Consider the following 143,611-nt stretch of genomic DNA (forward strand, 5'->3'; position numbering starts at 1 on the left):
AGATTAAAAGAGTGAAGGCCCCAGATTCTGAAGTGTAAGGGATCAGATCCCAAGATTCAGGTCCAAGGGTGCATAACTTGGCTCAATGATGACCCGTGGAGAACATTAGTAACCATCTGCAGGTATTTGAAAGGGGTAAGCACTAGGGAGGGAGAAGTAGCATTAGGGTGTCCTAAAATAATTTAAATATGGTAGGGATAATGGGATTAAACTGAGTGAAGGAAAACTGAGAGAGACTATCGGGCAAAAAACCCTAACAACAAGGAATAGTCTCCCAAGCAAAATGATGGGAACTTCATTACTTCAATCGTTTACAACTGGACTGTACAAAGCATGTGGAATGTTCTGTATGACCCAGGAAATGAATGGATGGACCTCATGTCCTTTTCCCATCTCTAACCACTGATTCATTTTTCTAAATTTGCTTGGCAATAATGGAAGCTGTAGGTGGAGTTTTCATTGGAAAATCGGAAATGTGACCGTGATTGCGTTCTTTCTGCTCTCCGTTCATTGGTTTTTAAAGGTGTGGAAAATCATGTCTATGAACACGTGCATATTTTCACAGCCTTGTCAAATGGACTAATCCTGTAGTCCTTGCTTATCCAGGCAAAACTCCCACTGAAGGATGGTCTGGACTGGGACTCTGAAGACCTAGGTTCAGTTCCTAGCTCTGCCTCAACTCCCTGTGGGACCTTGGGCAAGTCGCTTCATCTTTGTGCCCAAGTTCTTCAGCTATAAAATGTATTGTTCTCCCCATCCTTTCTCCAGCCCTTTATCTTGTCCTCTTGGGGCCTCATCCAGTGCTCACTGAAGTTGATCAGAAGACTCCCATTGATGTTAATGGGCATTGGGTTGGGCCGTTAGGTAGTGAAATACAGTGCCTGTCCCGAAGAGTTTACCATGTGTAAGTACAGTAACTAGGACAATGGAACCCTGATCTCAGTTGGGGCATCTAGACACTAACTTATGGTGCTATTACTAATACTAGCTGAATGGAAGCAACCTGTTAAAAACATGCTAGGCGGCTGGATGCATTTCATTGGACTGTTACAATTTATTTGATTGTTACAAACTTCTAGGAGGAGAATTGTTCATGCAGTGTTTGTCGAGCTCCCTGCAATTGTGAGACCATTTAGAGATAATCTTGCCTTTTCATGTTTTTTACATACATGGCAAAAAGGGTTTTTAAAAACACACAGTGATGCCCAATTCTTCCTTAGAGATGATAGTGGAAGGCAGAAGGTCATGTTGGGATAACCCCTCATTTGACGTTTTTTTCACACACAGTAGTCACACTGATTTTTCTTTTCCATTAAAAAACAAAATAAAACCACCACCACCACCCTCCAAAAAAAAAAGTGGAAGTTCAATGCAAAAAACCCTTCATTCAAGCAACCTCAACCTTAACTCTGCCCCTTGTATGTATTAATGGAGGGCAAATACTCCCCCTTGCAGACATGCTGTGCTTATTTTTATTGGGAATTTGGCCCAGGGAGATAACTTCCTCTCATGCTGAATTGTTTACAAAGAGTACCGCTGATTGCAAGATCAAGTTGCAGTAAATCTCCGATAATCTGGGATGCCATGATCTCTTAATTGCAGACCTGTTGTGGTGCTACAGAGTTGGATAATTCCAAACTATAAGGTAGAGACCATGGGAGACTGTTGATAATGGGATATTTTGATAATCAGGTTATCTTGATATCTTTCAGTTATAACCAGGGATATTTTCAGGACTCATTTGTCATGTTCTCAAAAACTGCCAAAGTTGGGGCCCAATCCTGTAGACCTTACTGGTGTCAGTGAGAGCAGTTGTAGGTACAGTACTGGGCCCTTTCTCTTGTTGTCTAGGATCTCCTAGAGATTTTTCTTAGAAGAAAACAGTGCTATTGGAGAAATGTGGATTATCTTTTGCATTTGTGGTAGCATCTAGGAGTCCAGTCATGACCCAGGCCCCCACTATGCTAGGGGCTGTACAAACACAGATTGTAAACTCTTTGGGAGCAGGGCCCATCTTTTTGTTCCAAGTATGAGATACAGACAGAGGAGCACGAAGAAACAATGAGCTAGAGACCTATTTTAGTATTTGTAACTAAACTCTGCGGAAGTTCAGATCCAGTTCTAGAGCCGGTTTCTGCTAGCAGAAACACCAAGTGGCGTTTGAGCGGTTTGGGGCATCGGGCATGGGACCTGCATTCTCTTGCTGGCTTTGCCATTGACTTCATGTGTGACCCTGGATAAGTCACTTCATCTCTGCCTCAATTTCCCCTTTAGTAAATTGGGGATAATTAAACCTCCCTGGTAGAGCATCTGGAGAGCGCTAATGCTCCCATATAATGGAGTCACTCCTTTATCTCGTGTATAAAGGTTGAGTCCCCAGTGATGACTCATAACACCTGGATGAATAGCAATAGGTATTATTTATTAGCATCCTGTGCTTAACATAATCATATCTGTGAAGCTGCTAGGCCAGTCCATGGGGAAGAGTCTCTTCCATTTTACATGGAATGTTTAGGATTTCTCCATCCCACTTGATAAAGAACGTTCTTTAATGTCATGACCGTAGAGCCTGGAGGTCCAACCAGGGCTCAGGACTTCATTGTGCTGGATGCCATATGCACAGATAGTGAAAAGACCGTCCCTGCCCCAAAGAACTTGGTCATCTTCCCTCTATTTTCCTCTCGTGTCGTACTGCTCTGCTCCAGGCTTCACCGCTGAACTTTCACTTTCTCCTGTTCTCTTGTCAGAATTGGTGGGAGTCTTGTTTTGGATTTTGTTCATTTTCTCCTTTCCCCTGGGACTCCATCTGGCTCTGTTTGTTTGTACAGTGCTGACTTTTCTCCATGGTGCTAACTTGGGGACAGGAGCCACAAACCTTCATCTTCATGGCTGCTGGAACCCCATTAGCTTTGTAGGGATGGGGTATGGATCAGTAGTCAATGACGGGAAACGGGACTCGACACCCTCCACTATGGGTGTTTGGGCAAGTTCCTTCGCTGTTCTGTGCCTTAGTTTACCTGGCTGTAAAATGGGAATAATGATGCTTACAGATCCTCTAGGGCTGTTGTGAGAATTGAGCGATTAATGCTTGTGAAGTGCTTTGAGATCCTTAAATGAAAGGGCAAAGGATGATTAGCTGAGCATTATCCTTCCAATGCCACTTCCTACTAGGAGTAGTCAATGCCTCCCTTTGCTCCAGCTTTCAAATTAGACCAGGTGTTCTTGCCTTGCATTCTAGTTGCTGCTTACTTAGGCCGTAAGCCACTGCCCAGTCAAGTCAGTAGCACCATTCCCTTGACCTTGGGGGCTGAATCCGGTCCTTGTCTCTTAACTATGCTTCAGTGGATCAATATTGTCCCATGGCCTTAGTGCAGTAGTGGCTGTGTAGGGCTTGTCTGCACATGAGCTATACCACAATAACTCCAAATGTGGGGACTCTGATTCTAGAATGAGCGCTTTATCTGAATTTGCGCAATCCACTTCCAAAGGAGTAATTCTGCTCCAAATTTGCACCCCGCCTTATTCCGGATTAGCTTGCATGTTTAGACAAGTCCTTAGTAGCCTGTGTTTAACTCTCCTTTCCTGGTCTCTCTCCTGGATTCCCCAGCGCCATACCCCGAGTAGCGGGGGCAGAGATGAGTCTATTTACCAGTGTGGGTTGCAGTCAGATGCGATCAACACCGACCAGTCAGGTTGGAAGGGGGGATTCTCTTTACTACTTGCTTGGCCAAGATGCTGTGGTTTTCACAACAGCGTAAATCTGCTGAAGTCCAACGCTGTAGTCCCCACCTCTGCTGCACAGACTGTACCCTGCAGTGGCGGTAGGTTGGTGCAGGGTGTGCCAGATGTGCAGAACTCATGGGAATGCAAATATCCTAACCCCAGCCTTGGGCTGATACCTGGGTACAGAGAGAAGGTCCAGTCCCAGCACGGGCAAACGTTACCAGACTCTAGTGGAGGTTACTGTCCTCTCTCTGCTTGCCCCTTTTCTCTTTTCTTCTGCTTTTGCCCTCATTCGCGATTTCTCCCCTTTCCTCCTTATTTCAATGTCTCCATTCTCCCTTCTAACTGAATGCTTTTCCTTCGCAGCCTTGTGGCTTATGCTCCTGCCTCTGTTTGTCCCTTGCTGTTCTCCACTCTGGAAAGGAAGCTTGAAAAGAATCTCCTGGTCAGTTCAAACAAAACTCTCTGGGCTAGGTTCCTGGCCGAAGTCCATGGAGCTGCTGCACCAGGGATGAGTTGGGCCCAGTATCCTTAGTGCCACATACCGTGCAGCTCAATGCGCTGTACTAAGTTTTGCTGATATTTGGTGTCTTTTCTTAAAGCATCAACTCCTGGAACTGTGATTACATAAGTCTTTTTTTGGTGAAAGCGGAGATTCTAGCCATCCTGGTTAGAGAGACATGACCCTTCGACTCAAAAAACCGAAGGCAAATAAAATGAACCAGATGCACATTTCTTTAATAATAACCCGCCCCCCCCCCCAAGAGATTGGCTTAGTAATCTCTTGATTTTTGTTTTGGTGTGCGGGGGGGGCCCTGACTCAAGATTTTTGAACACTGGGGATTGGCAATGTTGTGTTAAATAGGAAAAATCCAGAGCTCGAGCGATTTCCCTCCATTTCTTCGCTTTCCTCTTCCACTTGTGTGTTTTGGTTTTTTTGGGTTTTTTTTTTTTTTTGTCCACTAGTTCCCATCTCTACTCCTCTCCCGGCTCTCTCTCACTCCTCTTTACTCTCCTCCTCCTCCTCCTCCTCCTCTTTATTCTCTTTTCCTTCCAGCAGTCCCTCCAGCCATAGGGAAGACCGTGCCTTTTGGAGCGGGCCATGTGGGGGTGCAGTGTATGTTGGGGAAGCCTTGGTGGCAGACGGGAGAATAAAGACCATGTCCAGAAAATAGGCCTGCTGGTGCCACCCTTACGTTTTTGCTCACCAGTATTCCTGCTGAAGCCAACAGGGCTACTCGCCTGAGGAAGTGCTCACCTGTGTGAGTAAGGGCCCAGGTAGGGTGACCAGATAGCAAGTGTAAAAAATCAGGATGGGGTGGGGGGTAATAGGTGCCCATATAAGAAAAAGCCCCCAAAATCAGGACTGTCCCTATGAAATCGGGCCATCTGGTCACCCTAGGCCCAGGGAAAACTCTACTCATGTAGGTGAGGATACTCGCACTCTCAACTGCCCATTGCCCTGGTGTGTAGATGCTTCAACTGATCCTCGTATCATTGCAGTCGTCTTGCGACCATCTCCTCTACCTCGTGCAAGGGCACCTTGTCTCTCTGGAGCGTCTGGAGAATGGTTACGGGGCGAGCTCTCGCTAGCCCGCCCATCTTTATGGAAGCAATTACAAATCTTGGGCTGCAACCTCAGCTGGTGTAGATTGGTGTGCATAGAGCTTTGCTGATTTACACCAGATGAGCATCTGGTCCCTTCCGGAGGGTGTGCAGAGAGGATGCATGTGCAGAAGATATCCAGAAGGCCTCAGGAAAGTATCTTGTTCCTATGGGTGTTTTTTTGTTTTTTTTTCTTCCCACTTGTTTTCCATTTTATACAGCCCCTCAGCTGGGGAAGGAACATTTCCCGCACAGGCCCATGTCTGAAAGGAGCCAGGCATCACAGCTTTTCACCTTGCATGGAGAGCTGCAAGGGGCTCCTGACAGGAGCCCAGTGCTACTTTGTACTTTGCCACTCAGCCCTGCTCCCTGCTCCAGCCTGGGCGAGAGAAGAGCTGGCTGGAGTGCTGGGGAAAAAAGAGGCTGCAGCAAAGATGGAACAAACAGAATTTTTTTTTGCATCTAGAGGGGGAAGCACAGAGCTAAAAATAAAACGGGAAGATCAGTATCTGTCAGGCTGACAGCTGATTGGCTCTTTGGAAATGCATATAATTACCAGGCTGTAGGTAGACATTTGCATGGAGCGAATAGCAAGCTACCGAGACAAGGTTACGCGTTAACCTTTAAGTCCTGAATCTGCTGGAAAACTAAGACAGAACTGCAGGAAATTAACTTAAATTAATAGAGTAGCTGTGATTGTGCCACATGTTCCCTCGGTGCACGTCACTTATCTGCATGCAGCTCACTTCTGCCGCTTCACCCCAGCTCCTGTTATCGGGAGACACTTTGGGAGGGTGCAGTGGGGGCGTGTGGGAATACAACTGCACCTCCTCCCATGCTTTTGGGATTCGCCTTGACTGGGTAACTGGGATGTGGCTCTCTGGTCCATGCCTCCTAGCATCCTGAGAAGGACGGAGACACCTTCTGCGAGCTTGCAAACTTTTGAGCGAAAGGCCTATCCTGATCTGAAGGTGGTTGGGTTATTTAATTGCAGGCAAATCCCATTTGCTTGCCTCTGTGATTCCTGCAAGGAAGGATGGTGCAGGACGTGGTGAGACTAAATGAACATCTTATCATGTGCTGGGAGAGCCGCTGATGAAAAGCACAATGGGAGCGCAAAGCATTGCTCATCATTCCCACCATGCTGTAGGTGTTAGTGCTAAGATTGGAAGCTTGTTGGGGCAGGAACTAGCATCCTGGGGCCACCATTTTGGCTGGGAGCTCTAGGGACTTTGAAAGTCTTGGGATTTGTATTATAATAGTGTGAGATCACCAGTATACCCCCAGGAACTTCCTGATACTCCCAGCCCTCAGTGTTTTCCTTATTGACTGAAACATCCCCCCATTCCCTCAACCCCCCCCCCCCAACCCCAGGTGTGCTCTAGCATGTTGGCAGCCCCAGAGTTGCAACAGAGACCAAATGGGTGAGTCCATTTTGTAATGGACCAATGTCTGTTGGTGAGAGTCACGTTTTGAGCTTGCCCAGAGCTCTTCTTCAGGTAGCCATCGGCTGGAGTGCCAGTGGGAGAGATCATGAAATGCCCTGGGCTCATGCTGATGACACTGAACTATACATCTCATTCTCAACTGACACAACCTCTGCTGTGAGGAACGCCTACAAGCAATCCACTCTTGATGAAGGGTAGCTGGCTCAGGCTGAACCCAGGCAAGACCAAAGTGCTGCTGGTTGGAAAGGGGGAAAGCTTTGAAGAACCAGCCAGAAGGTTGTCTCCGCCTTCCCTTGAAGGCACACAGCCCACATTTGTCAAAGTGGTGCGAAGCCTCAGGGTCCTGTTTGATTCCACACTCAACATGGATGACCAGGAAGCATCAGTTTCCCAGAATGCCTCCTGTCACCTGTAGTTGGCTAGGAAAATCGTCTCTTCCTCCTGCGTGAGGACCTGTTCATGGGAATCCATGAGCTTGACACCTCCAGGCTGGATCCCTGTAACTCAGTGTGTCTAAAACGGAATGTGAAAACGATGCACAGGCTTCCGCTAGTACAGAATGTGCTGCCTGTCTTCTCCATGGCTTGGGTCACCGTGGACACATCAGGCCTATGTTCAAGTCCCTCCCCTGTTCCCGGTCAGCTTCTGAAGCCAATTTTAGGGTTTGGCCCTAATTTTGAAAGCAATTAATGTCTCGAGCCCCAGCTGCATTACCCTGGTTTTTGAAATATGAATCATCACGACCTCTGTTTCCTTGTGGTGATGCAGATCACTAAGCCCTGGATAAAGCCTGTGAGAGCTGGGAATAAAGCATCTCGCTAAAGGGGTCTGGCAGAAGGACAGTCCAGTGGCTAGGGTGTTAGCCTAGAATTCTGGAGACCCAGGTTCAATTCCCTTCTTCTGTGTGACACTGGACAAATCACTTAGTTTCTCTCTTGCTGCAGTTTCCTATATGTAAAATGGGACTAACTGTGTTTCCCTGCCTCACAGGGAACTGCAAGATGCTCAGATTTTATAGTAATGGGGGGCCATATATGACAGACTATGGAACAGTCTTTGAGAGGAGATGAGGTGAATCCAGAGTCTCTGACCCTCTTAAGGAAACACTGCAAAACCTTCCTAGTCAAAAGGCATTTCTAGCATAATAGCACTGACAACACTGACACTCCCTTCTACCCCAGAATCCAACCGCGCGCCCCCCCTCCCCCCCCAAACAGTCAGATCAAGCAGACTTTTGACCCCAAAAAGGGAGATGCCCAGAGACTCCATGAGGTCCGTGCAGGACTTTACCACTGGCCGTACGTGGAAGGTGCTCTGATACTGCGGTGATGGTACAGAGCCCTAAGATAGATGCATGACTGCACCGTTTGAATGCCCCGGCCATTGCTTTCCATGTCCCGGGGGGTGAGGAAGAGCTCCTTACGGTGCTGATGGACTGTCCCACATGCTTCACCAACGCTTGTGTGTGCCAGCCCGTGGTTACCTGCACAACTCTTGGCTGGTTTTATAGCAAACTCCAATTTGGCTTGAGTTCAGCCAGCCTTTCCAGTGAACTCTGGGGCTGCGTTTGGGTCAAAGCCACGCGAAAGTTGCAGGGTCGTCTGGCTTTTATATATAAACCACCCTCCCTTTTCCTTGGTGCATTTCCCCTTCGTCCCAGCAGCAGCGTTTGCGGGACTCCAAACAGGCCGGAGGACTGAGTCACGCCAAGGAAGCCTTCCCCTTGCCAGGAGTGCTTCAGGAAGGCGTCGAGTAAAAGTAACGCGATCAGGGCCAATGACAGCAGCACCCTGTGTTACATCTCTGAGGAGCCTTTGGGTACAACTGCCTCTTAACGCAACCCTGGGGAGTCTGAGTGAGTTGTGTTGATTGTGGTGGACTGAATGTGTAAACAGAGGCAAGACTGGGTCTCCGGGGATTTCCTCATTTTCTTGCCTGATGCATACTGTGTTTTAGCCGCTTCCTTTTTGATCGTATTCCCAATGGAGTTGGTCAGCATGGCTCATAGATCTGTCAGAGGCGCTGCTGAGGGGAGAACAGAGGTACATTCTTAGCCGTCAGGGGCTCCACATGTCGCTTTCTCTGCTCTTCTACTCGCTATCGACACTGTGAGGTGAACCAGAATGTGAACACTGGTCTCTCACATGGGAGTTCAGGGCAGTGCTACAGGGGCATCCCAGAGCAGCTTTGTAAAGGGGAGGTTGAATGGCTGCAGGAGAATGGGCTGAAGTTCACCGCTTCAGTGATGAGCCTTGATGAGGTGGTAATAGGGAGAAGATCTATTCTCCGTGTCTATGTGCAAGGGGACGTGGTAGGTCCTCGTGGGCCATGTCTAGGTTAGGATTTGAAGTGTGATGGGCCAGCCTATGTCTTAAATCAGCATTAATTTAGCATATGCTAGACTACAACGTGCCTTGCCTTGGCTAGAGTTTTTGGCGATCTCAGCATGTGTAGACACACCTGAGCCAGCTTTGATCTACGTAGCGTGAATAATAACATCACCTGTGAAATCCTAGAAGCTTCTTGAGTTTATACCCAGGGTCCCAGGCAGGCTTGTACAGCCCATGCTGCTGCGGCTTCACTGCTAGCGTTCAGGCTAGCTAGGCCAAAACCAGCTTGGGTATGTCTACACATGGTGCCATCACGCCACCTGATTGCAGCATAGACGTTCCCGTCTACGCTGCCATAAAAACCTGTGGCACGGAGTCTTAGCTGGGGTCAGATTGACTCTGCCTGCGGAGCTAAACGTTGCAGTGTGGATGTTTGGGCTCAGGTTGGATTCTGAAACCCACCCCTTCCTTGTGGGGTTTCAGAGCCCAGGCTCCAGCCCGAGCACGAAGGTCTGCAGTTTTTAGCCCCGCAGCCCAAGCCAGCTGACCCGGGCCAGAGGTGGCCGTGCCACGTACCCTTAGACTGAGCGTGCTGACTTGCACAACTTTAAATCCTTGTCTAGACAAACCTTAGAGGGGAATGCTGTGAATGTGGAGTTTAGTTTGTCTGAGCTGCTGTCCTTGTTCGCATGTTTCAACTTTCATGCAACAATATATTAATTTCTTTAAAGAAATTAATACAAATGAAGGAGTTACATTCAATATGATTTTGTATTTGTAACTCCTTTGCCGTGGTCAGAGGCTTAGCACAGACATTAATGTAGCTAACATGGTATCGCCTCATTAACTTCCATACTGGTCACTGGTCCATAGTCCCATCCATACTGTTGATGTCATTTCTGTGTCTACAAGTAATATCGGAGTGAAACCCCCAGTGACTTCAATGGAGCTGCACCAGCGTGAGAGATTAATCTGGCCCAGTTGCTGTCAGAGTTCATTATTTCGTGATTAGGTATTTTGTACCAGATTCTTCATGAAGTTATGTTGACTTACACCTGCGGAGAATATGGGCTGTTATTTTAGAGCAATAAAAAAATGGTTAAGTGAAATCTGGAAAATACTCTTTTATTTTGACTTTGCTTTGAAGAGTGACTGCTAGATGTACGGTGCCGAGCACAATGGAAGCCTGATCTGGTTGACCTCTAGACACCACTGTGGTATAAATGTTGATAAGATTAAAAACGTTAAACCCTCTTCTCACCAATGTTACAGATAACATCTTAAAATGGAAAGATTAAAAAAAATCAGTTAACGTTTGCATTTTTCTCTAATCCATCCATTTCTCTTTGTTTTCTGTAGAGCTCATCACTGGAGTATCTCCAGGTGGACAATGAAAATAGATTAGTCAGTTTCCCAGCTGTTTTTGATAGTTTCTAGTCAATTTCGCTTTCAAGTTCCCATGTTCTATCATAATGCTGCAGTTGTTGCTAACTCTTCAGGGGAACGGTTGCTTATTTTAAACATATGACTAACTTTAGAATTAAAAAAAAAGTTTTGTGGAAACATTTCTATTGGTCTTGCATTTGATTAATTTATTTATAAAATGGTCCCAATCCTATATGGTATACTAATCTTAATTTCATAAAACCTAAATTTTGAGCCAGCTTTGATCTGAAATGACTCAATAGATCTGATTAAACTATGAATCTGGGTTTAAATACTGCTCGTGTTATGTGAGGACTCCTATTGGGCCTGGTTTTGATCACTCTTACACCAGTGTAAATCAAGTATAACTACATATTGATGTCAGTGGTCCAGATCTTCAGTTGGTGTCAATCAGTGCAGCTCTCTTGTAGTCTATGGAGCTTTGCAAGTGTACACAAGCAGAGGATCTGGCCCCCCAAAATTACAAAGTGTGAGAGCAAAATCAGCCCCAGGGAGTTCAGTTAGGTTATTGCATGAGGAAGGCAAGTCACTGAAAAGCAAATGAAGTTCACACTCTGGTTTAAAGCACAAGTGAGACACGTTGGAATCATAGAACCATAGGGTTAGAAGGGACTGCAAGGCTCATTTAGTCTAACGCCCTGCCAAGATGCAGGATTTGTTGTGTCTAAACCATCCAAGACAGATGGCTCCAGCCTCCTTTTGAAAACCTCCAGTGAAGGAGCTTCCATGACTTTCCATTTTCCTACTGCTCTTACAGTTAAGAAGTTTTTCTTAAGATTTAATCTAAAACTGCTGTGCTGTAGTTTGAACCCATTACCCAGCACTGAAGGGCCCAATGCCGCCGAAGACCCGGACCGCCGCTGGGTCAGGAAAGGGATTCTCGGCCAGGGCTCACGGGGCCCCTGTGGGGCCCAGGGCCTGGGGCAAATTGCCCCAATTGCCCTCCCCCGGGCAGCCCTGCATGAGTTTGCAAATATTCTTGCCAGTGGCTCTGAGATTTCTTCAGCTAATTTCTTCAGCACCCTGGGGGGAATAGCATCAGGCCCTCCTGACTTGAATTCATTCAAATTAGTCAGAAGATCTGATGTGTTCTTTATTTATCCTGATTTACATCTACATCTTTCCCTTTATTGTCCATGATAATATGTGACTGGATGACTAGCAAAGTTATTTTTTTGTAGCAAAGGCATTGGGCAGCTCTGTCTTCTAATCTTCTGTTACCAGCTCACCTTCTCCATTTAGTAGGAGACCGACACCAATCCTGATCTTTCTCTTTTGTCTGACATATGTGTAGAACCCCGTCTTGTTGTCTGTAGCATTTTCTTGCCAGCTGTAACTCATCCCTTGCCATGGCTTTTCTGATTTTGTCCCTACATGCTCGTGCTGTTCCCATGTATACTGCTTTCCTTCCATTTCTTCTATGTATCCCTTTGGGTTTTTAGATGGCTAAAAATCAACTGTGCAGCCACATTGGTCTCCTGTGGCTCCTCTTATCTTGCATCGGGATAGCTTGATGTTGAGCCTCTAATATTACATCTTTTAGGAACTGCCAGCCCCCTTGAACTCCTTTTCTTCATAATTGGTCTCTCCATGGGACCTTGCCTACTGTTTCTCTGAGTTGATTGAAATCTGCCTTTTTTGAAGTCCAGTGCCCTTGTTTTACTGTTCTCATGTCCTCCTTTCCTTAGGATCTTGAATTCTATCAGATCACGATCACTTCCTCCCAAGTTCCCAACCACCTTCGCATTCGCAACTAATTCATCCCTGTGGGTCCAAACCTTATCCAAAATGGATGACCTCCATCCAATAGCCCAAAGGACCTTTCACAGCCATAGTTAAGCCATTCAGCACCAGCATCTCATGTGGATGACTTAAAGTGGGGACCACATTGCCTTTCCCTGAATGTTTTTAGTTTAGGCAAATGTATTTGAACGGCACTTGACTACTGCCCTTTAACAAGGAAAGGAACATTGGCCTGCAAAAAGCTCCTGAAGGCTTCACTACTATTGGCCACGTGTGCTAGTAGTTAGGTGCATGTGCCTCTGCTCCAAGGCAAGGAAATCACAGCCAAGCCCTTGAGCTGATTTCTGTATTCTGTGCTTGGAGAATAGAGCACAAGACGATTCCGGCTGAGTGAACAGAGGGGAGATGCCCCAAGCAGGAGACTGAGCACCTTGGCCTGCTGGAACTGGGTGACTGGAGCGACCCCAGAGGCTGACAGAAACCAAAGGAAAAATTCAGGAATTGTCTTCATACAAACTGGCACAGTTTTAGTTAAATCGGTTTTGTTCGACTGATGTAAACCCCTGTGTGGACATGACTTCAGTTGTCATTTAGGCCTGCTCTAAACAGTCATACAGATATAAAACCACACCTGTAGTACTATCTATTTCGTTAAATTAGAGCAACTTCATGTGTAGGCTCTCGTGCATTGTCTTGCCTTTATCAGTTTAAGTCAGGTTTAAAACAATACAAAAGTTGCACCGGTATAACTAAGCTAACTTAAATTAATCTTGTTCAACTTCTTTGTTTAGGCAAGACATTTATTTTGGTTTAGCTTAAACCTGTTCCTAATCAATTGCTAAACTGCAATAAGCCTGGTTTAAACCAGAATACGTGTCCACACAACCTTTTTGCACCAGTTTAACTAAATCAATTTAAAACCATGCAGTTAATTAAACAGATGCCACTCTGCATAAATCCGGAGTAAGTCCATTTAAGTCACCGGAGTTGGACTTCAATTTACACCTGTGTAACTGAGATCAGAATTTGACCTTAAGGGATTTACCCTTGACAAAGGAGCTGAAATTTACTACAGAATTCACTCCCAGTTCTCAGGTTCAGTCTCTTGGATGAGGGAAGCTAGTATAACAATCCCATTTGTTTAGCATGAAATAAACATGAGGAGTGGGTGCGAATTGTCATGACACCCACAGGCCTGGGCTAGATTAGAAAATTAAGTCGGTTTAACTATGCTGGGCTGGGGGGTGACAAATCCACCCCCCTGAGTGGTGTAGTTAAACTAACCTAAATCCCTATGTAGACAGCGCTAGGTTCTGTCAACCTAGCGACCCCCTCTTTGAGGTGGATGACTTGTGTTGATGGGAGACTCCCTCCTGTCCAGAGGTGACGCATGGCGGGGGCACATGGGGTCAGGTGATCTCTCCCCCCCCCCCCCCCCCCCCCCCCCCCCCCCTTTGCTGCTTGGCTTGTATTGAGCATGCTCACAAGGATTGAGTGTGCTCAATAACACTGCTGAAGCTGCCTGCCCTCACTTGGCCCCCCCACTAGGGTTGTCTCTGTGCCCGTCGGGGTAGGTCGTATCTACACAGAAGCACTACAACGGGGCAGCTGCACTGCTATGGCCTTTTACGTGTAGACAAGCCTCAGTCAGCCTCTTTTCACAGACACATCAGCCATTTTGTATCCCTGAGTAAGGGCTGAAAGCTGTCAGGATTGTTTGGGCCCTTGGACGCTGGGACAGAAAATCAAAGGAACGAGGACTTTCAGCGCTTGTCCAAGCATGAAGCGACCAGGATTTAACTAAAGGTGTGGTTCAAAATTTATTTTTGAACCCAAAGCAAAAGACTTCATGAGCCATCTTAACTCAATATAAAGTTATCTTATATTGATTTTAGTTGGTCAGTTAGGAGCAGGTTTAAGCTAAACTGCATTAAGCTGCTTTTAAACCAAAAGAAGTGTCTACACTTTTTTTCTTAATTTTTTTTAAGGCCCAAAGGGACCATTGTGATCAACTAGACTGACCACCCGCATTAAACAAGCCGTAGGACGTCCCTGAATTAATTCCTGTTTGAGCTACAGCATCTCTCTTAGAATCTTGGTTTTAAAAGTGATAGACAATCTATCGCTTCCCTTGGTAAGTTGTTCTAATGGTTAATTACCCTCACTGTTAAAATGTGCACCTTATTTCTAGTCTGAATTTGTCTAGTTTCAACATCCAGCTATTGGATCATGTTATCTCTTTCTCTGCTAGACTGAAGAGCTCTCTGTCAAGTTTCTGGTCCCCTTCTATGTACTTATAGACGGTGATCATAGACGGTAACTTTCTCTGTTAGACACAAGGAGCTCTATTACTATAAGGCCGGTTTTCCAGTTCTTTACTCATTCTTCTGGCTCTTCTCTGACCCTTCTCCAATTTATCAGCCTCCTTCTTGAATTGTAGACCCGTGAACTGGACACCATATTCCAGCAGTGGTTGGCTCAATGCCCAAATACGGAAGTGCTATAACCTCCCTACCCCTTCTTGATATTCCCTTGTTTATATATCCGAGGATCACATTGGCCCATTTGGTCGCATCACCCTGGGAGCTTGTGTTCAGCGGAGTACCCAGCACGATTTAAGCGTACCCAGTGCAGCGTGTGTACGTGTATGTACCAGACCTAGAGTTGTTAATAGGGGCCCATTTCTGCATTCCTTTCTCAGGAAGAACTCCTACAGACTCTTTTGTCTACCATAATAAAGCAGGGTTATAACATTGGCAGCCTCCCAAAGGGCGAAATTCAGCCCTGTGGAGAGAACCAGCCCAAGGGCTATGCCCCACATAGGTCCCACCGACACCCTATTTAGAGGACTCCGATGGAACATGGCTTTTGTGCTGGCCTTCTGCACGGGGGGAGTTTCACCCAGGGTACGGAGTTGCTACAGGATAATTGGAAATCTCTGAGGACCTATCTGTGCGTGGCAAATGGCCTTCTGAATTACCCAAGCTCAGCATGCTCGCGAACGGACCAGGAATAGGAGCTTGAATGTAACAAGCAGCAGCAACCTCAAGGGTGGTGATTTTTTTTTATTTTTTTTAAAAAGTCTAATTTGTGTGCTTCCAAAGGCTGTTTAAATTTTGTGTCTTATCAGTTGAAGCAAGCTGTGTCCCCTGCCCAACCCCCATTTTATGTGACTCTGGATTTATTTTCTCTGGGCCCACTTGTCCCCAACCATGGAGTAGGGGGAAAAAAACTTTCCTCCCAGATCATTTTAGTGGGAGTTTGCTTCATGGTGGAATGAACAGAGAGTCCTGACCCCAGCCCCTGCCAATCCACAGTGAGCCATGATCATCTGTGTGGAAGGCCATTGCCTGGGGCCCCTTCCACCCTGCAGCCAGCAATTCCTCTGTAAAGGATTTTCAAGCAGAGAAGGGTGCTCTGTGCTGCCTCAGTCTGCGTTGCCTTTTGGGATTTGCTGCTGCTGGCTGGGAGGGGGTGGGTATTGTACCCCCACCCCAGCCCAGGTCTCTTTCCTCCCCCTCTTCATCAGCAGGCTGGGACCCATTGTAGGTCTTGAGGTGGTGGGGGGGAAGATTGTGCCCGAAGCGATGGTGAGGGGGAAGAGGCCTGGAGTCAATAGATTAAGTTCTGCCCTTGATTGAAATCAATGGGGTTTCCTAGGATATAGGCAGAATTACTCCCTCCCTCCCAGCATACACCACAACAGTATGCCGATTCCACGGGCATCACTTGCACCCACACAGCCCCCTTGTCTCACTGGCTAACCGAGGGCAGAATTTGACCCCTTGTGTTCAAATGCAGCGGGCAAGCTGTGGCGGTGAAGGGGTTAAAGCCTGGCTGCTGGCGTGTGGTGCCGTTCCCCCTTGGCGGGGTGGCTGTGCTCCGAGGTTTGCCTGGAATGCGTGTAATGCAGACCCAGGCTAGGAGAGGCAGGGCGGCTGGCCGCCGGATGACTTCTGCCTGGTGCTCCTGTTGAGCAATTGCTGTGCGAGGCTGGTTCCCGTAACTCGCTGTCTCTGGTGTGTTCCAAGCCTGGCTGTTTGCTCGAGCGTTAAGCGCTCAGCACAACGAAAGGGCTGGGCTGCGGGACTCGCTCAGCTGCGGAAAGCACAAGCTCGGTGGGTGGTGGGAGCAGAGTCCCTGCTAACTTGGGCCAGGCGGGAAGGAAGCCAGCCGCTGGGCCAGATCCGAGCCCCCAGCCAGTCAAGTGTTCGATGGGAGAGGAGCATGTTTGGCTAATGCTCTGGTGGGGGCAAAACTCTGCTTCCTCTGAATTAAATGGTTGCTCCAGCCCAGCTTCAGTTGCATGTGAGGCGGGTGCTTGACTCTGCTCTGGGACGATACGTCATCCTGGGCTGTGTCATCTCTTGTGCCTTGTCTGCAGCTAGATGTTTTCCTAGTGCTGCGCTGCCAGTGGTGCCGCTGGGTGGGGATTTGAGTGTCGGCAAGGCGCTGGGGGTCCCCCAGTGTGTTTGCTATGGTGTTCTCTAAGCAGGTCTACGTGACAAGGTGGCTGAAATTGTGGTGGCTACTGGCAGCCTGTCTACATGAGGGCTCCCGCTCATGGTAGCAATGGCGGGAAAGTCTCTAGTGTAGACGCAGCTGTGCAGTGCTGAGCTCAGTGGTGGAGAGACTGCAATCCAGGAATGGGAACTGTGGCCCATCAAGCCAAGTGCAGGAGGTCTGGCCATGGCAATAACCCCCAAGAGATGCAGAATCTGATATTTTATTTAAAAATACTAGTCTTTATGGTTGCAAAATATAATCATTTTGGAACGTGACCAGAAATTACGGATACCCTGAAACAAAAGCGTGGAGAAGTCCAGACTACCGCTGTCCCTCTCAAAGGGGTGTTAACGCTTTTGCATGATGGTGGCGCACCAAGAGCTAGATTTTGCTAACGTTAGTTTGGCGCCTCTTTTGTTCATGCACCTGCTGCAATCGTGTTTATTCGGCCATTCGTGCACATGGTTGATCTAATTCGAGCAAAGGGCAGCAATCCTCTTTTCTCACCGAGTTATCCTGGATGCAACTGTAACTTACTGACTAAGGATTTGACTTTCAAAAGCACTGAGCCCTGGCCTCACTCTTTGCATTGAAACCTATAGTCCACCTCCCACCCTAAAGGTTTAGCTCCTGCATAAGGGCCCTATTCTTCCCTTGTTCTTTGTGCAAGCCTCCCATCTGACTTCAGCAGGAGCTCTTCTGCAGACTAGGGACAGCATATGGTCCGAACTCTGTAGTCCCAGATCATAATTTAAAAATGTCTCAGCTGCCTGTGCAGAATGAGATTGACACCCCAGCTCCTACAGTGGGGTGTAGGTGCTGTTGAAATACTAGAGGAGATTGTGGTGGTGACTGTTGCAATGGAATGTATTATGGCTGCATCATTTGGTCAGGTAATGGATGAGCTTCTCAGCCAAAGAATTTCCATTTCTGTCTCCTGATCTACCCAAAACTTACGAATCAAGTTGTTGACCTTTCGATTTTGTCAGGCTTTCAGATTGCTGGCCAAAAAACGGTTAATCAAAAAAAGGAAAACCTATATATATGTATAATAAGTGTGTGTGTGTGTGTGTGTGTGTGTGTGTGTGTGTGTGTGTGTGTTTTTTCTTAGTGTGATGATGTCGTCATAACTTGAGTTGTTAAGAAAGTAAAGTTAGAAGAACCCATTTAAATGAAGGACATTCCAGTCCCAGTGGTGGTAGTCTAGATAGAAAATCTTTGCTTCCCATATCTGGATGATTAGCTAACTAATCTCTTTAGGTGTGATCTCGTATCATCAAAATCTCTAATGATTTTACACCTCACCAATGCCAATTCTTCTAAACATTGCATTTTTCTGTTGCACATTTTTTTTCTAGTTAAACTCCACCATATCAATCTGGGGGTTTCCTCTAGCAAGGATCTGTTCCATTTCTGTATGGAATTCTACATGTTGCTTCTTGTAAATCCTTGCCAGTTACCCTTTGAGTGAGTCATTATTTTAAAGGGTTAATCAGAATATAATTACTAGCGATCAATATTATTATGGTAGCTCCCAATGGGGAGCGGGGAATATGTTGTGCTGGGCGTTGCGTAAACACAAGAGAGACAGCCCGTACCCAGATGGGATATGCCTACACTTCAAGCTGGACCATGCCAGCTCTGATCAAGGCAGCATGCTAAAAGCAGAGTGTAGCAGCAGCAGCATTAGTGACGGGAGGGGCTAGCTACCCGAGTACATGCTTAAGGTCTTGGACGGACATGTACTCGGGGCGGTTAGCCCCTCCAGCCAGTTGGGCACTGCAGCTCTGCTCTGTTTTTAGCATGCTGGCTCTGCACCCACTGGCAGCCAAGTTCCCTGCCCCACCTCATCTCCACCTCCTCCCCTGAGCGCGCTGTGTCCCGGCTCCTTCGCCTACCTCCCAGTGCTTGCCGCCGCCAAACATCTGTAGCAAGCTCCGGAGAGGGGGGAGGAGTGGGAACGTGGAGGACTCAGGGGAAGAGGTGGGGCCGGGGTGGGGATTTGGGGAAGGAGTTGGAATAGGGGTAGGGAGGGGGCAGAGTTGGTATGGGGACTTTGGGGAAGGGGTTGGAATGCACAGGCGCCAACTTTCCCCAAATCCCCACCCCAGCCCCGCCTTTTCCCTGAGCACGCCGCATTCCTCCTCCTCCCCCTCCCTCCCAGCGCTTGCCGCACGAATCAGCTGTTTCGCAGCGCAAGCGCTGGGAGGGAGGCGGGAGAAACAGGACGCGGCATCGTGCTCAGGGGAAGAGGCGGAGGTGAGCTGGGACGGGGTGGTGGGGCAGGGAGCTGCCGGTGGGTGCAGAGCACCCACCAATTTTTCCCTGTGGGTGCTCCAGCCCCAGAGCACCCATGGAGTTGGCGCCTATGTTGGAATGGGAGTGGGAGGGGGCATGGCAGGGGTGGAGTCGGGGCTGGGCTGGGGGCAGAGCACCCGCCGGCACCAGAAGAAGTTGGCGCCTATCCCAGTGTGTAGGTCAAGATGGAGGCCATCACACAGCTTGGTGGCCTAAAGAAAGGTCAGTTTCTGGATGTGATGTCTTGGTCAGCCCTATAGAGTGGGGGCCTTGCATTGCTAAGTAGCACTCCATTGATAGGCAATTTGGTTGATCACAAGATGACTATAAGCCACCAATGTGATGCAGCTGCAAAAAAGGGTGATGCAGTCAGGATGCATAAGGCGAGGTATTTCCAGAAGAGACAGGGAAGTGTTAGTACCATTATACAAGGCACTGGTGAGACCTCATCTGGAATACTGTGTGAGCAATTCTGGAGGAATGGAAAACCTACTTTAAGGAGAGGCGACTCAAAGAGCTTGGCTTGTTTAGCCTAACCAAACGAAGACTGAGGGAAGATATGATTGCTCTCTATAAATACATCAGAGGGCTAAATACCAGGGAGGGAGTAGAGTTATTTAAGCTAAGCACCAATGTGGACACATGAACAAATGGATATAAACTGGCCATCCACAAGTTTAGGCTTGAAATTAGACAAAGGTTTCTAACCATCAGATGAATGAAGTTCTGGAACAGCCTTCCATGGGGAGCAGTGGGGACAAAAAACCTAACTGGCTTCAAGACTGAGCTTGATAAATTTATGGAGGGGGTACTATAATGAGACTGGCTACATGGCATTGTAGGCAATCTGCAACTGCTAGCAGCAAATATCTCCAAAGGCCAGTGATGGGACACTAGATGGGGAGGTCTCTGAGTTACAGGTGCCTGGTTGGTGGCTCTTGCCCACGTGCTCAGGGGCTAACTGATCTTCAGTTTTGCAATCAGAAGGAATTTCCCCCTGGGTCAGATTGGCAGTCACCCTGGTTTATTTATTCATTTATTTATTGCCTTCCTCTGCAGCATGGGGCACGGGTCATTTGCAGATTTGAACTAGTGTAAAGGGTGGATTCTCTGTAACTTGAAGTCATGATTTGAGGACTTCAGTAACTCAGCCAGAGGTGAAGGGCCTGTCACAGGAGTGGGTGGGTGAGGTTCTGTGTCTTGCAATGTGCAGGAGGTCAGAACTAGATGATCAGGATGGTCCCTTCTGGCCTTACAGTCTGAGAGCCTATAATTTAGGCGGAGTATTGTTTGGCTGAAATGGGACCTCCTGTCCCATCCTTGAATGAAGGATGATGGCTGTGGTTGGGGCGGAGAGCAGAGAATGGAGGATTCTTGCTAGAGTGAGAATTAGAGTGGAAACGTCAGTGGAGATTCTTAAGATCAAAATTACTATTCTATGATGAACCTGTTACCGATGGTATGTGAAACAAGATGGCAGGTCTCATTCAGTTCCTAAGTGACCCGTTTCCATGGCACAGAAACCAGCATCACACATGGCCTTTGACTGGCACTCTTGCTGGAAGGCTCTGCAGAAGGTTGAAGGACTGAACGATGTATGGAGATTTGATTGGTTTTTTTTTTTTTGCGCACACACGGACACGCATATGCGCGCGCACACAAAATGATGGGCTGGTGCAAGGATGCTTGGATGGCTGCTTCACTTCAGTCTCTGAACTGTCAATCCAGCAACTTTCACCTGCACTTAATAGTTTTTAAAGGGCACCTCATGCTGCCTCTTAAGCACAGGGAGACAAGACGCCATTAATGTTTGCAATGTGGTTGTAGCCGTGCTGGCCCCAGGAGAAGAGCTCTGTTGCTCAGAAGCTTGTCCCTTTCACCAGTAGAAGTTGGTCTAATACAAGATAGTACCTCACTCGCCTTGTCTCTCGAGGATGCTCTTGAGTCCCCGTTACTTGGTGTCTGTTGTGAGACTTCTCTGAAGATTGCAGACTGGGGGAGGGGATAGTGAATATCTTCACTTTTCAGGTGATTATCCAAAGTCACTTCTTGCTCTAATCTCATGGGGATTTGTCAGGTCTTTTGGGGCTGGATAGAAGCCTCCTGCACGTTCCTGCCTTTCAGAGGAACGTTTGCAGAAAAATCAAAGCTTTAGGAATGATTTGCAGATTCTAAGGCTAGAAGGGGGGACCGCTGTGCTCTAGTCTGACCTCCTGCAAACCACTGGCCAGAGAACTTCCCCAAAATAATGATGCAAAGCAGTGGTTACTGACAAGTGTCCATTGCCAGCAAAAGTGTGTACGGATCACACATGTGATGCAAAGCTCATGCATGGAATATGCAAGTGTCCTGAACTAGCCACATTCCTCAGAAATTCTTTGTCGTACACCCTGAATAACGAACCCTTGTTTTTCTGTCACTACGGGTGTGTAGGCAAAACTTGACACACATGTTGAAAGCCATTTTTCAGCAGTGAGTAAATATATATCTCATTCAAAATGGTTATGCAGAACCAGACCATCTGTCCCAAATATCCCCCACAGGTGCAGATGAGAAATATTCATTGTATCCTGCATCTTCACTCCCTGAATATTGCTTTTATCTTTGCAATTCCTTGAGTGTCAGAAAATTGTTACTGATCTTGCAGTGTTTACGCATCTGAACCTGCAGACCTTGAAGTCCTTAGATTTGCCTGCATAAGGATTGCAAAATCTGGTCCATCACATAACAGCTAACATGCCCAGGAAGTATTTGTTGTGCCCTATTGTATTTGTCCTGTTGGTTGTAATGTCCTGACCTGAGGACATCCAGAACATCTCCTGAGCAGGACTTTGGAACAACACAAGATATGAGAGCCTCCAGGGAACCCATCACAAATTAGACACTTAACCCAGTGTGAGCTGGGAGAGAACTTTGTGAGGTTAATGTATGGATACTCCTGTTGCTCGGACACAATCAATACAGACCGTAGGGCCTGGTCCAGAACCCACAGAAGTCCGTGGAAAGACTCCTATTGATTTAGGATCAAGCCAGTGTTCATGAGCCTCACTATCAAGTCTGTCTTGATTTATGGAGTTCCCAGGGACAGAGGATTGGCCAATCCGGGGCGTCAGATTTGTTCCTTTTTCCATATTGGAAGAGTTAACTTCTGGTGGGGCTGCAAAACGGCTTGGGATTCTTAAATGTCTGGGTGGTGGTTTCTCCAGCAAAATTCAGCTCAAGTGTGGCATCTGCTTTTCAGTGAGGTTCCTGCCTCTCAACTCCTCCTCGTGAGCTTGGCGCAAGGAGATAGTCACTTGCCTGAAATCACGCAGCGCATTAGTGGCTGAGGTGGGATTAGAATACAGGCTCCTTCTGGTTGTCAGACCACATGACCCCTCTTGCTTGGAGTGCATGGTGGCTGTGTGGAAAACCATGGTGCAACACGCCCCTGGCATGAGGAGGAGTCTGGAGCTGGGCGCCCGCGTCTCCGCTCCCTCCTACACAGTAACCTTTGCACAGAAGCCCTTTTGAGCGAAGGCAGAAGGATGGATCGTCCCTGAAAGATCGAACGCGTTCCCAATCAGGAGCCTTCCTAGCTCTGCATTTTCATTCAGTTGCAGGTTTTTCCCCTTTAAGAAACTAGAAGATTGATTCCCTGGCAGGGCGCATTGCCGAGGCAAGCCATGTCCAAATGGTTTGCACGTCTGCATTTTTTACTGCCCTCGTTTAATATGTATGCAAATGCAGCCTCTCCTGTCCTCGCTCTGTGTGGGTTTGCACAGTCAGGAGTGGATTCCCATTAAAGTTCCCCATCTCCTGCTCCGCTCTACATTCAAGGAGACTGCCTCTGAAACACTGATAGATGGAGGTGCAAGGGAAAAAAGAGATAAATGAGGGATTTTTGTGATTTCTTTGGTGGGGAAGGTGGAGGCGAAAAGGGTTGAAAACCAGAGCAGGGAGGTTTAAATATATGCAAAATTGTTTATTGTGGAGGAAGCGGGGACCCAACCCTGAGAGTGTGTGTGGGGGGGAGAGGTATATTTTGTATGCGGTTCCACTTTCAGAGCATTGTAGCTGGAGGTTAGGGAAAAATCCCAGCGCCGGCAATAATCTTGTGTTAGCGGAAATATTCAGCTTTTCTCCTGATGAATAGACACGTGCTGTATCTGACGTCTGGTGTTTCAGCCATGGGGAGAGATGCTGGCTGCTTTCAGAAACTAACGGGCACTTGGTCATCCCTGAAAAGGGGCAGTTTGCTGCTGCTTTAACCTTTTTAAGAGCTGTGGTTTTTTTTTCCCAAGGCACCTCTTAAATTGCCCCTGCAAAATTTTCATGCACATGCACAAGGCTTCCTTTGCACCAGCAAATTGGGCACGCCAATGGTGTGCAAAATTTAAGACTCCTGTGGAAATTCAGCTGAAAAGGGCAGTTTTTCCCCTCCCCAAATTTCATCTTTTTTATTTTCTAAGTTGCACTTACGAAAGTTGGAAAAATCTTTCAGTGGATGCAGCTACCTTGCCGGACTCGTTTTGAGCAGGTGCTGTGCCTGGGACATAGAAGTGTTAGGGCTCTGTCCCTATGGAGCAGTGCCGCTTATTCATAGGAAGCCATAAATGCAGGTGTGAGCCCAGTGAGGGTATGCTGGGAAAAGAACGTTGGGAGTTAGCGAGCGCTGTGTAGATACTCTTACAATGCAGACATCAGGGAAAGCTTTCGAAACCACCTAAGTGTCATTGACTTGCAACGAGACTTGCGTTCCCAAATGGCCAAGGGCCAGAATTTTAAAGGTAGTTTGATGCCTAAAAATGCAGATGGGCTCTCAGTGGGATTTACAGTTTGCATCTTTAGCTCCTAAATACATTTAAAAATCTGGTCCTAAATCACTTTGGGGGAAAAATGCATTTTAGGCTCCTAGATCACATAGGCATTTAAAAAAAAATCTTACTCTTGACCATCCAAACCCATAGTTTTGTACCTGGGGTGACCAGATGTCCCAATTTTATAGGGACAGTCCTGATTTTTGGGTCTTTTTCTTATATAGGCTCCTATTACCCCTCCACCCCTTGTCCTGATTTTTCACATTTGATGTCTGGTCACCCTATTTGTACCTCACAGTAAAGTCTCGGTGACTTGATTTAAAGAGCTCCCAGTAACCATTACCCAAACTCCTCCCTGCGGTAGAGATCCAGAGGAAGAAAAGTAGAGTCTGTGCTCTTCTTTTATCTCTCAGCTGCCCTGTGGGTCAGGGAAATATTATCCCCGGTGTTACAAATGCGGGGTGTAGCTACGGTGAGATTAAGGGGCAGATTTCAAGTGCTCGGCACCACAATCCAGGCCAGATTCTCAGCAGTGCCCAGCTCCTAGGGTGACACTTTGGAAAATCTGGCCCTCAGAGCTCAGCACCCAACGTGCTGAGCTCTTATGAAAACGTGGCCTACGTTATCTCCCTTCTCGTCTGGGGCAGGCTCTATCCTAGGCACCCTCAGGCATGTTTGAGTGGCTAGTAGAGGCCGGGCAGCGGTCAGTCCCAGGAAGGGATCCTGGCAGACTTGGACTTCTCCCCAGTTGCTCCTGTGCATTGCACACCTGCTGCCTGGTCCCCTCCTCCATGCCTGGCTAGATGCAATCTGGAGCATGACCCTGCCCCTCCCTACCTCCTTTCAGGCACCTAGTATCTCCCAGGAGTGCCAGCATCACACGAAGAAGGAGCAGGGGTTATTCTTCCCCTCTTGATTCTGGGCTGTCCCTGGGCCAGGGCGCACATTGTGGATGTGGCATTCCTTGTGCCCTGACTTGTCCTGTGCACCTGCAAATCTGACCTTTTCTTTGGCTAGCATTCATTGTATGTGTTGGTTACAGGTCTTCGCCTGAGAGGTCAGTACTCTGTGCATGGCTTAGATCGTGTCTGCACTAGGACTGCTGTACCAGTAGAGGAATACTAGTATACTACACTGGCAACGTGGTCCTAGTGTGGCCAGTGGTACAGTAAAACCACCCCTCCTGGGTGAAACAAGCCAGGATGGTAAAAGCACGGTATTGCTGGTATAGCCACATCTACAGAGGGGGCTTCTGCTGGCACCACTGTGTTGATCAGGGATCTCACCTCTTTACACCCACGACCGATATAGCTACAGTGGCATAAGACTGGAATGCAGATCTGGCCTTAGACTGAAATAAAAAGCAGTTCCCCTGGTCAGCCTGAGGTATTACCTCTCTGCGACATGTGATGAGCAGTTGTTTACACATTTGAATAGAAACCCAGGAGTCCACACACACTAAATCCCCTACAGTCACTTTGGCCTCAATATTCAAAAGTGGCTAGTGGTTTTTGGAGGCCCAACTTGAGATACCATAAAGGGGGCTGATTGCCAGTAAGTGCAGAGCCCCCACCTCTGACAATCAGCCCCCGTGATGTTGGGGGGAGAGGGGGACGAGAGGAGGCGGGGTTTGCTGACTTTATCATTTCCTTGAAAGCCTGAAGCAAACTTGCATGTTCTTGTTTGTCCTTCCTTCCCCACCTCCACTTCCAGAACAGGTTCTCTCTGATTTCTCAGACTGGAGCAGTCCCTGGCCAAGGATCCCAATTGGCCACTTGCTTGTTCCTTGCCGTTTTCTTTCTTCGTAGGGAAGAAACAACAACTGTTGTGCCTGGTGTCTGGTGGGTTTCCCTAGCCTTTGCTCGCATGCATAGGGACAAATTTGGAGCTGGCATAAGCGGGCACAGCTCCATCGCGCTGGGCTAAATACATTCCTTGTTTGCTGGAAAACTAATATCCTTGTGATGCGGTGTCCTCGCTATGGTGAATTCAAGTAGCTTGGCTTTTTTTATTACTACTAATTCTGTTTATGATAGGGCCGAAGGGCCAACCAGAATGGGATCCTTTGTGCTAGGCACGGTTCGCAGCAGCAGACAGTTCCTGCCCAAAGAGCATACCGTCTAAGACAGGCGCAGGGTGGGGCTAGGGCAGAATACCAGCAGAGTGACCCACGTGATGACAGCAAGTGTCATGTTAGTGTCACGATTTTTTAGGAGGGGTGGGGGTGAGTTTAGTTAGGAGGGGATCCGCTAAATGGAAAGAAAAGTGAATGGAGAGCAGACACTGAGGGGGACAGGGCAGCTTGTGATCATGCCATGCTAAGTGCCCCTGTAACTCTCATCCTCAATTGGTGAGTAGATCCTTGATCTTTCTCTCCTTCCTTGAGCCTTAAATTGTCCTCTCCATAGCTAAGGAGCTGCTTTGGCTAGGTTTTGATGCATGTCACCCAACAGATGTCTGGGTAGTTAAGGTGCCCCATGAGTACAAGTATCTTGTGTTTGCAAGCTCTTTGATAGTCAGTTCAGGAATCTGTTCGTTCTCTCTCTCTTTCTTTCCTCCCCTCCTCCTTCAAGTACTGCAGGTCTATAGCAAATGCCTGTTGTAGGCTGTTCTTTTCTCCCCACTACTTTATATTTGTACCCACAGTGCTCCACCACTAACCTCTTGGGCATCAAATTATATTTCCCTGGGCTCATAAATACTTCGGACATGTGCAGCCACGTAAAGGAACGGCAAGCAGATCCATTCGACTCTCGCGTTCCTTACACTGCCATCGCCATGGTATCGAGTTGCCATGTACCAGCATGGAACAAGACCATAAATAATAGCAAACCCAAGGCCAGCTAGCTTACCGCCTCCCGTCCTATGGTTAAATCACAACACGCCCTTTCTCCCATTATTATATCCTCATGACCGTCAATGCAGGGCCCAGAGAGTTTTTCTCTCCTTGCTCTGAGCCATGTATGAGTTGATCCTCTTTTCTCCGTTGATCTGTGTCTCCAACATCTCTTCTTCTACCCTGGGCAGCCCATTGCCATGTACAATTCTCAGTTTTCTCTTTTCCCCCCTTCATTGGCTCCCTGCTTGTTTGCCGGTTCTCCTGTCTTTCCGTACGTTATCCGGAAGCCCTTTGTGTTATCCAGCTCCTAGCTTTTCTTCTCTCTCCAGGGTGAGAGCCCACGTTTCTGTTCCGTGTATCGTGAGAGGAGATCAGAAGTTTTTAATGAGACAAGGAGCTGTCTGTTCTGTTCCCAACGCTGTTTGCTCTTCCAGACTGGATTCTTCTTGCCGTTCTCATTCCTCATCGACATTGCTCCTGGGCTGGCAGACATGCAGCCATATGCTCAATGAGCACTGGCATACTTGCTTTGTGCATGAAGGCCTGGGTACAGAAGGAGATGTTTGCAGCCCTTGTCAATCCTTGCACGGCTGTGAGTGCGGGCAGGAGGAGAGGGCAGCCGTAGTCCTTGCACTGAGGCATGTGCTGTCTGTGAAGGGGTGTGCGTGAGACAGTAGCAGCCCTGAATGTGTCCTGCAGCTTCCAGGAGCATGAGGGCATAGTAGTCTGGGACCGGCCCTGAACTCTAATTTATGATGGGACTGGAGCATTTGGAGATGGTAGCAACCCTCGCCGGTCCTGCCATATTTGTTTTGCCCACATGCTCAGGGTTTAACTGATCGCCATATTTGGGGTCGGGAAGGAATTTTTCTCCAGGGCAGATTGGCAGAGGCCCTGGAGGTTTTTTGCCTTCCTCTGCAGCGTGGGGCACGGGTCACTTGCTGAAGGATTCTCTGCACCTTGAGGTCTTTAAACTGCTATTTGAGGACTTCAATAACTCAGACATAGGTTAGGGGTTTGTTACAGGAGTGGGTGGGTGAGATTCTGTGGCCTGCGTTGTGCAGGAGGTCAGACTAGATGAGCATAATGGTCCCTTCTGACCTTAAAGTCCTTGCACAGATTGGGAGGTGTGCAGGTGTGACCGCTAGAGTAGGTGGGTAGGAGGTAAGTATAGTCCCTGCGCTGCTATGTGTGCAGGAGATGGCAGGAGCCCAGTACAGCCTCTACCTTTTATGCTGGGTAGGAGAGTCCACGGGGTGCAGAAGATGTGAAAGTCCTGAATGGGTATAGGGGAAGGTAATCGGATCTCTATAATACCCTCTCTTCACCGGTGTGTGTCCCCTCAGCAGGTGCAAGAGGAGATGCGCTGCAGAGGGTCCTAGATGTGGATGGGAGGAGGTGGGATGTAGTCCCTGCAGGGATGCCTGTATTCTAGACGGCTGTAGGAGAGGATCTAAGGGCAGGTCTTCACTACAGGGGGGGTCGATTTAAGATACGCAAATTCAGCTACGCGAATAGCGTAGCTGAATTCGACGTATCGGAGCCGACTTACCCCGCTGTGAGGACGGCGGCAAAATCGACCTCCGCGGCTCCCAGTCGATGGCGCTTACTCCCACCTCCGCTGGTGGAGTAAGAGCGTCGATTCGGGGATCGATTGTCGCGTCCCAACGAGACGCGATAATTCGATCCCCGAGAGATCGATTTCTACCCGCCGATTCAGGCGGGTAGTGTAGACCTAGCCTAAGATTTTTCCACGGTGTGGAGAAGGGTAACCAACCTTCCTCAGCCATCTTCCCCTGCCAAAAAAACCAACCACCACCCACCCAAGGGAGGTCGCTCTGTTTGCATTAACTGAATCTGGGTGGTTAAGGGGGCTTCTTCCAAACACAAGGTGAGAGGGTGACAGCAGCTGCGTCACGTTTCAGCATCATTCGATTTTGGGCCACTGAAGCCCCCTAGTCAGTTTCACCTTCACTCTGCCCTTCAAGGTGCGCGTCTCTGGATCTTGCCATTGGTGATTTCATGTGTGCGTGCGGGCATGCAGGGGAGGTTGGAACCCTTGTTTAAAACGATAACCCAGCCCCTTGGAGGGAGCCTGCCCTTTCTGCAGATGGCGGTGACGGGAGGATATTTGAAGAGGCTCCAGCTCCGGCAACACGTCCTTAACGCTACCCAACCGCCGCCACAACCAACGTGCCAGCCCCTTTGTAGCTTCCTAACGAGAGAGGAGGGTGGGGAGAAATATACAGATGAATAATTTATGACAGAGATGCAAAGCGGGTTTGCAAACTCTCCCTATATAAATAATGATTTTCACTAGTTATCTCCCCTTTCTTCTTTCTGTTTTTTCCCCCCCCCCCCGCCTCCTTTCAGAAGCCCATCCGCCTCGCAAACCGTCGCGATTCCACTTGTTCTCTTGATTATCCTTCTCCTCTGTCTGTCTGTCTCTCTCTCGCTCTCTTTTCACATGATCTGAGCCCTGGTGCCAACTGTTCCCGGAAAAAAAAATACAACTGGAAAAAAAGAAAAAGAAAAAAAAAAAGAAAAAAAACCCCAGAAAAAAAAAAAGAAAGAAAGCCTTTGAAGCCTCTGAAGGGTAAAGGTCGTTTCCCTAGTAACGGTGCGGGGATTGGCGGAGGCTCGGAAGGCCCTTCGTTCTTGTAGCTGTGCTGAGTGATTAATGAGCCATCGCTGGGCTGTGAGGACAGAGCTCAGGCTGGGGAGCCAGCCTGCTCTGCTGCTGCCCAACGGTTCCCCCCCACTTCTATTTGTCCCCCCCAGTCATTTCTCTCCCACTCTCTGCTTCCCCTCCTCTGAGTTGTCTCCCACTCCCCACTTTTCCCCTGTTGCTTCTTGACACGCAGTCCTCTGCTGCCGAAAAGCAACAGTTCTCTCCCAGTGCTCCAGGCGCGGGTGCCTGTAGAAAACTTCCTCAACTCTCGTCTTCCTGCTGTCCCTCGCCTCCGGTGGAGCAGTACCATCCCTGCCCCAACTTCCCTCCCCACAAACTAGGGACAAGGATATTGGGCTTGATTCTGTTTTAGCCACACGCCAGGCTCGGCTCCACCAGGGGCCGCACATCCGTGATGAGTGAAGCGGTTCTGGCCCAATCCTGCAGTCCTTGCTCTAGACGCTCAATGTTCACTTTGCCTGCTAGCCTGGGGATCGGTCCTTTCGAGCGGGTCAGTAGGGCTCATGTTACCGTCGTTGGCCTGATGGCAAAGGGCGGGCCAGTAGATTTTGATCCAGGCTGGTGTGTTTCAGCCAGGGTCAGTCCTCACTAAAGCTGAGTGTGGCTCTCCTTGAGGCACTGAGCTGCCATTACCCAGCCAGGGATTTCGTTACAGGTCTCGGGTAGCTTGTTCCTGTGTATTTTTAGTGTCCTCTCATCCGTGACTGAAATGCCTCAGATCCACCTCAGTATCCCCTTGCCTGGATCTCTGACCCACATTGGCCCTTGCTCAGCCGAAGCATCCGTTAACCTCCACGAGGTAAGGGCCATCGGCTAACGCTCACCGGCTCTATTTTGTGCAGTGCTGAGCGCCTCACTTCCTGTTTGCTTCAGGCCAGATCCCGAGAAGGGCTGAGCCGCCGATCAGGAGGGACTGATTGTGCAAGGTGCTTCGCTCTTGGAGATGTCACTCATCTGCTTGCAAGTGTCACTTGGCGCTTTGCGGGGTGGGTCCCTTAATGGGAGTTGAGGGTGCCCAGCACTGGCTGTTGGATCAGGCCCATAACCTGTGATGGTTTTGGGCTCGGAGACGAAGGGCGCTCTGTGTACTGCTTCATCGTTCCAGAGTGTGCCTCAGTCTGGGATCTCAAGGCAGTTCTGCAAACGGAGGCTTGACTTGTTCACAAGGCCCGGGCTGTAGGAGGGTGCCGGGTCATCCCTCATTTTCCACAAAAGGCAACTGAGCCACTGAGATTAAGGCCAATGTTTTTCAAAAATGGCCACTGGTTTTGAGGTGCCTTGATTGTCTTTGTCTTATGAAAATCCCACTGTTTTTGTTTTTGTTTTTTAAGTGCTCAGCTCCGGCCTACCTCTGCTCCCTGGGTCCCTCTTCCCATGGATGACTTTCGAGCCATGTTCCCTGCCAGTGTAACTGTTGTTACTATTCGTTGTATTATTGATCTGTTTTCTGGATTCGCTAGCCACGTTTTGGGCTAGCAGAGGAGGTGGGAGGTGCAATGGCCATTGCCCCCCACCAGCCCTGGCCTTTTCCCAACAAAATTTGCCGCTTCACTGGAAATTCACCCACATTCTACAATACAAACCAAACCTCTCTGGGATTCCTGTCTCCTCTCCAAACAATGGTGGTAACGAATGAGTTTAAAATCTCCCCCTCAGAATAGCCAAACCAGACCGTGCACAGCCTCCCGGAGCCCGTGCCTGAAACAGATGTGCTGCCAGCTAGGCAGCTATTTATAATACGCAGTGTTCCCTTTTCAGTCGTAGTGACTGCAGCCCTCAGCTCTCTCGCTCATCAGCTCCTCTTGAAGCCCGTAGTTCTAATCAAGGGACTGTTCCCAGTTCTGCTGAAATCTCCTAATAAACCCTCTTGGATGTAAGGGAGCCAGAGTCTTTCTCATTCTTCAAAGTTTTTTTCCCGTCCCCGTTGGCTCCAGGAGCGCGGGAAAGGCAACGGCATTGCCAACTGGCTGCATATCCCTGCAGCCACTGTGCAGAACGCTGCCCCCCATGCCTCACACCCCGCAGCCAGGATGGTCCAGGTGCAGCTGGATAGGCATGGGGAAATCGGACATTCTCTTGGTGAAGGGAGGCTTGCCATAGCTCCCGCCTCACTGGGGCGTAGCTGCATGGTCCTTTGAAGTCCGTGGGTTGCCAGACTCAGGCTCTGATGGAAGGAGAGATGCAGAACTGGGGGGCGGGGATTGAGGTATCCTTGAGACTAGGCAGGCTTAGTGTGAAGACAGTGCTGCGAAGAGGGGTGGTCTGGAGGCATGTGGTAAAGAACATGTGTGGCGGTGGAGGGGTCCCCATGAGGAAAGGAAGAACACGGGGGTTTACACTGGGGGCCATGGAGGAGAGAAGCTTTCCTGTCTGCCTGTGGTAAGCCAGGTTGTTCCCAGAGTGGAGGAGCCAGTGTCCCATGTTTAAAGGGCTTTGCCGGCTCCCACTCCTAGGGTCTGACACTCATCAGTTCAGGATGCTGTTGATGTCCCGGGAGCCGCGAGCGGCACCGTGACATCTGTGGCAGTGCAACAGGGGGTTTGCTCTGTCTCCAGGCCTCAAGTCACTGTTAGATGCTCGGTGCAAGGTGGTCCAAAGAATTAGACATGCCCAGTTGCCTATGGGCCATTGCCTCTCTGTACTAGTGGGGGGTGGGTGGATGGGAGTCCCTTGGAGAAGGGTTTCACTGCAGACGTGAGGCCTGATCCTATGAGGTGCCAAACGCCTTAACTCGCAGGATCAGCCCCTTAAGCCCACGCTTTCTCTGCCGGTGGGCTCTTTACCCCTTTGTGCTCTTGGGCTGAACACTGATGCGAACCTCCTGGGCTGAGCCAGTCCTGTTTAGGTCATTCGTTTGTGGGTTAATGCCTACCCGGCACTTCGGCGTGGGAGGAGGAGGAGGAGGAGAGAGGTTGGGCGACCTAGCTTGCATGTGCAAGGTGCTTTGCAACCAAGATCCTTGCTCTGAACAGCTTACAGTCCAAAGGCCCAGGTCTGCCTTGTTCCATAAGTAGTTCCCCTTGGAACCAGTGGGGCTAGTGACTCTGCTCTGGATAAGTAAGGGTGGCAGAATCCGGCCTCAAACTAACAGGTGAGGAAGAGATGGCAAGGGAAGCCAAGTGTTACAGCAGCGTTGGCGCGTGCGTCAGGTTAGCTCCGTGGCTTTTCTTTAGATTGTTTCTCTGTACTTGTTCTCCTCTAGTCACGCTTCTCTGAGGGGAGGTTTAGGGCTCCTAGGCCTTTTGGAAGCACAGATAATGCCAGCCAGAAAGTTCTTCTAATACAAATGCTGCTCTTTGGGGAGTTAATTGGGCCCTCTGCCTTCTTACCTTGATGAATAACCAGAGCCTTTGACATAACTGGATACGCAGGGAAGGGTTGCATGTGGCTGGATGACTGGGAAACCTTGTTGACGCTGATCTGTTAGCATTTGGCAGTTACAATACTCACGCTCCCCTAGTGTCCTGCATGCAAGGATCTCAAAGCACTTTGCTGAACTCAATAAAGAACAGCCTCATAACACCTCTGGAGGCAAACGAGATTTATCCCCATTTTACAGATGGGGAAACTGAGGTACAAGGAAGTTAAATGACTTGCCCAAGATCACTCAGTGGCAGAGTCAGGATGAGAACCCAGGATTCCTAACTCAGTCCTGTGCTGTAAATGCTAGGCATGCTCCCTACAGCCATTAATTATGGGTCTAGTCAAATGGGCAGAACGCTGGCCAAGGCTGGAAGGCACATGGAGTAACGGGGCACTCACTGCCTTCTCCTCTTGAGACAGGAATACAAATCCCAATCAGACTGCAAGTGAAAGAGTGGTGGTTTTCTCAGTCCATCACAAAACCACCACGGAATTTGGCAGGGTTAGCAGGCTCTGATCCTGAGCCCTAGGCATGGCAGGAAGGAGCAAGTGAGGACTGGGGTGCATTGATAAAACGGTATGGCACCCACTCAGAAGGCAAGGGGCGATGCTGCTCAGGTAAGGTGTGTTGGCAGAGCTGTGTGTGACTCAGACAACAAGGCTGGTGGCATGGCTGAAGTGAGGTGCACTGGCAGAACAGGGGGGGCAGGGTTGGCATAGCAGGTGACATTAGCAGTCAAGACCACAGAGTCAATGAGTTCCAGTGGTGTCAGATGAATCTTTGCTCCTAGAACAGGTACTGTGATGGGGCTGTGGCAGTGAAATCTATTAAAAGCCCGTCTCATCACTGCAATGTTAATTATTGCTAGGGGTACAACACACTGGAAAATCCCAACCTGTCTGAATCAAGCTGTGCTGCTCAATAGAACATTTGGTTCAGGTCCAGGGGATTGGAGTTGAAATGTTCCTGTGTGTAAGGTGGGTCAGAACCTGCCATTGTCACATGAACAGTTCAGACCTAATTGTAAATAATATGAAGAGAGCCAGGAACCCCAGGGTGAGATGCTAATGCAGAACTTTCTGACTGTCCCCCTGGAATCCACCGGCCTTAGAAGCACAATGAGTTGTGTGGGTCTCAGCTTAATCATTATTCATGTGAATAAACAACACTCTCTTTATTCTCTGCTCCAAAGAGGCTCATTACTGGGAGAGCAGGGTTCATTGCCAGCCAGGATGGAGATGCATTGGCAGAAATATTCTAGTTCCAGATTGGCGGGTGGGGGACAGTGGCTGGGGATTGAATCGCAAAGGCCTGGTGTATCAGCAGAGTGGCTTGCAATCTGTGCACTTCACATGGAGGGAGATAGGGGATTCCATCCCCAAATCTCTCCCTGGGCAACAACGCCGGATGCCATCCATGTGCCAAGTGGGAGGTGCCTCTGCAGAAAACGTCTGGGCACCCAAGAGGGGTTTCTGCCCATGGCACTTGTGTGAGGCTTCCACTCTGGGTGCTGAGAGCTGTCGATGGGAACCATGGGAGCATCCCAGCCTGGAGGCGATCTCTGCATAAGAGAGCAGATTGTGCCCTAGGCGCTTGACAGAATCCTTGCTCTGTATTGGCTCTGTCCAGGCTTGGAGGCCCTGGTGCTGAGCAGATGCAGAAGGGGATAGCCAAAGACACCTCAAAACCCATCTTCATTCCCCTAGTCCCTTCTCAACCCTCCATCCACACTTCTGATCTTTCTCCCTCTGCTCCTGCTTCCTTGCTCTTCCTTCTTTCTCTTTCCCTCCATCCCCCTTCTCTCACTTTTTTCCTCTCTCCGCCCCCCTCTCCCTTTTCTCTTCTGTGGGGCATTGATTTTTCCATCCGTCAGCGAAACGCCTGAGGAAAATGAAAGCGCATCTGCGTGATCGATCAGGAGAACTCTGCAGCCTCGGGTCAGGAAGGATTTGAGTCAGGCACTCCCCTGGCATATAATTACCCCCAGACTCCCAAGCACAAGATTTTCCAGCATACCTGGGAGGAGCAGAGTTCCCACTGAGTTCTAGAGGGCTGGGATGAGGCAGCCCCGTGTGGATTACCTTGGAGAACAAATCTGTGTTGTGAATTGATGGTGTGTGTGTGTGTGTGTTGGCGCTTGTTTGTTGAGCGGTGCGTCGACGAGTGGCTGGGATTTTGTGTGTGCACATGTGCACTGAGCATTGCCTATGTGTACTCACAAAACTACACACCCGCAGATGCAGGCACCAGCCCACCCCCCTACAAACACCGAAGGGAGTTAAAATTCAGTGGAAGTTGGATCCCCAGCGCCCTACGCTCTTTTGAACGTCCCATTGCGAGTGAGAATCAGTTGGGGGGGCGCTGTGCATTTGTAGCAGCTTGTTAGCACAGGGGAGTCACCTTTCTAAAAGTCAGCATTTGCCACCAGTTCCCACACAGGGGTCTCTGAGACTGAGATCCCACTGCTCACCCCCTCCCCAAGAGTGTCCGTGAAGGCAATAACTGAGGGAATTCCTCCTACCACACTGCAGTCAATATTTGCAAACAGATATTCCTTCCTGGCAGCCGCTGCATGTTGTTCTTTGAGTAAGAGTGTGACATTGAGTATGTGTGTGTGTGTGTGGGGGGGGGGGTGTGGACTGGTGCCTGCATCTGTGGGTGTGTAGTTTTGTGAGTATGTGTAGGCAAAATACTCAGTGCGTATAATTCTGTAGATGCACCTCATTCTGTGTGTGTAGGTGCCTTCTATGCCATTGTGTTTCTCTGTGTACACAAGCCATTTTGTGACTTATTGTCAGCATATGCACCCCATTGTGTGTGCCTGTTGTTCTGCACAGGCGTGCGCCAGTTGTGGGGATGTAGTGTCATTGTGAGGGTGCATCATTCTCTGGGAGAGGTTATCCCTAGAGCTCTCATCTCTTTACTGGCCAGTTCACCACTTCTAAACCCAGAGGGACAAAGCAGCCCTTGGAGGGCTCCAGCCTTTACCTTTACTGTATTACAGAAGTTGTCGTAGCAAGAAGTTGGTTCTAGCTACACTTAGCCAGAGGATACAATTTCAGGATGAGGTTGCAAATTTCCCCTGCTTTGTTCTGCATTCTCCATAATTCAGCCCCCTCCCCCCCTGCATAGCCCTGATTTCCCATTAATTTCATCCAGCCCATGTAACGGGCTAAATGCCGCTGTTCTATGCAAGGTAGTGTAAGATTCACATCCGTAACTGGATCTGAGGGGACCTGAGCTGGTGTAATTCTCAGGCCCAGGCATATGTGCACCCATGTAAGGCGGGATGGTATTTTTTCACTATCCCCTGGCTGTCTCCGGCTCCATGCGGTCCCAGGAGGAATGCATTCTCCCTTTCATTTCCCCACCTTGGTTGCACAGGGGGCCCAGAAACAGCAGCTCACAGGTGGAATGACTTACGCTAAGGTTCCACTCTGTCTTCCACTTCGATTTGTACCTTTTTCTGACTTTCTGGTGCCTCAGTTAAACCAAAACACAGTTCCTCATGCCAGGGTACTGACCTGCCCCTTGCTGTCACTTACATGTCTCCTCTGCATGTGGCCCGGCATGTGCGTTATTGTGTTGCGCTGTGCTTTGAACCTTCAGCCTGGGGAATGCTGCTGGTGTGGGTAAGCTCATGTCCCCTTAACTATGCTTGCTGACTTCTGTGCTGGACAGGTAACTGGGCGTAGTCTGAACAGATGTTTTGAGGACTTCAGTAACTCAGCCAGAGGTTAGGGGTCTATTACAGGAGAGGGTGGGTGAGGTTCTGTGGCTTGTGATGTGCAGGAGGTCAGACTAGATGATCATGACGTTTCCTTCTGACCTTCTAAGTCTGAATCTATGACACTTAGAGCCCATGTCAACAGAAAAACAGCAGCAATGCGAGAAAACAGGGTAGCTAACTTTCCTCTTCCTTTCCTACCAGTTTCGACCTCACAGTCTGAAGAACTGATAAGGAAGACGAAAAACAGGTACTTGACTCCTGCTTTCTGCAATGGCGCCGGTGGTACTAGGGTGTTTTTGTAGGGCCATGCCAGATCCGTAAGAGTTACAGGTGTGCTGACACCAGTAAGTGAAGTGCTGGCAGTGTAGTATAGAGGTGCTGGTTGTGGCTCCATGGCTGAGCTGAGTTGAAAGATCTTACTGATAATATTGCGTAATGAAAACAGCTGATGCAGCTGTCTCATGGTTTTGCTTGAAATGTTCATTTTGTACTAATAACTTGCCCTCTTTGCCTTGAATCTTTTGAGGGAAAATAGCTGTCTTGGGACAGATCCCCTGGTGGTGGAAATCAATGTAACTCCCTTAACGTCAATGGAGCTACATTTCTTTAAGGGTGCTATGCTGACTTGCACCAGCGGGGGATGTGGCCTCGCGTTTATTCCTGGTAATTAAAACAGTTTTTGCAAACTTTAGCCCCTTAATATTCCTGCTTGCGTGGTCAGAGCAGCGGGCTGGGAGTCGGGAGACAGGACTCCTGGGTTCTAGCCACGGCTTTGTCACGCACTCCCTGTGACGCCTCGGCCAAAGCGTTGCCGTGTGCCTCAGTTTCCCTGTCTGTAACATGGCGATAACACTGCCGTGCCTCAAGGGGATGTTGGGGCTCAACTAATTAAATGTGCTGTTCTAGTGTAGTTCTTAGTCCATGCCCATCGCTATGGTATCTGAGCGCTTTGGAGCACCTTTCCTAGGATCCTAGAGACACAGAGCAGGTTATAGACACTGACTCTGGAGAGCTGAAAATTGGTCTGAGTATTAATTTAATTTGGGAAAATAGCTTTGAAAATAACAGAAAATCCTCCTCTAATGAGTTTAATTTTTCATCGATAAGATGCAAACGGATTCTAAAGGCATGAGATTGGCTGCTGAGTGTATTAAAGCAGGCAGATAGCAGGGGGTATTAAACCTTAAGGGGCCTGTTCAGGGCCAGATTCTGAACTAATTTAAACTGGTGTGAGTGGAGCCACTCCAGATTTACACTAGTGAGATCAGAATCTCATCCTCAATGTTGTGGCAGGTTTTACATGTGGTTGCAGGCAATTCAGGAGAGAAGCGGTTAATGGTAGCCAAAAAACCCAACCCAACCCCAAAAACACCGGTCACCAGCAGTAACCATGGTTTAAAGTGCACGGAGAATTCCCTTGCTGGCGTCTGGAGCTGATTTCTGCTAGCTGGCTGCTGTGTGGCTGGCTGGCTCGGTAGCAGTTACTGCAAAGCCCAAGTTCAGGGGGATTGATAACACCAAAGTTGGGACTGGAGTCCGGGCTGGAGCTGGAAGCCTGCCTCCCTCTTCTGTCACTTGAAAGAGGAGCTGCAGCTGGAGGAATGAATGCACAGCAACTTGGGGGGGGCGGGAGCCAGGAATATGGAGGGGAGGAGAAGGGACCATTGCTTGTGCTGCTGCATGTAAATCAGAGAGAGCTGTCTGTGTATGTCGGCTTCTTTCACTAGAGGTTGCTCACTTTCACTTCTTGGCTGATTTCAGTAGCATTCAGCCCATTTGACAGGGTGTGTGTGTGTGTGTGTGTTGGGAGCAAAGAGGAGACCTAAGGATGGTTCAGCTGATATGGCATTGACCAGGGTCTTTCAATAACAGCACGCCCCTAATGGACTGGGTGTATATCAGCTGCAGAAAGCATGCCCCTCCTCTTCTGCACAGCTGCCTGTCTGCTAATGCTCATCTAATTAAACAGCAGCCTGGAGAGGCTGAAACCAGGGCAGCAGGAGAGCAAAGATTTTTATCCAATAGATTCTTGTCTCCAGCCCAGGAACCAGAAGAAAAACCCCTTTCATATCGCCAGATCAATAAGCAGGTGGTATTTTCCCCCACCTCTCCCTCTTTTCTTTAACCTTCTCCAGTGCTCTTTCCCCCTCCTATATTTTCTTTAAATGCTGTCTCTGGGATGGGGCTGTGATCCAGACACAGTGGATTTCCAGACCTCCAGGTGGCTGTGTCCCCTGAGCCAGACACCTGCTAAATGTTAGAGTAATAAATGGAAAGCCCAACAGGAACCGGGAACTCCGATCTTTCAGCAGATAGCAGGGAGATTAAATCTTAGAGGAGCCGTTTCCTTGCTTGATATTCCTTATCCTCCCATCTGTCACTGACTTGGTCAGCTGTGCATCTGGGTGTGGATGGGCATGAGTGCTTCTGAGCATCAGGGCCTTGGGCAAACCTTGGTACCCAACTGTTATGCATTTCCTGGGGAGGTGGAGAAGGGGGTTGCATCTGATTTTCCTGACCAATTTCTCTTTCTTTGTCTGGACCTGCTCCTGCTCCTACTGAAATCAATGGCAACACCCCTGTTGACTTAAATGGAGCAGGATCTGAGCTATTCCTCTCCATCCCTTAAGGGAGGAGACTTTCAATCATGGATGGCCGAACAAGACATCCAGACCCTGCAAATGGATATTGAGAGCTGCCTGTAATTGTGTAAATTTCCATTTCAGGTGCCTAAACGCCGAGGTGGGATCTGGATGTCCTGTTAAGCGTGTGTTTGAAAATTGGGGCTGCTGGGCCAGACCCTTGGCTGGTGTAAATCCACAAAGCTCCATTGATTTCAGTGGAACTATGTTGACTTACACCCATCTAGCATCTGGTACACAGTACATCAATAGATAGTCTGTTCCTGATCCCGTGCACACCTACTGAACTCAGTGGGACTGAACAGGTGCAAATAAGGGCAGAATTTGGTCTGTAATGTTTGTATCAGGTTTCTTTTATTCACTTGAGGGTTTAAAAGAAGTAGCATTTTATCTCTTCATGCATCCTATGTCTCCATACGAGATATGTACCTCATGTTGCTGCAAGGGCAGGAACTTCATTCTTCTCCCAAGGTGCCTTCTGAAAGTTCGCCTCCAGAATGTCCACACTGGAAAAAATGATAATGGAAAAGCACTGTCCATCCCGTCCTCCCCCATTCCTGATATGGTGAAGATTCCTCACTACCTGCAGAAGCAGTGCTCACTACCTGCAAGAGGGTCTACAATAAATAACTCATAGGGCTGGTAAAACAAGGATTCTAGAGCTCTGGCCTTGTATATCGTGTTCTGCATACATTGGTGATAAGAACGATGATGTGGGATGTATCTCAATGAAGCTTGAAATGATAGCAAGTGAAAATAATAGGTGTGGTCATGATATTTCACATGGAAGCTAATTGCTTCATGTCATTGCCCATCACCTTCCCCAGTCTCTCTCTGTTGTACCAAACTGCCCAGACACACTTCTGCTGCTTAGATCCTCAACTTCTCCAGCCTTGACATTCAAGATGCCCCCCCTCAAGATATGTCTGTACTTGAATCGTTTTAATATGTTAGCTAACGTGACTGTAAATTCTAGTGTGGACAGGATACAAATATTTGTATCCTGGAATAAATATTTGTCCTGTCTGATTGTGTTAGTTCACATAGGTTAACCAGCGCTCATTAAAAACACAACTCAGTATCCAACTGCAGCGATACCCACATTTCTTGAAAGAGTTGAGCCAGTCGCAGTTGTCTCTTTGTTCTCTGAGATCTCTGCTGTAAGAACCATGGTGGTTGCCAAGTCACCTATTCCATGGTGGTGATAGCTGTTTAAACTGTTATTGTGTGAAGCTGCCACAGGAGTAAGGACTGATGATCAATAAGGTGCTGAGAGCCCAAGGCGATGGGCACTGTATAAGCACCTACAGTATATGCAAAGATAATTAGATGCAGAAAGGTGGTATCAGAGTCCACCAAAAAAGGACACAAATATGGGTGTGTGTTTTGAAGACATGAGGAGGTGCGTGGGGTAGGTCCTCTTCTAGTGGCTCTCACCTCCATAGTATTTTAGTCTATGGGGTGGATCTGATCTGGTTAATGGGTGCTAATGTGCTATAATTGCCTGGGGGGGAAAGGGAGGGTGGGGAAATCATGAATATTTCATTCCCATTTTTCAAAATGGGAAACCTCACTGAAATTTTGAAAAATTCCAACTCGACCAAATAGTCTGTAAGGGGAATTGGAGGGTGACAAATGTTAGGATTCTTAGGAAGAAAATGTGCTCTCTACATGTATGTAATACCTCCACAGAAATGCTTCACTGGTTCTAGGTGGGATTGGGGTCATGCAATACATTGATTATTAGGGTGGCATCTGAGAACCCCATTCAAAGATCACAGTAATGTTGTGCTAGACACTGTCCGGATAAGTAACAGACAACCGTCTCTAGGTCAGCTGCTCCCTGTTGCCTCCCCTGCATCTTTGCATTCACACATGTGGCCAGGTTTGTAACTCTGTTCCTGCCCTGGCGTCCTAAAGCCATTGGGCAAAGTCTCAGCTCCATCCTGCCTACTGCTGAATCTGACAGGAGTTGAGGGTGCTCAGCAACTTGAAGGAGCCGACCATGTGGGAGGAAGGGAAGGTCCTAAATCATCAGTCTGTGCTAAGGGAGGCCCAGAGCAGCCAAAAATTTTCCGTTTTCTTAACGCTCACTCTCTCCTAGCCTCGGATCAGCCAGGGAAAATCCTTCAGGGTGACCCCAGCTGAGTCTGACGGTTGCAATCATTCCACAGCAGCAATCTATGGTAGTCAGCAGAGAAAAATCTCTCCTCCACCCCCCGCCCTGCTTCCTGGTCACTATTTTGATCGCATTCCTGGTGAGTGGGGCTGCAGATGTGGTCCCCTTATCTTGGAAGGTCTGAGTCAGTTTTTCCCTGGTGTGAGTGACTCTCTCATAACCAGGCAGCCAGAGTGGGCAGCTGAGGGCTGGGAGAGGAATAAATAGATCCTAAAGCATGCAGAATATGTCTTTCATTGTGGATAAGGTGCTGGGCAGGACACACATGTACCCTTGGGGTGGCATTCATATACTTAAGGAAACCTACGTGGTGGCCATATAAATACAGGAGGGAGAGGACACCCCAGGCAGGGGACACATGCATTGTATATAAACGGACACAGGGCGAGATGCTCCTAAGTACACCAGTGGCAGTCAGTGGAACTGGAACTGAATTATAGCCAAGATCAGAATCTGGCCCATGCTGTGGGTACCAATGGCCCAGATGTATTTACACATGGACTCTGAGGTAAATTCAGATGAATGCATCTGCCAGTTACTGTCCAGGTACCTCAGGGCACAGCATTGTTTTAGAGGGTGGTGATAGTCCAGAGCAAGGTTGGTAGGTGAAATAATCTGACGCATCTAGGTCTCCGCGTGTGCCTACTGTATGCTCTGACTCTCCTGCTGTTTGTATGGGGCTTAGCCTGGTTTAGAGGCCCGGGGCCTACCTAGCAGGCTTCCTGTTTGGGGCTCGGCCTTGCTTAGAGTCTAGGCCCTGGGGCCTACCTTATAGCTTCATAGATTCCAAGGTCAGAAGGGACCATTTTGATCATGTAGTCTGACCTTCTGTATACAGGGCCGGCGCGTCCAATAGGCGACCCTAGGCGGTTGCCTGGGGCGGCATTTTGCCGCCCTCGGTAGAAATTCGGTGGCGGGGGTCCTTTCGCTCCAGATCTTCGGCGGAAATTCGGCAGCAGGTCCTTCACTCGCTCCGGGACCCGCCGCCAAAGTGCCCCAAAGACGCGGAGTGGAAGGACCCCCGCTGCCAAAGACCCCAGGCCCCCTGAATGCTCAGAGGAGGAGCGCTGCCGCCTTGGGCGGCAAAAACCCTGGCGCCGCTCCTGCCTGTATAACACTGGCCAGAGAACTTCCCAATATAATTCCTAGAGCAGATCTTTTAGAGAAACATCCAGTTTCTGGTCTTGTGATAAGTTTCATGCTTGGTCCTGTAGAAGAGCCAAGTTCAGACTCCTGCTGTCTCTTTCCTTCTCTGGGGTAGGCATGTGGTGAAGATGGTCCTCTCTGCTCTTCTAAGGAAGATCATTTCAGCCCCGCTGGCTCAAGAGTAGTCATGGGGATGTGAGACCTGTGTGTGGGGAACTGGGAGGTTATAATAAGGGGGCAGGGACACCTTCACAGAGCCTCCAGGTTTCATGAGTTAAGCCAGGTTCCTCCTGAAAAGAAGGGTCCAGTCTGGGTCCAGTCTGGTTAGGGTGAGGGAAGTGTCCATTCGAGGTAACGTTGACAATCCCAAGCAGTTAAAAATCATGACATTTTAAAAATAATTCACCTTCTGGTGTTGGAGGCCTGGAGCCTTGCGAGTTCATGTGATCCGGCTTTTCTCCATAAACACGAGAGTTAGAAAGTTGGGTTTGGGGATTTTTTTGTTTTGTTTTTTTAAATGAAAGCAGATCACACAATCACCTGACTCCAGGAGCTGGTGCTTTAAGAAAAACACCAAATATCTTGAGTCTGGTGATTAAAATCACAAGAGGTGGCAGCACTGCGTGATGATTGGGGGGCACATTTGCTTAGTGGTGGAGGGTGAAACCAAGGACAAAGAAATGGAGAGGAAGCCCTCCGCCCCAAGGTGTCTGGCTTAGAGCCATGGGATGTTCACACTGAACCTCACTCCAAGCCACTGGCCTGAGCCTCAGCTTTGGAGACGGATGTGTCTGGTGAATCTCCCAGCTACTAGCCAGCTTCCTTTGCTCCCCTTCACCAGGCCCTATATGCTACGGTATCTCATGTAGTAGGAGGCGGTTTCATGGGTCTTGCTGCAGGGAGGAGGGGCAGGAGCAGAGAGTATTCCCATTGGATGTCTGGATTTGGGTGTTGGGGTTTGCTTCTAACCCCTGTGCAAGCTTCAAGGTTGGAACTAGACCTGTGTGCAAGCCCATGCCTTCAGTGTGGTTCAGACTCCAGCCCTCTCCAAGTATGCATTGAATTTGCCTTGCCACAGAGCACAGCATGTGGACTGATAGCCTGCCCGATAATGGGCAGCTCTCTGCTCTGGTATCGGGAGGGCCGGGCGTAGGAGACGGGAGCATGTGTAATGCAGGGGCGGCTAGAATTGGCCACAGATCCGCCTGAGTTGGAGGAGCTTGTTTAGAATCTTTTGATCTCTCAGCTGCGCTCAGCCGCTAGGAGCCAGGGCTCGGGAGATGGTCGCCATAGCAACGGCTGCCACTCAATCCCCATCTCGGATGTAAATTAGCTGCAATATTATTAGTGTGCAGAATTTCAAGAGGCCGGAGCCTGGGAAGAGACTTTCCAAATTCATTACAGGAGTGTCTGAGGCCTGGGCTGTGGGGCGCTGAGGGCAATAGGCCCCATTCCCTTTTGGTCACGGTGAGCCGAGCCCAGACCTAATTGGAGCAAAGCAATGGGGTAGTAGTGTTGTCTGATTGCAGCAGATGGGAGTGGTGCAGGTGTAGGATTGCATGGCCCAGTTGGATTTGGGGGGGGGGGGGGGACGCGGCTGGAGAGCATGCCTCGTATTAGGGCAGGTCTTGTCTTGCTGCTTTGTTGGAAGTTTGGAACAGTTGCAATTTTTATCCTGGCCTTCCTCCAGGGTCTACCAAAAATGAGTTGCTGAGCGGAGGCGGGGCTTCTAATAAAGGTGGAGCCAGGAGCCTGATCCTCCTCTGACTTGTGCTGGTTTGACAGGGTGTAAACACCATTGATTTCCCTAGAGTGACTCCTGATTTTTCCACTGGTGTAGATGCGTGGAGGGCCAGGCCCTGTGTTTGGAGATATTTTGGAGTGATGCCTCAAGGCAGGAGGGGCCTCATTCTGATCTCAGTTACACCAGTGTAATCCCAGACTAATTACATTGAAGTGAATTAGAGGAGAATTAAGCCTGAAGTTTCCTAATATGGGGAGTGTCTCTTGTAGAGGTTTCATTTCAGACTCTGGGCCAGATGCTCAGCTGGTGTAAATCGGTATAGCTCAGGTGAAGACAATGGATCCATGTTGGGTGACCAGATGTCCTGATTTTATAGGGACAGTCCCGATATTTGGGGCTTTTTCTTACAGGCTCTTATTACTCCCCACCCCCTTTCCAGATTTTTCATACTTGCTATATGGTCACCCTAGATTAGGGGTGGGCAAACTTTTTGGCCCGAGGGCCACATCTGGGTATGGAAATTGTATGGCTGGCCATGAATGCTCATGAAATTGGGGGTTGGGGTGAGGGGGGGGGTGAGGGCTCCAGCTGGGGGTGCGGGCTCTGGGGTCAGGCCAGAAATGAGTAGTTCAGGGTGCAGGGAGGGGGCTCCAGGCTGGGGCAGGGGGTTGGGGTGGGGGGGTGAGGGCTCGGGCTGGGAATGAGGGTTTGGGGGTGCAGGAGGATGCTCTGGGCTGGGACCGAGGGGTTTGGAGGGTGGGAGAGGGATCATGGCTGGTGCAGGGGGTTGGGGCCCAGGAAGGGGACAGGGGTGCAGGCTCCGGGCAGCGCTTACCTCAAGCAGCTCCCGGAAGCACCAGCATGTCCCCCCTCCGGCTCCTATGCAGAGGCGTGGCCAGGTCCACAGGTGCTGCCCCTGCATCTCCCATTGGCTGTGGTTCCCGTGGGGGGCCGCGCTTGAGGCGGGGGCAGTGTGCGGAGCCACCTGGCTGCCCCTATGTATAGGAGCCAGAGGGGAGACATGCCACTGCTTCCTGGAGCCACGTGGAGCGGTGCCAACTCCTGACTCCGCTCCCCGGCTGGAGTGGGGCAAGCCCCAGACCCTGCTCCCCAGCGGGAGCTCGAGGGCCGGATTAAAATGTCTGAAGGGCTGGATGCAGCCCCCGGGCCGTAGTTTGCCCACACCTGAGCTAAATGCTAAACAAATCACAGGAAGAAGTCAATGGAGCTACACCAGCTTATACCAACTGAGAATCTTGGCCCTTTTATTGCTTGTTTTTTTTTTTGAGTTATTTTCCAAGAAAAATAAACAATGCAATGATTTCGTTAGTGCTTCGCTGTATTTTCCACCACGTTTGCAGTGGAATGCGTTATGGTCATGCAAGGGTCAGACTGAGCAACGCCAACGTACAGCAGCTGAGAGTTGAAGTCCGTGGGTGCTGATTTACACGGCCTAACCTGGACAGCCGCCGCATCAGTTCAAGTGTTACAGTGCAGCCTGTAACCCATCTTGCTCATCCTTCGTCCCTTCCCACTGTTTAACAGACAGTCCATTTTAAACAGGTTTGTTTTCCCTTGATCCCTTTTCCCTTCCCGCACCAACAAGGCGGCGTTGTCTTTCTCCCCGAGAAGGGTCCTCTTCTACAGGCGTTCTGTGCAATGGGCAGGCAAATCTCACCCTTCCTTTCTCTTTAAGAAAATATCCTGGTGTGAGTTTGGTGCTGGTGAAAGGTGCCGGCTTGGCTCGAGAGCGCCGGAGATGAAGCCCTCTGATTAGCCGCACAACAGACCCAGCCAAAGCAGCTGCTGCCTCCCCAGGAGGGAGCTCCTTAAATCAAGGCACTGAGGGTTGATAGTGAGGTGCATAACCATGAGCTTTATTGATCATGTCTGCACTGCAGGTGTATTCACCCGGCAGTCAGTAAACTCCAAGCTCCCGCAAGCATGCACTGTGCTCTTTTAAAATTGGGGAGGATGCTTTGGAGTCTGTCTCCTCCTGTTTCAGAGTCTTTATTTATTTATTCATTCTCAGGATATTACAGCAGTGACAGAGCAAGCCTCCCCATCCCATCCATATGCTTCAACCCTACCTTGGAGATAACGAAAGAGTGGATCACGCTTTGTGCTTCATCCAATTCTTGGCCTCTTTAATGAGCATGCCAACAGGGAGCCCATTGGTGGTGATATGGGTACGTTTTCATTGGGAACTGGGCTGATTAATAATTTCTATGACCGTAGCACTCAAAAGCTCCAATCAGGATCGAGCCCTGTGGTAGGTGCTGCACAGCTACATAATAAAAGGCAGTCTCTGCCCCAAAGAGTTTGCACGCTAAATAGAAGACCGACGAGCAGCAGGAAAGAAGAGATGCAACATAAAAACAGTAACCAATATGACTAGACTTACATGTGACAGAGAAAATGTAGCATGAGCGGCCTTGAAATATTAGAGAGATTCACTAGGGCTGGCTGGAAATCTGTTTTGTGAAAAATGTCTAGGTTTGGGTGTTAGGTTTTGTTCCAATGTGGAACATGCAGAGACCTTTCAAACTTTTTAAAGAAAACCAGAGTAAAAGAAGGACAGGGCCCTCCAATGTCCCTACCCCTGTATAGCCAAAAGCCTGATAGCGAGGACCCTCACCAGGGAAGTGGGGGAGACAGGTTCAAATCCATGGTCTGCCTGATTCAGAGCTGGGATTTAGAACGTGGACAGGCCTGGATTAACCAATGTGCGCTCAGTGTACTTGCATGGCCCTCTCATTTTAGGGGGCCCCTGATGACCGCAAAAACAAACAAAACCCAGAACTGAGGTGTGCTATGCCCCTGAATGCCAGGTCACACCACTCACTCAAATTTGGCCCAGCTGCCCTACCGTCGTGGCAAAGGTGCGGCTGGGCCAAACCTGAGCAGCGCTGAGCCGTGTGAGTGCAGGCTGGGTGATGGGAGTGAGTGGAGTTGGGCGGCAGGGATGGGAGCCAAGCGCTGAGTCGGGAGTGGAGAGTAGCCAAGAGGGTTGTGGGGTGAGTGGTGAACAGGATGTATGTCAGGGCTACTGGGATGTGCGTGGAGGCTTTCAGGATAAGAGGGGGCTGGTGGAGGGTTGCTGGGATAGAAGTGGAGTGGGAGGGGCATCTGGGGGTCAATATGGGGTGGGGTATGTATGAGGAGGGGGTGCTTTAAGGAAGGTGGGGGCCCCCCTTTCCATAGCGTCCAGGGCCCCAAAATTCTTTGCTCTGGGCCTAAACCTGGGTCTCCCACATCACAGGCGAGTGCCCTAACCACCAAGCTGTTGTCAGTTTCTGTGCCAGGGTTAGCTGTAAGTGGCCGATGCAGAATCCTTTGAAATCAATTGGAGCTGGAACAGGCCATAATTTGGTTGGTAGATCTGTTTGGGCCCACTTGTAAATATCAATGATGTATTTATTTTGAAATGAGCATCTTCATTTTCAATCATGATACTTCAGACATATGTAGCGCTTTGTTTTTTCCTCAATGCACTGTAGAAACATTGATTGACTAATCCGACTAATAGCTTTTATCCCCAAGCCTAATGTTATGAAGTATTGCTCTGGTGTGGTGAAAATGAGCAATGTGGCCCTGATGGTACTCTCGGTTGCAGCCATGAAATCCTGCTGAAGTAAACAGGGTTGCAGTTGTCTGTCTGAGGGAAGAACGCGGCTTGTAGTATGACGGGAGAAGTAATATGCTTATATCACATATGCAGTCATCACTGATAACTCTGGAATACGTCCCTCTAGCACTGCGGCCATGTAATACATTGGGAAGCTGTGGGATGAATTTCTTTTGTTTGATACCTTTGCACCTGCTGTCTGCCCACTCATCCCACTCCACTGGTTTGACATTCTGAACCAGAGACGGGCAACCCAGCAGGCTGGGGAGGTTCTGCAAGCCTCCCAAACTGATTTTTGAGTTTACAAAACTTGAGTTTAGGAGCCTTTTTCCTTGGAATTTTAACCCATTTAATTAAAAAAAACAAAAACACACACAATTTTTGTAGCTAGCTGGGAGATTGGGACAGGTTTCAGAGTAGCAGCCATGTTAGTCTGTATCCGCAAAAAGAACAGGAGTACTTGTGGCACCTTAGAGACTAACATTTATTTGAGCATAAGCTTTCGTGGGCTATAAGCCACTACATGCATCCGATGAAGTGGGCTGTAGCCCACGAAAGCTTATGCTCAAATAAATTTGTTAGTCTCTAAGGTGCCACAAGTACTCCTGGTTTTTTTGGGAGATTGTGTTTAGGGATAGGCTGGATCCAAGGCTAGTACAAGTGGGCACTGCATAGAGAGTACAGTAGTGTACTTGACTAGTCCAGTCCATGCCTTTATAGTTCAGGCCAGGATTTATGGAAGCCCCTGTCCTGCCTACTGTCTATGTTAATCTGAGGGCTAGAGAGCCCTAGGGTATGTCTACACTGCAATTAGACACCCTGGCTGTCCTGCGCCAGCTGACTCCGGCTCATGGGGCTCCGACTAAGGGGCTGTTTAACTGCAGTGTAGACGTTCTCGCTCAAGCTCTGGAACCCCTCGCAGGGTCCTAGAGCCCAGGCTCCAGCCGGATCCCGAACATCTACACCGTAATTAAACAGTCCCAGAGCCCGAACCCTGCAAGCCCAAGTCAGCTGATACGGGCCAGCCATGGGTTTTTAATTGCAATGTAGACAGTCTTAAAGAGCCACGCAGTTGGTGTCTGTCCAGCAACTTCAGTTAAGAATCCTCGTTTATATTAATTACAGCCCATGAGAGTATGGGTGGTTGTTCACAGCTGTGGCTGGATGCCATGTAGGAGGGAGCTGGGAAAGATTTTAGTCAGTAGTTCTGCAGTGCAGTAGAGGGAGAATGTAGCTTTCAGGATAATACTGTTTACCTTGTTCTAATAAAGTTAGAAGAAAGGGACTCTGTGATTCTCCACTATTGGCACATGGTGCCTCTGGGCCCTGTCTCTTCTCTACTGCTAGGGATGCTGCAAGGACAATCCTGGTTATCCAAAGCTCACCTAGCATATGCTGAAGTCCCATGGAAGTCAATGGAACTTAAGCACATACTCGAATTTAAGCCCATACTTAAGTGTATTCTTGAATCAGGGCCTTAAATATGACACTGATGAGTGTTAATCTCTCTCTCAGGTTTTTCTTTATCAAATAAAATTCCAGGAAACCATTGGCCTGATTCTGATCTCATTTATACCCATGTAATTCCATTGATTGCAGTGGGGTTACTCCCAATTTACACCTCTTTTAAATCAGAATCAGGTCGTAAATGTCTCTCTCTCTTTCTCTTCCACTCCCTCCTGCCCCCCGATTTTCCTCTTATCTTGCCATCTCTTTCCACCTTAGACTAAAGAAGCTGGCTGAAGGAATCCTCTCTCAAACCACTGTAGAAGGGAAGCCACTTAAACCAATACTAGGTGAAGAATTAATTTCCGTGTCCTAATCACTTTGCCTCAGACCAAACCAGAAATGCAGAGCACACTCTCTCCCTCTCCCCATCTATTTTCTTCATCCTTTCCTTCCCTGTCTCAGGTGAGTCTCCGCTCTTCCTTAGGGCAACCCGCTCTCTTTGTACCAACATCCCACTATGCATGTAGGGGAAACATTTGGCCCAGATATTTTATTTCAGATCAGCATAAAACTGACCCAGCCCCTTCCATGAGATGTGTCTCTGAGCAGCAGAACCATCCTTGCTGCTGGTGTTCTTGGGAGACCCCCTTCACGCATCTTGGCCTTGTGCACCAGATGCTCGTAGCCCCACTGCAGCCACACATCTGGACTATCAAGCCTCACTGGGAAGCCGAAGCCTGCAATCGCTGAGACCGCAGCAACAGCAGCCTCTCCTTTTCCACACGTCAGTATTTTTAGCTCCGCTGTGCATTAGCGTGCAGGAGCTCACACTGCGAAGCCTGGCTGAGGTTTTATCCGTTGTGACAGCCCTTAGGGCTGTAGTCAGACTCGCGCGCGCTCGCTCGCTCTCTCTCTCTCTCTCTCTCTCGGAGTGCAGATCATATTCTTCTCTGTGGATCCTGTATGTGGCTGGATAGAGGGGAGGGAATGGGATCTGCGCTCAGCTGCGAGTTGAGATCCCTATTGCATTTCCCTTCTTTCTCTTTTGTTGTAGAGGCTCTGGTGGCTCAAGCTGATGTTCCAGGGCTGGGCGTTGGCTTGCCAGCTGTGTTCTTTCCTGAATGGCAGGAAACTGCATGGTCCTCCTGATTCCCAGAAGGCCATGCTGTTTGAAAGTCATCCAGGTAACAGGATCGTAAAAATGAGAGATGGGAAAGATTGGCCAAGGTTAGGTCTTCCCTTCCCTACCTCCCGGTTGAGCCCTGGCAGGTTCTTGCTGAACCCACCAGCTCACCGTCTCCATCCGTTACTACAGCAGTGACTCGTCTCGTTCTTTGTGCTCATTTCCCAAGCTCCTTGCATCGGCCCAGACACTGGTGCATTCGTGTTTTCTGTTTCAGAGCAACTCCATCTTTCATCTTAGGGTATTTCTACACTGCAATTAAAAACCTATGCCAGCTGACTTGGGCAAAGGGGCTGTTTAATTGCGATGTAGACGTTCATGTTCAGGCTGGAGCCTGGGCTCTAGGACCCTGCAAGTTGGGCGGACCTGAACATCCACACCGCAATTAAACAGCCCATTAGTCGGAGCCCGAGTCAGGGGGCATGGGCTAGTTGCAGTGTAGACATACATAAGTGTGTCTGTGAGAAGCACTTGCTGGGTTATTAGAGTGAAGTGGCATTTCCCTCCCTGCCCCATTCAAGTCCTGCTGGTTTTGAACCCGGAAGGTTTTCACCCTAAGTGGAGGCTGTCTGACCTACTCCCTTGTCACTGAGAAGATGTCAATGCTCAGTGAATCCACGCTCCTCCTCCTCTAGCCTACAGCACCCATCACTTGGTCTTTGGTGTCAGGCTCCTTTGAGCTTGAGGGTCTCTGAGCGGAACACCTGTGTTGCTTCTGTCCTCTGTTCTTTTCCCAGGTCTCCAAGACCAGTCTTGATTACAGAGAATCTCCTTCTTGGGTGGTGGTTGCTCCCATGGGGGTTACAACCAATGGGAATTCCCCAGAGTTTTACATGGTATGGTAGCCAGCACTCCTCCTTGTCCTTTGTTCTAATTCCAAGGGTGCAGCAGAGCATCCTGTTTTCTTTACCTGGGTCACTGCTATCTTGCTCCTGACTGTGGAATCCATAACCAGGATTACTCATCTCTCCTCTCCTCCTGGTTCCCTTTTAGAGCTCGCCCTCTGATGACTGGCTGCACTCCTCACTCTCAAAATCCCTATGCAAGAATCAAGTTTAAATAGCACCAGACAATCCAATGAGACTTCATTGGCATAAGATAGACCACTCTTGCCAAAGTGACAGATACCCGAGGAGAGACTCTCCTTGCAGAGGCGGGGGAGCTCTACCCAGGACAGGGCTACACGCTGTTTGGGGGTTTTGTTCCCTAAGTTAGTTTATCAGCAGTGTCCATGCCTGGTCTGGTGGCAGGTGCAATGCCATCTCTTTCCTTTCTCCCAGAGTCAGGAGTGGCTTTTTCTCATGGCTTTTCGATAAGTCTCTTATGATTCCTGATCATTCGGGCATGGAGTCAAGAGTGCCTTTGTTTTGGTCCCTCCTCTGTCGCACTGGCTGCATGGTCGCTCTTCTCTGGGTTTAGACTGTGCTTTGTGCTTCCCACTCTCCACCTCTAACTTATGGTCATTGACAACTCTGTCCTGCTTTTCCTGAGGCTTCTAATCTGCCTCTAAGTCACATTCCTCAGAGACTTTCTGCAGTTCCCCCTTTCTCTTGCCTGGGGTTTCAACCTGCCTCTTTTCTTCCTGTTGTTCTCTAGATGGTTTGACTTCCTGTGTTTCTGTGGGACTTCAGCAGCTGCTCAAACCATCTCCAGCTTCTCCTCCAGAACAGAGTACAGCTTGCACTTTGTGCGTACCTAGCCACCGTTATCTCCATTAATAAACAGGAGCACCGAACTTGTCCGCAGTAGATTCCCTGGGGTCCTCCCCTGAGCCTTCTTCATAGCAGTTCTTACTTGCTTCAGGAACTCTCTTTGCTCGTTGAAACCTCTTAGTGTCAAGGCACTTCTGGTGTCCATGGAGCTCCCTTTGTGTGCAGTCTCCTACCCACTAGCAACTTTTGGAATGTGTGCATTTATTAACTCCCAGCTCAGCTAGTCAGGACCTTGTCTTCACCACTCAGCACCTATCTCCCACTCAGATCAATCTCCCTTGTTGTTGGGAATCCCCTTTTCCCATGCAACTGCTGGCCTTTTAAAGCTCAGATGCTCAATACAGAGGAGGTGGTGGCATCCCAGTTCCCCTTTCCTCCTGATATTAAGGTCTTCCTTACCACAGCATCCCCTAGTCATTCAAGGCAAAGGACAACATGGGAGAAGTCCTAATTCTAGCCACCACTCCTTCACATGGGATTCACTGATTAATTGTTTCTGCTGCTGTAAAGCTCTGGGGGATCATAACAGCTTGGAGGAGTTTGGAATATGTCCATAATTTTAGGGCTTGCCCTCCCGATCTGCCCGTATGCAGAGGTATCACCTTCCTCACCTCAGTCTCTGTCACAGAGGCTCTTTTGCCAAAACTTGGGGTGAAAGTTTGGGAAGAATGTATCCAAGGTCTGTAACTGCCCCCATTACCGGAGCATCTGAGAGAGTCACCATCGTTTAATCCTCATCCTTGTCAGCTAGGGCGGTGTTATCGCCATGTGTACAACGGGGATACTAGCAGTCCTATCTTATTGAGGCACAGGGAGACTAAGTGACTTGCCCAAGGTCTCATAGGAGGCCTGTGGTGGATCAGGGAATCAAACCTAGGTCACCCAAGTCCCAGCCTAGTGCCCTAACTCCCGCACCATGTGTGTGTTTTTTGTTATAACCTCACTGAATCCACTGTCAGGTGAAGATCTCATCATGGAAGGTGTTGAACATCCATCTTGAGGGAACCATGGCCACTTGGGCCTACAGGGGCTCTCCCAATGGTTTCTCTTTCCATTTTCATCAGCAGTGGGTTTTGCTGTATCAGTTATCATCCATTGGTCTCTATTCTCTCACACGGATTCTTTCCTCCTTGCAACATGGCCAGCCCATTGCTATGATCTTCAGGTTGCTGTAGAACCTTAGACCAGAAGGGAACAAGGAAAGAGATTTCAGAGGTGGCATTGCATGATGTAGCAACCTGCCACCGAACCAGGAATGAACACTTCTGAAAAATTAACGTAGGGAATAAAAATAATTGACAACAGAGCCCGTTGCCCAGTTCTTGAAAGTCGTGTGTTTTCCTGAACCACTCCAGTGATGTTTCCCGTGGTAAATGTATTCAGTTGTGTAACTGATCCTCTTATAGTTTTTCTTCCCCCCCCCCTTACTATTTATTTGTACTATAGCAGCACATTGTCCCAAACTCTAGTAGGGGTCTCTATGTACAAGTAAGACATGGTCCCTCCCCTGAAGAACTTACAGTTTAAGTAACAGAAGGAAGCATTATTGCGCCCATTTCACAGGAGTGGAGAACCCCCACCTGCTAATCTGGGCCTTACTCAGGCACCTGAGTGGTATCTGAACTCATCTGAAAATCTGGTGCCCATGTGGCTTGCCCCAGGTCACATAGGAATCCTGCAGAAGAGCTAGGAATTGAACATAAATCTCCTGTATCCCCCAGTTCAGAGACTTAACCAAAAAGCTGTCTTTCCTCTTTAAAGTCTAACTAATTTTAGTTTCATAGTTTCACAATACTTCCATATTCCTTACTTTTTAATCTGTTATTTTTTTCACCTCTCCATCGGGTACAGATCGTTATCGTATCCCCTTCATCATATGTTCTCAATGTGCAAGATTCCCTTCACCACATCACTCCCACACCCCAAAGAGTAAAGGAAACAAGAACTGAAAGGTATTGGTAATGTTTTCTCATTAACCATAAGGAATGGCCTTGTGATCAGTGGGACCTTGGGGGACCTTGTGCTAAAATCTCAAAACATCCACATTCATACAAATCCCTTTTGCATCGGCTGCCAAATGGATCCAGTAACCGGGAGAAATGGTTCTTCGCTTCTGAGTGCTCAGGTATACATCTACGTGGGAAGTTTTCTTTCGCCTATTATGAGCCAAATTCACCCCTGGTGTAATGCCACTGAAGCGGGCAGATTTAAGATCATCAATGATGCTACGCCAGGGATGAATTTGGCCTTTATCAGCAACTCTGCCCTACCTGCATTGCCTGTTTCCAGGCTTGGGAAGGAGTGTATGGACAGGAGCAGGGGCAGAGAGAGAGAGAGCCATTCTGAAAGGGGAAGTACTGGTGCTCTAAGCTATTGCATCATCTGCTTTCTAATCGTAGGCCAGCGTATTGCTCCATTTGACTAGTACTGGAGTTAATGGAGACGGGATGCATGGTTTAGCGATTAGAATGCGGGACTGGCAATCAAGACTTGTGCAGTCATGTCCTGACTCACTGAGCCCTTGGGCAAGTGACTTCCCAGCTGTGCTGGGGAAGGCAATAACTGTTTACTGCCAAATCGTGGTGAGGTTTAAGGGTACTTTTTCAGCATGGGGCTCCCTTGTATGGGTTCAAACTGCAAATGTTGCACCCTTATTTTTTTTCCCCCCACCCACAGTGGAATGGCAGCTGCATCTCCGAGCCCTGTGCCACTGACTGACCCATTGTGAGTGCAAATCAGGAGGAGGAAGTATCCAGGCTTGCACCTACCACTCATTTTGGGGGTGCAAATTGTGCCTGTAAAAAGATACGCTAGTTCTTGGTCTGGCTGTAAACGCACCCATTATGGCATGTAGTGTTTCCCGATCCTTGGGGGGGAAAGGCCCATGCAGGGTATTTCACTAATTTATTGGCTGCCAGCTTCTAAGAGCTTTCTCTTTCCTCATCCACATCGTCATTGTAGCGCAAGCAGATTTGGGGCCAATGGGGCTAGGTACTTTTACAGTCATATGCTGTCAGACCGTCCCTGCCCCAAAGCACCTACAATTCTGAGTGCTGCTTTGAATGTGAAGAGATTGTTTCAGGGAAGTTTTGTGACCTGGGTTATGCCCAGATGGTCACAGTGGTCCTTCTGACCCTAGGCATCTATAAGAACAGATGTTTTGTTGTTTAGAGGCTTCCCTCCGAAATACAGAACTTCTCTGAGCTGTGTGACGGCTGAAGGACTTATGGGCTTTCGTGCCACTTCCCTTTCCCCCATTCTTTGATCATTTGCTGACTGCCCTGCCCAACCCCCTCCTGTAAAGGAAATCTGAAGCTAGCTGTCGGTGATATTCCAGACTCTTTCTGTCTCTTCCAAGATGTACAGGCCCGGACTGAATTCTCACCTGAAGTAAAGCCTGGGTTTAATGTTTACAAATACGTTGATTTTTAAATCAAGGAAAGGATCTGTCCTCTTGCAACGGCAGGAGAGAAGGAGACCTGGAAACTGAGGTGGGAGCATGGGTGGATTAAGCTGACCTTGCTCGAAACATCTCAACTCCAGCCCCCTGGCAGCTGCTTTCCACTGTTAGACTAAATATAGATAGTGAACGCCGAGGGGAAGGGGCGCTGCTGGGGAAGAAGCGGGGGGCCTCAGGGAAAGGCTTTATGGGGTTAAACAGCTGTGTTTGTGGAGGGCTTCCTTTTACTCTTGTACACGTTCAAGTGGGAAGAAGGCATTCGGCAAATCATGTGCCTTCCTTTCTGCAACGCCATCCCAGATGGGCTGCAGTGACGGACCGTTCTGGGATGTTTTGGTGGGGAGCTGACACGCAGCTGTTGAAGAAAATATAGCTGTGCCAGTAGAAAATGATGATTCGGCACGTTTCTATCGTCAGCTGCTGCCTGAGGCTTATGTTGTTACTTACTGGTATTACAATAGTACATAAGGGGCTCATTGTGCGGGGAGCTGTACATGTCCCTGCTCCAAAGAGCTGACAATCTGGGTAGAGAAGACAGATAAAAGGTGGGAGAAAGGAAGTATTAGAATCCCCATGTTTCAGGGAGGGAACTGAGGTACACAGAGAGAAGAGTTTGTCTACACTTGAAATGCTACAGCTGCAGTGCCTCAGCATAGACACTATCTAGGGGTTCTCCGTCAGGGTAGCTAATCCACCTCCCCAAGAGGCACTAAGTAGGCCAAAGGAAGAATTCTCACTCTGTCTACACTGGGGGTTAGGTTGGTTTAGCTACGTCTCTTGAGGGTGTGGATTTTTCACAGACATCGCTATGCTGATGTAAGTTCCTAGTGTAGACCTGCCCTAAGTGATTTGCCCACGGTTACCCAGGAAACCTGTGGCAGAGCCAGGATTTGAACTTAGGTCTCCTGAATCCCAGTCCAGTGCTTTAATACTGATCCTTCCTGAACAAAGTTGGCTGGAGTCCATTAGCGTCCCCCCTCCCCCCACGTCAGAGAGCAGCTGTGACTGAGTGGGAGCAGCAATCTGGAATCTGATGTTGATTAGACTCCAGGTCTTCACAACAAGCACAGCCCGAAAGCTTTGCCACCCTTGGAGTCAAATTGTGAAAGTTCGGTTGGAGGGCTGGAGTTATGCCCACTTCCTGCAGGGCTGGGCTGGGCTTCACGTTTTCAGAGAACCCCTGGAAGTGTACCAGTGTTGTTTTCAGGTGCAGGGCCCCCCATCTCCGGCGTGGAAGTGAGCACTCACCTGCATTGTGCATGCAAATGTGAGCTCAAGCAGGTGCACTCAGAGGCTCTGGGGGGCCCATAAGCCCCTCAGAAGCTGGTTCCTTTAAATACTGTTTTGTCTTTGCACAGAATTTCCTTCTGGAGTCGCATCATTTACAAGCACAGCAGGTTCAGAGCCTGGCAGCTTCCAAGTCTTTGTCCGAGCCACTGCAGTCAGTGCTGCCAGGGAGTTAAAAGGCTGCAGCTACAGATTTGAGAATATTGCAGGATACTGGGGGCTGCAGTGATTCAGTGCTGCGAACAGATTAGCGGAGTATTAAAACCAAAGAGTTATCAGGGAGCGCATCCCTGAGTACGCCCTTTCCTTGGTGCGTAGTTGATGGCCGGTGACCCTGAACCGGAAAGCCGGGCCCGAATCTCATGCAACACTTCAGATAACTACCCACCCCCACTTCTCAATGTTGTTTTGTTCTCCTCACCAGTTCCTGCTCCTGGCTGGAAGCCCCAAAATACCATGTGCGGCAGGCCGTTTTCCTTATATTCCTGGTCTGGCCAAAAGCAGGAAGCCCTGGATATCTTGGGAGGCCAAACCCTGATACCCTTGCCCTTTTGCTGAGCGGTAGCAGGAGTTGGGGCTTCACACGTCAGTTTCCTGGCTGGAGCAGATCTGGGTGGGGTGGAGTCAGGTAGGCACCAAAAAGGCCTGACATCTGTTTATTTACAAGATGTGCACAAGTCCCATGTCCTGGTACATAGGTGGTAACAACCTGCACACAGGCAACTCCCTCTTGCAGAAACCTCAGGCCCCCTGCCCCCAGAAGTAGCTGCTTGGGGTCTTTCTCTAGGACTCTCACATAAAACTCTCAGATCTACCACTTCAGCCAACCCTGTGCCCCTTTGTTCTGCCATAGGCCTTGCACTTCCACCTGTGAAACCCCTAGACCAAGGTTCCCATCTGATGACCTGGTCAGGACAGGTGAACCTACACACCTACCCTTACTTTGTGCAGCCTAGACAAAGAGGGGTTTAACCTACTCCATGCCCGTAAGGACTCTCTGGGTGATTACTGCGTGGCATTTTCAACTCTTTCAGTGGAGACGTCCACCCTGAGTGCTTATACATCAGTGACCCCCAATGTGCAAACCATTAGCACCTTTTGCCATGCCGTTGTAGTTGGGATTTACAGTAGGCTGGATCAAGACCCCATTATGCTAGTTGCCGTACACATGGTAAGGGGAAGACCTGGCTCCAGAGAGTTGAAAATTTAAATGGGCCAGACAAAGCATGGGAGACACGAAGTGGTGTTTATCCCCATTTTAGGGATGAGAAATTGAGTGGTTAAAGGTGTTGAGGTGACCAAAGATGCAGATCGGCGCCTAGTGCGATGTTTAAAAAGCACCAATCTGCATCTTGAAGTACCCTTAAAAACCTTGTACGATCTGGCCCTGAGCAACTCGCGAAAGGTCACATGGGAAGCGCAGAGGTGGGAAATGAATCCACATCACTTGAGGCCCAATCCAATGCTGTGACCCTGGACCATCCCTTCTCTGAAAACCTCGCAGGGTCTCGCCAGTCTGGACAGGGTAGTGCTCATACATGGGGCTTTTGGTTAAGGTGGGATTTAGCAATCCAGGGGCTCAGATCCTGAGAGGGGAAGAGCACCTGCAGTGTCCTGGATACATTTACACAGTGCCTGACAAGCGTAGGCCCCGATCCTGCAATGAGCTCTGCGTGGGTGGACCCCTGCACTGGTGCAAAGCCTATTGATTCTGGGGGGGTGTTGTGCTAGGAATCCCCACCTCCATCCCCTGTAATCTCATTTACTTGAACTTATGTCCCTGGAAGTTCCTTTACAGACACATGGGGCTTTATCTGATCCCTTCTTTTCTTCCCCTCGTTTCCTCTTCCATTTTCATTCTCTTTCTCTTTGCTCCCCTCATCCCTCTTGTGCATGTCTCCCTCTCCCCCGCCCCCAAGACCAGCAGCTGCGTCTGCTCTGCAAGTGGAACCTTCTCTGCTTCTAATTCTTCCTCCAGCCCTTTTCCATAGTGAACGTTGCAGTCCTGGCTGGGGCTGTCTCTGTAGAACAGATGCTTTTCTGCAGTCAGTGGGTTGGCATCCAAGACCTATCCAAGGCCCCTAGTTCATGTGTGCATTTGTGTCAAGGAGAGAGAGAGCGAGCGCGGGGAGATAAACAGAGGGGGGTTGGAGAGAGTGTTCAGAAGTGGAAATGCAGAATGGGGCAGAGAGAGAGGGGGAACAGGGAGCAGAAAGAGATGTGGAAAATAAAAGGAAGGAAGAGGAGAGAAAGTTAGAGCAGGCAGCAGAGAGAGAGAAAAAGGAGGAGGCCTTCTCTACGCAAACTTGTACCGATTTAAATTGGTTTAGTTAAACTGGTGCAAACCCCTGTGTAGACACTTGTGTTTCAGTTTGAATGGCTTATTTCAGATGTCAACCTGTCCCTAATAGACTGAATAAAAATGGACAGAAGGCTGCTTTAAAGCCTGTGCTTTTGCACCAGTTTAAAATCCAGGGTCTCTGTGCACAGAGAAGCCCTGTGATGCGGAGGGGGGGAGAGACTTTTATTGAGCAGGGCTGTGTGTTCTTTCTGTTGTGCCTTCAGACCTCTCTCTCCCCCTGCGGTAGTTTAAGATCTGAACTTGGAACAAGTTGGGACGTGGGGGGGGGGAGAATGTTGAGTTGGTGGAATTTCTTGTTCCTTTTGATTCTTCCTCCTCCATCCCTCTCCCCTCTGCTGCAGATGTCTGCTATATAACAAAACAAAAATCCACAAATAATGTGGCCGCGTTCCTTGAAGGCTCTTCCTGCTGCAGATGTGAAATGTGCAACAAGGTCAGATTAACCCAGCCTCTAATTTCAAGCCACAACTCTTAAAAGGCACCTAAAACTGTTCCAGCCCAGATCTGGGCATGAGGAATTGGTTTAGCAGTGCTCAGGCGATGCATGGAGAGGCACCAGCACCAGGCTGGGTATAGCATGACACTGGGCAAGAAAGGAAATAGCTGCCTCGTGGTGAAATCTGCTGATCTCAATAGTAAAAATCCCACTGACTTCAACAAGGCTAGGATGTCACCCTGGCTCTTTTTTTAAAGCTGGGGTTTTCAAAGGGGCCTAAGGGAGTTAGGTACCAAATTCCCATTGGTTTTTTAGTGGGAACCTCACTTCCTTGAGGTTATTTTGAAAATCCCAATGTAAAGCTTTGCTGCCCTGTTGGTGGTTCTTTTGTCAAGCTAGAGCCTGGCCATATGTAGGATGCTTCCAGTTTCAAAGCAGATGGGTTCCTCTTTCGTCCAATAACGAGGAAGAGCGTGGAGTTGGGGCCTGCCATTTCTGATGCTGGCTATTGTGCCCTTCGTCTTAGGTTCCTTACTGCCGACAGGCTGAGCTGGTTTTCCTGCCGCAGACACACCGCTCTCCTTGCAGTCCATGGGAGCATAAGGTATACCAGATGTGTTCAGACACACACGACAAGTACTGTTTATCGGCTGCCTCTGGAAACGTGCTTGGCCTGGGTATCTGGTGTCACCAGGTATGTCCTGCTCTTCCATCCAAACTGAGGCTGGGCCCGTCATCCTCCTTTCTTCAGCCTCTCTTCAGCCTCCTCCACCGCCATTTTGTTCTCTCCCTGTCAGTTCACTCAAGCACATAAATAATCGTGGTCAGAATGGTTCTGGTCCAGCTTGTTCCTTAAAAGTGAACGTTCGTGCTGCTGGATTGTCACCCCAGGAGCTGATGGCCTCTTTGCATGGCCATAGAACAGATACACTATGGCATCCTCTCTCGGGTCTCCGGTGAGCACCTAAGTAGAGGCGATATCTCACACTGCCCTTACATCGGGCCTCAATCCTGACTCGCCTCTAGGGGCGAAGGGGGTAGTTCAGCCTCCATGGTCCATTTGGTCCTTGGCCTCCGGCTGCCTTGAGTGTTGCATGTGGTGGTTGTTTAGTGACAAGGGCACGTGCCTGCGAGCAGCTAGTTGGAGACCACCAAACTCATAGGTCACTGAACAGCCATCCCAGCACTGACCGACGAGTGGCTAATTGGCAGTGACAGAGCATCTTGCCTCCATTGCCAGTTCCATGTGTGAGTGAGAATCATGTGTGGAAATAGGCCAGCGGTCTCAGCCCATTAGGCAAGTGTCTACATTGCTGTGGGATTATGGTGCTTAACTACCCCTACCACCGGCAGCCTCTGCACAGAGGGGCTGCATCCTTCACAAAAGTGGAGAGTCACAGCCCCGCCCTCTCCGTGGTGCTGCGCGCCTGCTTCTGCACCGAGATGCTGGACAAAGGGACCCAGAGGGACTGAACCGTTCTGACCTCTCATGCATGGGGCTTTGGTGTATTCGCTGCACCTGTTGTGCAGGGACAGAGAGGGCTCTTTGTACATGGGGTAGATGATGTCAGAAGGTGCAAGGCAGCGTCCACTCAGGCCCCAAACCGTAGGGACTGCAAGGCTTTCTCTGGTTGCCAAAGCCATCAGACTGGTGCCAGCAGTCCCTTCCCTGCCCGAGGCAGAGCACGTTAACCCTTCCAACACCATTCCCAAAGGCAGACTTGGCGCCGCCCTATGGGTGAAGATTCTATCCACCCTGGTGACATTTGCCCTGGGGCTGAATGTCTAGAGGTACCAAAGGGTTAATATTTCCCAACATGAAAAGTTAGAGAGACAGAGCCATGTGAGGGTCTGGGTTCAGAGCAACTGTTAAGCATCCTCCACCAGCTAATTTATTGTGGAGAAGCAACTCTCCTGCCTCTCTCTCCCCGCCCCTGGCCCTGTACCTTCCCAGTTTAAAACTGAAAAGGTGAGTCCCCCGGGGACACTGGGTCTGCCTGGAAGGAACCTGGGCTGCAAACAATGCCAGTAAATAATGCTCCTCTGTCAATGCCATCAAAAGGGAAATGGTTACAGTGTCTTTTAATGTGTGCCCCATAAATCTCCACTTGGCCCAGAAAAAAACTGGGGGTGAGTTGGGATGGGGGGCACTAAAGACCTTTCACTGACTTTTTATTTTTTTTAATGACAATAAAGGCAGGGGGCTGAAAAAGTCGAGCGGGAGAAGGGAAAAGAGCAGAAACTCGGGGAGAGGAGCCTGGAAAAAAATAAAATAAAACCAAGGAGAGGAGCGAAAAGACGGGAAGCAAACCTCCTTGAGCTAACACGGTTGCCATGGCGACGTGGCAGCGAGGAACAGGAAACAGCAGAAAATAGAATCGCATTCTGCTGAGGCCTGCATGAGCCGTGATGAGCGCAGCCCCCTCCTTCCCCGCCCGCGGGAGCCTGTTACCACAGAGACCCCGATGAAAGGCAGCCCCACTCCCTCTCCCTTCCTCTGCCGGCGCCTCGTTAAATCCCGCCGCCTGCTGCACCTTTTGCAGGTAGTGGGGACGGCAAAGAGGAATTGGCACGGGAGAGATGGGGAGCGGGGTTCCTGCCAGCGGCACGCCGAGCTTCCAGCCCCTGGCTCCCTTACCCGGTTTTTAAAAATTGTTTGTCTTTGAGCAGCAGCAGCCGCCGAGGCGGCAGTTTGCACCGGAGAATGTTTGTTTATTTGCAGTCACGAAAGACTCTGGCAAAAACTTGAGCGCGTGGCAAGCCCTTTCCTGGGCTGGGGGTTCCGATCTTGGCCTCTCGCTGCTCCCACGCCCTGCACGGCCAGCTGAGGCCCTGCAGGAAATATTGGTGGCCTCTCTTAAAAAGTGACTGGTCGCTCCCAGTAGTAACCCACCGGGGATGGCTCGATCAGAGTCCGAGCCCGAAGGTCCGTCCTGCCCCAGAAAGATGGATTTAGGGCCAATTTCAAGCCATGCCGTGGGTGGACTTAGCCCCAGTGCGTTGAGTTGCTGCCCCTTCCTCCCTTCCTGTCAAATTCTATTGCAAAAGGCCCATCCTGTGAGGTTCTGAATGCATTCCGCCCTCATCCGTTCAGTGGGAGATGGGGGAATGTGGCACCTCCCAGAATTGTCCCCCCCGGTTAGGAGTTGGTTTAAGTCAGCATGCAGTGGGCCACTCACGATCCCAGTACCTCAGGATCGGGTCCCTGGCCAGGGGAGTCTGGAGGCAGCAGGGCACTGCATCAGTGTGTTTACCTGCGGACTTAGCCCTGCGTTGGCAAATGACAGCCCTGCCTTTGCACGAGTAGAGGAGGCTCTGAACACACAGGATGGGTTATCTGTCATGGGGAGGGGATAGGGCTGGGGGGGCAGGCAGTGCAGGCAGACTCCATATGGAGGCGTTTGGTCATGTGGCCAGGGAATCAATGCTCAGTACAGGCTAGTAGATCCAATGCTACATGGACCTGCAGGTCTCAGTCCTCTGTACAGTAGGGTGTGTGGAGGTACCAACTGCTGATCATGCCTCTGGGCTGTGGTAGGGGTAGTGGAAATGCTGTGCCATTGCTTCTCTCCAAGCCACCAGATTGAGAGGAGGATTCCTTCCCCCCTGCCCAAGCCCCGTCAGACCCTGTAAATAAAACTAATGTAGCTGGGATTTGTCCAGGAGAGGTGTGACCTACCCCCATTCAGTTAAATGGGGTGTTAACTCTGAAGCAGAATGATGAATCATAGCCAATGTGGTTAATTCTCTCATCTGTTATGGGTGGAGATGAGGAGAGTACCACCACTCTCCCTGAGTCTGGGCCTAGGTCCTGACGGCTTGTTTTTCTGTGGGGGTTGATATCCGTTATAGACTGTCTGAGAATTAGAAGCTCCTTGATGCCAGGGAGTTGCTTTGTTATGACACGCAAATCAAATCAGAGGCTTAGGAGCTGCTAATGGGATACAGAGCCTTTCACTTCTAGGTCACCAGCTCAGAGAGGGTCCAGGTGGTTGGAGACCAGAAGTTTGCACCATTTGAGTAAGGGATACATATGGCTTTGTGGCTGCAGTGGTAGTTTTGTTACTGTACATCCTACATTTTGCAGTTCTAGCATCTGTTCCATGTGATATTTCTCCAAGTCCTGAGAGGTGATGCACAATTTTAGGAGAAAAAGGGGTTTTGGCTTCATTTATTAATTTATAATTTTTTTTAATGGAAAGCCTAGTACCCAACATTAAATAGTTCCCTCTTCCTGGTTGAGAGTGTAATTCTAATCTTGTGGACAGTGGTATAAAGTAGGAGTTCCTGTTGAAGCCAGTAGAGTCATACAGTGTAAACCTAGTGCAAAGGAGAAGAGAATCAAAAGACCATGAGTACACAATGAAGAAGAAACTGACCTGATGCTCCTGGGGTTCCCTAATGTGGAGGCTCTTCCACCTCCACCTCCTCTCCTGATGGTTCTACCCCACAAAGCAGTTTCGCAGGCACGCTGTTGCCAAAACCCATGATTTTTATTGAGTCTCTCAGGATATTTGATGTTTTTCTCAAAGCCTCAGCTTCTGGATTCATGATTTTGATGAGACGCTCCGCTTCCATTTTAAAAATAAAAAGTAGCTTTCGAGCCTTCATGGTTGGGGGTGGGGGGGGCAGGAAATGGAAAATGAGAACCTGAAAGGCTCAAAATACCACACAGCAAAAAGACATTTTATTATTTGTTAAAAATCTCATGATTTTAAGCAAATTTCATGATACTTTTGGGGCTTGGCTCATGATTTTTTGAATGTATGGGGTTGTCAATGTTGTGGATGAGGAACTATTTCTATTTTCTTCTTATCTCTTCATTTCTCCTCTATCCTTACTCCTTTCTCGCCCTTGCAGTAACTGCTAGCGCTGTGTGTGTGTGTGTGTGTGTGTGTGTGTGTGTGTAGGAGTCTGATGGTGTGATCACAGATATGTGCATATGTCTCGTTGGCTCTGTGTGCGTGTGTTTGCATTGTGTACGTGCAAGTATTTGCAGAGCATGCTTCTGTGTATGTGTGTGGGTCCATGAGTCTCCTTCTGAAAGAAGCCCCATGGAATTCTACCCCCTCCTAAGTCTTGAGGAGGTTATAACTTAGAAGGCTACTGCTCTCATTTCTCAAGCTCTTCTCTGCCTGTATGCCCATTTACAACATCAGGCTGTGGTCTTTAATAACTCATGCTGATACTTGGTATCCAGATGGCCCAGTTAATAGGGCTCGAAGTAGTAAATCTCCATTATTGTTGCCAGTTTCACTGTTCCTTCCTGTGTCTCTGACCATTACCTTGCAGCGTATGTGGATGGAGGACTCCGTGGGCTGTAATCGCATGGATAGTGCTGATAAAATTCACCCACATTCATACCACAACTGCTTGTGGCCCAGTGTCAGGACCAAGTCTCTTCTGCACAGCAATCTGATAGCTACTGGGTTTGGCTGGCTTCCACTCTCACCCATTGGGCACAAAAAAGCCCAGATTGTCTCACTGTTTGCACTCTCAAGCTTGGAGAATGATACTGGCACATCTGGGGGAAGAGGATCATAGTCAGCACCAGAGGACTGTCAGACCGCAAGCGTGTGCTTGGGTGTGAATCTGTGCGTGCATGGACGTCTCTTTGTAGGTGCATGGAAGGGGGCATACGTGTGTGTGTGTGTGGGGGGGCCCTCAGGTTTGAGTCTGCACATGTGTAGGTGCATGAGTGTGAGTCTATGCATGTGTCTGCTCACATCTGCATGTGTGTGTAGAAGTGTGTATAACCACGCTCATGTTTACATGCTTGTGAATGTGTCCGAGGGCTTGCGTTTGTGTCTGTGGGGAATGTGCATGGTGACTGTGCTTGCTTTCTGTATCTGCGCTTTTCTGTGCAGGCATGAGATGAATGTGTGTGTGTATATTGGTGAAAGAGACTGTGCACGTTTGAGAGTGAATGTGCATACCTTTTCATGTTTGTGTGAGATCCATGTCTACGAGTGGGTAAGCTAGATGCATGTTAATGTGCATCTGTAGGTGTATTTGTGTGGGTAAATGTGTGCCTTTGCATATGTGTACAATCCATGTCTCTGGATGGGTGGGTGCATTCATGGGATTGTGTATCTGTACGTGTGTGTGCATTTACATGGCCAGACAGACGCTAAACTCTCTACTCAATTCACTTCTGTTCTTTCCCCACAGAACTCTCCTGTGGCTCGGCTCCCTTTGCGGTGACAATGCTATTAGACTTTAGCAACAGCATTTACCGTAGCCCAGCATCAGAGCAGCATTGCATCAAAGAGTCCTTAATAAAGCACCCGAGAAGTTGGCATTGTCCTTGATGCCATTGAGGACAGCGTTGAGAGTGCCAGGTGTGGCTTGTAGTTTGATAAGAGTTGCTGAGAAAGAAGGCCTCTGGGCAGACACCCCTGCCCTATCAGATAGAGAAGTCTCCTGATTCCAGCTAGTGGGGCGGTTTCCTGGGGAGTCGAGGGTCTCCTGACTTATTCTCCAGAGCAGCAGCTCTCGAACTTTCATTGTGGGAACCACATCTTCAGAGAGGCTGCTGCCTCCTGGGCACTTCCTCCTTCTGCTCACGCTGGCATGTGCCACCTTCCCGTTCCTGTTCACCATCGCGTAACCATCCATGTGTCAACCACAGTGATTGCTCAAGTGGAAAGGTAACATAAGATGGGCATTTGGGCCATTCTAATCGTTCTGGGCTGGCCTTTGAAGGTGGCTCCTGTTACATAGTGGTGTCTCCTAGCACAAGCAGGTGGGAAGGCGGCTCCCTCTTATCTCCAGCAGGCTTTTCAGATAACCAGGCTCTTCCTTACAAAGGAGAGCCTGGATATCTTTAGATAGAGCTGTAAGCAAAGAGGCGGAGCCATCGCTGTGTGATCTACCCGCTCCCTGTGAATCGCCCTGTGAAAACCAACCAGTGCTTCTTTCCCTGGTTTGTAATCTCTGGATTGTCCACAGGTCAAGAGTCCCAAATTCCAGGGATATCTCTTTAAAAAGGTAAAGCACCCCCTTCCCAAAGGAGATGGGCATCATTATAGGGGCTATGTTATCACAAAGATTGGGCAGGAGCAGTTCTGTGCTATAGCTGTACAGCAATGGGGGAAGAATGAGGTTGTGTAAGATTAAAAGCAGCCTTGGAGCTATGGCAAAACAGATTAGAATTAGCCAATTCTACTAATGCACCTCCTCTTATGGTCTTTTCTCCCGGTCTCTCACGGTGGGGGAAGGGGCAAAGTGCATGGGGAATTAAACACATCCCCCCTAGTGTCTGTGCTGCTTTCATTGTAACTAGGTGGGAAATTGTTACCTGAAAGGTGTCTGCAAGGGGAGTTTGTGTCCTTTTGGGAGGAAAAGAGTTGCATATGGTTTCAAGTGGATGCAGGATTCTCCTTTCATATTTTTTTTCATAGTGTTCCTGTGCACCATTAAACAGCTGCTATGTTTCACCCAAGTGGTGGTTGCATTTCAGTGGTGGGTGGGTAGTTTGTATGTCCGTTTGTTTAGCTGGGATGAAAAGTGCTCTATAAAGGGCAGATGTTATTCTTTACTGGCATTTTATGGGGCCCTATTTTATCAGATTTCTGTTTCCCTGATTTGCTCTTTGTCTGACATGCGCCACCTTCATCAGCTCCGAGCCCTCTCCTTGGGAATTGTCAGTGTTGAAATTAGCACAGTCTCTTCTTCCATGGACTGGGCATATTGCCTTCTTGATGATCTCAGTGCTCCGAGTTTGGCTTTGTTCCTTTCACTGCACTGTAGTCTCCTGGCACTGTGCGCCTAGGCAGAACCTCACTACTCATGCCTCCACTAATGCAGAGGTTGGGCTTCCAGTTTTCAAAGAACATAGTACGGGGAGTCAAGAGCTCTGGTGTTCCAGCGTTTGGGCAAGTCACTTAATTAGGTGCCTCAGTTCCCCATCTGTAAGTGGGAATTATAGATAACATTTACTTCCTCCCACGGTATTGTGCCTACCCATTGACTGCCGGAAAGCGCCTTGGAGATGGAAAAGTGCTATCTAAGGGCTAAATAGTAAGTGCCCAATAACAGGACAGAAAAATATCTGGAGGACACAAACACCATGTAAGGAGAATAATTATTTAAAGTGGTTGAGGGCTTCGATGGGTGATGCAATATGAAAAATCTTCCTGATACCATGCTTAATGCTACCGTTATAAATACTGATGGGCAGATGGGTGGATGAATGGATGGATAAAATAATATATTAAATTATGGAAAAGTCTCCTAGGAGAAGTGGTGGAAGCCCCCTCATCTGCGACCTTTGAAACTAGACTGGGGAAAACATTAAGAGCATAGGAATCGCCCTACTGGACTAACTCAGCGGTCTGTCTAGTCCAGCATCCTACCATTAACAGAGGTCAGCACTAGATGCTTCAGAGAAGGGGTAAATGTTCCAAATAGACAATTATGCAATAACACTCACCGGGAGTGTGTCTTCCTAAGTCAGTGGTTGATGTCTATTCTGAAGCGTGAGGGTTCATATCTACCATGTAGGATTTATGGAAAATGTACTACAGGGAACGTCTCAAGCTGACCTGGGGGAGGGGGCTGGATGACCTCCTTTTCCATTTAGCAGTCTGTATTTAAAAACTGGCTACATTTCATGCCTGGTAGAACAGACTGTACTTCACACCATGACACATTGGATTTGAGAGATTCTGCCCTCTGTGTCTTTAAATAAATACATAAATAAAAATAGGCCCACTTATAAATAAAGGACTTTGTGATGCTAAGATGCTAGATCAGAAACGGTAGTTTATGTAAAACCCACATATAATACACCAAAGGCAGCGTATGACAGATGAGACATGTCAAGTTTCTGTCTGGGCTTTCTCTCCTTCAGAGGGCTGGTTGAAAGATGTGTTGAAAGGACACTGGGAGATCAAGGGTTGTGAGCGTAGGGAGCAAGGCCATGGGTTGACATGGTCCTTTTTGGTGTTCAGCTTATTTTTCCTCAAGTGCTTGTGGGTGATTAGAAGAGCAGAACGTGGTTCCCCTTGTGCCACCGCCTGTTGGAAAGGAGCTGGCTGGGGGCTGGCCCATGCTAGACTACCTGCTATAGTGACTGTGCGGAGTGAGGAAAGCAGGAATGAGTGGCCTTGGAGACTGTTTTACAGTGTTTGTGCTGAAAAGGCTTTAGTATCCTAGAAAGTCCATAGAATGACCAAGCACCTCCAGAAACTCTTGGTGTTCTCAGAATCTCCTAGCATCTCCTACCCTCTCCCAGGGCATTTGGATGTTTGAGTCTCTCAGAGTCTAGCGTTTCCCTTTGGTGCCAAGACTCCTGTCTCCTGCACTCCTGAGTCATGACGGTCGATCAGAACCCCATTGATGTGTCCGAGTGGTTCATGTTACTCCTTGCAATGTGCCTGAGCCTGCACTTGTCTACACTGACTGTCATCTGCCATCATGTTGCCTGGTCACCTAGTTCCATTAGGTCCCTCTAGAATTCCTCATGGTCTTCTCTAGCCTTGGCTGCCACGCGTCACTTTGTTGTGCCACCTTATTACGCACTCCCTTTTCCAGATCCTTAATAAATACATTAAATAGCACCGGTTCCAGTGCTGATCCTTGGCGCACCCTGCTGTTACCCTTCTTCCAGTGCTGAGAATTCCTACTCTTTTTGTTTTCTATCTTTTAACTGGTTTCTGATACATGACAGTACTTTACTTCTCACCCAATACTCCTCCTCTGGTTTCCTTAATAGCCTCTCTTGAGGGACTTTATCAAAGGCTTTAGGAAAATCCAAATTATACCTACTGATTCTCCTTGGTCCATTATTCTGTTGATACCCTCAAAGACCTTCTAACAGACTGGACAGGCATGTTTTGACTTTACAGAAGCCAGGGTGGCTTGTCCCAATCACATTGTGTCTATTTAAATAATTTCCCTGTACTCAAACACTGCTCTGTAATTGCCAAGATCACCCCTTGCGAGGTTTACAACATTGGCTTTTTTGGGTATAGTAACTGGTTGTAATGTCTAGTTACGTATTTTTGGTCTCAGGGACCATCTTCTTTTAAGAGGCATTATTGACCCAAATCCCAAGTGGGGATGACTTCCGTGGGAGTTTTGCCTGAGTAAAAATTGAGCTAGGATCTCAGGAAACGGCCTGTAGATTGAGACACGTTCCCTGCTTAGAAGAGTTAGGAATGCAAATTGCAGAATAAAGCTGTGTCTGAAATAATCTGTGCACCAAAAAAGCCATGTTGGTTTGGAACAGAAACGTGTGGCTTTGTTCTCTCTCTCTCTCCTGGTTTACTTAGCTCAGCCCTTGGTCTTGTTTTGTTTTAGCCAAGGAAATGGGAGTTCTTCTCTGACCTGGCTGCTGGTGGTTGTGTGGTGTGGGGAAGAGAGAAGCGAGAGAAACCAGCTGGCGAGGGGTTAATCGGTTCCATTGCAATTGTGTCATCTCTTTGGGGACCTCTCGCTCATTTTGTGAGCAACCGCTGAAAGACGAGGCACGGGGGCTCTTTCTTATTCAGCTGCACGCAGCTTCAGAAGCACCGGACAGCAGCACAGCTGTGCTCAGCCGGCTTGGCCTTGCAGATGGATGGAGAAAAGGATTTGTGTGTGTGTGTGTGTGTGTGTGTGCGCGCGTGTGTGTGTGTCTGAAACCTAATTGTCTGCTGTCTAATCCGTCAGCCAGGGGGACAGCTTGCACGAGCCCCTTCCAGGCAGGCTGATAAATGCAGCTCTGCCAGGCCTCTTTGCAACGGAGTTGGGTTTAATTGCTATTGCTACGTGCACGGACTCGGCACGTCCGCCTTTGCATGTATCGGGGCACCACCCTCAGGGAAGTGCACAAGCAATTCCCCCTCCCCCCCCCGCCCAAGAAGGTCCCAGGGTGGCAGTCCTAGCTCCCGTAGCTTTCCTGGATCCAAGAGTGCAATGGCGTCAGGGTAACACAGGGCCACGCCGGGTGCTGATGTCAGGTTTGCGCTGCGGATCATGTCATGATGTTGGCATTAATGGATGGATTTTTCTAAGGTGCTGGGCAGCTGCAGCTCCTGTTGGCTTCAGTGGGATTTGTGAGGACTTAGTATCTCGGGGAATCAGGCCGTAAATTCGCTGTGCTTTTGGATGTGAGGGTTGCCTTGTGGGGGCCCTATAATAGCCGCATTAATTGTGCAGCATGTGATGACATCAGATGATGATGTGTGCTGCCCGATGACAACATCGATCTTGAGTGGGCTTTGAATGGGGCCCCAACCGCACATGTGCTAGGTTTGGGGTGACTTCTCCATTAGTTGAGTGGCCGATGGTGATGTCCAGATTACAGTGTATGGTGTTTGCACGGGGCGCTGCGTGATGGCATCATCAGTGATTGCTTAGTGCCCGGTGATACCGGGCGTCACGTGTGATCACATCAAGTTCGGGGTAAATGGCAGAGTTTTCAAGAAGTTGTAAGTCCCCAAATAGAGGGATCCGAGTAGAAATAACACTTTGCCTATGTTTTATCCTTTTCATCCCAGGATCTCAAAGGGCTTTATAAGCAATTGTTTACTAAGCTTCACAAGGTCTTTGTGAGGGATGTATATCCATCACTGAAATGCAGTCACCTCTGGGGTGGTACATAGTAGCTATTTAACAATAACTATATCTAACATTTTAGGACAGGAAGTTCATAAGAATCTCATCTCTGACTGGAACGGCTATGAGATTTTCGGGAGGAAAAATGTGGTTACTTATGTGGGAGTTTGGCTAGGTCTGCTAAAACTCCCCAACTCGTATGAAAATTATTATTCAGAATGTAAGTGTTCAGGCTCTGGGTTTTCGGTTCTGTCTGAAAGATGGGTCCTCCAATGGCATTGTGCCCATTAGCACCGTTCTGGGCCTTGGTTCAGGACTGATTTGAGATGTAGCATCTGAATCTCCTTCCAAATACAAACCCAGACCCTCCTGTGCTTGTGAAATCTGAGTACATCTCTTCTCAAGTTGGCCCAGCTGCTGGACAAGAGGTAGGAGACAGAACCCAAAGGAGAAAAAATGTGGTGTCCAATCTAAGCCAGCAGATTTGGGTAAATGGACAACAGGCAGAACTCTCAGGAGAAAGACAGGCTGTTGGCATTAATAGAAAGGCTGTAATTACTTGCAACACCCTGTAAGATGGAAACCTCTATTCTCCTCTCAATGAGCTGGGAGGGGATTGATGTCCATGGACCATAACTCCCACTAATGCTGATAGAATGGGGGTTAGGGGAGAGCATGTCCAGGGGACACTACTCCCTTGTTAAAGCAAATGGGTACCTGAATTAATGCCGGGGCAGGTGGTGGTGTCAGAGGAATTGGGGACTGCAGGGGCATGAGACCCACTGGCTGAAAGTTTTTTTTGTTTTGGTTTGGTTTGGTGTTTTTTTTTTTTTTTTTTTTTTTTTTTTGTGGGAGAAGGCGTTGGATGCTTGTTAGGCAGCAGTGGTTTCAAAGCAGGGTGCTATAACAGGTCAGGGGCTGGCATCGCAACTAGCTCAGAACTGAAACCGGAGGAGGAGGGGAGGTGGCTGGAGGTTTGGAATCGCAGAATGGGAGCTGAGAGAGACAGAGGGGCAATCCCCCCACCCCCGAGGTGTTAGAGATTTCCATCCCGAGAACATTTGGCTGCCTAAAGCAAGCTCTCCCCCATCCCCATCTGCTCTCTCCTTCCCCTTTCTCTTGTCGGATGTTGCTGCCCCATGCCTGAGCCATCTCTCACTGGGGCAGTGCCTCCTGCACAGGGGGCTGTTTCCAGCTGGATAAACCCACCCCATCTTTTCTGTAGCCTCACTGTTCTCTCTCTCTCTCTCCTGGTTATCCATCTCTCCTCCTCTATTTCCCCCTTCTGTTTGTTTTCCTCTCCCCTCACGCTCCCTTTCGCCCTCTCCTTCCCTCCCCTTGTCTCTTTCCTTCTCCTCCTCCCTTTGCCTCTCTCTCTATCCTCTTATCTCAGCCCCCTTGTTTTTCTCCTCTGTCCAGCTGATATGCATGCTGCGTTGAAGTGGCTCAGCTGGAACTAATGCCTCCTGTAGTGAGAAGAGCCCGAGCTGGACTCAGCTTGGACCTTCGCCTCCCTGTTAGAGTGACTCGTGGGGCACGGATGTACCCGTTACTCATCCTCTCCAGCTTTTGCTACCCACCTCGCCCACAGACACTGGTGTGAGGAAGAGGGAAGCGTTGCGGGCGTCACCAGGCCTAACCATCTCCTCTTGCTGCGCTGCCACTGCTCCCATGCTGCAGAGTGCTGCGTTTGGGGGAGCTCGGGGCTAAGAGCCAGCGACGGAGGCTGGGGAGCCAGGCTGGGCCGGCTGCCCGCCCCACCCGTCCGCAGCAAGGGGATTATTGCAGTGGCTCAGAGCTCTGTGCCAGCTCCTATCCGGAGCTCTGCTCTATGCTGATGTCCAGCCCTGCTGGGGAGGGTCTCTCTGCACAAGGGAGTCTGGGGCCCCAAGAGGATTTCAGAGCAGACACCACAGGAGGAAATCCTGGCTCCTGACAGCCCTTGCTCTTTGATCCTGCCTCCCTTCCCTTCTGCTCTACACCCACTTCTTCCCTTGCTATCCCACCTGCTGTGCCTACCTCCCTTCCTTTCCTCCTTCAGCCTCTGCCCCCAGCTCTCCTCTTCCTCCTTTCCCTCATGCCATCTGCCTTCCCCTTCCCTCTGTCCCTTTACTCTCATTTTCCTCCCTTACTCCCCCCGTACCTTCCCCTACCGCCTCTCTCCACCAAACCTCTCCTCCGCTGCCTCCCCCTTAGTGACCTGCTCCTGATGCCCCAAGGCAGGTGGGGTCTACTCCCCAGAGGGCTGATTGCTGCACTCCCAACACTGCAGGCGTGGGCTTGGGAGGAGAGAATGGGTGGGTGGGAATCCAGAGGTCCAGGGTGCTGGGAGTCACGTCGGCCTGACTACGTCTCTGAGGGGGGTGGCACTGGGAGGAGAGCAACACGCATTGAGGGCTGGATCTTCCGGAGTCCCCACTACAGCTGGCCCCAAAATGTTGGTGCTAAAGGTTCCCTGAGTGAGCTTTGTCAAACTTCTGGCATTCCCAGCAGGGAATATAACCCTCTGTTAGAAGCCCAGGCCTATCATTCTGCCATCAGATACATGCCCTCTGCTCTGCTTGCGGTCAGGAGGTCAAGAGGAACTATCCTCTGCCACTGCACGTTGCCAGGTCACTGCTGGGTTTAGCCCTGTTCCATCCCATCCGCCCACCCTGCAGAGAGCTGAGATCGAAGTCCCAGCTCCGTCTGCTGATGTTCTAATCACTTGAGTTTCCTTTCTGCTGATTTGCATTTCCATGAGAGGAAGATGTCCTGATTAATATCCCTTCAGAGGCTCCTGCCTCTCTAATTGGAAAGTGGTCTTAACCTTTCTTGCAAGTGGATGGTACGTTTCCTGCCTGCTGGAAAACCCCAGGAAGGACATCAATAGCCAGCACTGTGCTAGTGTGGGGGATTCTCAGAATGGGTTGGGAGGTTCAGCTCCTGTCCTGCAAATCCGTGCACCTATCCATCTGGTCTACATAGGTACTTACTAATTACTGTGGCACAGCTGATGTCTAGAAGAGATGTGGTCATCTCCATCAGAGGATGTGCTCTTGACTGAAGTCAAGAAAAGATACCGAACACAGCAGAAGGGGATCTGCTTAGCTAACTCAAGCCTACCCTGTCAAAAAGGGCCTATTTCCTTCCCAGTCCTGAAAGACGCACCTCACATTTGCAGTTCAGAATGGGCAGGCTGACTTAAGGAAAGTGAGTGTTGTTCCATGTTCTCAGGTCCCAAATGCTTCCTTTGTCACCAGTCACGTCCCCTTCTGAAATCGTATTTCCTTCTGGACAGACTGGAAAAAGGGCAGTTCAGAAATCGAGGGCCACAGAGAGATTGACTACCAGGGTCAGGCAGGTAGCCTGTGACACAGCTGGGATTCGAACCCAGGTCTCTCGAGTCCTCGCCTAGTGCCTTAAATGTGTAACTATCCTCCTCCTTGCTGAGCATCCTTCCTCTCAACCTTCGTGATGCTGTTTGCGCACCAACCTGCTCCAGCAGCCATGCTCCATTACTGAGGTTAGAATCGTAGGACTTGAAGGGACCGTGAGAGGTCATCTAGTCCAGTCCCCTGCAATCATGGCAGGACTAAGTATTATCTAGACCAGTGGCTCTCAACCTTTCCAGATGACTGTACCCCTTTCAAGAGTCTGATTTGTCTTGTGTACCCCCAAGTTTCACCTCAATTAAAAACTTAAAAATTCAGACATAAAAATACAAACGTGTCATAGCACACTTACTGAACAATTGCTTGCTTTATATTTGTACCATATAATTATAAAATCAATCAATTGGAATATAAATATTGTACTTGCATTTCAGTGTATAGTATACAGAGCAGTATAAACAAATCATTGTCTATGAAATTTTAGTTTGTACTGACTTCGCTAGTGCTTTTTATGTAGCCTGTTGTAAAACTAGGCAAATATCTAGATGAGCTGATGTACCCCCTGGAAGACCTATGAGTACCCCCAGGGGTACACGTGGCCCTGGTTGAGAACCACTGATCTAGACTTGCCCTGACAGGTGTTTGGCTAACCTGCTCTTAAGTCTCCAATGATGGAGATTCCACAACCTCCATGGGCAATTTATTCCAGAGCTTAAGCACCCTGACAGGAAGTTTTTCCTAATGTCCAACCTAAACTGGCCTTGCTGCAATTTAAACCCATTGCTTCATGTCCTATCCTCAGAGGTTAAGGAGAACAATTTTTCTCCCTCCTCCTTAGAACAACATTTTATGTACTTGAAAACGGTTATCATGCCCTCCTAGGTCTTCTCTTCTCCTGACTAAACAAACCCAATTTTTTTCAATCTTCCCTCATAGGTCATGTTTTTTAGACCTTTAATCATTTTTGATGCTCTTCTCTGGATTTTCTCCAATCTGTCCACATCTTTCCTGAAATGTGGTGCCCAGAACTGGACACAATACTCCAATTGAGGCCTAATTAGCATGGAGTAGAGCGGAAGAATTACTTCTTGTGTCTTGCTTACAATACTACTCCTAATACATCCCAGAATGATGTTTGCTTTTTTTTTTTTTTTCCCCCAACAGTTTCACACGGTGGACTCATATTTAGCTTGTGCTCCACTATAATCCCCAGATCTCTTTCTGCAGTACTTCTTCCTAGGCGGTTATTTCCCATTTTGTATGTATACAAATGATTGTTCCTTCCTAAGTGGAGTACTTTGCATTTGTCTTTATTGAAGTTCATCCTATTCACTTCCGATCATTTCTCCAGTTTGTCCAGATCATTTTGAATTTTAATCCTATCCTCCAAAGCATTTGCAACCCCTCCCAGCTCGGTATCGTCCACAAACTTTACAGGTGTACTCTCTGCCATTATCTAAGTCATTGATGAAGATATTGAACAGAACTGGACTCAGAACTGATCCCTGTGGAACCCCACTCATTATGCCCTTCCAGCTTGCCTGTGAACCACTGTGAACAGTTTTTTCCAACCAGTTATGCACCCCTTATAGTAGCTTCATCTAGGCTGTATTTCTAGGGTTGCCAACTTGGTAATATTTAAAAAACGGACACTACAGCTGGAATGCCAGAACCTCCCCTGCTCCGCTTCTTCCCCTGAAGCTCTATCCCCATCCACTCCTCTTTCCCCTCCCCTCTGTCACTAGCTGCTTTTCTGCCCCCGCCTCCCTGGGCTCAGGAGGGACTCGCTTGCAGAGCCGTGGCTGGGAGCTGCAGCACCTGACACAGATAGGCGGCCTGGCTGAGTAGGGACTGGTGCAGATGACCCTGAACCTCCCCACCCGCAGTAACCGGCCTTTGGGTGTCTTCTAGTCAGTAGATCTGACCGGACACTGTCAGGTCTCCCTTTCGACTGGACTTTCCGGTTGAAAACCGGGCACCTGGCCACCCTATGTATTTCCCTAGTTTTGTTTATGAGAAGGTCATGCAAGACAGTATCAAAAACCTTACTAAAGTCAAGATCTTCCACATCTATGGGCTCCATGGGGGAAATTTCAGTGGAAATCATCAAGAGTTTCAGGATCTGAAACAGGTGTCCCCACATGGTCCTTTGTACAGGATGAGACCTAGTGCCCACCCTCTGCAGCATTACTGAGCATGAGTAATCCAATGCCTGCAGCTTTCTGATTAACACTAGTAAGATTTTTCCATCTCTGGCTGCATGTGCCCAGGTGCGTGGGTTTGCAGGGAACATTCTGCATGGAAAACAGACATTTCTGAGACTTTGACTACTGCAGCCTCCTCCTTTGTGACCTCCTGAAGTCTCTCAACACATCACTCCCCGTTTGGGATCCCTTCCCTTGCTCTTTCTGCATCAGGTTCAAATTCATTTTTTTTTGCCTTAAGTCTGCGCCCTGCTCTGCCATAGTCTGCATGTTTCCCTCTGCCGCCCTTTCTTCCCTTGCCTCTCCTCTTCCCTAACTCCTCGCTTTCCTCCAGGTCACCCATGACACTCACAGCAGGATCTCACTCTCCAGCATCTTTCTTTTTCTTCAAATCCTTCTATAGGGCCCGCTTCTTGCATAGATTTCTCTTGCCCTGAGCACTCCTCTGCACCTGAACGGTTCTATGTGCTACTTGTCAGAGCCAGCCTGCAAGCTGTGTGAACCCAGAATCTTGTCTTTGCACGGTGCTTTGTGCATTCATGCTCCTGGGGGATGCAGACGTCTCTGCTCCCACCTAGGGATGATGGGTTGGCTGCTGCTGGTGCCCACCTTTTTGGAGTGGTGATGGCTTTTGATGGCGGCAGCGCTGATACTGGGCCCAGAAGCAGCATCCCAAATATGTCCTGGAATGGGAAAGCATCCGCATATTGGAGCTCAAAGGTAGGACGTTACCTATCCAAGAAGGGCTCTAACTTAATGACTACATACCAGGCACAGTGGTAGGGGAGAAGAACGTTCTGCTTTGCAGGAGATTTCTGTGGTTCAATGGGCAGGTAGGATATGTCTACACTGAAGCTGGAGGTGTAATTTCCAGCTCAGGCAGACATACCTGCGCTAGCTCTGATCTAGATAGTGTGCTAAGAAAGCAGCGTAACTGCAGCGTCGGACTCAGGAGTGGTCGGAGGGACTAGCTGCCCTGACGCAATCCCATCGGAAACTCTAGGTATGTATTTGGGGCGGCTAGTCCATTCCACTGACCACGCAGCTAAGCTGCTATTTTTAGCACACTAGCTCGTTCAGAGAATTACAACTCCCAGCTCCTAAGATGTGTACCCTAAGGCTGGAATTTTCCAAGGAGACCAAGGGAATTAGGCTCCTTTGAGAATCCCAGCCATGGGGGTCTTCAGAAGCCGTAACTTCAGTCATGGGGCAAGACTCCAGGAAGATCCCAGTTGTTTCTGCCCCTTTTCAGCTGAGGGAGGGTTTTGTTGGAACACGCTGGTGCCCAGGTGCTGGTGCAGGACACGAGGATGTACTGTTGGTGCTTAAGGACAATGACTTAGCAAATGCTGTTGGGCTGTGATGTGCAGCAGAAGGAACTCCTCCCTTCCCAGCTTTTTATGGTTCCCTTTCAGTGTGAGCTCTGCCAGGGCCATGCTACTGTTCAGGGAAGGAAGGGCTGAGGGAGCAGCCCCAGGACTCCGATTCAGATGTGTAGGCTGGAGCTATATCTCAGCATAGCCGTGTGGTCTACATGGCTAATTCCGCCCCATTATCCCTCTCAGGTGCATTTTGTAATGGACACATAAGCTGTTGACTTCAAAGGGATCAGGAGTTGGCCTGTTTGCTGGCATGACGGGGTGTGTGTGTGTGTGTGTGTGTGTGTGTGTGTGTGACACCCAGCTCATGCTGAGCATCGCTCTGGGGGAGCAGACTGGTGGGCAATACTTTTTTAAGGCAAGGGTCGTGTTCTGCTTTCCATGACCATGATGTCAATGGAGTTACTCCACATTTCCACTGGTGTAACTGGGACCAGGCGCCACCCCAATAGCCAGAGACCTGCTGGGGTTGCTCTGGTGGGACTAGGCGATGGGCAGCCGGGGCAGAGGGAATGTTTTCATTTTGACTCAGAAGGTTTGACTCTCTTTGTGGCCCTTCGGCCAATTAGTGGCAGGATCAGGAATAGAACTGAGGAGCCCCGAATCCCACTCCCACCATTAGGCAGCACTGCCTGCTTGATAGCCATTCTTGCAATTAATCACTTTCTGTTGAAAACGAAGGGCCTGGTTTTTCAGAGTCATTCAGCGCCAGCAGTTCCACAGACTTCTGGAATCTGGCCCCAGTGGCTTCCTCCCTCTACGGCCATGCCGCCGGATATGGCCTCTTGGGTGTTTCATTACCCCTGAGCGCACACTGTGTCTCCGAGCACACACTGCCCACAGGGCTCTCACAGGTCTCCTCCAGCTGCGGCAGGGTTGGTGCGATACCTCCACGGTGCCTGTTCACAACACATAGTGCAAGGCTGACCAAGCAGGCCTGCATGGTCACAGGTGGCTTTTCCGAACTAGCAAGTGGGTGGGTGATGCTGTTAAATTGCTGGCATCCCCCGACCCTGCTGCTGACACCTACTCTGCGGCCTGTTGCTATCCTTCCCTCTTTTGCTTGCTCTACATGCCATGCACAGGCCCAGGTAACAGGCTCGGCGGCTCTCAGCAATATGGTCAGCTTGCCATTGATGTGGTAATACCACACCTGCCTCACGCTACTCACTGTCACACTGAACCAAGGCAAAGTCCGTGGGAGACGTGCCCACTTAGACAAGGGCTGAATTTGACCTGTTCATTTCCTCTGCCGGCTTTGTAACGATACACCTCTCTCCAGTGCTTGGAGGCTGCCAGGTTCCCCAGTTAACAGCCCTGTGCTGCTGTCCTCTTTGGAAGGAGCTTGTAGAGTACATCTGCCCGTCTCTTTATATGACAAGGGTAACAATCCCGTGGGTGCAGCTCTAGATGAAGCCTGGTTCTGGAGCGAGGTGGAGATTGGTTTCGCTGTTGCGTATCTGGGGCTGGTGAGGTCTCTGCTGTTTTGTTATGAATCCTGCTTGTCTCCCAGGCATTCTTTACCTCCTCTTCTGGCTGACTTTGACTCTCTCTCTCTCTCTCTCGCGCGCTCTCTCTCTCTCTCTCTCTGCTTCTGAGGTTAGGGAAGTGGGTTTTTTTTTTATTTTGGTATTTAAACTGGTTTAGCGGCAGCAGCAGCAGTGAGCGTTCCTGATAAACAGCCTGGGAGATCCAGAGAATAATCTCTCGGCTTGGTGACGGCAGAGGCGCATATCAGAGCTGCTGGCAGCCACGCAAAAAGCTGCCCTCATCCCCAGCATGCTCTATCAGCCCAAGGAGGGGGGGTGGGGGCGGAAATCGCCTCAGCCCTTAATCACGGAATTTGAAATCCCAGCTAGCCTGCACCATTCGTTTCCACAGGCTCGCAGGGCTGGTTTCAGCCTTAAAAAGAAAGGAAGATAATTTCCTAACCCTTCTCCTCTGAACATTTCCCTCTGCCTGAGGTGGGGTGGTGAGGAGGGTACCATTTTGGGGGAGTGATTTGCATAGAAGTACCCCAGGAGGTTTGCTCTGTGCTGTACCCCCTATGGTGAGCTTTACCAAGAGGCTTACTGGGGGGGGGAAAGAGGGGGGGGGGAATAGCTCCTGAAAGGGGAGCAGGGTTTGGGGATGGGACCAGACCTGAGTGGTGTGAGTTATCGGTGGGGGGATGCCTGGTGGGCAGCATTGTTTCCGGGGTGGGTCCATTAGTGCTCCCTGAGTCGCCAGTGCCCCTCGTTGCCAGTCAGGCATCCAGCTGCCCTCGTCTGTGACGGCCTCCTGCCCTGGCAATGGAAAGAGACACACTCCATTTTTACACTTCCCTCACAGAGGAGCCAGGTCCCCAAGCCCCCCTGGCTCGCTGAAGTAACACACACAAAGCCCCATAGAGCTGAGGGGGAGAGTGGAGGGAAATCAGCTCAGCCCCCCGTAATGGAGAGAGGACCAGATTTCTCCCTGACGTAGCCCCCTCGCCTTTGGCCCGTTGCGTGTCTCTGCTGAGAGAGCATCGGAAGAGCTCCGATACAGTGAGAGGTGCCTGGAGAGCGCTACCTGGCTGGACGTGTGAGAGGCAGCAGCTGAGGGGGGTGTGGTGTCTAACAGGGCCGTGACATTGTGTACATTTGGGTGGGGGTAGGATAGAGAGATCCCTCCTGGGAATGGCAACGTGAGGGGTGAATGAACAGGGACTTGGCTTCTGGCTTTGTTAGACTGGCCTTGGTGGGATTAGCCCTGTCCATAGCAACCTTAGATGGCTTGGAAGTCGGTCTGGCAGTGGCTTCCACTTGTCCTCTCCTTGCCTGCAGACTCAGGAACTTGAGGTGCTTTATGCTGACGTCTCCACCCATGGGAGGTGTCCCTACCTTGGGCTGCAGCCAGGAACCAATGCCCCAGAGGCAACTTTGAACAGGCGAGATCCAGGAAGTCCTCCCTCCCCACCGTAGCTGCCTGTCGGGGGCTCCCTTTTGTACCTCCTTGAGGGAAACACTGAGTGTCAGTCTTCTGCTTGTGAGCCAAGCTATTCAGCCCTCTTTGCCAGGAGTACTTCACAGACTGCAGTGCCTGACTCCCTGCGTGCCTCGCCTCACTATTTGCTCTCACATTCACAGCCCTGTTGTTGGAAGGTTGTAATTCCCACCTGGAAGCATGCAGTGGGTTGTCATGCATTGCTTATAACCCTTGTGTGGTGGCTGCCATCTTAGCTCTGGAGGTCCCCAGTTCAATCCACACTGTCTCAGCTAAGATGGCAGCCATCACACAAGGGTTATAAGCAATGCAGGACAAACACCAGACTAATGCTCTGTTTAGCCTGGTATCTTGCCCTGACAGTGGCCAATGGCAGATGTCAGAGAATGGCTTAAAACCCCATAGCAGATCAGATTGTGCAATACTGTACCATGAGGAGGTAGAATTTCTTCCTGACTCCCTCTGGGTGGTCAGCTCTCGCCTGAAATATGGGGTTGGTGACCCTTATCACCTTTATTCTAGCTAGTGTACAGATCCTCTTCTTAATGTCCTCAGTGTCTAACAGGTTGCTTGACTTTTACCAAGTTAGCTGCCTCACTAGTAGCCTGTGGGGACAAATACTACAGATCGATCATAGGTTGTGTGTTTTTAAAAAAAAGAACACTCAAAACAACCCCCCCCCCACTGTATATCTTTAGTAAGTGTGTTGCCTTTTTACTCTCATTGAGTTCCCAGGTCTTCCTGCATTGTGGGAAGGTGTAAATATATTCACCCTGACTGGCCGCCTCTGTACTCCTCATCATTTGGGTTTAGTACATGGAAAATGTTGAACAAGCCATTTCATCCATTCCTTGCAGTGCAGCAGGAATTTGTTCTTTAAACTGGGTCTGTTCCTACAACAGGACTTTGGTTTAGGGTCACTTCACTCTACAAGGTAGCCTGTTTTTGTACACTTTACTCAGGAATGACTCCCAGTGAGATCAATGGGCATTGACCATTGCCCAGTGAAATCAATGCAAGTGCCATACAGAAATACACCCCTCACTTCCTTCTTCCTTGTGTGAGATGGAAAGTTAGCTGCAGCTTGAAAGAAAGGACAGGCAAGATACTAGGCCTGATTCTCCTCTCACTTAGGCCAGCATACACTGGGAGTAACTCCACTGAGGTGTTGAGAGCAGAATCCTTGGCTTTCTAACAGTTTTATCTCCCTCTGGCTCCAGCTCTGTTTTCAGTTGGTTTGTGTCATGGGTCTGACTTAGGTGGGAAGCACCTTGGGTCAGGGAATGTGTCTTTGTCTGCACCATACACTCATATGGCGTCTCACCTTTGCTACTCTCCGATGTTTCCCACCTTCAGGCTCCAGTGATGGATCCTGAAATCTCAGAAGAGGTCAGAGGGAGTTATCAGCTGGACAATCTTAAGAAAAGGAGAGCAGACGGCTGCCACAGTTCAGGACAATTGCACCTGTATTTCCCCCCTCATAATCCACTCAAGGCTCCTGGCTCCTCAGCCGTTCGTAAGGTGAAAGCATCACAGAAAAAAACATTAAAAACAATAAAAGAACCTACGCGCCTGCTAAGAAGCTTAGCACACATCACCCCAACTGCAACCTCAGGCCCTGGTAAGTGTGAGTCCTTCAAAACCCACAACTGGGTTGTCCCTGGGGTTACAAGTTCATAATATCGGGGTAGCTGTGTTAGTCTGTATCCACAAAAACAACAAGAAGTCCGGTGGCACCTTAAAGACTAACAGATTTATTTGGACATAAGTTTTCGTGGGTAAAAAAATCTGAAGAAGTGGGTTTTTTACCCATGAAAGCTTATGCCCAAATTAATCTGTTAGTTTTTAAGGTGCCACCAGACTCCTTGAAGTTCATAATAGTCTCAGAACCAGAACCTAGACCGGGCAGATCAGCCAGTTTCTTTATACAGCTTGGACCTTTTGAGCTCTGATCTTCAACTTCTAGGAACAGGTAATCAGCAGCCAATCACTCACTCCCCAGGACATAGCTTCAAAAGGCTTTTTTTTGCATAGCCAGAAGTAAGGAATTTGCATTAACTTCTCCCTAGGTATTCCCCATAAAATCCACTTCACACTTCTTGTTCCAAAAGTCCATCTTGTCTGGCACACTTTCAATACAGTCCTTTGAACTTTCAGGCCTCGCATCACCTCTCTCAGCTGGAGAGGTTACGTACAATCCCAGTCTACAGTAACACACAAACTTTGCATTTAATACAATGTTGTTGTTTTTTCAGGAGTATTGCAGGAAATTGCCATGTCTATCACATGGGTGTTGGTCAGAATTGTGACTGGTTTTGAGTGGAAGATAGTTTCCCACTCAAAACACTCCTAATTTTGAGCAAAAATGTTCAGATGTTGCATATTGAGTTGAAAAACCTTATTCAGATGAAGGCCGTTTTCACACTAAAACCAATTACATTCAAAATATCACCTGCTTCAATGCTGTGCTGCTATTTGGAGAAAATTTTGGAAACCATGGAAATATTTAGGTGGCTAAATGGCCTGAAATAAAATGATGCAACCCACTGACCAGTGGTTACACTTGCATTTCATAAAATGTTTCCTTTGCAACGCACGTGCGCTGCGGTTGGGTCAGATTAAGATATCTTTATTTGTGTAAAGTAGTACATTACTCCTCAAGCAGTCGCATGGGTAAAGCACCCAATGTAAAGGGATGACAGTCTATCCTAGGGTGTGGTATATCTCTGATCTGATCTGTGCTTCATTTACATGTCAGGTTGCTTGGGCTTGTATTCCATTAGCCCTTCCATCTTTCACATCCTGCCTATACCTTTCACCACCCCTTCCCGCACACGTGCTTTTGTCTCTCTACACTAGGGGTGGCCAGCCTGAGAAGGAGCCAGAATTTACCGATGTACATTGCCAAAGAGCCACAGTAAGATGTCAGCAGCCCCCCATCAGCTCCCCCACTCCCAGCACCTCCCACCCACCGGCAGCCCCGCCTCCCTCCCCACACCTCCCTATCAGCTGTTTCGTGGTGTGCAGGAGGCTCTGGAGGGGAGGAGCGAGGGCAGGGCAGGCTCAGGGGAGGGGGCGGGAAGGGGTGGAGGGGGTGCAGGGCCTGTGGCAGAGCCAGGGGTTGAGCAGTGAGCACCCCGGCACGTTGGAAAGTTGGCGCCTGTAGCTCCAGCCCCGGAGTCGGTGCCTTTACAAGGAGCTGCATCTTAACTTCTGAAAAGCCGCATGTGGCTCCGGAGCCACAGGTTGGCCACCTCTGCTCTGCTCTACACCATCACAAAGATCAGCAAGGCGAGAGACAGTGTTGTTTTGTTTTAAATACCAGTTGAATCCTTTCCAAGGTATTTCAGGAATGGCTGTTGAACTGGGTTGAACTGAGAGGCGCGGGACAGAGACATGGAACTGGATCCTCGGCTGGTATAGCTCAGTGTAGCTCCATTGAAGTCCGTTCATGGCATTTTGGGTTACGCACTCCCTAGTCATCATTACAGACCTCTCTTACTTCCTGATTGATTCTGCACAAACTTTTCAACAACCCCCTTCCTTCTGCACCCTCCCCCCCATCCTTATTTCCAATCTAAAAACATGCCATTTTATAGACCTGGTTTCTTCCCCCCCTCCCCTTCATTGCCTCATTTGCATATATTTACATAGCACACAGGTTTCTGGGATGAGAGGAGGAGCAGAAAAGCGTGTCTTTTCTTCCCTTTTCTCTAAGTAGAATTGTATTTATTTATTTAAATTCGCTGCTCTGTCTGCTGCGCGGTTGCTGAGAAGGGTTTGTTTCTCTCCACGTTTCTGCTGGATTCTGCGACTCAGGGAGGGGCAGGGCAAGGAAGGGTTGAACACACTCAAGTAACTTGAGCCAGTTCTTTATCCCAGGGACAAACAAAGTGCAGGCAGGTGCAGTTGCAGACTCCCCGCTCCCCCCCACCCCCTTTTGCGTATTTGCTGCTCTTGCACACATGCGTCTACCCATCAGTTTAAAAAAACCCCAAACACCCTTAGCCATTGCTAGTCCCCCCCCCCCTTCACCTCCTGGAAAATAGATCCCCCATTGTCAGTCAGAACTAATGATTCTTTCTTGGTTGGCGAATGAAGCTGTTTTGAGGGGTGGGTTTTCAGAGAGATTTTTCTGGTTTAATTGTCAAATCAAAAATACAAACCGCTTGCCTTTCCCTCAAAAATCTGGGCAGCCGGAACTCCTGACGCTCAGCAGCAATTCTTCTCTTACAAGGCTGCTTCCAACACGCAAACGCAGGGCTCCAATTCAGCCCTGGTGTAAACCCATTGGCTGCTATGGAATTGCCAGCAGAGTGCTTGGCCCAATGAAATTGAAAACAATTCCCCACCCGAGTTACTGTTCCCAGGTTGCAGTACATCCATACAAGGAAAAGAGTGTTTAAAATGCCACTGTTTTTGCTGTTGAGGTAGCTGGTGTCTTTTCCTTTGCGCGTCTCTCCATTTGGGACAAGGGTTTGTTCAGTTTCACCTGTGTTTTTAGTCAGTTTCCCTACCTGGTTCTCAGGATAGACCAGCCGAAGTGCTCTTATCCTTTGGATTCAGAGTGCTGCAGGGGGAAGTTTAAATGAAGAGAAGGGCTTTCCGGGATGGCAGTAAAACGTTTCCATTCAGAGTGGGTTTTGTGTAACCCCGGGGTGGGACCTAAACTAATTGGGTGAAATCTTGCTTCTATTGAAGTTAATGGCAGTTTTGCATTGACTTTAGTGGGGCCAGGAACATTTCTGATAAGGGAAGTGAAGGATATGTCTACACTTGAAGTGCTCCAGTGGCACAGCTGCAGTTGTGTAGATTTCATCATAGACACTGTCTACGCCAGCAGGAAGGGTTCTCCTGTCTGGGTAGGTAATCCACCTCCCCGAGAGCTGGTAGTTAACATAATTCTTCTGTCAACCTAGCACTGTCTACACCCGGGTTTAGGTTGGGATAGCTACATCTCTCGGGTGTGGATTTTTCCCATCCCTGACAGACACAGGTATGCCGATGTAAGTTCCCAGCATAGACCAGCCCTAAGTTAAAGTTACTTATGCATCAAGGAACCAGAAAATGTAAGTTAAAGTAAGAAGGGGTCATTTGACCTTCCACCTTCTTTCTGCTCCTTGTATGAGTTAGAGCAGTGGTCTCCAAAGTGGGGTGTGCAAGAGGATCTTTGGGGCTGCGCAGCAGGAGGAGCACTTTTTTTGGGGGTGGGGCTTCAGCAAAAATGGTAGAGCCAGCGCGGCAGGGGGTGCGTGCTCAAAAATGTTTTACTGATAGGTGTGGGCGATCAAAAAAGTTTGGAGACCACTGAGTTAGAGTATTATGGACTCCCTTAGGACTTGTCTCCGCACAAAGCTGCGCTGGTTTAATTTAAGCAGGGCCGGCTCCAGGCACCAGCGAAGGAAGCAGGTGCCTGGCGCGGCCAATAGAAAGAGGCGGCATTCCATCCGTTATTGGGGTGGCACGTCCAGACCTTCGGCGGCGGGTCCTTCACTCTCTCTCTTCACTCGTCGGTGGCACTTCGGCGGCAGCTTAATCGGCTTTTTTTTTTTCCCTTCACTGCTTGGGGCAGCAAAAAAGCTGGAGCTGGCCCTGAATTTAAGGGGTGGGTTTATACCAATTTAATTAAACTAGCGCAAAAGGCTGTGTCGACACTCTTCATTCAAACCGTGTTTATTTTGGTTTAGCTAAAGTCCTGCTAGCAGCCGGTGTAACGTAAACCAAAATAAACTACTAGGGCCTGGTCTACCCTGAAAGGTTACATTGGCCTAGCTACATCACCCCCGATGACGTAGCTATGCTGACATAATCTCTGGGGCAAGTCTACACTACAAAATTAAGTCGACCTAAGTTACGTCGACGTACAGCCACTGCAGCATTTGCACGTCCACGCTGCGCTCCATGTGTCGGCGGTGCACGTCCTCACCAGGACCGCTTGTATCGATTGTATTGTGAGCGTGGGGCATTGTGGGACGGCTTCTGAAAGGCAGCGACAGTCACTATAAGCAACACAGTGTCTGCACTGATGCAGCGACCTCAGCGCTACGCCTCTCGCGGAGGTGGCGTTATTAAGTTGGTGTAGTGGGCGCGTTGCATCAGTGGGAGCTACGTTTTATTGAAGACGCTTACAGAGTTAGGTCGACATAAGCTGCCTTACATCAACCTAATTCTGTAGTGTAGACCAGGACCTAGTGTAGATACAACTATGTTGATGGAAGAGGACTGACAGGCCCTGCAGTTATTAAATTGCTTGTGTGTGTGCACACTTGGCTCCTTGTGTCGGTGGTATGCGTCCTCACCAGGAGCGTTTGTATCGATTGTATTGTGAGTGTGGAGCATTGTGGATCAGCTCCTGAAAGCCAGTAACAGTTGACATAAGCAATGCAGAGCCAACCTAACTACATCGATTGCGACTCTACACCGCTCGGGGTGTTACTCAATCGGCGCAGAGAGGCACTTACGTTGGCAGAAGCCAAACTTAAGTGAAGACACTTCCACAGCAAGGGCAACGCAAGGCAGCTTACGTCAACCTAACAGTGTAGTGTAGACCAGACCCATGTTTGTGTGTAGACTGTTAAATATCAGTGGAGTGGCTCTAAGGGGGCCTTGTCTCCATTAGAAAATGTTTGCTAGTATAGCTATACTGGCAAACCCTCCTAGTGTAGATGCAGTTTATACCAGCATGAAAGTGCTGCTGCTGGCATAGTTTGCACCAGTTTTCCAAGAAACATAAGCTACACCAGGAAATGCTTTTTTATGTCCGTGTAAGTGCATCTACATGAAGGCTTATATTGGCATAACTATGTTGGTAAAAAATTACACCTCTAACTGACATAGCCAGGTCCGTCTGAGTTCTAGGTGTAGACCAGCACTCAGTTTCGGCAAGTCTAATTTACTCAACACCGGTGAACTTTTCCCCTTGAATTCTAGTCCCATCTGGTTCTGTGGCCTTTGGCAAGTCCCATAATCGCTCTGCTGCAGTTTTCCTAACTGTAAAATGGAATTAATAATATTTGCCTAATTTACTGGGCTGCAGTAAGGATTAATTAGATACAAGTAGGGCTCTATCAAATTCTCAGCCATGAAAAACACGTCATGGACCACGAAATCTGGTCTCCCCACATGAAATCTAGTTTTTTGGGTGCTTTTACCCTATACTATACAGACTTAATGGGGGAGACCAGTGTTGCTCAAATTGGGGGTCCTGACCCAAATGGGAGTTGCAGGGGAGTCATAAGGTTATTTTAGGGGGGTGGCAATATTGCCACCCTTACTTCTGCGCTGCCAGCAGCCGTGCAGAAGTAAGGGTAGCAGTACTGCAACCCCGCCCCCCACAATAACCTTGTTTCCTCCCCCCACGACCCGCAACTTCTTGTTGGGTCAGGACCCCTACAATTACAACACCGTGAAATCTCAGATTTAAATATCTGAAATCATGAAATTTATTATTTTAAAAACCCTATGACTGTGAAATTGACCAAAATGGACCGTGGATTTGGTAGATGTAAGTGTTGGGTATTACATCAGCTTTGGGGGGATGGCTTTGTCTGTGGATTGGTTTATATCTGAGTGGATAATGTAAATGATGGTATCACTTGAATTTGAGTTTCCCCCTAGGATAAAATGGAGAAGAGAAACCTGCTTGTACCTCTGAATCTGGAGAGTAAACTTTCCCCACAGAAGATGGGATAAGGAGGATGACCACAGGCTGCTAGTCTCAGGTATCAGTGGAGGTAAGTGAGTACTCCAGCGTGTCAATGTGGCTCTTTAAGAAACTAATGCGGTCTCAGACTTTTGATTCCCCTGCTTGGAAGAAATATGGAAGTGAGCATTATGGTGGCTGAGTTGAGGGATGATCCATAGTGGATCAGGCAGTGATTCTATCACTACCACTGTTCTTTCTAGATGCTAAGTACTTTGCAGCACATAACCGGTCAGACCATCAGCTGGTGTCCAATTGGCAGAGGTCCCCTGATTTCAATGGCCATTTTACACCAGCTGAGGATCTGACCCATGGACAGTGCTGCTCTCGGGAGAGGTGAGGCGTGACAAATGAATTCAAGCAAAACCGAGTGGAGAGGGGACAGCACAAGCAACAGGAACGTGTGGCTGTTTAGAAAGTTTTGCACCTGTTGTAGGTTTTTTATTTAACTATTTTTCTATTAACTTTTTTTGTACTAAATGTGGTGTTCTGGCTAATAGAGGCCACTTAGCAAACTGCCGACTTTTATTAAGGGTTGAATCCAACTGAGGAAGGTGATGGGCCAACTCCAGCTCCAGCTGGTTTCAGTGGAACTCCAGCCACTAACCTGCCCACACTTGTTGCACATGCACACAACTGATGCAAGGCCGGATAGAATCAATGAGGGATGGTTATTGCCATGATGGTCCTGGGCTTGAGCTGCAAAATCTGGATTGGTCCCACAAAGGCTTTTCAGATCTGGGATCAGTTCAAAGACCAGGGCCATTTAAATTAAGATCTGGGCTTAGATTTCAAATACTGCCAAAGCCCAGAGCCAACCTGGAGAGTGTCTGTCTCCTACACCCCAACTGCCTGGGTATATTCAAGGGGACCTAGAGGGGATGGACTATCTCGGTTTCCAATAGTTTGACTCCTGCTCTGATGCTCTGTAAATTGTTCCCCTGCATGGGGACAGAACTCGCTCTTTGCCCCCATACCCTCTCGCGTTAGAGAAACTTTCCAACCAGGATGGCTCAGAGGAGGCTGTTTATCTCTAGCTTGACTGTTCCTCCCCTCCTCCCCCGCCCTGTCTCCTCTACTTCCTCATTCCCACCGCAGCAGGGTTGAGCAAGAGCAGGACGGAACCCTTCTCTGGCTCAGGGTGAGGCTGAGGGGGCCTTGGAATCCAAGTTCCCTTTTTCATACACACAAACAGGCTGTGATGAAACTCCTTCTCTGGGGCTGTTTAGTTGCAGCATCCACAGGCAGGGCATGCTGGAATTAATCGTCCTCACTGGAGACCTGCAAACTGCAGAAAAATTTAACTGCGGAAAGGGCTTTTTGAAATGTTTGGTTGAAATCTCAAAGCAGTGAAGATCCCTGTAAGGGCCTGATCCAAAGCCCAAGGAAAGATACCTAATGACTTTAGGGTCTGAACCAAAGCCCACTGGAGCTGGGATTTTTGGGAGGTCCCAGGCCCTATAAGTAGGGGGCCAGATTTTCTGTACAGTTCAGTACATAGGGTCATATTCAAAGGATCTCGGTGTAAGTGGTCTCGGTGTCACTAGATGGGACAGAACACCACATCCAGGAGGTGTGGGGGTTACATCAGCACCCATCGTGCATCGAAAGCGCCACAAAGGGAGCTACCAAATGCTGACCACGTGTGCAGACCTGGCCGTTATTTGGGTTCCTAAACGGGAACATGAATGCTTTTGTAATCCTGGCCCCACGTTTTCCAGCTGCAATGACTAGCTCATGTCCTGGTGAAATATCTACTAGTAACGTTTTGTTTCAATGGGCAGGAAGCAGAGAACTAGCCTGAAGCAGGAGGGCTGGACCTGGATCCAGATGCTGAAGTTTTAGTGCTTTGATCCAGGATTTTGCTTTGATCCATCAAGAGAAAAGGATCCATTGCAAACTTCGGATTGGGTCCAAAATTCCCCAAAGTTTGGAGAGGTTTAGCTCTAGTAATCTGTGACGCCAGGTACTGACGTGGGACCCATCACTGTGGTTATCTGAGTGCTTAGGGGTTTGGTTCTGGCCCATGTCTAGTAGAAAGGCACATGGCAAGAAAAGATCAGCAATTTCCCCAGGTTGCCATAATATGTGTCTTCCCTCCACCCCGCGCGCTTATATTTTCCCTGGGTGGATCTGGCACATCCCTCTAGTGCAGCGGTGGCCAACCTGTGGCTCCGGAGCCACATGCGGCTCTTCAGAAGTTAATATGCAGCTCCTTGTATAGGCACTGACTCCGGGGCTGGAGCTGCAGGCACCAACTTTCCAATGTGCCGGGGGGTGCTCACTGCTCAACCCCTGGCTCTGCCACAGGCCCTACCCCCATTCCACCCCTTCCCGCCCCTTTCCCTGAGCCTGCAGTGCCCTCCCTCCTGCACGCCACAAAACAGCTGATCGGAAGGTGTGGGGAGGGAGTGGGAGGCGCTGATCGGCGCGGCTGCCGGTGGGTGGGAGGTGCTGGGAGCGGGATGGGGGGCTGCTGACGTATTACTGTGGTTCTTTGGCAATGTACGTTGGTAAATTCTGGCTCCTTCTCAGGCTCAGGTTGGCCACCCCTGCTCTAGTGGATGTAGCATATTCCTTAATTTTCCCAACGGCTTCTCGTTGTTGTTGTTGTTGTTATGTATTTGCATGTCAGTAGTGGCTAGAACCTCATTGCACGAGGTGCTGGACAAACACGGTAATGCTGATGCAGGGCTTTTGAGCTTTAAAACACAAACACTCAATGTTATGAGCCAGTTTCTGCTCTCCTTTCCTTTCTCCCACGTAAATTTGGAGTGAGTTCACCTGAGCCACAGCCTGTTCCCAACCAAATCCAGGACAAAACTGCCATCTTTACTGGCGCCTGGAGGTGGCCTTTTTCTCCAGCTTGCCGCCCAAGTTGGAAGACCCTCATGCAATGTCACTGTTAAAACTGGGTCGGCTGTTATTCTTCAGTCTGAAAACTCCCAGTCCTTACGGCCCCCTGTGCTATCATAGTGCTGCTCCATCCTCTGATCCCATTCACCTGCTGTTACGCCTCCTGTTTCCAACCTGAGCGCATGCGTGCATATGCACTCTCTTTTCCCCCCTGCTTCACTCCCCTGTACTATTAACGGTTGTTGAAAGCATGAGGCCAAATTCTGCCTCCAGTTGCACCTGTGCAATTCATCTGGACTCGGTGAGGTTTCACAGGGTGAATCGGGAGCCAGAGTTTAGCCCTGGACCCCAGAGTTAGTGGAATTGTTACAATCCATCCCTTGGGGATCATACAGTGTGTTGCTAGCATGGCATCAGGGCCGGCTCCAGGTTTTTTGCCGCCCCAAGCAAAAAAAAAAACCAGTGTCGCCGCCGAAGCAAAAAACCACAAAAAACAACGGAGTGCCGCCCCTTGAGAAGTGCCGCCCCAAGCACATGCTTGTAACGCTGGTGCCTAGAGCCGGCCCTGCATGGCATTGTCCCTCCCGTTGGACCTGGTCAAGGGAAGGAAGGGCCAAGGGAAGGAAGAGGGCCTATTTCAACCAGAGCTGTTCTCCGCTCCCTGCCCGGCGAGTGCAGGATGCCATGGTGGTTTCTCTTTGGAAAGATTTGTTTTTTCTTTTTTGCTCCTAGCTGTGAGCCTGCCCTGGGTACAGCTTATAAAATTAACCAGTTCTGGGCGGCCTGGTTAGCCAACAGAAATGTGGCTGCCAGCCCAGTGGGAGCGCTTGAGCCTGTGAGCTAATGTAGCCAGCAGCACAGACCCTGTACCCAGACTCCTCAATGGCAGCCGGTCGTTTGGGTTCTGATCCAAAGCCCATTGAAGTCAATGGGTGTGTCCGTCTTGTTCCCTGTTCTGCTGAAGGCCCTTGTATAGCAGGCCCCATATGGTTTGTGCTCTCCGCTGGCTGCCGGCCCCAGAGGTGGCTGCCTTTCTTTCGATGGTGTTCTGCGTGCATAGTTTGTGAAGCACTTTGGGACCTTTCAGGTTATTCTTGAGCTGAGTCCAGAGAGATGCTGAGTGCCGCCGTTTCTCATTGAGTTCAGTGGGAGCTGCACGCAGGCGGCAGGTGTGCCGCACCATTCAGGCTATGGCTCATTCTTCAGTTATTTTGCACTTTTTCTGCCTAGTCCATTTCTCCCTCCCCTCACGTTCCCTGCCCAACTTTCTCTATTTGCCCCTGTCTCTTCTTAGTGTTTTCTTTTCCCCTCTCTCCCTTGTTTTTCATGTCTTCTCTCTGCTTTATTCTGCTCAGAGCGCAATGTAACCCCAGCGTATGTTTGCCCCTTTTTCCATTTGTGGAATAGCCACAAACCCATCGCAATTTCCTCAAACTTACTCGCGGTTCAAAATTATTCAGTACGTTATTTTATTAATCTTTGTAGCGCTCCAGATTGGTCACTCACAGATCTCTGCCATTGGCTCTCTGAGCTGGGTTGATGAGTTGTGATGGGTCTCAGAAAGGTCATATGGGACTGTTTGCGTTCCGACTGGGTGGGGGCCCAAGCACTTCTGGCATGTGCAATATAATGAAAAATCCACAGCTCGATTGCATAAGCCTTACTCAGTTGGGGAGCAGCAGTCCCTTTGACACCAATGGATCTACTCCTGTGAGTAAGAGCTGGCTAACACGAGTAAGGGGAGCACAGTTCCCATGCATAAGCAAGTCTACAACCTTGAAATTTTTGCTGTCTGCAAATGGTTGTGTCTTTAAAACCTGGATCTCACGAGCGTTCCTCGGAAGCCTCAACGAACCCACTAGAAAATTCGAGAGACTATGCACAGGGCATCGCTTGCGTGATTTGTTCTCTTCCAGAGAAGGAGCCTGACTCCACCCTGGTGTAACTCTGCTGAGGTCAATAGAGTTAGAGCCAGAGTCATCCCACCAAAGGCAGGGGAATGAGGATCACAGTCCCCCCTGGTGTAACTGAGTCAATGGAGTTAGGGCCAGATCCAGATGGGGTGACGCATGGTGAGCTCGGGCCAGATCCTGACTCTGGTCCATTGAGTGCCAGTCGGGCGGGGGGGGGGGGGTGATTGAATCCCAGCTCCAGAGCCCCCTGCCTTGGATGGAAATGCCCCCAGCAAGACTTCTTAGGGCTCAGTGGCCGACGGCATCGCCCCCTCTATGGTGACCTCGGGTAGATTTGAGGTTGGGGGAGCAGGCTCTCACTAGCTGGCAGGCAAGATTGCATGCGACTGCTTTTAACGACTCTGGAAACCTCCAGCACCTGTCCTGCCCCGCCCCCAGTTCTTGCAAGCCCCCCAAAATGCATTCTTCTTCGCAGTTGCTTTTATTTGTAACCTCCACTCGCCTTGCCTCCCTCCCTCCCTCCCTCTCTCCAGCTCCCTCCCTCTCTCTGGGGGGAAAAAAGGTCATTGCGCAAATGATTAGTCAGAGCTCAGTTGCTGTAGCAACCAGCTGCTGTAACTGGGACAGGCATGCATCGAGGACAACAGAGAGGTCGACCATTAGCGAGTGCTGGGGAGCTGAAAGCCTTTGTATTTGCTTTCAAGAGCCGGCAAACCAGGCAGCGCAGAGCCCCCTGCTCCATGCGGCGATGCTCCTCGGGCCTGGAGCGTCACAGAGAAGCCTTGGCAGCCTGATTAATTTTTAAATAATAATAATAATTAATAAAATAACCCCCCCCCCCCCCCTTTAGTCTCTGTGTTTCCAAAGGAGCTGTTGCGACCCTGATGTTCTCCTGTTTCCGGGGGCTCCGCCGGCTTTGTCTTCCCAACCCCGACCTTCGCTTTCCCCGTCCTCCTCCTGGATTGGCGCAAGCTGCCTTGTGCCCGCAGCTTGTCCGGGAGGGAATCTCTTCCCCTTGCAGATCAGTGGACGCAGATGGAAGCTGGGACTCCTTCCCCAGCCACGCTCCCTAATGCAGTGTGGGCCTCTGCTCTGGGTTGTTGGGTTTTTTTTTGATTCCTGCAGCTTTCTGAGTTGATCTGCGAACATCTCTCGTAGGAGGGGCGTGGGGATTCCGTGTCCTCTCGCAGCATCTTCCTGATGCAATGTGAGCTCCAGGTCCTCCGGATCTTGGCAGAGTAACGGGTGCTAACCCTCCTGGCCTGGTTAATTTCCATCTCCGGCCTGACACTTGATATGTTCCCCCAGTGCTTTCAGCTTGGATGTGATTCTCCTTTACTTCCTGTCCTAAACCCTTTTGTGGGCATTGCTGTGCAGCATGAGCTGCTGCGCACTACCCCAGAGGTGGTTGCTTTACATTGGTGGATGGTGCAGTGTCTCGTAGTTAAGGGCTGGGGGGTGGTTGTAATGGCTATGGAGGTGGATTCTTTGTCCAGGCTGGTAGATGCAAACCGACTCTGTGGTTCTCTTTAACTGCCATCTAATCCAGTCTGTGTTGCCTTGCATCCCCCCACATGGCCTCCCTAAGTCAGAGCCTGAACTAAGCAGGCAAGGAAGGCACTACATTACATGGCTACGCACCAACACTGGCTTCAAAACGGAGCTGTGGGTGCCCCACATCTCTGAATATCAGGCCCCGTGTAAAGTGATTCCCTCCCTCACAGGTCCCTAATGTTACACCATTCAAGTCAGTGAGGGCTTTGCCACTGGCTTTAATGGGCTGTGGGTCAGACCCATGTTGCTCCAGGATCCTTTTGGATGGAAGGAGTTCCATAGAATGCACTGATTTATCGCAGCTATTGGAGGGGTTCTGCCTGGAAAGGCTGCAGCAGCAGGGCTTGTTAATGTGTTTAAAAGAAGCTTGCGCCAGCTGGACAGGGTATCAGGGATCTTGCTCCACTCCAAACCCTGCCGTTCGCTGTCTCTCTTCTTCAGTCCCCCAAGGATCCTTCTACAATCCCCCAAGGATTGCTGCATGGGAAGATTTTTCCCTATGAGAGCCAGTCACTAACTCTGTCCCATCTCTCCCTGCAGGTTAAACATGCTGTCACAAATGTCTAAGGGTCCCCTGTTGTGTTCAGGCAGCATTAGACTAGCGCCCACCAAAACATTTGGGCCGGAGGGGCTGTGGGCCCAGTGCTGACACAGAGTAGTGCTATAGGAAGGGTTGAGAAGGGAAAAGGCCAACCTGATGATTGAGTGCCCCACACCCTACAGGATCAGACCCCACGTCAGCCAGCCCCACATTGGGTTGAAAGATCCAATCCCCATTGTGAAGATTTAAGAAACAGTTCTCTAAGGGGGAAAGATGTGGTGGGGATTGAAATTGTGGGTGTTGGACTGGCATCTGCTGTGACAGTCCAGAGTGCAGATGCTAAGGTGTGGACAGCCACATGGCCTGTCTCTTACGCTGCATGTACAGAACTTAGCTCAATGCAGCCCTAATGGCATTTGGGGCTTCTAGGCCCTTCTGTTATACAAATAGATGGAGAAATCCTATAATCTTTGGATTGTAAGGGTTTCCTCTAGGCGACCTAAGCATTCAAGGTGATCCTATGGGTCTTAATCCCAGCTTTGCCACACATGCCCGTGAACAGGTAACTTAACCCCCTCAGAGCCTCAGTTTCCCCATGTGTGTCATGGGGATTATACTTACCTACCTCCAGAGCAGGGTTGGGAGGATAAGTCCACTGATGTTGGCAAAGTGTTGAGATCCTTGGAAGGAAGGTGCTAGAGAAGAGCGAAGTGTTCTATTACATCAGGATGATGATGATGTGAATACTGTTAGGGAGAAGGCCAAGCCCAGTTGCAGAGCACTGGCTCTGGGGGTAAACTGAACATATGTAGAGTTGGGATAGATGAGTAGCTTCAGGTCGGGTTTCCCAGGGTCTCGCTGCTCTAGACTGACATCCGAACACTCATCTGGGAAGCTGGAGGCCTAGGTTCCCAGCCACAGGAAATGATTTCACTGGAGCTCTGTGGGAGCCATAAGATCAGACTCTTCTGTTTTGGTGCAGAAAATGTCCCAAGTGCCCTGCAAATGGAGTGTCCAGGAAATGTGAGAAGAAGGGAGAGATCACTATGATATAACAGAAGCATGTTTCATCGCTATATTGTAGCCACTAAGGGAGAAGGGAATGTCTAGTGTGATTGAAAAGTTCTAACTTCTTTATTATGGTAGTTTTATTTAATTAATTATTATATCGAGGATCATTACAGTGGTGCCAACTCTTATGATTTATATCACGAGTCACACAATATTCAATGCTTTTCTTATAGCCCCAGCTCCGGGAGTCATGTGATTAGGTGAAAATCTCAGCTTTCATTTTAAAAAAAAAAAAAAAAGGAAAGAACAAGATCTCATGGTTGTGGAGAAAGGCTTGAAAGCATGGCCTGAGTGTAACCTAAAGGCTTAAAAGGCAGAAGGCAAATACAAAATAACCCAATATTTATTATTTTTTTAAATTGTTATGATGGGTGAGAGGGTGAGCATGGTTTCTGAATGCTCAGGGCTGGCCATACTGTTACTTATTTATATTGATTAAAATTGTGTTTTCCTTCATACGCGCTCAGTAAAACAAGCAGTTCCAGATTAGGGAGTTGACTAATAATATTTCAGGCTAAAGCAAATGACAAAGCACGAGTGAATATCAGGTCTCCACAAGAGAGAAGAAAACCCACAATGACTCACCCTGGAACAATGTGAAACACAAAATGGTGCGCTCCTCCTAGCTGCCCCCTGCACTTAAAGATGCAGCGCCCAGCAAACCGAATGACCTCTCCTTTCGGTTGCATTGCTTCATACACCACAAGGCATGTATTCTTCACTCTGCTGTTCTACCTTTCTCTACGCCGCCCCCCACAGGAGGAGGGTTCCCCAAGCGCTTTGCAAGGTACAGATCGGTACATATAGCTCCTCTGACATGCAGTCAACTCTGAGGTGGAGCGCAGCTATCATAAGTGCATCGCAGGCTGCATGAGAGCGACTGGGAGGATTGGAAATTTTGACCAAAGGTGCTGGGGCAAACCCTGGCTCGTAGGAAGAGTGGCCTGAGAGTTTTACTATCCATGCAGAGCAGACCGGCGTTCTCGTTTTAAGGTCTGAGCTGAAATGCACTTTGCTGTCCAATAAACTGCATGGAAGGTGATGCCTCTAACTCAGGGACACAAAGGGCCGAGACAGCCATGTCAGGATTTGACCCTGTGGGCTCCAGGGAATGTAATAATTTCAAGCCTCAGGCCTAGCGCGTGCAGCCCATCCCCTCCATCAATGAGATCCAACATATTTCCAGCCAGCCATCTTTAATACTCCGCTCAGCCTAGGGTGACCAGATATCCTAATTTTATAGGGACAGTCCTATTTTGGGGTCTTTTTCTTATATAGGCTCCTATTACCCCCCACCCCCGTCCCGATTTTTCACATTTGCTGTCTGGTCACCCTAGCTCAGCCTTAAGCAGCACTGCTGAACACCTCGGGGGCTGGTCCCTCCAAAGGGCCCATCTCGAAAGTTTGCCTGGCCAGATCCCCTGTAATAGGGTTGCCAATTTTGCATGGGCGTATTCCTGGAGGTTGTATCGCATGACATAATCTTGAACTGAAGATTAATCTTTAATTCTTGGAGACCCCAGGACAATCCTGGAGGGCTGGCAACCCTACCCTGTAAGCACACGTACAGTGATCCCTTCACCTATTGGGCACAGTGAGTAGACACAGTTGGAGCAGGAAAAATAGATCAGGCCAACCCCTCAAATCCAGTAAACTCAGCCCATTCCCAGCCCAAGCAAACGTTGTGATGAACGTTTCCTGAGTGGCCCCAGTGCTCTGAAGAGAGAGAGGAGGTTCAGGCAGTGCTAGAAGTGGAGGGTTGGTTTTTATTACAAACCACAGTCAGTAAAGACTAAGGGGGAGACGGGCCAGCTGTGACAGTCTGGGGCATATGCCGGTATCTGCTCACGAGTTCCATTGTTTAGTGACCACCATGTTGTATTTCATTCTCAGTTTTGAATGTAGCCTATAGCGTGGCTTTGAGTCTTCATTTTGTAGCTGGAACTTGACGCTTACTAGAGAGACTAGCTAAGGTGCGTCTTCACTGCGCATTTAACCCACCCCCCTACCATCCACAGAGGAAAAACCTTTTACCTGGGCTTGTAGGTGCTTAAGCTCAGGCTAGCTGGCCTGGCTGAGGGGGTGGGTAGGAGTCCAGGCTGTCCTTTAACCTTCCCATGTTGCAATGAGAACACAGGCTAAATCACACAAGTGCTGATTGTTCTCCAGTGTCTTCCCACATTTCCTCCCCCCCCCCCCCCCCCCCCTCCAGAACAGAGAAGTTCTCCCACAATAATCGGGAAAGAATCCTAGAGCATCTCAGCCCAGAGAACCATGGAATTATGCCGCCAGACACGCATGCGTGAGTGCAGAACCGGGGAGGACACAATAGTGCGGGTATGGCTTTGCGGTAAGACTCCCGCACCCGGATGAGGTTGACCGGAGTGCTCGGATCCAGGTGCTGATTACCTGTCTAACTCTGCAGGGAAGACATCCCATGAGTGATCAAAGGCCATCAGCGTTGAATGGCTGTACCCCAGTGGGCAATGGGCTTGCTACCGGCAGAGCCATTAACTTGGAAGGTCTCTGCCCCGATGCTGGTTGGAGTCTGGAAATTCCCCAGTGGAAACACGGGGACAGGAAAGGTGTCAGAGGTTGTTTTCGAAGAGGAATGTACTCTAAGCAAAGGGGAAGCCATTCTGCTGCAAGGCTGCCTGGTCTAAGGGACTTGGACCAAACCCAGGGTGGTGAGGGCACGGAGGGGAACGTGTGCCGGAGCCTGCTGTTTTCCTAAGGTCTGTAACTGGTGCTGTTCAAGAGGAAGTGTGTTCACAGGTGCTGGGGGTGCTGCTGCACCCCCTGGCTTGAAGTGGTTTCCATTGTATACAGGGTTTACAGTTTGGTTGAATGGCTCTCAGCACCTCCACTACAAAAATTGTTCCAGCAGCCTAAGTGTGTTTGTGGTTAGGAAATTGCTTTGTTAGAGGCAGGTGAGATTCAGGGGCTGGATCTGGTCCCAACAGTCTGGGGTCTGCCCAGAGAGCAGGATGTGGATAGGGGTGACCAGATGTCCCGATTTTATAGGGACAGTCCCGATTTTTGGGTCTTTATCTTATATAGGCTCCTATTACCCCCCCACCCCGTCCCGATTTTTCACACTTGCTGTCTGGTCACCCTAGGATAGGCTGTGGGACGGTCCATGATTCGGACATACAGAGCACACCCAGAAAGGGAACCCGGTTCTCTCCCTCTGTTTATTGCATAGTTGAATAGAGCAACATGTTCCCAGCCTACAGGACTGTAAGTAGCATGTGTTGTGTGCCCTGAGCAGACCCTTTGCAATACTAGTGTGCCTGCTTACCTGGCTAAATCTTTCTGCTTCTTCCCAGAGCAGTGGCACCTGAAAGGGTGGGGTGCATGCCCATCTATCTGTGAGTGTGTGCACTTCATGCTTTACTCTTTCCCATCCAGTAATGGTCCAGACTGGATGCTGTGTAGACACAACATGAAGTCTCTTTGCCTTTCCAAAGGCTTTAAAAGGCATCAGCTCTTCATTTCCCAGTGTGGCTCCCCACAGCAGACATGCACTGATTTGATTCATTTCTGGGCACAATGCAGGAAGACAGTGTTGATCCAGGAAGCCCTGTCCAGTTGGGGTCCTGTGCACCTTACAGACATGCCTCTCTCCCTGGCTTTACCGCAGTCATTGACATGAATTGGGGCCACTAAGACTTCCAATCCCGACATCTGAGCGCTGGAGATGGAGTTTTTTCAGTGCTGGCTCTGGAATAACATCTCTTAGTGTGATCAAACCTCCTTTTGCCAACCTTCAGGGGACACGGAAAAGATTCTCAGGAATCTGCAGAGGGTGAGCGTTTGTTGGGCACATGGAGATGGTCTTGTCGGGTTTTAAAAGAAGTGTTATCATGCAAGCGTCTGGTGCATTAGATAGATGCGTCGCGTAAATTACAGTAAACAAACCACACCAGCCTGAGGCCTTCCTTTAAAATTTCCCCATTAACTAGTCTGTATTCCCCAGAAGAACCCCACTTGTGAATATTTGACAGTAATTCACATCGAAACCAGAGAGAGAGTCTTCGCCCGGGGGTCTGGTTCCATCCTACAAGGCTTTCCAGCCCAAAGAGAAAAGCATAGCATAGGACCTTTCTCTACCCCTTAAAGCCTCCCTTAGCTGGCCCCATGCCAGTGTTTAAAATTTCATCTTGCTGCCCTGGTTCTGCTCTGAATGTCAGGAGGGTTTCTGGCAGGAGCTGGGTTTTGGCTGCATCGCTAACGGCTCACATGGAGCTGGTGTGACACCTTTATAAATGCTGTGGTTTTGGAGAACAGGAACTGACCTCCTGCAGCCTCTCGCACGGTAGATTAATTGCAGCATTCACCATCATGTGCCACCTCCCTCAGGCTTGGATTGAGGGGCCTTCCGGCTGCTACTTTGCTCTGGCTGGGATCAGATGATTCCCTTAACTGACGTGCGTCAAGGGAACTCCACCACAGAATGAATGTGGGAGCCAGTCTCGGAATAAGGTCTCTTGTTACCGTTGCTAAGGGTTTTGGCTTAGCTCCCATCTTAGCCGTGAGGCTCTGAGCATCCGCCCAACAACCAGGGTGAAGTTTATCAAAAACATTCCACCGCTGCAGCACGGTGGTGTAAATGGGGGTGATTCCCCCTTAGAAAACATCTTTGGAGAGCGGAGAAGGAGGGCCATTCGGACGTGCCGCTGGCCAGAGGCCTTAGTCACGCTTACCCGGATGAGTTCCCCATCAGGGACTTTGTGGAAGAAGCCCATGATTACAGGGGGTCCCAAAGGGAAAGAGTTCACCTTCTCTGCAAACTGGGGATGCCACTGCAAGGCTGGTGGGGACCACTGGAAAACAAGGAGATGAATCCCTATGGAGGCCCATTAGTGCTTTGGCACAGCCCTTCCTAATATATTCGTGAATGGGTGCCTAAGTCTTACCAGAAATGCCTGGAGTGAAATCCTGGCCCCAGTTAAGTCAATGGGCTTTTTGCCACAGACTTCAGTAGAGCCAGATTTCACCCCGGCTGTCTCAGCAGAGAGAGAGCTTGCAATCCAGTTGGCCCTAAAATGAAGCTGGTGTTACCACAGGGCTTGAGCTTACAAGCCAAATGCTCACTTGTAGAGGTGTAACCCCATTGTGTTGCTAGGGATGCACTAACATAACTGAGAACAGAGTTTGGCCCTGTCTCAGGGACTAGGGCTATGCTGAGAAGGCTGGTTTCTGGAGAAGTAGGAACATGACCCTGTCCACACTGGACTAGATCCTGTCTGCGGTGGAGTTTGAGTACAAAGTTAAAACGAAGTAAATGCTGCATAAGGGCTTCAGGATTTGGCTATTTCTGTTTGTCGTCTTTAAAGAAAACCTTTCTATTTTATATGGAGTTTGCCTCTTCCTGGCTTCTCATTCGTGCCATTTAAAGACTTCTTTTTGGGTCTCGGCTCGAACTTGGCTGCCAGCCTTGCTTTGGTTAATTTCAAATGTTGCCCACGTAAATTGGTTAAGGAGCTATTTGTTTTATAAACGTAAGAATGAGAAACCAAAGGAGTGGTCTAGTTTTCACATCCCTTTCTGAGCCTAAACTGTTGCGTACTGCTCCTTTGTGCCATCAGACAGCTGCCGTGTGCCAGCTAAGAGGTGGCTGCACTTTAGTGATGGGTAAAATCATTTCTGTTGTAAAGCATGTTTGGATCCTTAAGGTTGAAGATGCCATTTGGGATTAGACCAAGTCTCTCGGACACAGGCCATAGTATGGGGTAAGGCATTGCTGGAAGCATCCCAAGCTGACAGCTGGCGTGAGTAGGTATAACTCCCCTGCAAGAGCTGTACCTGATTACGCGAGCGGTGAATTCGACCCCAAATCTCTAACAATAGCAAAGGGGAGCGGGGGGAATCAAGCATCAAAATGGCACAAGGGGAATGACGCAAGGAAGGTGAAATATCAAAGGGAGAGAGGAAGTGCATAGCGGGAGAAAAGGAAACAGATGAGAGAACAGCAGGAAGTGACCTCACGGAGTCGGGAGGGGGTGGAGAATCCAACAGCGGCGATGAAAGGGAAATAGGAAAAGGATACAGATGGGCCAGGCAGTGCTGGGGGTGTCGGCTAACGAGTGCTGCTGTCCTCATGTTCCAGCTGTCTCTGCTTGCAACAGAGTTTGGGTCCTGCTGTTATACTCACATACAGGCTCAGCGCTGTCCTTATGTCGTGCAAACAATAGGCTGGATTGAGCCCAGGGTGATGCCAGCTCCTGCCAACATAACCTCAGGTGCAGGGCTCCCGTCTGTGGTAAGGCTGCCAGCTGGGGAGGCCATGGCAGCCGCAAACACCCCTTCTTGGGTGCCCCAGCCAGCAAGAGTGGATCTGACCCTATAGTTTTTCGGCTTCCAGACTCCCTCGGGCTCATTCTTTGTTCTAACTGTGTCCCCTTCTGACCATCTTCTGGATGAGAACTATCCAGAGCTGACTTTAATGCGTAATGAGCAGAGTTCTAAGTGGGACCATAGGTGATTGTCAGGTGTCAAAGGCATTGGAGAAAATGCATTGGATGGAGCAGAGATGCTTGTGGAACAGGCCATCCTAACCCCCTTGAAAGTGAGATCTGGAACAATCACTTCTGAGGAGAAGACTGGGCTGCTGCCTCTTGCAGTCAGTTTCCCATGCCAATTCAATAGCCCATGAGGAAGTAAGCCTAATATGGTTATCAGGAGCTCAGGTGCACTGCAGATCAGACATTTCTGCTGACCATTTCAGTGCACTATAGACCCATCTTCCCAGCGCTGGGGTTGGGGGGTGTTTAAAGAAAGCTTGAGGGGTACGTGGTACTTGAACCCTTCCATTGCACAGAGCAAGGACTAATCGGAGCCGTGTCCTGAAAACTGAGGCTTCCTACTGAGAGGAGGCACAACTGAATCCAGCTGGAGATGCTGTTCCCTGAAGTGCTCTTACCTCCGCCCATGGACGAGAGACTCCCCTATGCTGATGGACTTTTATTCCCATGAAGAGGTGTTTTTAGTTGAAAACCAGCCTTTTAAAAAACAAAAACCAACAAAACTTTTCATGAGAAATTCTCAGCAGCATGGCGTTTTCCTGCTTTTTCACAAAACGGCCAATGATCTTTTAAAATCAAAATATTTTTTTTCCAAATTTTTATGGGCATTTTTTATTTACCAAAAAAGCCCCTGAAAAATAGAAACAACTTTGAAATTTCAAAATAGTTTGCAAAATCATGTCCCTGTTTTCCAGCCACCTCTGGTTTGCACTAAGCATTTGATGCAAGAGAGCTTTGAAAGCAGGGGTCTTTCTCTCCACAGGGAAAGATTTTTTCAGTTCCGATATTGGGTTTACAAGATCATCTTTCCCACTAGGAGCTCTGAGGTCTCACGAAAATGTTGCCATCCAAAAGCCAGTGCCTGCAGGGGCTCCTGGTGACTTCTCCAGCAATGGACCGGGACTGGGAGAATATTCAGAAATAGTCTCTTAGGCTTCACCTGAACCTGTGCCCAAACAGAGATGAATATAGGCATGTACAAGCACGGGTGTCGATCCATGTATGGGACAGGGTGGTAAGGTTTTTATTGGAAATCGTGGAGTCAGTTTTTCTAGTGGTTTGAGCAGGGAACTAGAATTCACCCCTCCTGGATTCTGTTCACAGCTCTGCCACAGTTTTGGTGTGTGTCCTTGGGTGAGGCATTTAAGATCTTTGTGCCACCATTAGCCCATTGGGATAAATGGATGATCCTCACCTACTTCTCCAGGCTTAATTAATGAGTGTCTTTAGAGTGCTTGGAGAGCCTCAGTGAAGCTGTGAGGATCTGATTCACCACTGGAAGTCACTTTATCAGTCTAAAGGGCAGTTGTTTCCTCTGTAAACTAAAAGGATCCCGGTCACTCTGGCCACAATTTTTGAAAGCCGGCACTGGTTTATAGGTGCTGAGCGCCTACAACACCAGCTGAAGTCAATGGAAGCTGGGGGTGCTCCAGTCCAGTTAGACTCCAAGTGTCCTAAATTGAGCACCCAAAATCAGGGGCCACTTTTGAAAATGTTGGCCAACCTTTACACTTTTCCCCCTAATGTGCTGCAGGATCAGAGTCATCCTGTACTGGATTTTCTAATTTTAAGCCCCAGCTTTCTCATCCAAAAGCTAGTAGTAGCAGCAAGCCAGTAGCTTTTGGTGCCAAAGGCGGTTGATCAGTTATGGAGGCGTTAAAACAGAATTATTTCCGGATCTAGGGTGAGCCACTGGGCTTTGCAGGGCTTTGCACTCCAATGGGCTTTGCAGACTTTGGCCCTGAACCTGAAAGCCAAGTTATAGTCTTTTCAATGAGCTCCCGTTAGAGTTGATGGGGCTATGCTCCCACATACAGCCACTCGTATTGACTGCGGTGGGAGCTCCTTGCACTGGGAAGCTTGCAGGCCCTGGGTTTGTATATGTATCTGTAGTTATAGCGCATAGAAGCTACTTTATCGGTCCCTCTTCCAAAACTCTACTATCAATATCACTGTGATATACATTTACTTTGTGCTGCCCGTGTGGATGCCTTTCTAGCTCCACCCGTACAAATCGGGACAAAGCAGAAAAAGTGAACCAACAATAACAATCCAAAAATGGCCTGAACAAAGTATGTGCTGGAGTGGGGAGTTTATTGTCTCAGCTGTGTGGTGAATGTGTTACTTAGCTGTGACTCCACTAGTGAGTAATAAAATCACCCCAGACTCATTGCGCAAAAAAAAAAAAAAAATCTTTGTACCACATCTACCTCCTCTCTCACTCTCGCTGTCTATACTCCCATGTCCTCCACCACTGAACTGCAGCTACCTCTAGGGTGGGACACAGCAGTTGTCTGACAGTGCACAGCAACAGTTTAAGACTCGGAGTAAAGAACCGATCCAAATGCATTTGAAATGGACGTTTCCAAGCTGGAATTTGGCCAGAGAGCCATGGGTAGCATCTTTATTTTGCAAACTGTGACGGGGCTTTAAAATATCGTGTGTGATCAGGAGCCCAGGGTGATATTAATCCAAAAGGATGCAGCAGAGCACCCCCTATTCTGTGCTGGGGGATTGGTTCAGTTCTGAATCCAAGAGAAGAGTGCCACCTATGCTACTTTCCATCTGCTATTGGCCTAGCTTGACCCTTTGTGGGGACAAACAAGACTGTAGCCCATGGTGTTATGGATGCTCGTATAAGGTGTGTGGGGCGGGGTGCATAGATGCTTGTGATTATGGAGATTGGATTGTGGCGCAAATCCCAGATCCAAGCCCCCTGGACTTGAGCTGTTTGAAGTCTGAGTTTTGCGGCTTGGGGCTCTCTCTGCTGTGACTCATTTGAATTTCACCTATTGTTTTGTCTGTTTCTTTCCTGCTGGGACTGTCCTCCCACTGGGCCCTGCCTCATCAGTCAGCCCGGCCTCCTCTCCCGCTCTTCCCGGGCTCTTGGATTTCAGTGGGGCGAGTTCTGCTTGAGGGACAATAAAAAGGGAAGGGGCGGTGCCTAATCTCCATGATGTTGCAATGAGCCAACTTTATGTGATGACCTCATGATGTAAACCACGTGATTTTATGGGGCCTGCTCATTGGACAGATGCTCAAAGGCATCCACCCTAAGTCTCAGCAGCTCCTGTGCTGGTCAGCTCTTCTCCCCTGTCATTGGTGGCTCCCTGGCTTCAAAGCCCCAGCCTCACCTGTGTCCCAGGCGCTTGTATGTGGCCATGTGACACTCAGAAGGCCGTGTCTGCTCCCCTGGGCCAAGCTGGACTCAATGGGCTGGATCGAATCCTCCCTCTAGGAGGCTAAGTGCCACCAGGGGCTGAAGACACCTCCATCATACAACACAAAGCCCATACCAGTCACAGGACTGGTGGCTACTGCCTTGCAATACCCCAGTATGATAGCATGGCTGGAGCCCCGCGGAGACGTGCTCCTGGCACACCCCGCCTGGCTCTCTGAGTCCTGCCCTGTAGGTCCGTGCTGGCTTGGCTGTGCACTGTGCACACTGTGCACGCCCATGGAGAGGGCTGGGATTCACCCCAGGGACTTACCCCGGGGGACGAGAGCCGCTCCTGGGAGGGATGGGCCGGGCCAGCGCTTTGTTTTGCTGAACGCATGGCATGTGTTATGAAAACACGCACTGAGGATTTTAGTTCAGTGGAGTTTGTGCCCTCCGGCGATGAAGAAACTCAAGAGGCATTTCCCCCCACTACTACTTCTCCTGTGGAGTCAGGGCACTGGTGGTGGGGTCCAGGGAGGAGCCTGCTTCCTGAATTGTCTTTATAAAAGCTTCCTCTGCGACTCAGAGGCCTCCCAGCCCACTTTCCCCACCCCTTGCCAGCTACGGAGTCTTAAATAATTGATACACTGATAAATAATAGATCTTGTATTTGCTCCTTCCCTTTTCTCTGCCTCTTCCTGTGCGGGGTGTGTGTGTGTGTGTGTTTCCAGCCCGACTGTGCTGCATTAGGGTTAGAGCAATTCTGGCTGGCTGTGTGGAGTGCTGTGTGTATGTTTTACCAACCTGGCTGTGGGGTGGGGGTGTGTGTGTGTGTGTGTGTGTGGTTCCAGCCTGACTGTGCTGCATTAGAGTTGGAGCGATTCTGGCTGGCTGCGTGGAGTGCTGAATGTCTGTTTGTCTGTATATTTCCAGCCTGGCTGTGTTGTGTTTGTGTTTACCAGCCCGGCTGTGGGGTGTGTGTGTCTGTGTGTGTGTGTCTCTCCAGCCTGGCTGTGCTGTGTGTGTGTTTTCCAGCTCAGCTGTGCTACATTAGGGTTAGAGCAATTCTGGCTGGCTGCGTGGAGTGCTGTGTGTGTGTGTTTTCAGCTCTGCTGTGTGTGTGTGTGTGTGTGTGTGTGTGTGTGTGTGTGTGTGTGTGTTTCCAGCCCGGCTGTGCTGCATTAGGGTTAGAGCGATGCTGGCTGCGGGGAGTGCTGTGTCTGGGGGGAGCTGGGGGAGGGAGGGAGGGCAGAGCACTGCAGAGGCAGAGAGGGAACATTCCGGGGAGATAAAGGGCCGGTTTGATGTGTGTTCATGTGGCTGGGCTGTTTTGCCTCACATGCCTTTCTCTCTTGCTTTATTTTTTTCCTGGAGTGAAGCCTGGCGCCAGCAGTCTGGAACCAGCCTGACAAGCTTTTGAGTTATGGAAAGGGGGAGGGGGGAGGAGAGAGGCGGAGGGTGAAGGGGGGGAGAGAGGCAGCTGGGATGTGGATTATTACAGCAGAACAAGAATACACACAAGGGGCTGGGGGGTTCAGGGGCTTGGGGGATGGAACCAGCTTCTAGCAAATGTTTCAAAGGGCATTTTGGTATTGTGTGTGTGTGGGGGGGAAATTGAGTCATTCTGGGCATCAAGCGCGACACTCGCCACGTCAGGAACAAGAATATTTTTTTTAAAGCTCCAGTTAAAGGGCTTTGAGAGGTGCCGGGTTTTCAGCAGTGCTTGGAGGGGCTCCTGGCCAGTGCTCAGCCTCTGTGCCCCAACAGGACGTCCCTTTCTGCTGAATGCTGCCACTCCGGTCCTGCTCCTCCTCCTCTTTCAGGCTGCCCTGGAGTCCTTTTCCCCCTCCTCAGTGGGAACCATCATGCATTGCTCCCCTCCCGCCCACAACCCAGCTCCATTGGGCACTTTGATCACTGGCTGCTGATAGAGAGAGTGAATAGACCAGGGTTGGGGAGAGGTTGGGTGTCTAGGTGGCTGGCAGGGGGCCTGACGGGCACTGACCTGTTAGAGCTCCCACTGACCAGCCCTGCTGGGTGTGGGCTATGGTGGCTGCTGTTTGAGCCGCCCAGTGCCACCGAAGTGTGTCTGAGATACCTCGCCTTCCCCCTGGGCTTAGGCTAGGAAATCGCTCTGGCAAAGGTTGGCTTTGTCAAGGCAACTGCTGTCGGATGCCAGTAGCCGAGATGGACGGATGCCTTGCCTGGCGGCGTCCCCCTCAGGGATGCATGCGTCTCCAAACAAAAGGGGACCAGCAGCCTGAGCAAGTGGGGCTCCGGCAAGTACTTAGCAGTGAGGTGGGCGCTTGGGAGAGTGTTTTTAGAGGCACGTGGCCGGGGCTGCATGTGTGGAAAAAATGCAACCACTATTCAGAGTCCATCTGGGAAGGCTGCCTTATGTGGGCTGGTTCCAGTATTTTCCATGGCCCATGAGGATAGGTAGCTAGAGTCCCTGGGGCCATACACGTCCCCATTAATGAGACAGTGGGGCTAGAGCAATGCTCAAAAGATGTGTAAGTCTCCTCAGTGCACTCCCTCCACCTCCCAGGTGCGCTCGCTCATGCGCGCACACACGTGCTCTTTCCATACGCGTGTGCTCTCGCATGCACACACATGCTCTCACATGGCTCCAGTGGGCGACCTTCACTTCAATCCTCTGTGTCCCAGGGTCCCCGGGAAGGCAGTGGCCTGTGTGACGCTAGTGAAATGATGTCAAGAGAGTGAAGGTTGAGCACTGGAGATGGGAAGGCCGTTTTGGTGCAGCTATTTATAGCTCTTCAGTTTTTTTGTTTTTTCTTGAGGCCTATTTAACTCCAACTCCTGATGAATGCTTTGGAGAAAGCTCATCTTTGTTAAAGATTTAGCACCCCAGCCCCTTACGTAAAGGTGTGCAAGCTGACAATGTATATCCGCCCAGAACCCCCAGAAGACCTCCAGCAAGCCAGGGAAGGCAAGATTTGACATTCCTGATATTTTGAAGGTAAAAAACAAAAGGAAATATATTTTAAAAAACCCTAAAACTGTTCAGGTTTTCTTCATCTGTCCTTGAGCCAGAAAGGCACAAGCCCAATTTTTTTAAACCTTGTTTATAGGTTATCTGTAAGCTGCAGCTCTCAGCAGAAATGTTTCCAAACCTACTTTCCTCTCTGCTTCCATCCAGCAAAACAATGCCCATGTTTGCTGCATTTCTGGAATACAGGTCCTGCTGTACTACAGCAACCTTGGTGGTTCAGCAAGTCCAGTATCTTGTCTCTGGCAGTCGCCAATGCTGGGTGATTTAGAAAATGCAGGCTCATAAAGCCTAGGTATTTTAATGGCCGTGCTCTAGAGAGACCTGAGGTAGATACCGTACTATGCCTAACTGTGCCATATTATACAGGGTGTGGGGAAATGTCTTCCAGACCCCAGTTAGTGATCTGCTTACTGCTTGAACCATGAAGATGAGTGTTAGATCATGTCATTGTACCTTTGTAGCAGGTGTAACTGGGTGTCAGTCTGATTCATGTGGATTAAAAGATGTTACTAAGGTAATTGCTTTAAAAATACTGCTGCACTGAGTTCCACAGCTTAATAGCACATGCTGTTAAAATCATCATTTGTTCGCCTTACTCAATTTTAAATTGGTTGCTGTTCAAATTTTTTCAGTATTTGTCCAAAACACATATATATAAAAATATGCTCTAGCATTCCAATGATGGACAAACTGTAAAAACATAGATTGCTAGACCATATTAATAGGCCCAGGAAAGTGCTTAAGCACATGTTTAACTTTTAATAATAATACCTAACTCTTATCTCAAAGCAGTAGCTTTTCATCCCTGTTTTGTAGAGGAGGAAGTGGTAGCTCATAAGGTCTGTCTACACTGCAATTAAATACCCGTAGCTGGCCCATGTTGGCTGACTTAAGCTCATGGGGCTCAGGCTGCAGGGTTATAAAATGTGGGAGGGGCGGGCGGGGTGTGTGTCTCACAGCCCAGGCTCTCGCCCGAGCCCAGAGGTCCACATTGCAATTTTATAGCCCCGCAACCCTGAATCAGCTGCCATGGTCCGGTCACGTAGACGTCCCCACAGAGGCTTGCCCAAGGTGACACGAGTCAGTGACAGAGCCCAGCCTGGTGCCCAGCTAACGCCGCACTGAAACAAACCAGCAGGAGAGAGAGGGTCAAACAGCACAACCCTCTGGAGCCAGTGGGCGGAAAGCAAATGTCCTTCTGGGCTGCTGGGGTGAGAGAGAGAGAGACATCTTGGGGCGGCCCCTCTTCCTGCAGCCAGCCTAGTCACCTTTCATATTCTAATGCCTTCCCTTTGCCTGATTTGTGAGCTCTCCGAGGCTCCTGCTGGGAATTCTCTCTAACGGAGGCACACGCTGCCGGCCGGTCCCTCAGTAAATTACACAGAGATATAATGAAGGAGGAGAAATCAGTTACTCTGTGACTGAGACTCCCCGGGGGACCTTAATTCAAATATTTGTGGAGCTTAGCAAGTGGGGCGTTGGGGAGCCTTTGAGTTGGAGCGTCTCCTGACAGGTCTCTCGCAGGTGCGTGGTGGAGGGGAGGAGAAAGGGAGACGTAGCGCTGGCGAGCCCCACAAGGAAACAGGCCAGAGTTCTCCCGGCTCTAACCCAGCCGGCCCTGCGTCACGTGTGGGCAGCACGGCGTGGTCCATGTGTCCAGTGCAATCCCACTGTGAGCGTGCTCCTGGACTGGCTGGCTCCTGCCAGCGTGCTGGATGTGGTGATAGAAGGTTGGTATCTTCAGGGCACTTGGTGCTACTTGGCGTGATGTCCTGCAGGGCGCAGAGTGAGTTGGTGCTATTAACCCTGATGGCACAGGTTTAGAAGGCCCATTGCTTTGGTAGGGGCTCAGTTCTTCTTTGCCCTGTACCCCAAAGCAACACAGCCACTCCCATTCGTTAGCATTTACACCCACCTTCCGCTAGTGCAGACGGCTACACAAGGCACTGGGAGATGAAGAATCGGGCCCTAGCTATCTGTAGTGGACAGGGCACAGTGCCTGCAGGGAAGTTCATGGGCATGCTGCAATGTGCTGCCACCTCTTTGGCTGGGAGTCTGTAGTGGCATCCAGAGGGGAGAGAGGAGAAGCAGCAGAGAATTGGAGGATGGCATTAATGTACGGTCTGTCTCTTTGTTTCCTCCTTGCTCCTTTCTTACAGCTAGAAAAGAACTCAGCTGGTTCAGGAGTACGATCTCCAACTATGGGGGGGCTCCCTGCCACCATTCCCCTCCCACAGGGATCCCCCAAACTGCCCAGTGCCTCAGCCAAGGACACTGCGGCACTGGGGACACCGGTAGGAAGGGGCAGAGTAAGACTGGTTGCTTGGAGCATCGGCCTCTAGGCCCCAGAGTTCAGCAGGGGTCTCGACCTTTGGGACCACAGAGCGCTGGTCTCCAAGGATACCCCACCCGTGGTGAGGAAGCAGCTTCTCTCACTATGGATTTAAACAAACTGGTTGGTGCCAGCTCCTTCTGCCCGAGAGCAGGCTCCGGGAGCTGTGCGCTGCTCAGCAAGCTCGACATAAAGGGCCCGTGGCATATCAGAACCTCCCACCCATGCGGGAGGTTGGAACCTCAGTGGATCCAGGCCCCATTACGTTGTCATCCACCCTACTGGCAAGCTGGCCCCATGAGCCCAATGGCACAGTGGCTTTCCCAAGGGCACATTGCCTACACCCGTCTGCAGCAGTGCTTTTGAGCTCGCTCCGGTGCGTGCATTGATTGTTTGACCTTCGCTGCCAAACTGGTCCGTGTTTTGGAATGGTGGGTGGTGCAGGACCCCCTTGTCCCCAGGTACAGCGGGTCAGCAGACATAAGGAAAAGATAAAGCAGAGGAGAGGGTGCGCTAGCTGGGAGCCGCCGGGGTTTACAGGCACCGAGACGCTGGTTAGTGCCTGTGACCAGTTAGGGTCACTGCTCATTTGATTTGCGCTCATTTGCGGTAGGATTCCACGTTATTTGAGTCCAGAAAAATATAGTAGTTACATAGAGTTGCACCACAGGATGCGAACACGCATCTCGCACACACAGAACATACATGCATCTCACACCCTCACTTCTCACTGTCATGGATGCTAACTCTTGCACACTGGTTTTCTTGCACACTTGCTCCCAGGTACCCTCACGCCTGGACACACACACAGGCATGCATGGCGTAAACACACGTATGGGAATCACATTTGCATGCCCGCATACTTGTCCAAGTGGCCAGCAAACCAGAGGCATGCATTATGCCCATGCACCATGTGCGCCCACATGTATCTGCTCCCACATGACATAGCTCCAATCACACACTGGCCCATCGCGCACACAGGCATCAGACCTGCAAACACAGATGCCTCAGACGCGTGCAGATCACGCACATCTCCCATGCAAACATACACGGCTACATACATGGGCACCGAGAGCTTGCAGATAAATATGCACACGCAGACTCGCACAGAATCTGCAGTATACCGACTGTTTGAAAAGAGAGAGGGGGAAAAAAACCTCAGATTCAGCCCAGAGAGATGGGGTGGAGGGGAGTGAGAGGAGAGAATGACAGACTGCAATCCCCCTTGAGTGCCTGTCCTCATGAATATTAATAAGGTGGTAATTAAAATGCAGGGACACAGCAGGATGGATGCAGGCACTGCCTTCGGAGCGCTGGGAACGGGGGGAGCGCGTCTTTCCAGGCAGGTTTTGATTCCGTTCTCTGATGAAAAGAAGAAAACGGAGCCTTCAACTTTAATCAGTTTAGAGTTTTTTTGACACGACATATCTTTAATTGCTGATATTTCTGCTCTCCCGAAACCCGGCTGTACCGTCTCCAGTCTAACCGGAGATAACGAACCACAACACAGCACCATGGCTTCGTGCCGTTTTTCTTTCTCTAACTTGTTTGTGAGTTTCCTGGTGGTTCGCCTCTCGGCCTGAGGTCGTAGGGCAGGGTCCCGCTGTCGACTGACCCTGCCTTTGGGGAACTGGGAGATGGAAGGTGCCTTTGAGCCTCTCTTTACAGCACCTCCCTCCAATCCCAATGTTAAGGAAACTTGGTTTTTCTGGGTGCTGAGATGACACCTTCCCCATCTGTCTTGCCCTGCAGCCATGGAGATCAGAGGGGCCTGAATATGGACCTCAGCCTTCATGTCATGAGTTTGGCATTCTCAGATCAGTCCTTTTTGATGGCTTGTGCGCACTGTAGAAGGCAATGATTGGGGGTGAACAGACACAGAAAAGGAAGTCACCTCTCCCTCCCAGTACGGAGTGGACTCTTCAGGCCAAGGGATGGGGGGATCTTGTTGGTAGGACAGTGGGTGTGGGGCAGGACAGGATTGAGTGAATATGGAGAGGAAATCCTCTTTCATGGCATGGAGGGTGGTTCCTCCAGGGCAGGGATGGGGGTAGCACTATAGGGATAACCCAGGACTAGAGGAATAAAGAGGTTTAAGTCTTCCCTAGCCACTGGACTTTCTAGGTCACGGTTGGGTTGCCTGGAGAAGTCTGAGGCAAGGATGCTCAGGATTCTTTGAACAAGGAGAATGCTTAATTACTCTTTCCCTTTGCAAGAGGGTGGTCGGTTTGGGTCAGAGGTCGGGTCTGTTAATGGAGAAGCCTAACCGAGGCCAAGACTGGATGGAACATGGAAGTTAAATTCCCCCCCTTCACTCCAGAGGGCGAGGGCTGGGGTTCCGTTGTGGAGTTGTGAGGAGAGCCGTAGGAAGACTGAACACCCCAGGAGAGGGCAACGATTCTGGGCAAGGGAAGGAGAACAAAGGTTCTTCATCCTGTGCCTTTGAGAGCTTCCATCAGATAAAGAGTTGGGTCCAGAATCTTTCAGGTGGTTCCTGTGCAAAGTGACCATTGTCCTGCGTTGTCAGCAGCTGTGCTGGTGGGCCGCTGAGACCGTCAACGTAGGTCCCATGGAGCCCCCATGTAAGTGCCTATTGCAGGCTCCTGGAAAGCTCTGGACCTACAGTGAAGAAAGAAGTCTTGTGTTCTGTTCATCTTCAGGGAACTGCAACGTTCTTGAGTGATGCCCTGTTTGCTAGGATATGGACCTGCCTTACCTTCATGCCCAGGGAAGGTCTGAGAACTTGCATCCTTACTTTCCATACAGCCCTGGGGGTTTCTTTCCTCCTAATTTGTGCCTGTGGCTTTCTGACCTGAGCAATGTCATCTCCCCGACTGGCAGCGAGAAGCAGACAAGCATAGCCATCTCCAGCTGGCGCTCACTTGATTGCTCATCACTTGGTCCCCATGTCTGTGGGGCTCTGTGCAAGGTGTGTTAGGGCAGCTCTGTCATTTGCTCATGGGAAGAACAAATACTTGAATGAGGGAGCTTGGAGACCCAAAGGCAGGGCCTCTCTGGGCTCCTGTTTGTGGGAAGGTGGGGCCCCTGCCACCAATCCTCTTGGTGTATTTGAAAGGGGTGGCATAGCAGCAGGGAGAGGAGATTGGAGTTGGAGGGGAGGAAGGAGAACCGGGCTCTCCAGCCCCATCTCTCTGCCACACCTCCATTTTTAGGAGGAGGACACCATTGTATTTAAAACCCAAGACTAGGAGACCTTGGTTCTGTTCCTGGTTCTGCCCCAGACTCACTGTGTGGCCAAGGGCAATTTGCTTTATCTCCTTGTCTCTTCAGTTTTCCCCATCTTGGAAACCAGTGATATACCTGAGATACATCAATGAGATTATCATTTTCTGGACAGACGGCTTAAACCCCCTCATAGATTTCTACCACAACTTCAACCACCACCACCTGTCCATTAAACTCTCTCTGGCTGGAACACTACCACACTAACCTCAACTTCCTGGACACCACAGTCAGCTTCAGCAGTGGAATCCTACAGACAACTATATACAAGAAACCCCCCCAGATCACCACACCTACCTTCATAGATCCAGTGACCACCCCAAACCAAGAAATGTGTTCTCTACAGCCAGGCACTCCAATACCACAGAATATACTCCGAGGCAAAAGTCCAGGATATACACTTAAAACCTCTTTCACCAAACAAGACATTCCACTGGAGAAGCAGTCATCATGGAACAGGCCACCCAAATACCCTGAGAGAACTTGCTTCAGTACAGAAATAAAACCTCCAACTGCACACGCCTAGCTCTCACCTACCACCCCACACTGTAACCCTATGGGGTATCATCACACAACTACAACCCATACTCGGTGGGGACACCGTCCTGAAAGAAATCTGTCCTGAACCCCCACTTCTGGCCTTCAGACAACCCCCCCATCCTCTCCAAGCTCATCATCAGACACAAGCTCCCCACAGACCAGGGCACACCGACTCAAAGCAGCACCAGATCCTGCCAGAACAACAGATGCAAAACCTGCAGATCTCTCTCTATTGCTACAATGATCAACACCCTCCACAACACACCTTTCAAGATCCCTGGATCCTACACATGCCTATCACAACATGTGGTGTACCTCATCCAGTGCACTAAATGTCCCAGGAACAACTGTGTGGGTGAAACCAGATAATCACTATGCTTTCGAATGAACTCCCATAGGGCAATGATAAAAGACAAAAACACCCTATCGCCTGTGGGTGAACACTCTTCACAAAGCGATCACTCTATATCTGACCTATCAATCCTCATCCTCAAAAGAAACCTGCCCAACGCTTTCAAAAGACGAGCCTGGGAGCTTAAACTCTGCTAGACACTAAAAAACATGGTCTGAACAGAGACACTGGATTTATGGATTTATTACAACAATCTGTAACCCACTAACCCCCCTCTCTTTTTGTCCTACGGCTGCAAAGGTATGAATAGGCCACTCTGCCTTGAATGGTACCTTACAATATGTGCTAACTACTTATGCTAAACAATCTGTTCCACCTTGCGTTTTGCTGTAGCGCTGGGAGTGCCTTTCCCAGACCTGAAGAACTCTGCATGGCCCGAAAGCTCGTCTCTCTCAACGGAAGTTGATCCAATAAAAGATATTGCCTCACCCACCTTGTCTCTGTGAAATCTTTGGCTGGAGGGTGCTACAGCTGTGCACAATGTTATTACTGTGGTTTACCGAGATCCACCATTAGCCTCCTCTTGGTATCAGGAAGGTTCTACAGCCGCAGATAGTCACAGGCGAGAGAGAGAGGACAGAAACAAGAACAAGGCTTGGGGAGGTGAAGCCTTCTTAAGATATGGCCTAATAAGGGTTGACCATGATAGAACATCAAAGCAATTCGTGCAGAACCCACAGGGAAGCTGCCTCTGTACTGTCGCTCCTTCTCCTCAAGTCACGCAGTCCCTTCTATGTAAAGCCAATTATTCCGCAGACCTACACCCTCCTTCCAACACCCCGCTCCATAACCGGAGCATCTCCCTCACAGCTACGAGGTGGACATGATTGTCTGTGCTCCTGATTGCAGGGGTGTGTGTGCCAGCTCCCAGACCACCGTCACTGGGAACGAGCTGTCAACCTCCAGTTTGGCACATGGCACGGCTGCGGAGCATGGCAGCTGTGTTAGGTTTGGCAGAACGTTGCTTTGCCCTCGTAAAGGCCTCCGGGGAAGAGCAAAGGGGAAGGAGCAGAGAAAGGGCAAGGAATATATTAAGTGTAACACTGGTGCATTTGCTATTGAAAGAAAATTCTGTTTGGTGAATGTTCTAAAGCACTTGGGAAGTTATGTTCTGTCTGTATCTGGGTCTCTGAGCTCAGTCTCCATCCCACGCTCATCACCACACTGATGAGTGCCTAGCTGTGTAGTTTCTCCTGGACAGGTGGAGCTAGCATGACCAAATGTCCCGATTTTATAGGCACAGTGACGATATTCAGACCTTTGTCTTATATAGGTACCTATTACCCCCACCCCCGTCCTGATTTTTCACGCTTGCTGTCTGGTCCCCCTAGGTTGAGCATCCAGCTTTGGATTCTCTGGGCTCGGTTAAGAGGCCGGAAACAAGGTGCAGAGGTGGAGGAGGAGGAGGAGCTGTACCTTGGGATCAGTGGTGCCTGGGCTGCAGGCATTCGGGCTGCATATATTCTAATGCTGCCAAGCACGCTATGGGGAAGTTCGCTGAGCAGTGGCACTTGCTGGGCTGAGATAACAGCTGTAGCCTAGGCTCATTTGCAAGTTGCCCTGATGGTGCCCAGCAAGGGTCGGCTGATGGCTATTACCATCCTCCTGTCCAGACGTGCCCCCTTTGGGACCGTAAGTACCACTTGTGCAAACCAAATGGTGCCCTTTAGCGACGCTAATGCAACCTCCATTGCTTGTAATGATGCCGTAATTGAATGGAACTTAGTAAACAAATCTGTCGGTGATGCGCAAGGTGGAGAAGAATCCAGCTCCCTCTCCTTGAGCTGGGTTAGCACTGCAGGGCTGACAGGAGTAAAGAGGGCTACATTTGTTTTGTCATTTAAGTGATTGGTTGTGACCCTGCATTTACATAGGTCTATCAAGGCCAGATCCTAAGCTAGTGTAGATTGGTATAGTACCACTGAAATCAATGAAGCTACGCCAGTTTACATCAACTGAGGATCTACCATGTTGCTAATGCATTTTGCCTTTTAGTGTCACTGGCAGTGTGTTCCCTGAGCCTCTCCATTTAATAGAGAGGCTCTGAGTTTCCTTGTAGGTTTGGGTCTCTCCACAGAGCATGTATTCCTTCCGCTGAGTTGGTTCTATTTCCGGAGCAGCTTTGGTGGGGCCTCTGCTGTGCTATAGAAAAATGCTGTGCTGGCGGGCCTGCATCCCAGTCCTGCAGAGGTGAGGGAAACACAAGTCCGTGCCTGCTACAGTAGCCGTGGGACACGTGGAAAATGGGAATTGAACCCTGGGTGGGGAGAGAGCTCAGAAACGGGGAGGAAGCTGCAGCATAAGGCTGCAGGAACCTGCACGAACCCACACACCTGTCTAGACAAAACCAGTGCAGCTGTTTTGAAAAGTTACGTGTTTTGTGGAAAAACTTGAAAATTTTCTGATTTTTGGATGGCAATTTAGGTTTGGTAGGTATTTAGTTTTGTTTTTATTTCTTCCTGTTTTCCCCTCCCCCTCTTTTAAACTTTTTTTCTGTTTTGCCACTGGAAAAAGTGGGCACAGAGCAGGAACAAAGGGAAAGGAAGGAGGAAATAACCAAAACCCGGGGGCTGGGGGGAAGAAAATTTTATTTTATTTTTTTTAAAGATTTTTGGTTTTGTTTGTTTTCTGTTGAAAAATCGGAAAAATACCAGCTTTTGCATGGAAAAATGTTATCTTAAAAAAGAAAAAAGGGCGGGGGAGTTTAGAATAATAAGAAAAAAAAATCAACCAGCTCTTAACACCAGGTATCTAGAGAAGCCTGTTAGGAACCTCAGAGTGCTCCTCTGTTAGCCTGGTAAATGGTCAGATACTTCAGTGATGGGCTCAGTAACAACTTGCATGGAACTTGGCAGGAGGAGCACAAGCTACAGGAGGGAAGAGTTTGGAGGAGGCACCAGGGAGTCAGTCTGTGTGCCCATGGCTGGAATGCTAGCTACAGTTACAGCATTTCTGTAAATAGTTCTCTTAGCAAAGAGCCAGTTTAGTTTTAGAAACACGGAATCATCCTCATTATTACCCACTTGTGGTCCATGAAACAGGACCCCAATACCACTGAAACCCTAACATGGATAGTGATGACAGACTCTTAACTGGGAGTTAATTGGTCCAAAATGATGCTACAATATTCTAGGTTTTGAAATGAAAATGTGACTGGCCGTAGCTGCCTTGTGATGTTAATACCTAATGTTCACCCGATGTTTAGTGTGGTCGCGCTCAAATCATCTGATTGCATGTCTTTGGTTGCTTAGGTTGGTGTATAAGAAACCGGTGTGGCTCCTTTTGTACGCACAAACCCGCACACCCGTTCTGGGCCGTGCACGTTCCACGCACAGGTGATTCTCGGTCCCAGTTTTAGCCAAGGCTCTTTCACCCTCCTAAGCTACCTGTGTGCTCATTAATTATGGACACGTTTGAAAGTGCCTCTCTCTCCTCTGCTGTGGCTGCTTGACTGTTCAGTGAGGTCTTCCTGGGACGGTGGGTTCCCCTTCTGGCATGTGACTTTTGCAGTGTGAAGCTGCCCCCACCTGTGAAGGTGGCAGATGTGAGTGGCGTGTAGAATCAGGACGGAGGGAAGTGGATGTGACAATGATTATAGTTTGGCTGAGTGTGGCAAATTGCCAGATGCCTTCCACTGGCAGACCCACCACTGTCTGAACCATGTTTCATATACAGTCCTAGAGCCTTTACAGTCAGGGTGAACTCCACTGAATGAACACTGAGTTCCCATGAAGTTCCAGGTCTCTAGATTTCACAACCCCTGCCCCTGTCACTGCCAAAAGCAGAGTCGGGTTCATTGTGGCATCGGCCCATGGCATCGGCATCATCCTTTAGTCACATCCGTCTCCCATGGCAGTCATGTCTCATCCCATTGCCTAGCATTTCCCAATGCCTCTCTCGGCTGTCAGGCAGCTTCGGGTGCGAGGTTTTTGCTTTAGTAATCAAAGGCCTGATGATTAAGCTTTAGGAGAGATTCATGAGTCCCTTGGAAACTTGGGATCGCAGAGCAAATGCTTTCCAGTAAGACATTTGCTTTAAAGAGCACTTGTTTGTGCACCTGTGGATCTCCCTGTATTCATCCCCTCTCCTTTTAGGGGTGCTTTAAACTAGATGCCTTATGATGGTGTTTGTAGTGTGGTAGGTGCTTTGTAAGTAGGAGTGAACACAAGGGCCATGCCCTGAACAGGTTACATTGCCAATAGGTGAGATACCAATTGTCTAGGTTCTCACATGGCCTCCCATCGCCTTAGTACCTGAGCAGCTCACGCACACTAGTACATTTATCCCCAACACTCTTGTGTGGTAGGGACGGTTCATCCCCATTTTACAGATGGGGAAACTGCAGCATAGACAGACCAAGGGCTTGTTCCAAAGCCTACTGGAGTCATTCTGTTCACTTCAGATCAGGACCTGAGTGACTGGCCTCAGGTCATACGGGAAGCCAGCAGCAGAGGCAGAAACTGAACCCAGCTCTCCTGAGTCCCAGTCCAGTGCGTTAACCACCAGACCATCCTTCTTCTTAGACGCCGGGCAGGGAATAAGATGAAATTAGAAGCAAAGGAATTCAGCGGGGAAGTTTCACGTGGAGCATGTTCAGGCAATAATTTTTGGTAGGATGGCTTTATTTGCAATGCTCTGGTTTGTTCTCTGCTGTGGGAGCATGGGGGGATGCAGGCATCTTGGAAGGAGAAATTTGAAGAGGGAGACTTGGCAGACTGGGTCAGGGAAGGGGGATTCAGACATTGGGCACCTGCAAGGAAGAAGGGCTGGAGATGAGAGTGGGAAGACTACAGGGGGTGAGATACAACACTGTCAGGGTCTGTCCTTTACAGTGTACTTGTACAGCACCAAGCACAATAGGGCCCTGGCCTTCCTGGCTTCTAGACATTAGTGCAGAATAAATGTTAAATAATAATAGGTGATAACTGGGTTGGGTGGAGCTCCCACCTAGCAGCCTAGGTGTTTGGAAAGTCGCTTGGTATTAGGAATTGTCTCATTGTTTCCTTGCACTCCCCCATGGGTCTGTAGACATCTGTTGTCTCTTGTTTTATCCTTAGACTGCGAGCTCTTTTGGGCAGGGACGGTCTTTTCTTCTGTGTTGTACACTTCACCTAGGGCAGAGAGGTCCTGGGCCATGAATGTAGCTTCTACATGCTACAGCAATACAAATAATAAATCACATACTATCAACCCCTACAGTACATTTGCCGCACCAGATCGAACCACTGATCTCCCCACCCTTGCTTTCACACTGTCATCGATGCACACTTTATCCAGAACAGACGCTCCAGCCAGCACAAGTCAAACTGCATTCTGCCCCATTTCAGAAGCTGACACACTTGCTGAAACAGTGCTGAGCATGCTTTGCCTTTGTCTATGTCATGTTCAGCTGCTCCCACAGCTGACACCCATTGTCAGCAACTGGTAAGTTTCCTTGTGCAGATAAGATTTCAGAGGGAGCATGCTGGAGTCTGTTCTTTCAGGTGAATCATCAACAGGATCATTTGCTCAATTCCCATCCACTTGCACCTGTGCAAACCCATGTGAGGCAATGGGGTTGCACAGATGTCACTGGGTGCATCATCTGAAGATGGTGAGGTTGCAGAGGTGTCACTGAGGGCCAAATTTGGACTGCAGAACCTGGTGAGATTGTCAGAGGGGAGAAGAGCCCAGACTGAGTCAAAAATCCCAGGTTGAGTTTGTAGCTGAGTTGCTCTTGAGTCCTGTAAAGAGAGAAAACCCTGAGCACCATGATGCCATTTTCCAGAGCAGAACTGCCCTTTAAGGAGGGATTTGAAGGTGAGAGACCGCCGCAGACTTCAGGTCCCTTCCTGATCTGTCTCTCTAGATCCGTTTACTTCCTAAAGCATGAACGTTATTGTTGTTACCGTAGTTGCATAGCTACAGCTGTTGTTTGTAGTCATGACATTATCCAGACACAGCATTTGTCTTTAGGGCCTCCTGTAGCGGTGAGTTCCACAGGTTGAGTGTGAAGCAGTGTTCTATGTGATCTCACACAACTTCTAGCCCAGTGTTGCATACCCACCAACTTGCTACTTAAGAGTGGTCCTTCCAGGAGAGTATTCTTGACCTCCTACGGTGCTCTAGAATACTCTCCTGGAAGGACCACTCCTATGTCCCTGTGGACATCTGCTTTGTGCCTTTTCATCTTCCATACTCCACTTTACTGCCTCTTTGGCTTTGAGAGAGAGAAATTTGCAGTTTGCACTAAAAACTGCTCCCCCAGTTCCCTGGCCAGTGTACAAATATGGTCACCACATACTCCCGTGTCTGCCTAGTGTATGTTGGCAAGTTGTCATGATGGCAATAAGGTCAACTCAATCTAAACCTGTAGGTTGGGATGCAAAGAAGTGAAATGCAAAGGACATCACAGCATGATAAAATTGTCCCGCGGGTGCTGCAGGCTGGACATAATGAGCCTGATCCCCGCAGTCCTTTCTTGGGCAAAACTGCCATCAGTTTCAGTGCGAGTTTTGCCAAAGCTTGGCGCAAGGATGGGCTAGTGGTTAAGGCACTGAACTGGAATGCTGATTTGGGTTCAGTTCCTGGCTCTGCCACAGATCATCTTGGTGACCTCAGTCAAGTCACTTTAATCTACTCTTTGCCTCAGGCCCCGGCTTTAAACTGGGGAGATACGTCACTATCTCACAGGGCTGTTGTGAGGATAAATCCAGTAGTGAGGTGCTCAGGTGCTCCAATAACTACCTGCTTGGGTAGACAGTTGGGCCCAATGACTGGGAATGAGGGGGAGAGGCATTCCCCTCCCATGTCCCCTGGTGGTTTTACCCAGCCTTGACATTCTATGTGTTCGTTGCATCTTACCCACTGTACTTGAGGAGACTGCTAATTTGCCAGCAACTCCGAAGGCATTCCTGTGCTGTCTCCTGCCAGCACCGCACTGCAGTAGGTTTTAGCCATGTTCTCTGAGCCAGTGGTTCTCCAGCCTTTTTAAAGCTACTGCCTTCTTTGTAAGGGAGTGACCCTCATGTTTGCCCAACAGCCTGGTCCCCCACAGCCTGGTATTAAAAATATAGAGAGAGATCCTGGTGCAGCCACCAGACAAGAATCTGCAGGGCCCTGATGACAACTGGGTCATAGCTAGGGAACTCTGCTCTCCACGACCTCCCAGCCTCTGCCAAGGTGATTTGAAATCTCCTCAACCGAGGTGACTGCCTGGTGCTCTAGGTTTCTTTCCCCTGCTTCCTAATGGAGGTGCATGGATGCTTTTGTGGCTCTGTAGGGTTTCTGTATTTGCTGGGTGGTACAGATGGAGACACAGCCCAACACCAGGGCAGAGGGGACACTTCCGGGGAGGAAGAATTCATGCACCCCGCCATAGGCAGGCGAGCCTATGGAATCCATATGGCTGTGTCTCCACTCTCGGCCCTACAGGCAGCTAGAGTCTCTGCTGGAAGAGAGACAAGAGACTTTTTGATGTTAGGAATTGGGGGGTGGGGGCGGGCGGGCAGGGGAAGTTACTTCGCTCCCTCGTCTTTGCTTTCCCTCTCTCCTGGCCCTGAAGTGGTTAAATTCCTTTCCAGCTGAGCTGGCAAACAGAGCCCTGGCATATTGGGCGGATGGGGGGGGGGGGGGGGGGGAGGAGAGAGGAGGGGCTGGGGTTGAGAACTGCAGAGCGCTATTCTCAGGGGCTCTGAAATGCAGGGAGGGAGGCTCGGCAGGAGTTACTGCTTCCCAGAAACTTGATTATTTTTAACCCAGGAAGAAGCGGGGGAGGGGGGTAGCTGGAGGACTGGCAAACAAGTTGTTGGGGTTGAAGAAGCTTCGGGGAAGGCGAGGAGGCACCTTTGGAAGGAGAGATCTGTGCATGGTAGGTGCAGTTCTGCTGAAGACACATGCCAGAGCTGCCTGCCCTGCCCTGCTAACCAGGGGTGCTTCCCCGGCCTGGCGAACGCTTGACTCCCTGATGGTGGGCAGAGAGCAGCGAGTGCCCCAGCAGATCCCGTGGTCCCCTTCGTGCAGTGGGAGAATCGCTGCTCTCCGGCTCTGGATGGGACTGGGACACAGATTCCCTGATGGACCAAGAGAGACTTCAGTAGGTTCTCTATCCCCAGCATGTTATACCTTCCCTCCAGACCGACCTTGGAGAGGAGCTGGGACGGGGCAGGGCATGCCTCCACCAACAAGAAGCTGGCTCTGAACCCTGAAAGCACATGTCTTTTGTATCCCTCTCACTTGGGAAAGCCTTTCCCAGGGAGTAGCTGCTTTCTGAAAGCCAATGGGACCTGTGTTTGGAGGCCCAGGCCCCATTTCATGCAAAACACCTGCTGATAATTGGGCTAAAGCAGAGCCTCTTCCCCTCTCCCTTTTGGGACTTGGAAGGTCCCTTTACGCCACATGTGATCTCATGCTATTCCAGTCCTGTGCATCGCATGCCACCAGCCCACTCCCAAATGTGCCCTGAAAGCCTGTGCTTATGTCCTCAGGGAAAGGACGTGGTGCAACAGAATGGATATCGCACGGGGGTGGAAGTAGGGAGTTTTTGTACTGACTAGAAGGAAGAAGGGTGGCAGAAGTGCTACCATTGCATCTTTGTAAGGAACCTTCCATTCCCACCGGCCAGGGTAGAAAGGCAGCTGTATTCAGTTCTAGATGTAAAGTCTTCTAGCCTGAAATTCTCATGATGCGTGGAGAACCATCGTGGAGGCTGCAGGCTTGTAGGGCGTTTCGCTAGGGGACCACGACTTCACGTTTGCCTGACCCATGAGCCCCTGAGAGATGAGTTACTAGCTGTACTAAACAGCTGATGGATTTGCCCGCCCCAGAGATTCACATCTGGGTATGTAGAGCCTGATGCAAAGCCCAGCGAAGGGAATGTAAAGATTCCTGTTGACTTCAGTGGGCTTCAGTCAGGCCCTAAATTTAGAAAGCCACAAGCACCTGCCAGTTCATTGTCCATCAAACTTGTAACATCAGATTCAAATGCTACAAGCCCTGGCTCTCCTCAAACATCTCTTCCCTTCATCAGAAAACCCCATATTCACTAAGGTTTCCTGAGCTGTTCTTCCAGACCTGACCTGAAATTGGGCTGGGAACTGACTCATTCTCTCTGGTCCCACTGAGCTGCCCCATAAGTTGCTGCGTCTGTGTTGGGGCCCCCAAGCAGCCACTTGTGTTGCAGGCTGCCTCTGCGTTCCTCCCCACCTCCCTGCTTGTTGTCTTGATCACTTTGCACCTGAATGACCAAGAGGTGACCCCGGAGTCATTTACGCTAGGAGTCTGGAGTCGTTCTGGGGAAAGTCAGGTCACTGTTTCAGCTGTGATCTAACCCGAGCGCCCATGAGATGGAAATCTGGCTAAGGTACTCGAAGTATATGAGGGAAATCCCTCAAGAGGTTAAGCCGGCAGTAGGTTGCCATTGTCCAAGTGCTCCAGGGCTGCTGGGAATGGGAATCCCGGCACTTCCGGGTTTTACATTGCAGAGCTCAGCAGACTCCAACAGGCTCTGTGGCGCAATGGAGAGCGCATTGGACTTATAGATTGATGACAGATGAGGCCATTCAAAGGTTGGGGGTTCAAGTCCCAGCAGAGTCAGATTTTGGGAGGTTGTGGAATCTTCATCATTGGAGATTTTTAAGAGCAGGTTAGACAAACACCTGTCAGGGATGGTCTAGATAATACTTAGTCCTGCCTCGAGTGCAGGGGACTGGACTAGATGACCTCTCGAGCTCCCTTCCAGTCCCATGATTCTATGAAAGCGATCTGTTGAGTCAGTGAGTAAGATGCAGGTTTAGGTGGAGAGCAGCCTGCAGTAAGGAGCAATGTGTGGCTAATCTGGAGACGTTTTTGGGAGTGTCTCAAGATGAGGGCTCCCCCCCACCCCATTGAGTTACACCTTGGGTCTCTGGGCTAGAAACCAGTATTATCTCCAACAGTGAAGGAAGTTAAGCTTACCAAGACAAAAATTTACCCAGGCCATAAACTTTCCAGTTTAAGGGCATAAACCAGCCACAAACTCCCTAGGATTAAGGAGATATTTCCTCGTTGGGCAGATTATTCTTCAAAATCCATTATGGGTTGTTTTGCACTTTCCTCTGTATTGGTTGCGATCAGAGCCAGGATACTGGATTTGATGGGGACACTGGTCTGGCCCATCACAGCAGTTCATTTGTTCCAAAGCAATATTCCCATGTTTGCGCAGTTCTCAGGAAAAATGCCCTCCACAGGTGTGCCCCTCTGCCCAAGCGAGCGTTACATTGACCACGGACAGAGCTGGTCTGGAAATGGGGTTTTGTTCCCATGAAAAGTTTTGCTGGAAATGGAGGAGGGGAATCTATTGTGTGTCTGAAATATTTTCATTCTGGGGCGGGGGGAAACAAACACTTTTTTGACAGAAACCCAGAATTCTTTTGGTCAAAAATGGACATTTCCATTTTGATCCAAAAGCCAATTTTCATAGGAAAACATGTTTGGAACAAACGATTTCTTCCCGCTGTAATCAGGGCCCATATTGGAGTCTGTGTCACTTTCACCTCACTGGAGCGCAGTGAGTGACACCAGCTCTTTAAAATGTCCCCAAAATGATCAGTGCGAAGAGGATAAAGAAGGAGCAAGAGGAAGAGCACCGGGGCGGGGGGTCATCAATGGAGGGGGGCCCGTTACTGAACAGCAGGGGGTGGGGGAGAAGCCCCTGAGGGCCGGCTCACATAGGCCCTGTAGAGTGAAAGGAGGCTGAATCTGGGCAGGCCTGACCCCAGTTTGGCCACTTCCTGCTTTACGATATGAGTGGTTGGGTGGCAGCGTGGCTGTATCCCTCTCCTGTGGGCAGATTCAGCAAGTAGGCAGGGGAGAGTTTCCATTGGGTACCAGAGCCTCCTGTAGCTGCTTTACCTCCAGCAGAGAACACTAGGAAATTCAGACCAGGACAGCGACATCTCCACTAGACAGTGTCCCGCAGCTGTCCGGTGTCTCCCCTTCTCAGCAAGTCTCAGATTCTCTTATCAGAGTGAGTTCACTTTTTGGTAACCAGCCCAGCTGCTCGGAGGGGAAGACGAATTCCCTTTTAGGACTGCACTAGGGAGCTGATGATACCCTGTCCCTATGTGACGCTCAGAGCCATTTCATCCTGTTCAGTCTCCTCCCCTTATCTCAGCGGTCTCTGCTTCATTTCCCAACTGCTCATCATGAGTCGCTGGGATCTGAATTTTTAAGGGACGAGCAAGCCTGTTTCAAGGTCATAGAAAAGGGTCCACCTTCCGGGATGGCCCCTCCCTCTGTTGCACCAATTGCTTCAACTTGTAGGGCACCTGCCTGATGGTCCCCCAATGTTTCTACATCATGTTTGGGGAGGCCCCTTTCTGCTCCTTTGTCATATTCTCTGCCCCGCTGCGCTTCACAGAATTACTGAAGCTACTGGTAGCTGCTTGCAGAGCCAGTGGTAGCGATCATGTTTTGCATCCATCTGGGTCTCTTGTGTCTACGGGCAGTCAGACTCCAGTGGGAAGCCCCCATGGTGACATCAGTGCAGTAAGGACTGCACTGCAAAAATCTTCCTCTACGAGGAACTGGCACTTGGTTCCCACCAGGACAGCTAGACTGGGAGTTCTATGGCCATTTCTGATAGAGGGGTGGCATTCCTGTGACTCTCAGCCTGCTCTTTGCTTTAAATCCCTCCCTCGGGCCTGGCACATTCCAGACCTATGGAGAGCAGAGACGGGGAAAGGCCCTCGGGGCAGAAGCCCTGAAAGGGGAAGGTCTGAAAACTCTTCTGAGACAAACTAAGGGTGGAAAGGAGGACAGAGAAGAGAAAGGGGAGGTTGGATGGAGGTTGGAAGGGAGCAGGGAGGAGAGGTAAGGAGGAGTGAGGGGATGGGGTCTGTCATCTCCTACTCTCTTTTCCTCATTCTCTTCTTTCTTAACAACTCTCTCCCCTTTTCCCTTTATCCTTGCCCCTTTTGCCCTCTCCTCACGGCTTCCCTTGGGCAGTCTTATTCCTTCCCTTCTCTGGGTGGCTGGTATTTTACAGACAGGATGGCCCCTTCCATCCAGAGCTCAAAAAGGAGGCTGCCGGGGAAGGAGGCTGCCGGGGAAGGAGGCTGCACACAGGGGAAACTTGACCTCTGGGTCAAGGAGGGGAGAGAGGTTGTGGGGCTGACTAGCTGTGTCCCTCAGTATGAAATCCTAGATCTTGCCTGGGGCTGACAGTGGTGCTGCGACTAGGGACAGGGTACCTGGTATGCAGGGGAAAGAGTCTGTTACAGTGTCTAGTTATAGGGGCAGAGGACCGGGCACCATATACCCTGGATTGTGTCTCTTCCTGACTCTGTCACTTATTCCTTATGTGGCCTCAGTTTTCCCATCTGTAAAAAGGGGTTAAAGCTACCTACTACCTGTCTGCCAAGAGTGCTGTGAGGCCCTCCGACGAAAGACCACTGCAGTGCCCAGTGTCGCTGGTCTTTTTCTCCCTGCTGGGTTGTGTGGAGCCTCCAGGTTGCCATAAGAACACCAGGGCTGAGTTTGGCCAGACCAGCGGGATTGTTGCTGGGAAGAAGCTGACCTGGCCCTTGTTCTCAGGTGGCCATGGTTCCGAGTCTCCTCTGCTTTCGCCCTGCCCTGTGCCAAACACGGCACATCGGCATCAGCCGTTCTTTGGAGAGTCCCCTTCTCCACCGCCTCTGCACACCTCCGCCCTTATCCCCCAGTGTCGCCACTGCTCCAACTGGTTCACCCGCCTCTGGGGCTGGCCAGGGGGAACTACAGGGAAGTGGCTGAACACTACCCTGGCAAATGGGGCTTTATCCCACACTCCTGGACAGCCTCTCCCGCTGCCCCCCCCCCACACACTTTTCAGCCCAGCCCAACGATCACCTTGGCTGGGCTGCAAGCTCTTCTGCGTATGCTCTACTGCATATTTTGCTTGCCCGCTCCACGGGGTAAGTTGTGCTGGTATTTGCCTGGAGGGTTGGGGGAGGCAGAGGGCGGCTGAGAGAGACCCTGGCGCTGGAAGGAGACTAGCTCTCTGCTGGCAGGGTATTTTTTCTTCCGTTTTTTTCTCTCTTTGTTAAGCTCCCTTTCAGCTGCAATGGCAATGCCTGGGTGTTCTGAGCTGACAATAATTGCTGCAGTCTAGACAGTGTCTGGTATGAGGCACACGGAATCAAAGAGGCCCCTTCTCTCGCTGTGACTTTCACACATGCTCCCTTGGTTGGTCTCCTCCTTTCTCACATGTTTCCTTGGGCGCTCTCTCTCTCTCTCTCTCTTTTTTTTTTTTTTGCGCCCCTCTATCTGCCTCTCACATAGGCAGAGGAGAGAATGCAGCAGTGTCTCTTGCCCTCCCCCCCTCTGTCTGTCTCTCCTGTGTTCCCTTCTTTTTGTCCTCTTGCACACTCAATCTTTCTCATATACCCTCCTCTCTCTCTCTCCTCCACCCTTTGCTTCAGGTTCGTTCTTCACCCCCAAACCTACGTGGAGAAGCTGATTCACTCTGTAGGAGGACAAGAGCGAGTGGGTCAGGCTCTCTCTTTTGGAAGGGATTTAACTCTTTCTTGGCCTCATCAATTTTCACTCTCTTTATCCTCCACCACCTGACTCCCCCGACTTGAGCCTGAGCACAATTTGTTTCTTGGCACAGTTGTCCAAAAGCTGCCAAGTCCATCATTCGCGGCAGGCAGAGCCAGCACTCGGTGCACAAGACCTGGCCATTAAGCTCTCCACTCTGCCAGCTCCCACCGGGCCTGGGTTATTCTCTCTTCCTTCAGCCCAGAGGTTCCCACCTGGTATTGCTATTGGAATAAGACTGTGGGAGGAGATAGAGCCATCTAGGGACCTTCAGCCCGATGGCAGGGTGCCCAAAAAAAACGGCAAATCGTGCACAAAGCTGATCAGCTGCAGGGGTTTATATCTGGTGAATTCAAATGACTAGCAGGTTCTGTAGGTCCAGGCAAATCTTAGCACCAGGTGTATTTATCTTTGTTAGAAACACTGATGACCACGTAGCTGTATGTTCAACGTGGCTGTGACACCCTGCCAAGTGGCCAATGAGGACCTCGTCGCCACAAATATTGGGCACCCCCAGCTTAATTGGGATGGCCACCCATCCTGTATTTCAAGAGACATTCCTGGTTTGGTGCCTTATGTCCCATGACACTATCGGACAAACAAAGTATATTCCCAAGCAGTGATGGTACACCGGGCATATGATGATGTGCCATTGTAGGGCGCTGTCCCTGAGAAATAAACTTTGCCCTGTCTTTTTCGTATCGTTATTCTTCAGCTCCTTGACACATAGGGGGTGACCCTAGGCCTAGTGGATACTCATCTGTGGTTCCCAGTACCTGGGATTCCACTCCGATCCCTGCCTACTCTTCCAAATAAGCCTGGAGTTCCATAGATTGCTTCTGGGTGGGACCTGATACTGGTGTCGGGCCGTTGGTGTTTTACCTTTCTGACTGCAGTGAGGATATTACAAGCTAAGACAGTAGCAAAGATTCAGAGAGTCTATTTGCTGCCTCCCCTTCAGACACACGTGACTGCTGCAGGTCGTCGTCTTGACACAGCCTTTGGTTAAAGAGAATAAATACTTGTGAACAGTTCGACATCCATTCCCAGACTGATGGGATAGCAGCCGGCTCAGGCCAGGGCCACTCATGCTCCAGCACGCTCGCCTCCCGGCAGCATTTCCCTTCTCAAAGCCCACCCTGCATGGACCACAGTGGTTGTTGTGCAGTGTCCTTTGGCGCTCAGTGCACAACCCCAAGCCCGGCATGTGCCTGCTGACGTAACGTTGATCACGTACTATAACAAGCAAATCTCTTTCTGGGGTGGATTTACCCGAGTGTTGTGTGTATGACACGAGAGAGAACTGCCCCACTCTAGGTGGCAGTGGGGAGGGCTCAACTGGGGCACTGCATCCAATTCGGGGTGCCGCACTTTGGGAAAGATGTGGACAAATTGGAGAAAGTCCAGAGGAGAGTAACAAAAATGCTAGACGGTTTAGAAAACCTGACCTGGGAGGAGAGGTTAAAGAAACGGGGCATGTTTAGTCAAGCTTGAGGGGGGACCCGAGGACAATCTTCAAATATATTAGGGGGTGTTACAAAAAGTACAGTGATCAATTGCTCTCTATAGCCATTAAAGGAAGGACAAGAAGTAATGGGCTTAATTTGCAGCATGGGAGATTTAGGTTAGATATTAGGAGAAACTTTCTAACTCTAAGGGTAGTTAAGCTTGGGACTAGGTTTCCAAAGATGGATGTGGAATCCCCCTCATTAGGAGTTTTTAACACCAGTCATGGATGATCTAGGGTTACATGGTCCTGCCTCAGCGCAGGAGCTTAGATAGGTGACCTCTCAAGGTCCCGTCCAGCCCTACAATTTCTATGATTCGATCCCACATTAGGAATTGAACGTGGGGGAAACACCTCCCTAGCGTTCATAGAATCCACCTTCTAAAGGCTTCACTCAGGGACTCTGTTTGTCCAGTCCAACTTTCTAGCCAATCAGAGGGACTATAATTCCCTGGCCATCCACCCAGTGACATGTCTGGGCTTTGTGCCAGGGCTCCGTGGCACACATGATGCTCACGAAAGGGTTAATTTGTATGCGGCAGCTGCTTGCACAAGCAGCCTGCCCTGTGCCCTGGGGGGTAAGATCATCCAGTTAGAATGTGATCCGATGAAGTAATGCTTGTAACTTGAGATCCTGCTGGGGCGAGTCGGTAGGTGGAGTTACTGTGGAACCCGATAGAACTGGAATTCGCCCTCTGCAGCCTGCTCGGGCAGTTTCAATGAAGCTCAGTGGAATTTGACTCTCTCATTTAATGCAATCAGCTGATGTTTTCCTAGCTTGACAATGGACTTGTAATAGCCGCTGATCTCTGGCCAAAAGACCCTTTCCCCATAAGGCGCTAATGATAATTAATAGCTCTTCTATAGCGCGTTTGACCAAAATCCCGGCACATCACAGAGACCCGCGTTGACGAACAAAACCCTCCTGACTCCCAATTTAATAACATCTCCTGTAAGAGAAATCCTCCCTCTCCTGCTCGGCCCCAGCCACTCCAATCCCTTTCTCAGGTCTCGCTTGCTTTGGACTGGGAGGGATTGATCTGCTCTGTGCATTGGCGCACACAGGTGGCCGGTGTGCTAGTCCTGCCCCTAGTGGGGGCAGCCCTTGGAGTGGGGGAAGAGGATGTTGACGGACTCCACAGTGGTGCCAGGCATCTCTGTGGCTGTGCTGCTCTAGGCTGGGATTGCGGCTGCCGTGCACATCCAGCAGAGACGCGTCGGGGAGGTGGTGGCATGTGCCCCCGACCAATTGGAATATGTTGGTCAGTATGGCGCTTTTCACCAGGAGATCGCAAAGCGCTTGATCAAGGGCGTCAGTATTGTTATCCCCGTCGTACAGATGGGGATGTAGAGGCCCAGGGAGGTGAAATGACTTGCCTGAGATCACCCAGCTGGGCCGCAGCAGAACTAGGAATAGAATGTAGGTCTTCTGAGTCCCAACCTAGTGCTCTATCCACTAGGCCACATTGCCTCCCCTTGTTTCTAGGTAAACAAGGATTTGAGTGGGGGTGTAATAATCCCTGTGGAGTTCTCAAATGGGGATCACACCTTAGGACAGAGAGTGTTTCCTGGACACCTCCCTTCCCATTCATGATCATGCAGAGCACCTCGTGACGCCCCAGCCCACCATGCCATCACATAATGTCCTTCCGGCAACTGTACCACTGGCTGACACAGACTAGTCACATTAGGAAGGTATGTGATGTATTTTAATTGTCTGTAAGGCAATTTAGCAGCTGGAAACAAGGAGGAACGCCAGCTCCTGCTAGTGCTCCACAGACACGGTTGGGTACTGGGAATTCTCTTTCTCAAGGGCATGGCTGGCGGGTTTTGCTCATTGCTCTGGGTCTAACTGATTGCCATATATGGGATGAGGAAGGAATCCCCCCACCCCGGTCAGGTTGGCAATGACCCGGGGGGGGGGTTTCATCTCCCTCTGTAGCATGGGGTGCGGGGTCACTTGCTACGATCACTTGATACCTCCGTCCATTTCCTGCCATTGCATTGGCCTTGAGCACTGGTGCACCTCTGTCCCTCCTGATCTCTGCCTGTGACGTGCAGTAGTTTAGTGTCCTCGGGACTGTAACACTGGTCTAAGTCTGGTTGTTGACTTTGTGTGGAGGTGGCTGGGTGGTATTTGGTGGCCTGTGATATATAGGAGGTCTGATTAGATGATCTGGTGGCATGGGCGGCGGGTAAACCTCCATTTTGGAGAGGCTAGCCTGCTGGCCCCGCCCCTTCTGCCCACCGGCCCTGCCCCCCCAGACGCCAGAGCCCAGAACTCCCCCCTCCCACAGGAGAAGCCCTGAGCCCCCCCCCAATGACCAAATAAGTCCCAGTTTGCCCCCTCGGGTCAGCTCTCCCCCAGCCCCATTGCTGGGCCGCTCCGCTCCCCCCCCCCGCCCCCCCGGGGCCAGGCCAGCCCCAACACCGGCCTGAGTGGAGCCATCCCCCAAGTGCCGGGCCAAGCCGCTCCCGCCTGAGCGTCAAGCCGGGCCGCTCCGCCCCCCCTGGCTTGAGAGCCGGGCAGAGCCGGCAGCCCCAGTGCCCGGCTGAGCTGCCTCACTCCTCTGCCAGACCTCCGTGCCCGCCGCTTGCTCGCAGCGTCCCTCCTCACTCCCCTGCCCCCGAGGAGAAGCAACCCGGCGAGCAGCAGGGACTGGAGTGGGAGATGGAGTGCAGGTCGGCACTGGCAGCAGGCAGTGGGTGGGGGGGCCTCAGGGAAAGGGAGGGGCCACCGCGGCCCAGGAGTCCCTCAGGGGGCGGCTGCGCCAGGGGAGGCTCTGCCTTTCCTGGCCTATTATACCCGCCACCCATGTCTGGTGGTCTCTGCTTTGAGACTCTGACTCTGTTATCCCGACATGATTGGAGACCTTGAGCTGAGAGAGTGCAGCAAACAGCCTTGTATCTGAGACAGCTTTATAACAGACACTGTATGAAGTAAAAGAACAGTCTTTGAGTGGATCACAGTAACAGGGCTAAAGAACCCAGCAGTGTCAGACATGACAAAATCACCCCCTGAGGCCATTGCACTACTTATATCTGTAAATACCTCTTATGAAAATCTGCCCTCATGGCTACATTTTGAAAGGCGGGCACCTGCTGTGCCTCACTGCGCACGAATTGGGTAACTGTGCACCTAAGTTCTCACTGGCAAGTGCATTTTCCCAGTCTATGCATTGGAAAATTGGAAAACCTGTTTCCACCTGCAACTGCAGGGGGGTGGACAGGATGGATGTGGGTGCAAATTTTGCCAGCCCAAGCTAGGCATTTGAAAATGTAGCTAGTAATATTTCACCACAGTGAGAGATGCAACCGGCAGCCCCTTGCTTGAATTTTTCTTGTGCTCCCCAGCCATTTCCAGAGAGCCAATCATTGCTTCTATTGGAGCCCTTGAAGTTCGAGATTGTCATTATCATGTGGTCATCCCAGATCCGAAGTGCTGAACTGAATCCCTCCTTCTATGAGCCAATGGTTGAAATGAGTGGCACAGGACAGAGGATGCCTAAAATGTGCTAATAGTCACCTTGGATTTCATGCCCACCATTCTTGTTTAATGCACTTCTGGAAGGTGCTCAGATACTGCAATGAGTAGAATTCTGGGGCATGTGCTCATCTTACTGCTAAGGATCCCTCATGCAAGACCCTGAATTTGTGGTTCACAGGGAGGGTATTGCAAGTGAAATCACTGGGTATTGTTTCCTTTGTGAGTTGCATGGAGTTCAGCTGGGTTTACCCGTGTAAACACCATGTTGTTGGCACTTGACTCCAATAACTGCTTAGCTGGCAATTTGCATCTCCTTACCCAATATGCTTTGCCTCCCAGTTCTGCTCTGCATGATTAGTTCTCGAGAACAGCCTGATTTACTGAATATTCTGTGCCAGGATTGTTGCTAACGGGAGAGATCCAAGATGAGAAGCTTCAGGGCGAAAGAAATCGGGTGATCAAAATGTAATAAAAACAGAGTTCCACATGCTCTGAAAAATTCTCCATTTTGGGAGAGCCATACAGTCCAATCAAAGACTGTAAGTAAATGTAGATGGTCATAAAATGTATTATGCTGCATTCCCCTCTGGTGGCTAGTGTACTAAGAAGGTAACAGCCTGCTGCTGCTGTCATGGAATTACTCCTTCAGTTCAAGTGGCAGAGGACTAGTTGGCCATTTGGGCTAAGCCTGACCAAACAAAATAGGTCCTTCCTGGCACGTTAGTGCAATATGGGGTTGTTTCACAGGAGACATTAAACCCAAGTGCTGACAACTTACCGTCATTACAGCTCTCATAATACTTCTCCAGGAGATTAGGGAGTGTTGACCCAGGTGTCTAAATTCTGCTGGGCTGTTCAGTTGGATATAGGGTTTCTTCTTCACTTGGTGGCCTAACCCACTGTATGGCGCAGCTGCTGTGTCTCGTCCCAGAGTTGCCTGCCTTTCAGAGAGGGGATCCAATGATCCTTACATCTCCCCTGTCTACTTCACAAGGATTGTGGTGTGACTTCTATCTTGTAACATGCTTGGAGATCCTTGGGGGAGGACGTGCACATTTTTGCTATTATTGAGTTATTTTATTTTTGTCTTGCCGGGTCGGTGGGGGCAGGAGATCTGACCATTTGATTTCCAGTAGCATGCTGTTAAAATAACCCAGTGCTAGTGGGGATTCTTCGCAGTGATCAGGCTGAGCTTGCTAGGAAAGTCGGATTGGGTGGGGCGGGGGGTTTTCATGCGTGCTTAGAACATCTGGAGTAATCTCGGGAAAATCGGCTGCAGTCGGGTTTCAGCTCTGTCCCTCCTGTCATTCCACCATGTCTCCTAGGTCTAGGGAAAAATTGAAGAAAAAAAAAGTCTAATCAGCCCCATCTCAGTGGGAAAGCCCTCTGGGGGAAGGTATCTGAGCTGCCTCCCCCCCCTTTTTTTTAACAGCTAAGTGTTGGGGCGGGAAGCAGAGCGCAGGAGGTTTATATATTCAGCACTTTGTGCACATGCTATGCAAACAGAACAGTGCATCTCTAGTTCCCAGCAGCAGCAGACAGCTCAGCTTCTTGTAAATCAGTTGCTGAGTGAAGCAGCAGTGGTCCTGGAGTTTCTGGGGGGCGAGGAGCCGGACTGGGACCTGGCAGTGCTGTGCTTTCTCTGCAGACACTTATTGAACTGGTTGGATGCTCAGCCTTGCTGTTATTGCCTTCCCTTTCCTGTTTACTTCTCCCTCCCACCCACCCCCATTTTTGGCTGCTGTAGTGTGAACTCCCAACAGAATACGGCCTCCACTGTATTTTGGTGTTTGCTAACTGAGGGGCGCGGGGTGTTATTTCTGTCTTGGGGATGCAGATCTCCCTCTGCAGCCCCGTCAGCTGGTGGAATCATTGCCCTGCGCGCATTGGTGGGACTTGATTCCAGGGTGCACCAGGTGTTCGCCCAGAGCCATTCCATCCCTGGGGTTAGGCAGGCCAGGCCCCCGAGGCGCTGCTGCGTTTGTGTTTGCATATAAATGAGAATGATGGGGCTGCAGAGCCCAGCGCGCTCACTGCTGCTCTGAGAGCTGTTGCTGCTTTCGTGGCCAAGTCCACCGCTTACTTTCCCTTGTCTTTGTGTGTTCGCATGGCAGTTAAGGCAGACCCTCCCTCCAAATGTACCTGCCAGACGGCCTGTCTGGCTGGGGCCTTGTGTCGGCCGTGCTTTGACTACTTGGCAACACGGGGCGGCTGGCTTGGCGAAGGCCAGTCTGCTAGGCTAGTCCTCAATTCCCTAACATACGCCCTGTGCATTGCAGGTGTGGAACGGCTCTATCCTAGCCTCACGAAGCAAGGTTCTGAGCTTAGAGCAGGACACCAGGAGCCAGGAGTCCTGGATTCTGTCCCTGGCACTGAGTCACCCTGTGACCTGGTACAAGTCACTTTTAAAAGTATTGTTATTTGGAAAAGGTTGTTCTTAAGACTACAATGGGGCAAATTCAACCTTGGTGTCACCCCGTTGACTCCAGTGAAGTGAACCAGGGATAAATTTGGCCCAGTATTATAAATATTATTATTTGTTTGTATTATGGTAGCGCCTAGAGGCCCTAAATGAAATCGGCGTCCTGTTGTGCTTGGTGCTGTACAGACACACAGCAAGGGACACTGTGCCTAGCACAATGGGGCCCTAATCTTTAGCTCTTACCACAATACAAATAAATACCAATAATTAATAAAGAGCTACTCTAAATAGACAAGACAGACAAAGGGTTGGAGGGGAAATGGGCAAAGAGGGGACGTGACTTGCCCAGAGTCACCCTGCAGCTCGGTGGAGGAGCCAGGAACAGAACCCAGGTGTCTGGAGTCCCAGTACAATGCCCGTAATACATAGTGATTTCCAGCCATTACTAAAAATAGTTGTTCTGTGGCTCTTAATGTATCTTATGTGAACTTCTACAAAACACTGATTTGTCCAGTTCTTTCTATACATTCCCCAATAAACATGGGAAATTACTGAACAAAAGTGCAGCGCAAAGGAATACTAGTATCTAAGGGACTAGACTTTCTTTGCTGGCTCCGCTTCCCTGCCACGGGTTGTGGGCACTGAGTTAATACCCTGCCATGTGACAGGAGTTGCTACCCACTCTATTTGTTATTATTTTATGTGAGCTTCTTTATCACCTGAAATAAAAATCAAAATATCCAAAACTCACAGGCAAATCCCGATGTTTGACTTGGACTTTCCAAGATGTAAGTCTGAGTTCAGCTACCCGCTGGTCCTACATACAGGGCCTGGGGTCTCACTTTGCCTCGCTGATTCTATGATCCTTGTCCCCGTAGTACCTGAGCGCCTCACAGTCAGTGCTGGGTTTATCCTCACTACTCCCCTCGAGGCAGGGCAGTGCTGTTATCCCCATTGTACAGATGGGAACCTGAGGCACTTAATAGATCAAGGGTAACATTTCCAAAGCGCCTATTTGATTTGGGGCCTGAAATCCCAGGGACTTTTGATGAGACTTAGGCTCCTAAGTCACTTAAGTGCTTTTGAAAACATTACCCTAATTCCCACTGACAGTCAGTGAAGCAAGCAGAGATACAACAGTGGGAAAAAGCCAAAGACAGCAAGTGGATAGTCACAATATGGATGGAGTGAAAGTATCAGTGGACAGAGGAAAGAAGAGATGAGGGTAGAGCTTCAGCTGGAGCAGAGTTGGGCAGGGCCTGAGAGGCCAGGGTGAGGAGCTTAAATTTGAGTTGAAAGCAGAGAGGGGTCCATTGGAGGTTTCAAAGAGGGGCTCGGAGCAGCGAGCAAAGAAGGAGATTTTGGTAGCAGGGATCTGGACAGGTTGCAGAGACGCAATCTGGGAATTGGGAGAGTTTGCAACGTCTAAAGCAGAGATGGCTGGAGTGTGGGCAAGGGTTATAAGGCAGAAGGACAGAGAGTACAGGAGATTTTGGAGATGTTGTACAGGAAGAAGCGCCTGTGTTTGGTAATTGCCTGAATGTAGAAAAGGAGAGATATCAGAAGTTGGCGGAGCCAGGAATATTGCAAGGGAAACAAGGAAAGATCTAGAAATAACCCGACATCAGTGCCACTTCCAGAAAAAAATTACCAACCAAGGAAAAAGCCAGACAAGACTTGAACCTCTGGCTTTAAGACTCACAAACAAGTCAATTAAATCATGAGCTGTCTGGGATAGGGACCATCTCTCACCATGTGTCTGTGCCCACCAACCCAGGAGGCTGGCGTCTCTGATCACTACCACGCTGACTGTTAGTGTGATTATTAAAGAGGAAAAGTGGTGACAAGATTTGAACTTTAAAATAAACATCTTAGTATGATGTCTTTTGTCACGTATACATTGGGTGCTGTCAGTGTGCTTGGGGCTGTATAAAATGTACAGGAAAGCACGGTCTCGGTAAACACCCAACCAAATCCTGAAATTCTTGATCCGTTTGTACTAGGATCCTGTTTGGACAGATTTCCCATTGAAGGCCAGCAGGCCAGTTCCAGGGGTCACTCAGCATTTGCTCAACCCTTACTCAAGAAACCTCCTCTGAAACATAATAGGAATTTGCTTAAGGGGAGAGTACATAGTGACAGTGTGACTGGGCCACCCTCATTCCTGCTGGTTAGCACTCACACAAGCAGCCCCATTGATGGTAGTGTGAGGAAGTTCCCACTGCGGTGAGGCAGAATTGCAGTCTAGCCCTGAGTAAGGACTTCAGGATTTGGCCCTGAGGCAATGGATGAAATCTTCAAAGGTGTTTAAAGGAATTGGGCACCCAACTCCCATTGATTTTCAATGAGTTGGGCATCTAAATCCCTTAGGTACTTTGGAACCACCCACTAAGAACAAGGATAATAGAGGTGATCAGTAAGGGGAACCAGACCCATCATGAAAGAAAATGCTTGGAAACAGTGAGATGGGAGACACAGAAATACAACAATTCCCTGTGGTGCTGGACAACAAGGACAAAGAAATTACTGCCAAGCCAGAGAGCATCATGACACTCAAAAGCTTTAACCAAAGCTCTTCTCCAGTGTAAGTTTCATTCTCCAACTTTTAGTCACATGACATCTTCTATTCACACCAATGTGATTTTACCTTATGTGAGGAAAAAATGATGATATTTTATCACATAACCTTCTATCACATGACCTACTTGAAGTCAGAGTAGCAACAGCTGCCTGGGTGTCCTGAGACCAAGGAAGAGCTGGGGATGCAATAGAAGGGATAATAGATGGTGAATAAGAAAGGGACTTCCTGTTTTGTCCACAAGGCGACTGTAGTAAAGGAAGGTGCCATCTAGCTAGCAATATGCCACAGAGCTGTAACTTCATAACTATTTAACAGTATATTCATTTTCTTACAATTGTGTGTTGCACAACTGTCGCCTCCGGGTGCATTTGCAATAAAAATTAATACACGAAAGATCTCCAGAACAGCCTGTTGTCAATTTTATAACATAACCTATTATCGTACTTTGTACTTCTAATCGGGTCTCTCATCTGAGGATTGCAAAACGAAACACAAACATTAATTAATCTTCCCAACCTACCTGCAAGTTAGGTGGTATTATCCTGGACTGGGCAAACTCTGGCACAGAGCGAGCAAGGTGGCTTTCAGCGAGACAGGAGGATGGCTGGGCGTAGAACACAAACCATGACTTTCAGTCTACTGCTCTAAACACGACACCACATGCCCCCAAAGAACGTAGAGAAGAAAACCACGTGCAACTTTGGACTTTAGTCAACCACTGAAATTGACAGTGTTTTCCATTTGTCTGCTAGGGCTGGCTGGAGAACTGGATCTCGGATAAGGACTATTGTACGTGGTATTCATAGACAATGGCACAGCGAGAGGTGGAATAATATGAAATGAATGTACAGCTGCAGGGTGGTATAGGGGCAAGAATGCTGTACATAGGGCCTTGAGTTAAACCGTTTCCAGCAAAACCTTGGGGTCAAATCTTGAGGTTCTTCCTTCTTTTTTAATCAGCCATTGCTGAGCCAGACTCCCACAGAAGTCAAGGACTGAATAAATAATAACAGAATAAGGAGCTCAGGAGATGGCCCATTGTGAATAAAAATATCACTTGATCATATGGCTTGACAATCTCTGGTCTGTCCCTTGCACTCTCCATGGCGACCATAGGACTGGAGAGCTTTGTGAATTGCGGTGAAGTCAATACGATAGCAGAGCTGTAGCATGCAGGAGCCATGAGTTCAGGATAATGCCTTTGCAAGTAGAATGCCTGTAGTGCAATCGCTGGATGTGGGGAAGGAATGGAAGGGAGCTGGCCCTGATTCTGCAGAGCGCTGAGCCCCTCCAAAGAGGGGCAAGTGCTAGGAACATGCTCTGGCCAATGGCTCCCACACAATACAGCTGTATGTCTTATGGTGTTGACTGCAGTCCCCCACCCTCCCCCAGGTGATATCTTGCCTCAAAGCTGTGTCCATTGTGATGCATGCAGAGGGGGTCAGCTGGCATTCTCTTCACTCCAGCTCTTCCAGATAATCCACTCCGGATCTCTCCCCCGTCTGTGAACTCTGAGGGCCTGATTTGAACAAATGGCCTTCCTCTTTTGTGGGCACAGTTTTGCACCTGCAAATAATGGCATCCACATTTTGCACCGGCTATTCACTGCCCGGGAAAAATGCAGGGGGATTTATCTGCAGCTGCAAAAATGTGCAAGAACAGACAATGAGCTAATATCTGGTGCTAAGTCGCCAGCATCTCAGCGGTACGTGGAAAGCAGCAGCATTGGCGTCCCATTCCAGAGCAGCATTGCTCTATGGGTTCCACAGAGCACTGCCACTAAGGATGCGCTCTGCATGAGGCTAGGACTGTGCACCCATCTGGGAGGTGGAAGCAGTTCTCCCAGGAGTTACTGTTTGGCAGAAAAAAAATCTGGGATGTTGAAGCTTGGTGAGCCAAATGCTGCTTTTGAAACTTCGTTATGGGACAGATTCTGCTGTCAGTCGCCCTGGTATCAATCCAGAGTAAGGCCATTCGCTTTGGTGGAGTTACTCTGGGTTTACATGGGACAGGGATTATGTTTGGTAACTAATAAATGATTAAGGAGAGGATTTGCAAAGGAGACTCTGGGAGTTGGGCACCTAAAGCATATTATGAGTCAATGGTAGTTGGGCTCCTAAAGCCCATGGTCTCCTTTGGAAAATCCCACCAGCAAACTCCACTAAACTTTATGCCAGAGAGAACTTGAAATGGATGGGAAAGTTTATACATCCCTTCCCCCACAAAAATTGGGTTCATTATTTATGTGAAAATCAGTCTATACACCCTCCAGTCCAGCAGGGCTATCAAGTTGTAACAGTTTTAATGAAGGAGATTTCAAAAACCAGCCAGGTAGATGTGCAGTAGTTTTGCATTGTAAAATCGTTCACTGCAAGGGAAGAAATACTTTGAAAGCTGGCCCAAAGCAGGGTGGTCTCCCTAGCAGTGAATAAAACGTGGCAGGTCTGGGGTTCTCTTGTAAAGTACATGCTGCATCACAAGCTGCTGCTTCGGTAGCAAATCGGGCCATGACTGCAGGACCCTGCCCTGTTTCTGTGTAAAGCCGATGGTGGAAAAAGTGACTGAACCTCTTTAACTGAAGCAGCGGGGCTGGGCGCTGATATCATGAGCTAGTAGATATTGGAGTAGCTGGACTTTCCTGGCACAGTGTCTTCTACCAGCATTGCAGAAGAGAAAAGGTTTGTTTCTTCAAGAATTTTATTTAATATTCCCAAACCAAAAATTACATTCAACTGGGGTTAAGGTGGAGGAGGATCTAGCAGTAATTTTAAGGGTAAAAAGCATGGTGGGGTTTTGTAAGTATCTCCAAACCAAGCATCGTAAACCCAGAAACTTCAGCGTGAAGGTTAAGCTTAAACGAAACCCAGCCATGTCAAGATACGGAAATGCATCCACACACCCTTGCAGTAGCTGTGTGGTCCTGACTAATGCATCTTAGTGTTTGTGCTTCCAGAAGGGAGGAAACTGAATTTTAAAGATGCAAGTGGAAGGCGGGGTTCTTTTTTTTTTTTTTTTTTTTTTTTTTTTCTGTTGGTGTCACTGCAGGGCAGAGTTAAGGTTGTTTGGGTGCCTCACTCTCTCTCTCCCCCCCCTCATAGATTCGTAGTCATACAGTGATAGAGTCTGAGGCCAGAAGGGACCTCCAGCTGACCTGGTCTGACCTCCTGTATATCACAGGCCACCACCACCACCCAGCACCTGCTCATCAAACCCAACCACCGAAATTAGACCAAAGTATTACAACGCACAGCCCATCTCTTTCCCTTTGCCCACTCATCTCCCTCTGTCCCCACTCGCTCCCCCAATCTGGCTGTTCCCTCCCTCCCCTTTTTCCTCTGCACCCCCCCCCCCCCTGCTTGCAGACCCCTGGCACCCCTAGCTGGGCAGCCGCTCTCTCTTCCCGCTCTCTCAGCAGAACCAGCTGCTTGGAAGCGGGCATGGTGCTGGTTGAGTGTAACTTGATATTTTCCTGCGCGTCCCCCTGAGGGTTTTTTCCATTACACAGGCACAGCAGAATGGAGCTGCCTTCTCTCGCGCTCACTCGCTCGCTCGCCCTCCCCCGCCCGCAACCCCTGGCACGGCTTTCCAGAGGCACATTGTGCAAATGTAACCTTTCAGCAAGCCCCGCCCACATCAGGAAGCCGGGGGGGGTGCTTTTTTTTATTATTATTTTTTTTGCCAGGAACGCAGCCGGTTTGGAGCTGGAAGGCAGCCTGTTAATCAGAGACGGCTGACAGCAAAGCACACATCCCGGGCAACAGATTTCTGCTCATGCTTGCGCTCCTGCTCCCTCGCTCTCTTCTGCTTCCATTCCTTCCTCTGTCACCATCTCCCCTTCGCTTCGCTCTTCCATCCCTCACTCCATTCCTCTGCCTCTCTCCCTCCTCCTTTTGCTGTCTGCCTGCCTGGGGTTGTTGCTCGGGCATTTTCCCTGGACAGTTTCTCTTTGTAGCCTTCCTCTCTGGGTCCCTTCCTTGCTGGGGGTGCAGATTATT

Source organism: Terrapene carolina, unplaced genomic scaffold (assembly GCF_002925995.2).
Source record: "Terrapene carolina triunguis isolate 2854851 unplaced genomic scaffold, T_m_triunguis-2.0 Scaffold238, whole genome shotgun sequence".
Lineage (NCBI taxonomy): Eukaryota > Metazoa > Chordata > Testudines > Emydidae > Terrapene > Terrapene triunguis.